General features: G+C 39.7%; 2 protein-coding genes across 2 annotated transcripts in view; both read right to left on the bottom strand.

Annotated features, from left to right (window-relative positions):
• The window catches only part of PRRC1 (proline rich coiled-coil 1), a 24023-nt gene extending 20880 nt beyond the window's left edge, over positions 1-3143 (bottom strand). Inside the window, exon 1 of the mRNA XM_054397786.1 lies at positions 3047-3143. Coding sequence (XP_054253761.1) covers positions 3047-3143 — 97 coding nt within the window. The remainder of the gene's footprint in view (positions 1-3046) is intronic.
• Positions 3144-18669: 15526 nt separating this feature from the next.
• On the bottom strand, positions 18670-90646 carry MEGF10 (multiple EGF like domains 10). Its single transcript, XM_054397255.1, has 24 exons — positions 90531-90646; positions 87697-87798; positions 86228-86328; positions 80860-80952; positions 66802-67048; positions 66085-66205; positions 64837-64973; positions 61474-61686; positions 55637-55811; positions 54077-54197; positions 51727-51890; positions 48444-48546; positions 38776-38922; positions 36528-36662; positions 36029-36157; positions 32767-32895; positions 30985-31113; positions 28808-28936; positions 26103-26339; positions 23941-24068; positions 23640-23763; positions 21673-21717; positions 19909-20115; positions 18670-18830 (listed from the first exon to the last, which is right to left on the bottom strand). The coding sequence occupies exons 1-24, from the start codon at positions 90644-90646 to the stop codon at positions 18670-18672; spliced, it is 3393 nt and encodes a 1130-aa protein (XP_054253230.1).
• Positions 90647-144179: the final 53533 nt, after the last annotated feature.

The raw sequence follows: 144179 nt of genomic DNA on the forward strand, positions 1-144179 counted from the left end.
GCACCAGGCAGCCCTCTCTTCCCTGGCACCCAGACTCCTAATGCTTCTGCTTTCTATTTCAGCTTGGCCCTCAGAGGAGCCTTGGATAAGCCAGTTTTGCTCTCTAAGCCAGGCTTGGCCAGAAATATGTCAGAAAATTAAGAACAACCATACTGATGGCAGCAAGCTGTGGGATCAGCTCAAAAATCTCATCAGCCTCAGCCAGTGATAATCAAATGATAAGCCAAGTTGCACTAATGCAGTACTATCCAAACGTTGTCAGGCACATCTAACAGTACGAAGTTTTGGAGCATGCACCTCTCCAATATATGTATATTTACTTATTTATAAATAAAAATTTACAAATGTATTAGCATATTATGTGTACAGAAAAGCATACAAAGTAGACAAAAATCAAAACATTTTATTAACAATACAAAAACTTTTCTGCTTCCACTGAAAACTCTTTTTATTAATACACTATTGATCTAATAATATAGTATGTTAATAGTGTTTAACATACTGTATAATATGATTGTTAATTTTTTAACGTGAGCAGTGTGATTAAAAAGCCTCACTATTTTAAAAATCTTGGTTTAGCATCTCACGATACAGCAATCTGAAGGTCTGGTTGTACATTTAGATTACTTTGGTACTTAGGCTTTAATGGATGTCATAGTTGGACACAAAGATACAGAAACCCAAAAGGAACAATTGCTACTAGCTGCACTTAATAAACTATGCTGTGTATATTCCATTCCAACATACAAATAACGCAAAGGTTTTCCTTGAAATTCAGCTAGCAAAATTCCATTATTCCCTGATAGCAATCAATTGGTCTTGCAAACTAATCAGGTGTTGCACTTCAGTATTTTTAACAAATACCAATTCAAAAGCCACGGAAATTTTGTTTGGAAGATTTTTATACCAGTCACAAAACTATCTTTACAGGTATATGTACACAGATCTGACAGTTTCTATATACAAATTATTCGTTTCAACAGGATTGCAAATGATAGAAGTAATTCCAAATATCTATTTTCAAAATGCTCTCTCAAAAGCATTTTACATTACTTTTTTTTACATTACTTTTTTTACAAAAGGTAACTACTGCATACTCCCTGTTAAAACGTTACCTTTCTCTTGAGGAGACAAATCCTAAGGGCCCATTAATTTGAAACTATCTATTAGGTAGCACACTGCTCTTTAAGTTCAACAACTCTTTTAAAAATACCTTGACACATGGCACCAGCAAACCTCCGTGTAGCAGGAAAAAAATGGACCATCACTCCCAATCTCATTACAAAGCATTGTTAAAATTGACCATTTAGAGATCATTTTTATAAAATAAACCAAACTGATGACATCCTATAGCACTCTGTGCACTTCTGGGCCAGCTACTTTGCTGCAGTAACTTGCCTGTAAATGAGGTAGTGAATACATTGCATGAGTGGTGGTATCTTTGTAACCTTACTCATTAATCCATTTTTATCCTGGTCAAAGTAACTGCTCCACCAACAGTGATACAAAGTTTTAATAAAAACATGGGGGTTTTATTAAGAAAGTGACTTTGCTGAGGATGTATCTTCTCCTGCACAACCTTCAGTGTTTGACGACAGTAAAGTAGTTCTTTGTGTATTTTATTACTGAACCAGAATTTAGCAAACACCAATACACACAAGGAACAGTTGTCCTATAAGGAACACTGTGCGACCGTATAGCAATCTCCCACACTGTTTAGTTTCTTCCAGTGCTAGAAACTGGAATCTTCAGCAATGTTTTCTATGCATCTTCCAACAGAATTTGATGACAAATGTGTCTTAGTTTGTCACCATTCTGTTTTAAATGTATCATTTCAGACATTTTTAACATATCAGGAAGAAAAAATGTTTCTCCAGTGTGCATAGCTTTTTGTCTGCACTGTTATATAAGAAATTCTCAAAGGAGTTTCTAAAGATGTATCATTTACTGAAACTTAGTACTGTACCATGACTTGAAATATTACCAAAAAGAATTGCAGAGATTTGTTTTCATGTTCTACATAGTCTTTAGATAGCTTGCTAATGATAATTTGATAATCTAATTTGATTAGATTGTTCGTTTATCACAAGATAGCAAAGAGCTTATACTATGAGTCAGTGAAGTGTCAGCTGCTCCATCTTCTTGTTTGCTTGTGCTCACAATGTTAGTATTTTCAATCTGCGGTGTCTTTGAAGGAATCGTTTTTTAAGTCATTTGCCCACTTTGCAAGGGTTAGCATAGTTAAAACGAAATAACATAATCTATAAATCCGCTTAGGCAGACATATAAACTGCAAGGCACTGGAATATGATGTAAGAAAGCAAATGAATGGGGTGACACCGTCAACCCTGCTCTGCATCTTGGAACACCCGCTTTTCCCTCAGGATTTGTGAATGTCTGGTGCAAGGACCAACTGAGTGAGGACCCCAGTGTCAACCAGTATAATAAATATAAAGCTTCACTTTATTTTTTTTTTTAATAAACATTAATGGAAGTTCTAGTAATTTCTTCCATGCCTTGGTGGCTTGCTGTGCACAGCTCCTGAGGAAATTTCACCCCATTTTGGAGTCCACTGCATTCATGTGACTCAAGGTAACACCACCAGATGTGGCAGAAAAATTAAATATTTAGAATATAGTGTTCAGACTCTTTAAAATAAGATGAAGTGCTTTGATTACCAACCACAATATTAAAAACTAAGTGTTTATCCAGCTTTACCACTAAGCTCAATAAAATTGTAAATCTGTTTTTAACTTCCTTCTATGCCGCTCATCTAACTGTTCACTGTAGGGGATGGTATTGGTTCCCTGGCTCCACATGACTTCATTAAAAAGTTTAAAGAATTAAAAAAATGTTTACAATATTCTCTTGGGTGTTAGATGCATGTCAGATAAGCACAATTCCATGATTAAGAAACTATTCAAATTATTCCAATTAGTCTGGAGAAGAGCACTCTAATTATGCTGATTGTAATCATTTCAGATGAATTGCTATGCTTCAGAAGACGTGAATAAATGCGACCAAGATGCTGAGGAAATTTCTGTACCTAATGAGACAGGTGTAGCAGCAGTGGCAGCAGTCCCTGCTGTGCTTGGTGGGGGTGTGCCAGGTGGAGTTGTCTCTATTCCACTCTCTTCCATCATTTTCCTTCAGATAAGAAATTCTGTGAGAGAGGGGAAAACAAAACAAAACAAGGCATATCTCGTGAATCAAGGGAAAATAAATTAGAATGTAAAAGGCCACAACACAGTCATTTCTATTTCTATACAGGCAGATAACTGAGATAGCAGCTCAAGAAAAAGAAAATTAAAAAATTGACAGATCTCAAGAACATAATTATCTAGTAGTCTCATTTCCCCAAAATCTTCCCATGATTTTTAAGCACTGTGATAATCCCTTTAACTGCAGGCTTCTTTCTAAAAACCTTGTTGTGTACATGCTTAGTTAGTACATACTGGTAGTAGTTGCATGAATAATAGTGTAGTAATTATTTGCAAAACTCATTACAAGAAAACGTTAACTATGGGGTAGTATTTCACTACATTATTGAGCTGTAGCAACTCAGCGCCAGGACCTGCTATTCACAAAAGGAGGCAACACGTGGCAAGAGACTAGACAGAGGACCAACATTTCCCCCTCCTGGCAGCGAAGAATCACTACTACGCAAGCAGTTGCCTTCTTGGGCTTCTGCGATTCAGTAGATGTTCCTAAGCATCATATCTGAGCACAAGCACCTTGCTGGACACCGTGAACAGTGGCATAGCTGGCAACAGCCCAGGGCTCCCTACTTTGTGCCTTTAGCGCTAACCATGACCTTTTTTACCTTAAAGCAGAAGTGTTTTGGGGTCAGCTAAATAAACCTCCAGAAAAGCCACATGAAACCAGATGAAATTCACTTCCACCATGACTAGAAGTTAATTCACATTGAACAAGCTTTCCAATACAGAAAATTCCTGCAAAATCCAAATAGCATAGTGCTCTGGTAACACTATCATAAGGGAAAATAACTAAAAAAATTGGATTTTGAAGGTCAGATTAACATCTTGGAATAATATTTAAAATACACTACTTCTGAAAAAGTAAAGCTATATAGTTATTTAAAAATCTTAATGTAAAAAGGCTTAGGAGAAGAAATGGAATTGGTAAAAATTAAGACTTTCATGAACACCTGGCAATTTTTGTTATTCAGTGCAGAAGTAACTAACAACAAGCCCTCCTTCCTCCTAAGCCTGGTAAACTAGACAGCAAAGATTTATACCACTCTCTGAGGTCACAATTCTTAAGGAAATTTAAATTAAATAAAAATCCTACATAAAGTAATTATATGGATGAAAAATAGAGACTCAAATATCTTCCATCATATCCATTATATCAGTAGCTACTGAAGACTTCCAGCTTATCCCCTTTAACAACTTGGAGTGGGAAAAACTTAGAAAACATGCTGAGTAAAAATACTTATGTGTAGTATACATAAGAACTCCACTTACAAAAATATAATGGTCTTCCCCTCTTTCAAAAAATCCCTTCATTGTCTTGTTGTTTTAAAGTTACACACAACTCAAGTTTAATATTGATTAAGAATTACAGGTATTACCAAACAGAAAAATCCAAAAAGTAGAATGTATTACTCAATGGACGTACAAAGAGTCTTCAAACCAAAAGGAAGCACCAAAATCAAAAGCAGAAATTGCAGTCCCTCTGACTAACCAGTAAGCGATTCAAGATCAAACATTTGAGTCCAGTCTCAGAACAAGTAAATGTGGTTTATGTGCAACACTCAATGAAAACTCTTATGACAGAGGGATTTTAGATACACAGTACCTCTTCAATTAATTTAAAACCTCTTCAGATGGGTCAGAAATTGCCTGGTGGGGAGCACTGTCCTTGCAAAATGAGTACATCACATTATCCCTTACAAAGGAATTGCATAGTCTTCCGTTAAATTTCACTAAGTGCAAGAGTTTAAGAACAAGATTTTGTCTTTTAATCAAGCTTCAGTAATTTATGGTGTCACTCATAGAAATATTTCTAAAGTCATTCTTCTTCCATGCAAGAAATAATTTTCCATTGTGCGATAAAAAGTAATCACTGACCAAAATCTTCCAGAAATATTTTATCAAGGCTCTTTTAATCTGCTGCTTGAGTCTACCTAATGGCTTGATTAAAAACTGCTGAGGTACTTACTAAAAGTTAATACTGTAGCTGTGTAGAATGACTGAAGAAATTCCACAGACCAGCTGTTAAAATATTTTGTACAAAGCTTTTTCAAAGCTTCAGAGCTATTAAAGCTGGAAGAGTAGGCAGTTTCTCCATTCTCTCACATAACACACAACCACAACAATCTGCAGTATTTCCCCCCCCACTCTCAACTTTTTCTTTCACTCTTTTCCCTTTCCATTTACCCACCCCCAGGCTTATCAGGGAATCCCAAAACTTAAATGCCTCTATATTCTTTTCACTTCAGCTTACTCATTAGCTCACACAAGCATCAATCTCATGGTAGAAACTAACAGGAAGCCTGAACAAGTAACTTTTTTCTAGATATCGAATTCTCAACATAAGCCAGTTATATTCACGCATGCTTCATGAAAAAAATAACTGTTTAAAAGTACAGCTAAGGAAAAAGATGAGTCATGGAAGGAGGGAATACACAAAAGGAAAAGAAAGCAAAAAGTACAATGGGGGTAATTGAAAGCTAATAGCTTATTATATCGAAAGAATCCAGCACGGCATATGATTAAAACTGATCCTCTATGATACATAGTTTAATGGCTGAATCTAAATAGCATGCCTGAAACCAGTTACCTAACAGAAACAGGGAAGTACTTAGTGACAGAAGAACATGGTGGGAAAGCCCAGGCAATCCACAGACTTTAATAGTGTCCATTCAGTCCTAAAAATTTCCAATGAGGGCCTCCAACTTCCTTTTGAGAAGTTGTAGGGGAAAAGTTGCCCAGTGAGATTATCCTACAAACTCTTAAGGACTGCTGAATGTGGAACTGGGCTGTCCTTAGTTCTCTAAAAATATAAATACTGAAACGTCACAGTAAGTCTACCATAGCCTTCTTCCAAGCTGAACAACTCCAGCTCTCTCAGGCTTTCTTTGTAGAAGTGTTCCATCCCTCTGATAATTATTGTCTCTCCCTTCTGGACCCATTTTGACAGATCTATACTAATATTTTTTCACAGTCCAAGCCACAGACACATAATTTGTAACAAGTAGTGCCTGAAAATTCAGGTTAGCCTCACAGGGAAGTGACTTTTCTTCCCTCTTACAGATGAGAACACTTTTTATCACTAAACTAAAGAGACAAAGGAGACACTCTGAGACAAGCAAATTGAAGTATGTACAATTTGGTGAAAATAACCACAGTACAACCATGTAGTGATTTGAGCTCATAAATAGATTTTACAACTTTGATAATCTTGTCGCATTTAGCTACAAGAAAATCTCTTGTGCTTCTATGCAAGTAAAAAGGAAGGGCTAGAGAAAAGAGACACATAAAAACATAGGAAAAAACACATTCCCAATCATCCTTAAAATGACCTCTAAGAAGTAGAAACGTGTATTTTGTTAGGCTTATATCAATTATTTGATTAAAAAAATAGCACTTGTCAGTACTGATGAAGACACTATAGGGATAATGTCCAACCCCTACATTACACAAAGAAAATATAGTATATCCACAAAGTCTATTCCTAGCTGATCAATTAGTGTATTTTACTGATTATCAACACCTGAATCTCAGCCATTAACCTACTCCCAAATGCAATATTGAAGATAAAACTAGGATGAAGTTCTGACTGAAAATTTTAGTACAGCTCATGTTGAAAGCAGGAATGAAATAATTTGATTTCCTAGCTTAAAGGATGAACTGCTAAATGATTAATCTTTTGATTAAAGTTTAATAAGAAGTGATTACTTTTGTGCTAGTATTTTGCAGTAACCTTACATAGCCATACTTCAAGAGCATTTCAAATACAGAAATTTCACAGTTAACAATAAGATCACTTAAAAATGCAGAATAGCAAATTTCATGCGGATAAAAACACACTATCTAGGAATCAGTCAAACTCCATAGTTTATAATGAGGTCATGATTTCAGTCATCCTCCATTAACCCTCTTTGTATTTCAGCAGAGGCTCCTGCTAATAAAAAAAAATAAATAAAAGAAGAAATACTTAAGAATTCTAAAAGGCAAAACTGCTCTCTAAACAGAGCCTAAGCTAAGACAAAACCAGAGCTGGAATACTAAATTCAAAAGCTTCCTGTCTTTAATCATGATAACAGTACTGATTACACATATTGGTAATGGCTAAATACAAGTTGACAACTGTCTAGAATAAGGAATCACTCTCTTACTTATTTGAGCAAATCAATTCTTTGGAACCATTCCCAGTGCAATAACTTCTTTAAATAAAACATAACGTCCTAGGTTGCATTAACTGGCAGATTCACACATACATACTTCTGTTTAGCACGAGAGAAGTCAAAATGAAAAAAGCCCAAGAACTCATAAAGATGCAAACAAGACAGATTAAAAAGAGAATGAAGAAGAAAACAAGAAAGAAAATTACAAAATAAAACCTTTCAGCTTTTAAAGATGGAGCAATGCTGATGTCAAAAGACAACACCCTTCAAAGAAAAAAAAACAAAACAAAAACAAGCAACAAAACTCTCCCCCTCCCCACCCCCCCAAAAAAAAGCAAACCAAAAAAAACCCCAAAACACAACAACAACAACACGAACAGAGTTGAACTGTCATTATATTAGAAGTTTAATCTTAAAATTTCTCACATTGGTCTATTTCATTTTAGAAAGGGAGAGCACAGTCAGGGATAAAACTTCCTTTGGACTCTGGCCTGTTACACGTAGGCAGGGCCCAGAAGACACACAAAGGACAGGCATAAAGGGATCATCAGTTTAATCACCTGGTTTTAAATCACTTACTCTAAAGTCCAAAGGCTTAAAGAAATGGCAATCAAAAAGTTTAAAAGAAGGAGAAAAAAAAAAAAAAGAAAAAAGAGAACACCTGTTTCATATTCACAGCATACATAATGTTAACCACAACACCCACATCACTTTTTCACCTTTTTAAAAAAGTGTTAAATCTCTTTGAAAAGCGATTTAACATGTAAAATCCAGTATGCCTCAGACTTACTGCAGTACCAAAATAGCTTAAAAGACTACGCAAGCCAGAAAGAGTTGGCCTTGCCCTGAGACTACTGCAGACAGCGTTACAAACACACCATTAAAAATAGTTAGTTCTGCTTTTCTAAATACTTCCCAATCTCTAAGAATTAGTTTGTTTCCCACATTCTTAGTGCTTTTGACAACCTTTAAGAATTGTTCCAGATCACACACACCCTATCAAATATTTCTTTTCAAATATCACAAAGCTTGTGCAGCTGGACCACTTAGCTCCAGATCACTAACACCCACAGTTAGAGAACTACTGATCTAGCATCCAGTGTTACATGTGACTACATGAAAGCATCAAATAGCTACAGAAACCCACGTACATTCTACCAATTTGCACCAACACCTGTATCATACACAAGGATGTAACAGCTCCAGCTTTTTCAGACATTTTCCCTAAAAGAAGTATTTTTTTCCATATGACAATAAAAATAAATTATGCAAATATAAGGGCAGATTACTTCAACATTATAGTAACTAATAAGCCTCCTGAAGCATCACTTCTATCACATTAACAGATTGTCAAGAATAAGGGCTTCACCTGACAATCACACTATGCATGCTGAAACCACACTGCCTTAGCAGGACCAGCATTTCCATCCCTAGCTGCAAGGCTGAAATGCACAACCCTAATGCCAGGCATCCAAACTCTCAAATAGTGCCTGCAGGAAGTTTGGTCACTTGAAGGCTGACTCGTAAGAGTGGAACAATTTATGTGATCTAGCCAGGCAGAGGAACCAGCTAACCAGAAAAGTCCATGGAGTGCAAGTCCATGGGTGTGTTTGCAATGCCATCTGTCACTGAGGCAGCAAGAAGTCCTGCAAGTCCACAATCCTCACCTTTACAACAAGTCCTGAAGTATGCTCCTGTCCGCAGGGAGACCAGGAGCCGCTGCTGCCCTTCAGAAAGCACAAGATGGTTCAGAACAAGAGCAGTGAGGCAGAGTGCCCATAGCGCAGGGTCAGGGCCCTGGCTGCTCTCCAGGAACAAGCCCGGTCAAGGGCCGACAGGTCCAGGCTGCCACCCAAGAGGGAACTAACCGAGCCGGACGCCTCGGAATAGTTCCCGGAACTCGAATTTCCGCTCTAGACGCGCAAACATACGTACACGTGTACACACGCAGTCCCGCTGGCAGCTGCCCCGCAGGGCCCCAGCGCGGATAGGCCGCAACAGCGGCGTGGCCTTAGGCCGGCAGGATAGGCAGAGCAACAAGGACCCCCTCGCCATTCCCCTGGCCCTACGGCCCTAGTAAACATCTCGTCAGCCCCTGATTCTCTCTCAAACCTGCATGTTCCAGCCTTCCACGCTGCCCTCAGCCCCACCACCCTAACCTCCAGACCTGTCCCAGCCGCTTCGGGCCCCAACACCAGCCGGCACCGGGAAGCGAAGGGAAGCCACTACTGTGGGACGCCGCAGTCGACCGGCCTAGCCCAGCCCATCCTAATCCAGCCCTTCAGCCACTCCCTCCCTGCCATCGGGGACGGCAGGTGCCAGCGCGTCCCCTCTGCCCGCCACGACACGCGGCCTCACCGAACTCGAGCACCAGAGTCCGCTGCCTGTCTACGGGCGGCCACGCTCGCCTCGCAAGAAAACCGTACGCCAGGCACCGTCGGCGCTGAATGGAGGCACCGACCGGCTCCAACACCGCCTACAGTTCCCAGTAGACGTTGCGGCGTCGCACCCGCGCCCTGCGCCGGCCCCGCCCCGCGCTGCCACGTCCCCGGCGGTGCTGTCGCGCTGGGACGTGGACTCTTAGCGCTTCGGGTCGTGGCGTCACCATACACCTGGCTGCCCTCTCATAGGTCCCATCGTCTTTTGGCCCCGAGCAGGGCCAGCCGCTCCGCGCCCTAGTGTTCCCGCTGCCGCTCGCGCCTTGCCTCCAAAATGGCGGCGCCCGGGAGCAGGACGCCTGTTTCGCCACGTTGAGAGGGCCGTCGCGAGGCGGGGCCGCGGTGCGCCACAAGACGTGTTCATCCCAGCGCGGGGTAGCGGCGCTCAGGCCCGCGACAGCCCTCAGCGGCGGTGTTTGCGCAGATCATCAGCTGCAAGAATGTCCGTAAACGCCTGCTTCTCTGTGGCAGTCGGTAAAGAAAAAATCACCTGACGGACTTGAATTTTATAGCCTTAACAAGCTATCACCCACCGTTTCTTAGATTTCTTATTAAAGGGAGTTTATATTTTAGTTACAGTTAACTTGAGTTTCACTCCTCGGTGACATCGGGACCGATCGCTAGGGGATGTCGCCATCCGTTGCTTAAGTGTGCCACGACGGGCCGTCCTTACCCACGGCACTTAGCCCGTCAGTGAGGTGCTTCGGGGGTTACCACGGACGAATAGCCCTGGGCCTCGTGTGAGAAAACTGTCGTTTATTCAAATGAGAGACAATTCTAAAATCAGAGGAGCTCAAAAAAGGTGGCCAAGAAGACCAATGGCATCCTGGCCTATATCGAGAATAATGTGGCCAGCAGGACTAGGGAATCCCTGTACTCGGCACTGGTTAGGCAACACCTTGAGTACCGTGTGCAGTTCTGGGTCCCTGAAGTCAAGAAAAATGTTGTGTTGCTCGAACGTGTCCAGAGAAGGGCAACAAATCTGGTGAGGGGTCTGGAGCACAAGCCCTGTGAGGAGCAGCTGAGGGAGCTTGGGTTGTTCAGCCTGGAGAAGAGGAGGCTCAGGGGAGACCTTATTGCTGTCTACAACTGCCTAAAGGGTGGTTGTAGCTAGGTGGGGGTTGGTCTCTTCTCCCAGGTGACCTGCAACAGAACCAGAGGACACAGACTCAAGCTGTGCAGGGGGGAGGTTTAGGCTTGATCTTAGAAAGAAGTTCTTCACAGAAAGAGTGATTGCCCATTGGAATGGGATGCCCAGGGAGGTGATGGGGTCAACATCCCTGAAGGTGTTGAAGAAAAGACTGGATGAGGCACTTGCTGGCATGGCCTAATTGATTAGTTAGGGTTGGGTGATTTGTTGGGACTTGATCTTGGAGGTCTCTTCCAACCTGGTTGATTCTGTGTTTCTGTGAAAAGGGCTAGTAGACCTTTAAGACAATCTACAAACAAAAGACTGTGCTGATGTTAAAGAGAAAAATGCAACAGGTCTATCAGGAGGCAGGCATGGGTCTACAGGCATGGCAGAGCAATGCAAAAAAAAAGATGGTAGTTAGGAAAGAAGGCATAGAAAGACAGCTTAGGTGTGCAGAGGTGCAATTGGGAAAATGAAACTGATGCAGAGGATAAGGGATATGAAAAGCAACAAGAAGATGTTCTGCTGCTCTGTGTATAGTAAATAGGCAAGAAAATTGTGTGAGTGAAGTCTCACTTTGGTTTTGCTTGCCAGACAAGATGAACTGTCAGCTGGATCATATATGTCTGCAGGAAGTATAGAACATATTTTAGCATTATTCAATATTCACAATAATCTCACCAAATTGCTCTTAAATGGTTTGAGGGGCCAAAATCAGATTTGCTGAAAGTGTTGACTCAAGAAAGCAAATCTATAACAAAACCTTTTAAAAAGCTTACAAAATATTTTTGATGGTTGAACTTGATGATCTTAAAAGTCTTTTCCAACTATGAAGATTCTGTGAAAGTATGTGCTCCCTAAATGTGTTGAGTGATACAGTAACAGCAAATGAGGGCAAAGCTGAGTGACCCGGTGCTTTTTTCATCTTAGTCTTAAGACAATTCTCAGGCATTTTATTAGCCCAGAGGCAGGAATCAAGGAGCAAAGGAATTTCAGCGTCAGAGGATGTCCAACTCAAGTATCTTATGAAATCTTGTCCTATACCAGTCCATGACCTGGTTGGGATTTGTCTGAGGGTGCTGAGTCAGCTGTATGTTACCACTCTGAGGCCCCTCTCTGCCTTCTGTGAAAGGCTGTAGGGAGGGACTGAAGACTAGAGACCACCAAATTATTTCACCCCATCATTAAAAAAAGGCAAGAGGGTGATGTGAGGAACTCCAGGACAGTCATCTGTGTGGGCTGTTGGAGGTGGCTGGACTGAGGGCAGGAGACCCCCTTTTGGAGGCAACGGGACTGGGGGCAGCTGCAGGGATGGTGTCCCACTCCTCAGCAGCATGGGTGTTACCCAGGCTCGTCCAGCCAGGGCTGCCTCGACTCATCCACAGTGTAGTTGATCAGCTGGCCCACAAACCCTCTTGTTTGCCCACCAAAAGTAGGCAGCAGCAGCTGAACCAGGGCTTCCTTGTTTAGGCCATAGACACATAGGGTGCATAGGATGGCAACCTATGTGTCTGCTCATTGCAAGTAATGACCCTCCAGTGTCCATCCCAGGGGTGGTAGCAGCCAGACCTCCACAGGCCAGAGCAAGTCTTGGCTGCCTCAGAAGAGGGGCACCCAGAGATTGGGGTAGAGGCCGCCCACAGTACCCAGCAGCACCCCAGATCTGCTTGAGGGAGCATGAGTGTAGAGAAGCTTCTCCTGCCTGGTGAACAATAGGTGATGACATTGTAGGTGGTGTGACAAGGTACTCCTCGTAAGTCATTGTCCTCCCACACCAAGTGCATGATGAAGACCTTCCTCTTGTGGAGGGGTCACTCAGGCTTGGTCTTACCCCATTGCATGAGGCACACATAGCAGAAATGATGGAGGTATCACTTAGCTGGCCTCCCCCCAGCTGTCTGGACATGTTATAGTAATCCTCCAGCTCTGTGGCCATGCTGTCCACCCACTGCACTGGACTGGGGAGAGCTGTGGTTGATGAGCTGTTCCCTTTCACTGATGCTGCAGCAGTGGGTGTTGTGCTAGAAAAGGAAGAGAGGTCACAGCTGTGGGCCAGCTTGAGCTACATGGTATCACTGCAAGGCCCCTCTCTGATGCCTTTGAAAGACTGTGGAGGTTGATTAGACTAGAGAACACCATATGATTCACCCCATCACTAAAAAAGGCAAGAGGGTAATGTGAGGAACTCCAGGATAGTCATCCTCATCTCTGTCCCTGAGGCAAGTATAGATCCAAGTGGTCTTGGTAGCTATTTGAGGCTATGTGAGAAACTCTTGGAACTGGCAGGCGCACCCCAGCTGCTGGCCTGGTCCTGGTGTCACCAGTTCCTGGCACCCTTCTACTTTTGCTGGTGGGGTGGTCTTTTGTTTGAAGGTGAAGGGGTGTCAGGGTTGCCAGCCTTCATCTGAGCTTGCAGGGTGCCCCCCAGGGAAGCATTGGCTGTACTGGCCTGCGTACAGCCCTCTAAGTCCTCCTGAAACACTTCTTGATCACCAAAGGTAGGAACAAGGGCAGAGGAGGCTGCTGCCCAGACCTCCATGAAGGGCAACCATTGTGGTGCTGCAGAGCTAGTCTGCCTCAGAGCTGTTATCTCCAGCACACTTCTTAGTTAGCATAATGCCACAGGCCATTCCATCCCACCATCTCTTGTGCTTGGCATGGGTATTTCATGCCGGTCACCAAGGTCTCAGCCATGCCTTCTCAGAGCCTGTCAGGTCACACTGGCTGTGGCAGGCATCTCCAAGTACATGTGGCAAGAGTTCACTGGATAACAACTAGTACATCTCATGGAGGCTTCAACACGAAGTCCCATGGTCTCTCAAAATGCCAGCACTGCTGGCCAGCTCTCTGTGTGCCCTGCCTCCCCCTGCAGGTGGTCAATGGGAGCACTTGATTTCTTCCAGTGGGTTTTCTCCTGTTCTCTCCTTCCCATCCAAACCATTCTGTATTTCTGGCATTCTCTGATCATGGCAAATGTCTCATCCTTGATCAAACTGTCATAGTCCAGAACCAATTTCCCAATCCATTTATCAGTAGCCAGTGTTTTAGATTGAGTTTAGAGGACCAGTTACACAAGAGGTTTTCCAGTATGCTTACCCCCTTTATGCTGTGTCTGTACTTTGGTTTTAATGGTATGTATAAGGCTCTTACATGTTAAACAGGAAATGCCTTGTTTTTGCAGCTCAGCTTTCCATCTTTCTCAAGATCAAAGCTTTACAGGCTTGATAGAATCACCCCCATCTACCAAATTTGTTCCTGCAGGAACAGACAGAAGTCAGAGTTCGGCCTTTTAAAATCAGCCCCAAAGCTGATTTTCCCCAAAGCATCTCATATAAACTACTTGACTTCCATAACAGGGGAAATAAAATATTTGGTGCAGCATGATCAGGGATAACATTTTTTTGTATTTCCCATGCTATTTCAAAATCCATCTTAAGCAAATTAAAAACAAAGGAAAAAAAATCAAGGCATTTTTCATCTTTCATTAGAAACTTTATTACATTAACCTACAGGTACATGGAGTGAAATAAATGGTAGTGAAGGGCAGAATGATGAGCATCAGTCATCTTTGGAAATGGATGTAACTTCACAACAAAACTTTTCTTTTTTCCCCTGTGACAGCTAAGAAAAAAAGCCAGGTATACCTGGTGGATTTTATTTTAAAATGTATTTCAGTTCTGTCATATCAAAGTGAAGCTTTTGTGGGCTAAAAAAGTGAAGAGTTAGGTTCAGTGCTCTGGCACTAGTATCAGTCAGTGTAGCACATGACGAGATTTTTCTGCACAGTAATTAATAAGCATGCACCCATTTGTTTTGAGTCATTTAAACTATTTTGTATGCAATTTAATGTAAAGCATTACTGTCAAAATGAGCTCAGTAATCTTCAGGCGACTTCAGAGCTTCAGTAAAAGGATTATTGTTTGCACACATCTCTCAAAGAATTCAGCTGTAGTCACAGTAAGTTGGAATTAACACATTCCCCACTTCTGTTTTATCCTAACTTCACTTCAATATTAACTTGACTTTGCAGATTGTCTCAGCAGAAAGTATGACTACAGTGTAATCTTCTTTCCCCTGCAATCTGCATGCGTATCTCCAGTTAAAATGAATGGCAATTCTCTGGGTGGATCCAGATAAGGACAAATTTTATGTGCTACAGCGTATTGTGATAAAAAATGTTTAATATATTAAAAAGCTTTGAGGTTCCCTTATGCTTCTAATGAACAAAATTAATATGGCTGTACACCAACATTATTTAAAACCAAAAGTTTATACTCATCACTTACTTTAAAAATCAGCTTTTAACTCTGTGCAGCATTTTGCCCTTTATTAAACTGGTAACAAGTTGCGAGGGGATAGCTATCTCTATTTTCAGTGCTATGTTTGTCACTATTGAAATGTGAAGATACAGAGGCAAGACATCTCTCCATTCCTGTCTGTGACGAAGTCGGTCCTCCAAGCAGATGGTGTTTGCTAAAATTACTCTTATCAGCTTACTCATTAAATTCCCACCACAATATAGTCTGCATTTTCAGAAATAATTCTTATCAAGGTCTATAATACAGGCTACATGACAGTCATGAGGATTGAGTTTGGGGTCTCTTAAATTTCCAGGTAAGTGTGCTCTAGAGCAAGCCTCCCTAGCTGTACAGGACACAGGAGGACTGCTAATGCAAGTCCCATGTGCTTCCTTCCTCTGGAAGGCCACAGGACTACCACTCAAAAAGAATGTATTAACCCCTGCAGGGAATCTGTTTGCTGAATCATGCACTGAAGTAAATTCACAATGTTTTTTACATGATTGACACATATTGCAAATCCAGATGGGATATATGCAGACATTGCTTATGCTGACTACACAGCCCAAGTTTTACCCACATAAAGAAAAGAAGACTTTGGTAATGTGTGTAAGTAGCACATACAAATAGGCAAAATTATCAGAAATTCATCTGTTTCCATGAATATGTGACTGAATATATAACTTGAGGATATGTGACATATTGGAAACTTTAAAACAAATATAATTTATTCAGTTTTTCACTTTTTCATATATAAAAATGGAAGTTTATATTATGAAGATTAATTTATTTAGTGGTCTCCAAATTTTACACAGAGTAAGAAAATAAACTTTTGTGAGCTCACAATTGCTAAATGCAGCATTTACTATTCATGGCTTCAGAGATGAAATGCTTTATTTTAAAGTCTGTTTCACACAGTACAAACACACGTATATACCAGTAGCTCTACATGTTATCTATATGCACACAAACCCAATAAAAACTTTTGTTTTACAGAGGGATTAAATGATAATTGGCTTTTAAGACCTTCTAGTTAATTTCTATATTTACAAAATCCCAAGATAATCAAATCATTTATTCCAAGAATATATAAAATGCCAATGGAACGGAAGAACAAACAATGCTCATAGCCAGTGAGAACCAAGATTGTTACATGGCACTTCATACAGATGTGCACATTGTCGGGTATGAGCACATCTGCAACGAAGTCTTCAGGTGCAGATCTTGCTTTTATCACCACAGTGACAACAAATAAAATCAACTTCTATTTCAGCTCTGGGATTCCTTTTTAAAAAAAATCCTCAGCAGTTTTTTAAATTTTTTCTTCCAGTTGATCCTCTGTTGGATTTTGTATTCCAAAGGCAGGTGGTTGTGATTTTCTTAGGAACATCGCAGTGCTGCTGTCACAACAGGGATTAATTCTTTGTCTCCAACTGTATTGAAGTCCAGATGTAAAGACAAAAATGGTTGTGGCACTCCCCGTGCTGAGCTGGAGAGCACGTGCACCCAAATCTTGATCAATCAGCTGCCCTTCACATCATTACAACGTACCACAGGCCTCATGAGCCAAAATGTCACCTCAACACAGAAAGAGGAGGGGGACTAGTGCTTCCCATTGTATGCAGTACAATGCAACTGCTTGTATCCTTTCTCAATCTATCAGGGATATACTAACCCTCAGGACAAGCTACTCACAAGAAGCTGCAGATTTATTGCCAGGGCAGCATGGAAGAGCCTGATGGGGTTATCTTACAAGCATGTTAGCCTGTAGGATAACTGATAGGAACAGCAGCTAGAAGCAATTTTTGTTTTCTAAAGGTAACTTTCCAGTGAAACAATGTCCAGTCTATATCAAGCATTTTATTTGCAGGCTGACATGTCTGGGGAACAACTTTGCTTCAATGGGTGGACACCTTGGCAAATTTAATTTCCACTGAATTTCACAGTTGACAACAGACTGTTTTGGAGGGAGAGAAAGGAGCCGTTTGGTAAGATGGTCTCCATCCATGTAGCCAAGAGAACAAGCTAAACTTTAAAGAGGGGTTGTTTTTTATTTCTGCATTTTTTTTTATCCTTGATGAAACACCATGACTTCCCCCTCCCAATTAGTTAATTAAGTATGGTGTATTAGGTAACCACCCCGACAGACGTTAGTATGACATGAATTCTTACCCTCTCCCTCTGCTCAGAGGTCCCTTTAACTAGACAAAATAAAGGCCAGTTGGCAAAAATGCAAAAGAAATGCATACATAGTAGAATATTTTCTGCAATTAGAAGCTAGATCACTAGAACCACAGACACACAGGATAAAAATGGAGACACAAGTTAATAAAGAATGGGGGGTAAATGTGTCGCGTTATTAGCAATGCAAAAGACCAGCTTAAGCATGTGTTTCCCTACATCAACTATAAAAAAGAAAAGGTGCCTTTTAGCAGGTATGCACAGAGATTGCTTAGTTATTGCTAAGAGAAAAAACACTTTTCTATTTTTATCCTATATTACAGTCATTATTATTACCTGTTTATAAAATGTAAACCTTCCCTTGCAGTTAAGATTCACAGCAGTCATCACCTTTGTCCACTCCTTACATAATCAGTCCCTGGTGGCAAAAATAAACTGATTTGATTTATAGATTTTTAAAAGCAATTACTGATATGTTCTGGATTATTAATTGTGTATGGCAGAAATAATGCTGAAAACTGCAACATACGGACTTGGAACAGTAGAAGAAGATTTGTTGAAGACTGGTGCTGGGTCTGAAGTACCAAGAGATCTTGAAGCATCATATTATACCAATGTATACAATGCTTTTATCTGCCAAAACTATTCAAGTGAGGTATGCCCACCAGCAGTAATGGACAAATAAAGCCTGATGATGTTTTTCCTAAACAACTGCAGTATTGTGGTTATTTATCCCCTTCAGACCTTGTTTCCTAATATGCCTTGACTAAAGATCAGAATGGAAGGTAAAACTCAGCAAGGGCGTTTTTCTTCTACGTACCTAGTGAATCAGATCACCTGTACAAAGTTGTATTTGGTACATTGCATTGTCCTGGAAGTATTTTTACAGTGAAACATAACAAACATGAAGCCTATATTAAAGTCACTGAAATGGGATGTTATCAAAACTGATCTGCAAACTAATACTTTTAAGCCATTATATTGCAGTATAAATGTGTTGCATACCTGTTTCTATAAAATTTGCTGCCATAGAAATAAAAAAAAGATCAGGATCCCCAGAGTGTGGCATTTGTCCATCTATCACTTGTATACACAATACAAACCTCACGTTGAGATTCTGTTTAAAGTACAGCAATTGTCTGCTGGACATACTAGGAGCCAAATATGACGGTGATCTGGATGAAGGAGCACAACCATGCCACTTTTGCCCCTTCAGAGTCTCACTGTGCTACACATCAGCCTTTAGGGTCATTCACTGCCAACCTCCTTTGTAGAGGATGTGGGGCTATCTCGAACTGGTAGCAAGTCATAGTGACATGGAATATGGCTGTTTTTTGGAAGGTCATAAGGATCCTGGCTGAAACGTCCACTGCTGCTGAATACTCCCTGGACAACACTCACTGTAGGTTCTGTGATAAAAGAGAGCACACACATCCAAGGCTAGAAGTGGTTACAGAGGGTAAATACTGCATTTAATTTCAGTTTGCATTACAAATTATCCTCTCCTTTCTGCTCAAGCAATCTGCTAAGACTCCTTGTCATGCTGTTCTGAAATGCAGCTGTAGAGAAAAGGTTGAGGTTAAGGTGTTATGTCTTTACAATAAACTATGTGTTGTGGGCTTGCAACAGGATCCTGCCATGAGTGTATTTACTGACAGAAGCAAAGGGACCAGTATCTGTTTTTGTGAGTGGACTAACTTAAAAAAAAAAAAAAAAAAACACATTTGAGGCTTTTAATCAAGATTTCATGAAAGTCCCTAGAACAGCAATGGAGATACTGTTGGGTTTCAGAGGAATCTCTAATTGAGGTCAGAAAAGGAAAATGGTATCCGATAACATGTGACAAGTACTGTTCCACAAGACCCCCAAGTTTTCTGTAATTACAGTTAACTGCAGTCATGCAGAATTGGGCCTGTATCAGTGAAATACTGCCCATGGGTGAAGATGGATGCTGGGGTTTTTTTCTGATCAAGAGGAGGAAACAGATCTTTTCTATACCTCCAATACACTTACTCCAGCTGTGTCCAGTACTCACCATCCTAATCTACATCAGAAACTAAGCTTTTTTTATGCTGTTGTTTAAATAAAGGCTTTCAAACCAGAAAAATTCAGAGGCACCTTTGGAATATACAACTGACTTTAGGCATTTCAAACTCTTTTCTTGTGAATTACACTGCCTACCTCCAAAGAATGACATTACTGTTAATAACTTTTGAGCACAAACCAGAACTAAACATGTTACTGTTGTCAGGGATTTTTCATGTGTTTTCACAGAATGACAGAATATATCTGGTTGAAAGAAAACTCAGACTCCTCTTCTCCGGACTAAACAACCACAACTCCCTCACACTCCTTGTAGGTCATGTGCTGCAGGCCCTTTTGCTCTTCTCTGGACACACTCCAGTTTTGATGTAACTGATCTAAAGAAAAAAGTCCTGTGCTCTTTGTTGTAAACCTTCAATATCTAAAAGTAGATTTTTTACTTACCAACTTCATAAACATTCTTAGTGGCTGAACTGGAGCTGGCAATCTCAGCATATGGGGAGTCCCTGCGTGCTGGTGACTTCATTTCAACATACCCGCATTCTGAACTTTTTGGTACAAGAGCTGGTGGATCTTTTATAGTAGCATATGGGTTCTCAGAACTACTTAACGAGCAGTTGCTTAAATTGTATTCTGAGTTCTTCACTAGATCTGCAAAAAAAAGAAAACCATATTACACTCTCAAGCATGCTGCATATTATGGGCATTGTGACTATACAGGGCATTCTCCAATTTTAAAAAGTCACTTCATAAATTAATATCATAAATTATTATTTAAATAGAAACCAGTCATAACACTTCAAAATTGTTATACAGCAATTAATGAAAGTACCTCTACTGCTATGTTCTTTTATGGGCTTGATCTTGCCATCAGCAAATTCCTCTTGCAAAATCTAAGCACTTTCATATCTAGTTAGAGCAGCAGCTAACATTAAATACAATAATGTGTAGAATAATATTTTAAGCAACACTTCTGAATACTTCTTGCCTTTCCAAGTGCTGGGCCACTATTAAAATAAATGATTGAAGACTGTTCCAAATGGGAATGTCTAGGCAGATGGTAAGGTGATGTGTAGGGATGGCGTGTTTGGTGCAAAGTCTGAGTATACAACCAGAGTGACCAGCTGCTTCTAAGTTTCTGTAAGGTGCACATAGGAGAACTGAAAATGAAACATCAGGTAGCGTGTCTTTTCAGGATTTAACTGAAGGACATATTTTCTTATGCTGGGAAGAGATTTTGTGATGTCCACATTACTATGTTCACCGTGTTGCTTTGTGATATGATGTGTTATTTAAGCTTTAGAGCTGAAACTTCCTCAGCTTGTTCCTGACTCTGAATATCTAGCACAAGACTGACCTTGGAGAACCTGTCAGTGGATAGATGCTTAGAACCTTGTGACTACTTGAACATAATTTAAATTGGGTTTTCATTATTCCTCCAAACCCAAGAAATGTCAGTATAATTGATCACTCATCTAGCTTAATTTTTCTGTATTATACACAAGATGACAAACCAGCTGTGTTTGTCTATGTATTTTCCTTATTATTCATGCCAACTTAGCAAGGCTTTTTTGTTTGGATATCCAGGTGTTCAAGTCTCCCTTGCCATACCTTAATCATACAACAAACATATAACACCAGTATGGTCTAGTATAAAGTCTTATGAGAAAATTGGATAATTCAAAAGATCAAAATATAATTACTACCCTGAATTCTGAAGCTCTTCATTCCTCTCTATGTATTTCAATATCCTTTCCAAAGGCCCGCAGTGAATGTGAAGAAGCACTGCAGGATTGCAGTTAACTGGCATGGACACTACACTGACCATGCCAGTTGCAAAAGGAGTTGGCTCTCTTTTAAAGCTTTTCATAAGAGGAATCACGTGTCCTTTCTTGGCTCACTGAGCTGAATTCAAGGGCCATGTTGCTTCTGCAGTCTAGAATAGAGTGATTTAGTGACTCATGTATTACAGAAACATTTGATGTAGGTGACACACAGAGGACATAGAAAGGCTTGGCATCTTTAGGTTTTTTTTTAAATACTCTCTCACCTAAAGAAACAAGGCAAAGAGATCTCACACTGATTGTCTAGGAATAATTTAGTCCAAAATTATTTTATATTCTCTCCACACAGAAACCAAAGATAATTTAGAAAAGTAAACTGAATGTCTACATAATTTTATCTAAGTGCATCAGAAAATAACCTCACCTTTCAGGGACTTTCCCATATATTCCCTATCAAGTCCAAAAGCCCCTGAGGAAAAAAAAATTAAAAAAATTAAAAAAAAAAACAGAATAGTTTTGACATCAAAGAAAAGTTATTAGATAACTGACTTCTAACTTTGCAAAATAATTCTCTTATAACCACTGGGAAATTGCCCAGTATAGGGTTACAAAAGTATTGTTACTATTTGCTTGCGCACTTTTAAATGGTAGCTTCCTGAACAGGTAAGATGGTTAAGGTCACAAGGGACCATTAAACATGTTTGACATTACATGTAGAATCATAGAATCATATAGGTTAGGGAAGACTTTCAAGAGCATTGAGTTCACAATCTCTCTTACAAGTCTAAAGTGCTACCACAAATGTAAGAAAATGTAAGCATTATGAAACTAAAACTGAGCATTCTGAAGGAAATAATTTTCTGAAAAATACAGATATAAGCATGAATCGTGGTTAGATCAAGACTGGGGATGAGTAGGAAAATACCATAATGCTGCATAGTATTCTTCTGATTCCCAGAATCTGATGATGTTAAGGACCAGAAATGAAAGTTTATTAAATTCTACAAATTATACTGGCATTACAAGTCCCTTTTAAGGCGTTTGCTGGTCAGAGATATGTGCAATTCAGCCTTTTTTGAATGCATGAGGTTGGGAAAGAATAAAAAGACAGCAAAAGCATAAAGTAGGATATAGCAACTGTCACTACTTGCTTGGATTGTTTCTTCTTAAGGACAATGCTCTGCCTTTTAGGAAAAAAAAAAAAAAAAGAGGCTTAGCTGGGAAGATACTCCTAAAATTTACATCTGAAGCAGCTCAGATGACAAATTGCTTCTTAAAACATTGACTCCATTCATTTGGTGGGAATTTATCAAAAGGATACATGCATGCTGGAAGCACAAAACAGTGGAAAGGCACAAAATAATAGTTTATAAACTCATGGTGACCATCGCAGGGACAGAGGCTGGGTAAAGAATCAGTGGTCTATGCTGCTTTCCCCATGGGAAGGAATATGGAGTGGGCTGCCTCTTCCACTTATGCAACTTCTAATGGAACAATGGCTTTCACCACAGTCCCAGCCTCTGCACTTTGCACAATAGTAGATACGAGGTATAAGTACCACTCTGATTTCATATCTAAGGGACAAGACAAGAATTTTGACACCAAACACCAGGGACAGATTGACAGGTTTGCCCTCCTCAAACCCTCCTTCTCCTGCCCAGAAGGGATGCCTTTTGGTAAGATTTGCGACTTCAGCTACACTGAGTGCTTCCCTGGGAGATTAAGCTTGTGATTGGAATCATATTTTAGAGCTCTATAGCTTGTCTGCAGTTTGATGTGTTTATCACTGGCAGTCTTGAAGAATCTGTGTATGTTGCATAAAAATAACCTGTACTATTTGTGCACCCAACTGCTTTTGCTGAATGTGACCACTCTTACAGCAGACACGTTCATGTGTCTGGTGTGAGGCCTATGGCAATAACTGTCATGTCTTTTAAGAGATAAACCAAGCCACCCCCAGCCCCTCTAATTTCTGAGGACCAGCTAGAGGGGATTCATCTCGTATCAGATTTATCCTTTACTAAATTCAACAATGCAACCTCTTCTATTTATTGTGCAATTTTGCCAAAGCTGACCTTTACTGTACAATATCCATTGTTTTATGAAACTAATACGCAAATCTTTTAATAAAGATTATATGAGATATTTTGCATATTATGTCTGCAATAGGCATCAGCCTAATTCACCATTGCTTACAAGTAGTAACTTTTTTTATATCTAAGTGTACTGCCTTAAAACAAAGGTCAAACCTGTAACCCTGAAGCTCACACACAATTACAGCTTGGCATTACCCTGAATGGAGAACCAGGAAAACATCCCTGCTTTCCAATCCATCTCACACACAATGAATAACATTCATATTCTGCTTGTTTGTTTGGGTTTTTTCCTTACCAAGCTCATTGAGGTAGCCACCATGTTTCCAGTCAGCAGGCAATGTTCCTGTATAGTCCATGACAGTGCCTTGTTTTCCAGGCTCCACATTTTTAAGGTTCACAAAGAGCTGATTGTTTTTTGCCTATTTCATGGAAAGATTGATAACAGAAACTGAACGAAAACTGACAGGTAATTGAAACTCGTGGGAAGTTGCTGAATATCCAGGTGATAATCAGAGAAGGCAAAATTTAACCAACTATGAAATATCAGAACAAACTGAAATAAACCAAAGACTAATTTACATATTTTTATGCTTTACCTTTGCCAGGGTCAATCTGTCCATGTTGTTGACATGAGGTGAGGTAGTGCATTGAGTTAGGGTATGATAACTAGGGTTAGAGAAGTAGTGACTGTTAGCATTTCCACCATTACTGTGAGGGATGGTTTCTGAAAAGAAAAAGAAAGGAAAATGAACAACTTAAGATAACATAGAATTTCTCTCTTAGGATGTGTTTTTGACAGTGCTGCACTGATTTCAGAATCTGATGTGGAGTTTCTTAGGAAAAAAACCCCAAACTTGCATTCATTTAAAGAAATTGGGGATACAGAGCACTAATTGACTAGTTGTGTCCTCATGTTCAGCAAAGAGCATTCATAGGTGTTACTGTGAACTTTGCCTTCTGCTGTGGTCCCTTGCTGTCTTTTGCCTCCGTAGTCATAGTATTGTCCAAATTATAGACACTGTAACCATCAAGTTTACAGCATTGTCTTCTGGTACTTAAAGAACAACCTTTGTTGATACATCTTTTTTCATTCATAGATTCATAGAATGGTTTGGGTTGGAAGGCACCTTCAACATTATCTAGTACCAACCTCCCTGCCATGGACAGGGACACCCTCCATTAGACTAGACTGCTCAAGGCCTCATTCAGCCTGGCTTCGAACACCTCCAGGGAAGGGGCATCCATGACCTCAGTAGGCAACCATTGTCTCACCACCCCTACTGGAAAGAATTCTTTCTAGTGTCTAGTCCAAATCTTCCTTCCTCAAGCTTCACACTATTTCCTCTCATCACAACAAGCCCTTGTAAAGCATCCCTTCTTGGCACTTTTGTAGGCTGTTTCAGGTGCTATAAGGTCTCCCTGGAGCCTTCGCTTCTCTAGGTTGAGCAGCCTTTTAGCCTCTCCCCACAGGGGAAGTGCTCCAAGCCCTCTGATCATCTTTGTGGCTTATTGACTCTTGACAATTGTTTCTGACTTCCTTAACAGCCATATGCATTGCCTGAATTTACCATCCCAACTCACATGCACTTTCAGAGGTCAAAAACTCCTGTTTTGTTTCAAGACTGTTGTTTCTTCCCTTCATTTATTTAAAACTTGAGCCACTCTGCTACCTGCCTCCCTACGGAATCTTGCCACATCTAGTGTGAAATCCTGATTTTCTACAGCCATAGCAGTCTTTCTGTATTTAAGCAATTGGCACTGAATTTAATGTCTCAGTAGAAATCGTGTTTTGGCACTCTTTCCATTTCTGTATAAAAGTAGGTACAGAGGAACAGAAACGTCCATACTTCTGCTGTTTAATGCAGAAAACCATCTGAAGGTGCAAAATGTTGCACAATAAAGCAAGATATATGGTCACTTACATTGTTCCTTACAATTAACACATTTTACCAGGGTAAACTGCCTTCAAAACACAGATTTAAAAAATTATGAAGTGGAACAAACTAAGTAGCTATATATGCTGGGGCAGCATCCTGAATGCAGGTCAACTGTTTCTGGTAGCTGAAAGGTAAGCACAAAGGTCTATTATCACAGCCCACAAGACTCGCATGCCAGTTCACCAGCACCGCTGTCCCTGTGGTTGCAAGGATTGCTCTCCTGTCAAAAGCAACTGAGAGCAGTGTCTCAAGTCTTCCTTCCATCAAGATCTCCAGGGCAGAATTATAGACACTCTTTTCCAAATGGCCTTCCAGTATCTGAAGGGAGCCTACAAGAAAGCTGGGGAGGGACTGTTTAGGATATCAGGTATCAGTGACAGGACTATCAGTAACAGGACTAGGGGGAATGGAATAAAGTTGGAAGTGGGGAGATTCAGACTGGACGTGAGGAAGAAGTTCTTCACCATGAGAGTGTTGAGCCCCTGGAATGGGGTGTCCAGGAAGGTGGTTGAGGCCCCATCCCTGAAGGTGTTTAAGGCCAGACTGGATGAGGCTCTGGCCAGCCTGATCTAGTGTGGGGTCTCCCTGCCCATGGCAGAGGGGTTGGAACTAGATGATCCTTGTGGTCCCTCCCAACCCTGAATGATTCTATTATTCTAAATACAACATGTTGCTGCTCACAGCAGCCCTCAGTAATGTGTGAAGGTAAAACATACACGTTCAAGCCCTGTTAGAGGCAGATCTGAGGCCCTTCAGGGCTCAGTTGGGAAAGTACAAAGTCAAAAGATAGATTAAAAAAGCCTGTTCTAAATAGCACTTACCTGAAATGGTGTAATCTGCATTGATGACCCTCATAGCAGGGGTATAGGTCACTGCAGGCATATTTGTTTCTTTTCCTTTCTGCTTATGTCTGTAAATGATGAACAGCACTAGCAGGAAAAGCACAACCAGGACAAGAACGATGATGCCTGCTATTGCCCCTATCTGGTAAGAGTCAGCAGGGATGGCAGTACTGGTACGGCTTAAACTGTTCAAGTTTCCCACTATAATTACACCAGCTGAAATACAGAAATAAATGAAAATATGAGGCATAAATTCAGAGGCTTACATGTCAGGACCAGAAGACAATATTTCACTTCTAAATCTTTCAGCTAATTTCACAGAATCATGGAGTCACAGAATCACAGAATGTTAGAGGTTGGAAGGGACCTCCAGAGATCATGGAGTCCAACCCGCTTGCCAAAAGCAGGATCAGCCAGGGTAGTCTACATAGGACTCCATCCAGGCAGGTTTTGAAAGTCTCCAGAGAAGATGACTCCACAACCTCTCTGGGCAGCCTGTTCCAGTGCTCCCTCAGCCTCACTGTAAAAAAGTTTCTCCTCATGTTGAGGTGAAACCTTCTGTGTTCAAGTTTGTATCCATTGTTCCTCGTGTTATTACTGCACACCACCTAAAAGAGATTGGCCACCTCCACTTGGCACCCACCCCTCACATATTTATAGATATTGATCAGATCCCCTCTCAGTTTTCTCAAGACTAAGCAACCCCAGATTCCCAGCTCTCAGTCTCTTCATAGGGGAGATGCTCAAGTACCCTAATCATCCTTGTGGCTCTCCTTTGGACTCTGTCTAGCAGATCCCTGCCTCTCTTGAATTGGGGAGCTGCAAAATGGACACAATACTCCAGGTATGGTCTCACCAGGGCAGAGTAGAAAGGTAGAAGAACCTCTCTTGACCTGCTGGACACACTTTTCTTGATGCACTCCAGGAGACCATTTGCCCTCTAGACCAGAAGGACATATTATTGTCCCATGGAGAACTTGCTGTCCACTAGGACTCCAACGTCTTTCTCTGTGGAGCTGCTTTCCATCAGGACAGCCCCAACCTGTACTGGTGCATGTTGTTATTCCTCCCCAGATGCGGGATCCTCCACTTGTCCTTATTGAACTTCATGAAGTTTGCCTTCACCCAGCCCTCCAGCACATCCAGGTCACATTGGATGGCTGCACAGCCTGACAGGGTGTCAGCCAACCCCCCAGTTTCTTTTCATCAGTAAACTTGCTGAGGGTACTCTCAATCCACTTGTCCAGGTCATTGATAAAGGTATTGAACAAAACTGGACCCAGTACTGATCCCTGGGGAACACCACTGGCTACAGCCCTCCAAGCTGACTCTGTGCCACCGATGACAACCCTCTGAACTCTGTTGTGGAGCCAGTTTTCAATCCACCTCACTGACCAACCATCTATGCCATCTTTTCTATAAGATGTTATGGGAGACAGTATCAAAAGCTTTACTGAAGTCAAGGTATATGACATCCACTGCTCTTCCTTCATCTACCCATTTGGTCATGGCTTCATAGAAGGCTATCAGACTAGTCAAACAGAATCTCCCTTTGGTAAATCCATGTTGGCTACTCCTGATGACCCTCTTTTCTTCCATGTGGTTAGAGATGACCTCCAGGATGAGCTTCTCCATCATCTTTCCAGGGATGGAGGGGAGGCTGACTGGTCTGTAGTTGCTTGGGTCTCCTTCTTGACTTTTTTGAAGACTGGAGTGACATTTGCTTTCTTCCAGTCATCAGGCACCTCTCCTGTTCTCCACAACTTTTCAAAAATGATGGAGAGAGGCTCAGCAGCACTATCAGCCAGCTCTCGCAGCACTCATGGATGCACCGCACCAGAGCCCATGGATTTGTGTGTTTTCAGTTGGTACAAGTGATCTCTAACCCAGTCCTGACTGACTAGTGGAGTGTCCTCTTCTCTCCAGTTCTGCTCCCTTGCTTCCAGAGACTGGGGTTCCTGAGGGTCAGTATTAGGAGTAAAGACTGAGGCAAAGAAGGCATTCAGTAACTCTGCCATCTCTGCATCCTCTGTTACCATATCTCCCATATCATTCAGTAGTGGGGCCACCTTTTCCCTGCTCTTCTTTTTGTCATTGATGTATTTGAAAAAGCTCTTCTTGTTTTCTTTCACCTCCCTGGCAAGACTTAGTTCCAAGTGGCCTTTCTTGTCACATCTCTGCATTCTCTGGCAATATTTCTATAATCTCTCTCAATTGACCAGACCTTTTTTCCACATATTGTAAACCTCCTTTTTCTTTTTTACTTTTTCCAACCTTTCATTATGCCAAGATAGAACTATGGGAGAAAACAATGCGAGGACAATCTTAATCTTAATGAGAAAGCATTAATCTTCTTCATAGAAAGAAATATTTTCTTAGAGTTAAAATAGTAAGAATGTTCTCTAGGTAAAACCACAGAGCAGGTAAAGCACATGCTTTATCAGCAGCTGTGAACAGAACAGCATGCTAAAACATTCCATGCAATCTTTGCTTGAGTGCTTTGCTCCAATAAACTATCATGGAGGCAGGTTATAATTACAAAATCTGCAGAACATAATATAATGTAACAGAATGGAATATTGAAACACATATGCATTATCTGATTAATGAATTATACAGAGATGGTACTTAATAGGTTAACCCAAGTTTTATATAAAACAATTACAATATTTTTACTGCTTTACCTTGATCACACCTGGCCCCTTTCCAGCCTGGGCTGCAGTAACATGTTCCTGTTATGTGATCACAGGTTGAGTTGTTCAGACAGTCACATATCTGCCGACATCCATACCCGTATGTACCTTGAGGGCATTCTGCACAAAGTAAGTGCAAATAAAAATCAGATGTCATACTTCTTACATGTTTTGATATTGCAGATCTACAGCACATGCACGCTGCCATTTGTTTGCCTCCATACGTCTTGGTACACGGCCAGCAGATGGCAATATGTTACCAGTGGTAGACCTCTACAGAAACTACGTAGATGTGTCCGTGTTGGAATGTATGCACTCCAACGAAGAGAAAGATAGAAGGCAATTGTACTCAGAAGTTATTTTCCTTTACTTGTAATGTTGCTGCCACTAAGGCAGTGGAAACAGGGAGGAGAAAACAAACAACAAACCAACCAACCAACAGAACAACAAAACAAACAGAAAGATTGAAAGCAGTAGGAGACAGTGAGAAAATAGATAGAATGTGATAAAAAGGTGCCAATTCTACACCAGAAAGTCATGTCTCACAGTTTTCTCAGATCCCAGTGTCTGGAAAATCATGTAATCATACGAATGGGACCTGAGATCTGGCTGATGTCATGTCTTATGACAAATGTGCTGTCCAGCAAGAGAAAAAGGCCACGAGTCTAATACACACCACACATTTACATAAAAATAAAACTGGTCCTATGCCTCTTATAGTGCACTTTGATATGTAATGTATACACTGAAAAATGCCAAATTATGATGAATAAGCTAATTGTAAGAGGGTTATAGGAGTTCTTCTCCCCCAGAATGATTTAAATACACTAATTAATTACTGATCAAGGTGTCTCCTACATCATGTAATTATCATGGCGCAGAATTGTCCTACACTGATAAAAACAGTTTCTGTTATACTGCTACCTCTGTTATTGTCACATTATTGTAGTTCTGATGAGAAGTGTGACATTTCTTCAAATTCTGAGACTCAAATTTCTGAAATTTCTCAGGATTTTTATGACCACATAAACACATTAATTTGGTTTTCTGTCCTTTTATGTATTCCTACCTTAGAATAATTTACAAGGTAATGTAGCACAGTAGGTGTCAGAGAAATAGTCTCACAGTCTCAATAAATCCAGACTCGAGAAGAATTGCATGCTTCTCCTTCTCTTGGCTACATTCAGGAAAATAAGATTATAACTACTGAAATTTATGGTTGGGCAAAAATTATCATGCTGTAATATATTTTGATGTTTTGAAATACAAATTGGAACTGACATTCAAAATCAAAAATATCGAAAACATTTTGTTTAATATTGTTACATCGTTATTATCAAATTGTGTGATAAAATACAAAATATACAAAGCTTAATAATAATAAAAAGTTAGATGTTTCAAATTATTAAAAAAAATTTTTTTGATACTGTGACATCAAGATAGGATCTTCAAGAGTTTACAGTTTCTTAGTGAAACATTAAAATCAGCACAGTTGAAAAAGAACCTGTCAAAAACAGTTTTAGACCTTCACAATAGAAGGATGAATGGATTGCTTTGTACTGCAGTATGATGCATGAAGTGTGGGAGCACCACTCTGTAAAGTAAGCAAAAGTTGGACTAACAGTTCTATGCTTATGACCATGGTTATTTTTTTAATGCTGTACACTGTTACACCCCCATTAATGATTTTCTTAGGTAAAGAATCACACACATAAAAGAATCACACACATGCCTTCTCTTATGCTTTTATAATCTAATTGTATTGTGAAACCACATCGCAAAGATTAATTTTATCCACTAGGACTGATGTGGTACTTCTTTAGTTTTGTATTAGTTTTCATTGTGGTTTATGCTAACGATAATTATTTGCATTCATTTATTACTTTTGCATGATAGTGTTATCATTATGTCCAAAGAAACTAGAATGTCTTATAGATGTCTTTTATATGTAGCTACAAATTGAACAAAACCAGCCATCACAATCATAATCACTCTTAAAAACTAATTCTGCTGCCTTTTATCTGTTTGGAAAAGGCCTAGGTCTAACTCCTGAAGCTCTTTTTCCATCAGGTTTCCTAATGAAGCCAGATGGTTATATCACAACACAGGCCAAATCACAGATGCTTAATATTCACTGTCAGGCACAAACCATTCCCATCCCTACTCACTCTGCTCGCAGTGCTTCCCCATGAACCCTGTGCGGCAGGTGCACTGGCCACTGATGTGGTCACAGTCAGCTCCATTCTGACACTGGCATATCAATGCACAGTCCTTCCCATAAAACCCTAAGGGACATCCTGCAATACAGGGAAGGGGAGGGAAAAAGAATTAAACAACCACTCTGGAAATACAATGCAAATATTCTTCAGTATGCTACTAGCAAGTAATTTCTGTAGCCCCACTACTCAACAGGCGTTCTATAAACAGATCAAGACCTGCCCTATTTTAAGTTATTTAAAAGATGTTAGGCAAAATGTACATAAAAATTAGATTGGCATGTTGTGCAGACAGCAGATGTTCAGAAGACGGCATCATGAAAGGCTCCTCAATGAAATGGGTTTCAGAAGATATTTAAAGGAGGAGAAGAGGGCAGTTTGCTAACCAGAGCAGTGAGTCTGTTCAGTGATGAATGAACCTTTGGACATATTTTCTGCATAGTTGATGTCGAAAATTAAAAAAAATAAAATAACATATTGTATCTCAGCTCCTCACAAAGTCACCATTTCAGTATGAAAAAAGACGTATCATTGCAAAGAGATCATTTTTCAGCAGCAGGAAGCAAAATAACCATGATATCTGACAGCCAAACCAGTATAGTAAATGGCTTCCAGAGCTGCATCCATATGGTCCTATAATCTATCTGTTATTTCCTGCCACTAAGACTTTATGAAGTTGAAAATGAGAGTTCTAATTTTATGAAAAACATGTACTTAAACACTGAATACAAGCCACAGTTAGCAGTTTTATTTTTCTCGAGGTCAAAGAATATGATTGTGTCTGGATTAAAGAAAGACAAACTGAAGCTGTAAGATGATAAAGAAGTCAACTTTATCAATATTTATCTCTAACAAATGTTTATTTCCCAGACTTCATATGAATTCTTACCATGAAAAGCTCTTGGGAAATAAAACAGTATTACTGTATTAATTACGTGAAGAAAATTCCAAAACAAAACATAGCACTGCAGTCTAATGACTTAGTTTCTAAGTTCCAAATAAAATTGCTTCTCTATCAGTGTTTGAATTACAGGTGCTGAGTTAGAGCTGTTGTTGCAATAAATAAATAAGAGGGATGCAGGAATTGCAGTTATGAGATGTACTCTGTATGGTCACTTCTCAGTCACAGCAGGAACCATGTCTCAGTAGACATGACACCTAGGCTAAAAGCTGCCCTCATGGATTCAATTAGCTCTGTGTAATCTTGCAATCTTGGTTGTTTGGTTTCTGCTGCTAGAGTAATTTTAGGGAGGTTTCAGAGAGGGAAGGAATTAGTACCATCATCCTGCCCCATGGGGAACACGTGCAGAGATGACACCATCCATGCTATGGACTGCAGCTGTATCTGCACATCTGCAGCAGTAGCATCTGAGAGTCATTCATTGTGTGTGTGAGTACACATGACAGACTCTTCCACTCTGCTCAGCTGCAGCCAGAAGTTGCATTCCTCTGAAGGAAGGCTGAAGAGGAAGTTGAATGTAGTGGCGATTAGCCAGTACTTGTTAGTGCTTATACGGGGATCTCCCCTGCAACCATGGAGGTAGTATGTTGCATCTTCTGGATCAAAACAGTTCAGCAGCATAAAAAGAAATCGATTAATAAAGTGGGGGAAAAAAAGCCAAATCAAGCCAAAACCAAAACCCAACAAAACCAAAACAAAACAAGCAACCAACCAAAAACACTGAAGGAAAATTCTGATTTGTAGACTAAGAATGGATAACGAAAGTCACTTACTTTGTGTACAGTAAAGCCCAGTCCATCCTGGGGTACATTTGCACTCCCCATCATAAGCACTGCAGTAAGCTCCATTATGGCAGTTGCATGTGTGGATGCAGTTTGGTCCCCAGTGGGAAGGTGGGCAAGCTAAAGCAACCCAGAGCAACTGATTAATCACAAATGACAAAAATCCTTGATAACCATGAATAGAGCTGCTTATATTCACATATGAGCACTGATTCATTTGGGACTTTCAATTTTCTTTTAAATGCATTTTTAAGATTACCCCATTCCGAGCAAATAGCCACAATTGTTTCGTTCTTTTAACTAAGGAATAGGTTAACAGTTGGACTTGATAGTCTTGGAGGTCTTTTCCAAACGATATGATTTTATGATCCTATGATTTTACTCTAGGTAAAAGCGCTGAACAAGATTAAATGTGTGAAAGAAACCAGTGACACATACTTGATAGCCAGTAACTAGGACACACATACCAGCTTTCTCATAGAGAAAGATTTGTAAGTTTCCTCTCTTAACTTATTTCTCAACTTGTGAACAGTGCAATTGAGCACAGTCAAGGGGATAAGCGTTTTAAGCCTCAAAAGTGAAGAACAGAGAAGACTGAAATACATGTTATAGCCTTCATGTTTAGACACAGTACTAAGCTTACTTCTTTTATTTGCAGTGTTTGATTCGACATAATTGCCTAAATGTGGTGCATATAATCAGGACCAGACCTTAATGAAGTTGCTTCTGTAGGTCCATTAATCAATATACTATTTCTAAAAAACCAATAAACTATTTCTAAAAGTAATTATAAAGTGGAGACTTTTTTTTTCGTCACTCACAATCATATCAACAGATTGTAAAACAGAATCTTACTTACTGCTTTGGAAATGTCATGGTGAATGAATTTGATATATTGTGCCACTGGAATAGGGAAGTGCTTTCAAAATGCTAATTACTATTCAGAGGCAGCTAAATATAATTTTCCTCATACCGGAATATCACTAAGTGAAAAGGATTCTCCAAGAATAGCCCTTTCTGTTGATTATGATTCACTTCTCAAGGTTTTTGCTCTTTACTAAAGAGATACATAATTTAAAAGTAGTTTTGTGGAAGTACAACTTCAGTATTTTATAGAAGAGAAGAAATAGGTGAGACACAGAAGCCTTAGCTTTATTCCTGTTTAAGTTTAAAAAGGCTGATAAGTCCTTATTGTTGTGTACTGGTTTGGTTGTCCAGAGACATGGCTGAGACCAATAAAAACCTTTAATCCTTTAAATATTTGCGGAATGCCTTGTCTGTGTCTAGGCTGCATTTTTGCAAAGCATTACTTTTGTCCAAATTTCAATTCATTAAGAAATATATTATGTCGTACTAGGAAAACAAAAAAAAAGAAAAAGGGAGTACTAAGTTTGTTTTTTGTTGTTTCCACTTCAGCTGTGCCTTATAATGATTTTTGTTATTGTTTTGTGTTTGAAATTAGTGGTCAGCTAAGAAGGAATGTAAATCGCATTCAGACAAAAGGTTAGAAGTTTCAAAAAGGTCTAGTTCCAAAAGAAATTAAGGGATTTTTTTTTTTCCATGAGAACGAAAGACCTTTACACAAAGCAAATAAACTTCCTCTGTTACGGTCCATGAGCACAGCCTCAATAGATGCTTCCATTCATATTGCTGGCACCATTTCCTTGTTACTGATTCAATGAGTAAGTCCCTCCTCCTCCTAAATACCCCTATTCTGCTACTGTCCCAACTACCTACTTATTTTACCATAAAAACAGGGACCTTTGTGGCTACTGCCTTCCACAGGAAAAGGCCCAAGATTTACTTTGGTATCATATTGAGCTGTGCATGCTGATCACTTCACAGAGTTTATCCAGCAAAGGTTTTTTTCCCAGCTGACCAGATGTTACACTGCAGTGCTACAGAGGCAGTTATCCTGGACCAGTCAAACTGATATAAACCAATCAGGAATGTTATTAGGAAATGCACCTGCCTGGAAACACTAGTACAACATCTTTTGAATTTTGACGTATCAAGGTCTGATACAGCTGTTTTTTAATATTATTATTATTCATTAAAATGGATTGACTGAAATTTTGGCATGCATGAGTTTTGGGCTGCGTGGTTTTTGGTATTTTATGAAATTGCATATGCTTCTTGTGAGAATTTTGCTTCGAATATTCCCTTCAGTCATTAGTAATTTCTACAGATCTAGCAAGGTGTCTGGCGAATGCCTAAATATTTAATAAAATAACACCGTGAAACGTAATAAAATTAGGGCCTAGCCCATCTCCTTTTAAAGTCCCTAGCAGTCATCACTGAGTTTAGCATAACAAGACAATTCATTGAATGAGGCAGAATGACATAAAAAATGTGTATCTGTGAAACATTTATAAAAGGAAGAAATAAAAAATCCATCCAGAAGTTATAAGAACTTAAAAAAAAAAAAGCCATAATGAAAAATTTCTTAACAAAATGCTGTAATGTTCAACAAGAATAAGGATGGTCTTGCAGCCAGAGCAATAACTTGTATCTGAGAAAAACTTGGCTTTATTCTGAGCATTGCTAGCTGTCTATGAACCTGTAGTAAGAAAAAAAATACCCTGTATTCCCATGCCTCAATTCCTTACCTGTAAAATAAAACCCCTCTTATTCGTAATATTGTCTTGAGGATACAAGCCCTGAAATGTTCACAACACTACTGTGATAAGACTAAATAATTACAGACCCTCTCTGCAATGCAAGATTCATCAAGTCACAGACTTTTTAATGTTGGAAGACACCTCTAGTATCACCTAGTCCTACATCAAGGGATCGTCAACAATGATAATTTCACAGCCTTTTCCAGGCTGGACAGTTCAGAGCCTGCCTGGACAGTTGCTGTGTTTGATGACTCTCACATTAGGGACTTTTTTCTTGTATCTAGTAAAAGTCAGCCTGCTGCAACCTGTGAGCATTGCCTTATCTTTTCATAGTGCACTTCTGAAACAACTGATCCGGGTGCTCTACAACTCTCTTTTGGGCAACCGAACACTGAAAAATGATTCTTTCTCCAGGCCATTTACTAAAACCATTCTTGCTCCAGGCCATTTACTGAAACCATAATACTGCAAATGTTTCTGATAATAGCAATGAAGTGCAGAAAAGTTGAGGATCTCTTCATAACATACCATGAAATCCTCATTTATTACCTAGACAGTGTTCCTTTACTAAAAATCAAGAATTTAAATAGCTTAATTGTTTTAAATGTAAAGGAAAAAGTGGTGATACTTACGCTGAGAGCAGTCACTACCAATCCAGCCAGGGTAACACTGACAGGATCTGTCGATAGGATTACACGTTCCATTATTGGTGCAGGTGCATATTCCAATGCAGTTCTTACCAAATCTGCCACTGGGACATACTGAAAACAAGTTGCAAGAATTAAAACTCCTTAATAATCAGCGCAAGATTGTGTTTTCTTTATTTCAAAAGAAAACAATGGATAATTGGTTGAAGGAACGTATTGCTTAGTGTAATGCTAAAGTCAGACATAAATTCTAGTAAGCCCATTATACATACTCATTATACAAATAATACAAATAAGAATACAGTAGGGTTTGTACTTAAGGATCAAATATTCAAGCAGCTTAAACCTGCTTAATATTTCTGAATTATAAACTATGTATGTTTTAACAGAAAAGATTTTTGAATGATAGTTTCCAAGTGATGGAATGAAAATTATCATAGAGCGTAGTCTCTATATCTGATAGAGTCTTTATTACAATTTGTACCTTCATTACAGAGGGCTCCTGTAAATCCAGGTAAGCAGTCACATAAGCCAGTAATATGGTGGCAGGGACCACTGCTGTGGACACACTGGGGGCACGTCTGGCTGCAGCGATGTCCATAAAACCCAGGGGAACAAACTGGAATTAGAAAGAACAAACCATCATTGCTTCCTGAACTTTCTGTCAGCTGTGAACTACTCTTCAGTGTACTTGTTCCTCACTATGAATTAGCACTGCTTTCAAAATACACAAGAGTTGCAGTGGTAGTTGTCATGCATACAGTTCAAGGCTTTGCACTCATGAAAGAAGATTTGCCCCTCTTTCTCAGGAGTTTACTATATTCTAGTAAGTAATTACTTACTTGACATTCTCTTACTTGTCAGGCTACTCTACTTAGGTTATGTTTGAAATGCATACATACTCGTGTATTGTACATATTTGGCTATACATTATATGTCTTCTACAGCATGAACATCTTTTAAAGAATATTTGAAGACAAGAAACTTAGAAATATAGAGTGGATAGTTTTATCTGTACATGAGTGGAGTCACTTTAGACCTTAACTTTTTATGTGTTTCCTAACTTGGAATACAAACAACTATTACTTCATTAAGAAAAATGTACATGTGTTTTCCAGCCATCCTTTCATTTAGGTATTCACTATACTCACCATAGCATTTAGAGAACCTGAGACCAGAAATACAGAGATGCCCACTTAATTTTTTTATGCTAAAGGCACCAGTTTCTTTTTAAAAAAATCATCTGTGTAAAAGAAAGGCTGTCACACAAAATTTCCTTCTTTCTTGCTCTAATCCCTTTTGGCTTTTTATTTCCTGATAAATGAGAATAGTAGGTACTGCACCAAGAGAAATACCTGTTGCACAGCACCAATTAGCACTGACGACAACTAACTTGGAATCTTTTAAAAACTTTAATTTCATTCAAGATTCACTTTTCCAAGTGAAACTGTGCCAAAAGGTCTTCCTGTTTACTGAAAAGGCACTTTCTGACTGAGATCCAAATTATCCGTATGACCTTTGTCTTCCTGGCTTCCAGACCATGCACCAGCGAGGGGTTTTGAGAGCCACTGGATTGGAAGCGTCTTGTCCAGGTTATAGGCACAGTGCCAAAACACGCAACATTTTTACATGTAATGTTACTTTTATTCTGTCTTTGGATTAACTGATTAACTGCAATGCCTTTTGCAATTAGATAGTGAGAATAATTGCTGCACTTAGCTAGAAATGTTTAAGGAATACTAATGCCACAATAATGTGGGATTTAGTCGTGCCACAGGCAGTCACACTTTTCAGCTTGAAATCTTGCCATTCCTGAACTGTTAGGACTTCAGGCTGCTTTAGTTCTCTTTCTGCATTCTATTAACCATTTCATGTTGTCTTTAAAGTCTTTTTCTGGAGGACCTAGCAGCATCTCACTGTGGCCTTACTCCACCTGCTTTAACTCTATTTCTGGGAGATCTCAGAAAATAGGGCTACTCTCCAAGTGCAGAGGATTCACGTTTATCTTCTCTGAACACTTTTTCCTCATAGCTTCCATAATTCCAACTGAAGACAGCTAGACTTCTGGCAAAATGTGACAATCTTCTTGGGAGGGCAGTACTTCACACAGTCACTTATTTTTGCCTCCTTTTTTTCTAGTGTGATTTACCCCAATTTGCCTGTATCTCTGTTCTTGTACCATTTAAATGTCACAGAGACAAACTTTTCAAATGCAGCTACATATACCTATGATATCCTCTACTTAGTGTGAGTCCTGATGCCACTGACCATTCTTTGTTGTTTCAAAATAAGTGTAAAGAAAAAAAAAGAAATAATTAAGGCAATGATTCCTACAAGATTCAACAGGAAGAATGTCTCTGACTTCTGAAACTTATGCATGTTTTATTCATCTACCAAACCAGGTATGGTAAAAGTAATATTCATCAATCACATTTGGGAATACTTGTCTTTAGAAAGGAATATCCTACTAAATTTGTTTCTGTGAAAGTTTTATGCACAATCACTTTATGGCACAGACAGTGAATAAAAGAAGAGCACTACTAGTTGAAAACATTTGTTAAATCCAGGTTAACTCTTAGTTCTGTCTGTTCACACATTTTGACAAAATGTCCAGTCGAGGAGCATTTCGTACTTCATACTACATTTAACAAAGCATTATAGTATTAAATCATTTGTATCACAAATAAGAGACAGAGAAAGAGAGAGTTCAAAGCATTTATTTTTGTCCTTACTTCTCTGACAAGTGGTGCCTCTGTATCCTGGTGCACACTCACAGATTCCATCATCTGGAGAGCAGGATGCTCCATTTTTGCAGTAACAAGACAACGAGCAATTTGGACCCCACTGCCCCTCAGCACACACGCTGTCACAGTGAATGCCTGCAACCATAAATAAACAAAACTGACATCCACTGTAAAGACCTTTTATGTGTAGTTAATTTAAACCTCTGGTCCTCAGAAGACCCATTTTTAAAACACAGATCACAAAACCTGTTTATGAAAATACCACTAACATAAAATAGAACAAGAACAAGGTAAACTTGCATCTCTGTTCCAGTATTGCACCAGAACAGTGGATTTCTTTCTTATTTCAGTTTTGTACATAAAAGCTGATTCCGAGTTTTGTAACAGGAAAGCACTTCTGCAGATTTTATACAGAATGTAAGAGTTCTATGGGATACTACCTCCAGGCTTCCTCTCTACCAATTCTTTAAGATTTAAGGTTTGCCTCTCAATAGTATATAGAGTTCTATAATTTTCCAAGACCATTATATATGCAAAAATTGAAAAGGTCTTTTATTCCTTTCACTTTCATCAATAATCAGAAGTAGAAAGTAATTAAAATGCAGCAAAATAATATCTTTTGCTTCCTCATTAATGGCTGCTTCAAAACAGCAAACATTTCTTTTCAAGTTTTGTCATGAAGACACTTTTCCTTCTGAACGTAAAAATTCTTAAGCTGTGACATTATTGTGTGGACACAGAATGATTTCTAATTAGTGGTGAGCTGATTACTGCTCAGCCTCATACCAAATGGAAAAATGTTGTGCACACAAAGGGTTTCCAAACACACCATGTGAGCATTCCAAAATGCTTAGCTGCAACAGTGTTAAAGATGCTGGTCAGCCAGTGCTTTGTCTAAGCATTTTTGGCACAAAATTGATTATAAAATAGCCACAACCTGAAACCCTATAAATAAATCAAAATATAAACCATTATTATAATCATCCAATCATGGGATATTGCAATGTAGCAACATTAAGTATAACTTTCCTGTTTGTTCTTTTCCACTATCTGCTTTTGAAAAGCACACTGCATGTTAAATGCCAGCAGCAGGCACCACTGTGGAACTCAGACCATATTGTGTCTACAGTACTTTGCATTAACAATTAAGTATTATTGCACTGCCTCTACTGAATGAAGCCCTTCGCTCAGGGAACAGTGGACTGAATCCAGCCACAAGCATGTCTTCCTTTGTCAGTATTTCCCGTAAAATATGCCACAGGTTCACTAGCTGCCAGAGTCCTAAAAAGGCAAAATAATTTCACATGTGACAAGAAAAAAATCTTTTCGCTTTGAAGAACAATAGATGTCGTTTGCAACAATACTGAAAAATAATCGTACTGTTTACTGCTAGATCAGACTTAGAGACAATTCCTCATGCCCCACAGCCTGTGCCATGTAAAGCTATCTACACCCAAAGACTAACTCTCTAATTAGAGGGAGGGTGAAACTCTAGGCTCTCAAGTTGTTTCTCTGCAGGACAAGCAACAGATTGAGTGATCAAATATGTGGTTCAACATTCTGCATCAACTAATGCCAGCAAGAGAGAAAACACTTGTCTTTAGAATCCAGACACTAACCAGCAGCAGATAGTATACAGCCAACCTGAAAGCCCTAATGGTACACTGATCATTGGTTAATACTGACCTGAGCCAAAGTTATTGCAAAAAAAGAAAAAAAAAAGAAAAAAAAAAAGACTTTTAAAATCATTAGTTTTTCATTTTTGCCTGCATAGGCAATGCCATTCTCCTATCTTCATCTCCATTTGAGAGGCAGCATAAAGTTGCTTCTCAGTAGCTTGGGTCAACTTTTTCATGAACTCCCCATTTGTGTAGAAACAGAGTGACTTGATTTTGAGAGATGATGATGCCCATGAGAAAGATGAAGTCAGAGCAGTTTCTTTAGAAACAAGACCACTTATTTCAGATGCATAAGGTTGCTCTGCTTGAGGCTTCCAAATCTGAGAACTTGGGTTTATAAATACGAAAGAAAACACAGGCTGACACATGTAGAGCATTTAAGAATTGAGCCTAGCATTCTGTTCACCTGAGTGTTATCTGTCCTATCACACATAGCTCTGCTCAGTGAACCCTGCTAGAGAAAAGACATTTTTCACAGTCTTTATGGATTTCAGCTGTGTTCAGTATACAATGGTCACTATTAACAAATCAGCAGTTGCCAAGAGTTACCAGAGTGCATTACTGAGATTATGTAGACCAGTGACATACAATAACACTAGGCTCAATTATATTGTCTTCATCTGTGCACAGAGGATGCTTTCTGACAGCATGGTGTCAAAGGGTGATACTGGGTGCACTGGGATAGAAAAGAAAATGGATCCATGCTGTATAGAGCCGCAGTACTTAAAAAGACCCAGAAACTACCTTATAAAAGAAAAAGGAACATTTTTCACCAGTGTACATCAGGGAAAATGATTCATTAGGGAAACTGAAAAATTAATTTGTCTTCCCCTTTTTCCCCCCTTATGAGGAGGTAGTCAGGTGAAGAATACTATCCCTTTATTTAGCAAAGAAACAGTATCCCCTAAATATCACTGAATAGTAATTATGACAATAAAACATACTAAAAGAGTGATGAATATCACTCCTGTTTCACTAGAAAATAATTTTATTGTATTTACTATTCATCATAAGCAAAATTAATTTCACTCCTCTGTGTGTATCAAGAATGAACGTAGCAAAGCAGGAATTCTATTCCATTTAATGATTTACTGCATCTCTACTTTTAGTTTTAAATCCCACCTATTCACTGTTTTTTAGATAAATTTATTTACAAGGCATTAAAAAATGAGAAACTGAGTTTCACACCTTATACCTGTGAAAAACAAATGTAAATTTGTGAGAAAGAATGTGTTATATATATTAAAAAGACTAAGAATTTTAATTTTTATTTAATTTTCCAGACTGATGCTTTCTATGAACTTTCAGCAAAGAAAGCTACGCTTGCATAAACAATCTAGAAATTAGGGAGCAAAAAGAAACATTTTAACTAGAACTTAAACAGCAAGATTAGACCCAGCTTTTATAGCAATGGTATCAACAGTGCACTAGCTTATGATTGCCGCAATTTCAAGAAAGTATTATTCTCTTATGCAATAAAATCAGGGATTTTGTAAGTTTCTTGTTGATCTTGATACTGATAAGGATATCTGTGAGCAAATGTTTTTGCTAGAGCTGTGGACAAAGAGCTCTTTGATGGTCTTTGCAAGTTGCTAGGCAATAGCTGAATGGTCATGATAAACTTCAGCTAAGCTGCTCTGAAGAAATGCTCATGCATTTAATGCCTAGTGCTTTATTCTGGGAGCCTCACATCTAAATCAGCATTCTCCTAGCATTCATAATTGCATGAATGAAGAAAATAATTATTTAGGGATACTGGTGTTTCTGCCTGTGCTAGCAAAGTGTTTGCATGCTCCTATTTTTAAGTTGAAATTTAAAGATCCGTCCAAGTCAGATTGACAGAGAGCTAATTTGTTTTAGCACTCAAAGGGGAAAAAAAAAATATACCGATTCTTTTTTATGATCTTCCCAGGTAAAAGTATTACTGCACCAAATGCTATTTTCCAGATTATTACATTTCCATTACCCTGATAAGAAATTATCCTAATTTTTTGTTGTTGTTTTCATGAAGAACATGTACTTTCTCTACAATTTACCTTCACAACATGTTTCAATATAGCCTCTGAGAATTAAAACTTACTTGTACATTGGTGTACTACCCAATGTCAGAGGTAAACTGGACATAAAGCTGCCTGAACAAAAGAAGGATCAAGAGGTCAAAACTTGCAGAAATCTTGGCATCGTTTATGATACATTTCCATTATAGTCTAAGATCTCAGCCTTCATATTTGAGAGAAATAAACACTAGATCACTTTTATTCAAGAACATCAAGATTCTGATGGTGAGAAGTGCTTCCCTACTACTTTGTCAAATGAGGGATAAGAAGCTCCAAGAAAGGGGAGTAATGGCAAAAAACTTTCTGGGCACTATTTAGAAGTACCCTCATAATCTTTAAGGGAAAAAAGATACCTTACTCCCTAACTGAAGACAGACAGAGAAAACTCAATAAGAGTGTCTCAAAGTAAGGAGAAAAGATTTTTCTGAAGAAGTTCAGACTGCTACTTCTACAGTGAAGCAGCAGGACAGTTTGCACCCACAAGTTTTGCTAGGAAGCCAGCTAAAAATCTTGTCAGCAAAACCAGTGCTGCATTGGGGTTTGAAGGCAAAAATCAGTATTTGCAAATTTTAGTGAAAGAACCACATTTGAGAAATCCCTGGTATCTTTCTGAAGGTCATACTGTTTCTACATATGTCATCCACTCCAATGGTACTCTTCTTTCATCTACCACATTTTAAGTAGCCACAAGAAAAACTACTTCTCCCTTTTTTACCTTCTTGATAGGTAGAAAATACATGTATTTAATCTACTCATGAAGAGTTCTTCTTCTAAAAGAGTGGTATTTCTTCCACATAAACCCCACCAGAATGCATAGAAAATAGAGAAACAGACATGGTAAACTCCAGAAAAAAGGTGGGCCAAACCTCTTATTGAAGAATTTGTGTCCCACAGCTTAGAAAGTAAACATACTGTTTATATGACGTAGCATGGACTTCTGATTTAGTTTTTTGGCACACTGAATATTCATCACAATGGGACCTTGTGCTTCAGGAACCACGGGGAAATCAGCCAAAGGAAAACATGGAGGGAAACCTATGTCTTGCAAGGGGCTCTTGGCTTGGGTGCACAAGGGTGCAAATTCCATGCACACTGTTCTGGCAGCAGCCTCATCTCTCAGTCTTAAGGTGAGGAAGACCCATAACAGTACTCTTTTATGTCCTTTTGCTTCTGTGTAGGAGGGAGGAAATGTGTACGCTTTAAAATCTAAGGAGCAAGGGAGAGCTGTAGTTTGTGCTTCCCAGGGGACCTGGTTATTTCCATGAGTGGGGTGGGTGTTGAATGACAGTCCCCCCTGTTATAATCCAGCAACAAATGTGCCTCTTGGAAATAATGTCAGAAGCACAAAACTTCCTCACAGAAACAACACATCTGGTAATGAGCAATCTGACTAGTGTCAGCAGGTGTCCAGTAGAGCAAAAAGTCACCAATACCCTATATGCTGTAGCATGCTGGTAAAATGTAGGCTGACATTATTGCATCTGTCTTTTCCATAAACCAATGCTATTGTTTTGGTATAGATAGCAGACTAGTGGTGTTTCATAATCCCTCACACTGCATAACCTTTAAACTGATTTTTAAAATGGCAAGTATCCTATCAGTATGACACACCATTTCTTCACAAACAGTTATAGCAGAACTGCACCCAAGAAAGCATAATAGTAATATGTTACCAGTAACCTTCATATTACTGTATTAAACTACCTCGAGAAAAATCTTTGCCCCTTTTTTGCTTTATTGCAAAATTCTCAGTTTGAAAAAAAATATGAATTCTCTAATTTTTTAGGCAATTTTGTGAAAAATTTATTTTGAGAGCTGCTTGCCAAACAGGTAAAATTAAGGGATGAAGTTAAGTCACCTTGGTGCTTTCTGGTTTGTGGTCATTGAGAGAAGCTGAGAAGGTGGCTTTTTAATGGGAGTTAACGTAAAGTTTTGTATAAATTATTAGAGGGATTAATTATCACTATATTTTCTGCATCTTTCTTATGCTCTCTATTTCAATGGTTTTTACTCTCTTCCACTGTCTACAACCCTGCCTCAAAATGAAGAAAAGTTATTTGTAAGACACAGTGAAAATGTCAAAGGACAAGAGCATTTGGGGCAGACGTCATCCTCTGTGTGGGTGGATGTCTGGCTCTTGTGCCATCCTGTCATGTGGCTCCTGGAACGTGATGGAATGGTCAGATTGCCAGGAAAAAAACATCACCCTTAACTCTTGCTTTTCTAAGCAGAATTAAACTGCTGTATAGTGAGCACTTGGTGTAAATTACAGAGAGGGGAGGATTTCTAACTGGAGTCCTACAAATGAAGTCACCTTTGTTTAGGGTGAAAAATATAAATACCCTTCTAGGCAAAAGAATCTAAATAAGTTAAAAAAATCAGAACCTAATTAAATCCAATTCTAATTATTTCTTGACTTTTGCAACAGCTCATGACAATATAGAGCCAATAATTGAGCTTCCACTTTCATTCATAACTAGGACCTAAGAGGCAAAAGATTATAAACAAGACAGGTTCAAAGATAAAGAAAAAAATACTTAAAAGCCCTAAACCATATAGCATTTTATTGTTGACCCCAATTCTCAGCTGCAGTTGTATCTTGAAACTAAAGGATAGCATGTCAGTTAGGCTGCACTTCAGTACAAAACAGCAGCCCTTGTACCCACTTCAGCAGCTCAGTGCTCCCTCACTACCTGAGGGAGCATGCACTGTACCACACTACTGAGTTCCTCCTCCCCATGCAGCATGCTTCCTGTTCCTCCGTGCTATGGTACAACTGTGTCCATCCAGCATGAGAAAAATATTCCACCTTTGATTTATTTCTGCAAAGTTGCATAAACTATCCCCTCTGATGAAATTCCTTGAGGAAAGTGTAGATGACTAACTCTGTTGACAGGGCCAAAAAAAGCATTACGTTTAAAATATCTACTTAGAAACTTTGTATTATTTTGGTGGCATCAAAACATGTTGGCAAGGCCACCTTGGATTCATCAGTTTATTACTGCTGAAAAAGAAAAAATGTTCTAGAGTTCACATTTTTAAGCTTCTCAAAAGTACTTATTTTTTAACACTACCTTCCCAATTGTTTTTAAACAGCTAAGTCTTTCAGATGCATTAGGTAAGCGTTACACTGATCCAAAATCAGTTTCTCGTTCTCTGGTTTTGTTTGTTTTGTTGTTGTTGTTACTTTGGTAGGTAATACTGGCCTTAAAAAAATTAGTAAGTCTGATGGTTACTTTAACAAAGCAAATAGAAAAAAAAAATCTTGTTGCACTTTAGCACCTTCCTGGATTTTTACAAATTCTCTATCTGCTTCTCCACCCACTATGCATGCAAATATGTATACAACCTCCCTTCTTAACCCTACAATCCAATGCTATTTCTATGATGTAGCATTACAGTACAAATATCTGAGAACCTGTTTCTAAAGTATTCTCTCCTAATCATTCTAAATATAAGGATCTACACAAAGGCCAGATTCCTCAAGATTATTGCTCTGACATGTGAAGTGTGGGGAGGACTTTTCCAGACACTGAGTATAAAACAAACTATGCTGTTTATGTCATACCATGTGTCTAGACATCACCAACCTGTTGAAACTAGTCTGTTACACACACTGTTATGCCAACATCATCCGGGGGCACATACTCAGTTTTGCCTATAATCACATGTGAAATCTCTTTCTAGTGAAATCTTTTCCTTTCTAACTATGAAAACAAAACAGATTTCACTAAAAGCAAAAATGTTTTCTCCTTTTTGATATCTGAGTTCAAGCACAGTCAAAGTTTGTATTATGCTTGAAGCATTTGTCATATCCCAGGTTAGTTATAAACATTAGCTAAGTAATTTTTGCAACCTGTTTTTAAAAGTTGATAGAATTTTAGCTTGGCCTGTTTTAACCCAGCTTCATTCATAAACATACTTTTGGTCTCTCATGATTTATCTCAGTTTTAGAAAACTTACAAGATGTATTTTGAGCAGTGCTTCTGGAACTTGCGGCCAGCTCTAACAGCCTACACCATCGTTAGCCAGTATCAGCAACTGTCCGTGTTTTTAAAGTATGTACTCTTTGCTTAATACTTTTATGAATGTATAAAATCATGTTTTGTGCAGATCAAAATACAAGTTTGAGAACATATGTCCAAGCACACACAATTACCTGAAATTAAGAACAGGTAGGCCCTTTACAAAATAAACAGAAAAGCAAAGCAATGTCTCACAAAATGTTAATAGATGGTGTAACGCTAATACTTTTTTTTTTTTATCATTCACTCAAACAACTTTTGTTATTTTTGCAGGCTTGCCAAAATCGTTTCCCAGAGGTATCTGAGTGGCTGATGGTAAGTGACACTACAGTTTGTGGGAAGAGAATAAGAAATTCCTGTCTTGGTTAGGTGAGTGCTGCCTCTGGAAGCCTCCCTCTTTCATGCTGAAAAGGGTGACAATGTAGATACCCAACAGTGAGACAGAACTTCTCAAAGAAATTGCCATAAGCTTAATATACAAATTGCACAAATAATAAATTAGTTTGGTATTCCAAAGCAAAGCAGGTGCTCTTCCTGCCCACATCTGTATCCCCTACAAAATTCCACTTCCTAATGATAAAAGTCATGTTCATCTGAACAGAAAATAGGAAAAAAAACCCCACCAAGTAAGATGTAATTAACTACAACCAATCAATCTGAACTTCAGACACAAAGTATAATGCATTATGACCAAAATGCCTGTGCTCTACAGAACTAGGGGGAAAAAAAGGCATATAAAATTCAAAGTTTGGGAAAAAACTCAGTAAAAACTGTATTGGAGGAAGTCATAAACTCCATGCAAACACTTATGAGCACAATGATCTGCCAAAATTGTCAAATAAATGACTTGTTGCAGATTGTCTTCTCACCTCCATCTACTATGCCTGGAAGCACCAGAGGAAAAAAATAAAACAATTATATCATGAACCTGCAAGTCAATCAGGATAAATATTAACTTAAAAATGAGTGAATTAATAGTGAATAATATTAGGTTTTATCTGAAATCACCAAACCCCCCTCCTTTCTTTTCACAGCAAACTCATACTTTGTTCATTTAAGGTGTGTTTTTCATGCTGAATTCTCATTATTAGACACAAGGAGTCCATACAGATGGGTGACATGAAATCTGACCCTTGCAACATTACAGAATCACAGTGAGACACAAAGTCCAGAACACTCTGAGTGAGGCAAACTCATCATGTTAATTAGTCCTTATTGAAGATGCAAGAGTTTTCCCAGCACTTAGCGCTATGTGAGAACTGAAACTACCTCCCAGAGATGAAAAGAGTATTTCATGATACTGTGCCTTTCTGCGTAGTTTCAGCATGTTTTCAAAAATTGCCTTCCACAAAAAAAAAGAGTGCAACAACAGTGTCAAACACAAATATTGATGAATAATTAAATATCGATAGTCCTTAAAGCCACAATGAAAATATCGGAGAAGCAGGGGAAAAAAAAAAAGAAAATACATGCAGGGAAACAAACAATTTTTTTTTCACCAAAAGCTGGAGAAACTCAAATAGCAGCAAAGCTTCTGCATGATTTATTCTCTTTTTGTCTGCCTGAGCCAAGCTTTCTGAATTTCTAAATGTGATGGTTTACCTACCAAAGCTGACAGCACAACCTTGAATATTTACAGTTATTCACCATTTTCATAAGGAATGATATTGTGAAGGTGCCCAGGTTTTATGATTTCCCCTTCAATTCCCAGCTTTCTGCGGAGCCCATGCTTGACGAAGTTTCCACATCTGCCAGGAGGGACACAGCAGCCTCAGAACCAGCTCTTTGCTCCTTCCAATTCCATATACTCCTCCTCTACCCACAAAACTAAAATGCAAGACCAAGTCCACCATAGCAGAAACTCTCATTGTCCTTTATGATGGTCTCTTTTGTACCTGACCATCCTGGTAGACAGCGACAGTAACCTGTGGTGGGATGACAACCGTCTGCATGGCTGCAATCACAGCGTTCAGCACAATCCATACCGTATGTGCCATCCTGTGACAACACAGAAAAAACAAAAACAAAACCCAACATGATGACAACTGGGAGTTAGAGGAGAACAAGTTCTGGTCAGTCTTGCCTGAAAAAGCAACCACAGATCTCTCCTGAATCTTCAATCTACATTCTTAATATGAAAAAAAATCTGGGTTTTGGAACATTGTCTCGTCCTTTTATCATCATTTGCATTACCTTCTTTTGAAGAACCCTGACTCATGGACCTGGAAACAGTGATGCAGAACACGGTAACCTACACTACAGAGGATTCATGGAAAGTTTTCTTGCTCTGTCACTCCGATTTCCCTTACAGCTGATTTTGTACTGCAGGATCTGAGGGTCCCGTGCACTTCAGTTGACTTTCTGCCTCAGACCCTGAGCTGCCTACATACTGGTCAAAAAAGATACCATGTAAAGCCACATTTTCTGAAGACTAGTAGTAAAGCGTTAGATAAAATACATTCTCAATGTGAAGTTTATTGCATAACCAATGCGAACTCTGATCACTGTATTTTGATTAAAAACCCTTAACTCTCAATTATAGCATATAGCATACATTAACTTAAAAAGAAAAGCCCTTTGGCTATGAGACAAAATTATTTTTCTGGCTACGCAACATTTTTTGAGATTAAAGAGAATAAAGTAACCAGTTGAACACCTCTCTTCACGTATGCAGTTGCGCCAGAAGAATTTTCATGAAACGTGCCAGCTGATTTTCATGAAACTACATCTAAACATTTAAATTCACCTTTCCTGCTTCTTCCATAGAAAGTGGCACATACATTTTGAGGTAATTCCATAAAAGAAACATCTGAGAAACTGAAGAGATCAAAATCTTTAGAACTGCATTTTTGCAATCATATTCTTTGCCTTGCAAAACAAAGCACAACAGTAAAATCATCTTATAGAAAAAGTGTCAAAACCAAATTAAATGCATATTAAAAAAAAAAAAGCACGATTAAAGGTAAAGCTTCTGGAACTACCCACAACGAAGGCAAAAAAGGGAAAACCTAGTCGGGTTTAAAATCCAGTCATTTGAATTCAAGGCTAAAAACTGATCTCAGTCACATAAAAAATCAGAATAAAACCTATAGGAAAATTCATCTGCTGTTCTTTGATGTTCATGCCTACATTTCTACCAAGTTCCATAGGACTTAGCTATTAAATTGCCAGTCTTTAAAGTAAAAGAAAATATTTCATTACTTGAGTGTAAAGATCCTTTGCTCATCTCAAAGATACTTTTTTACATATATTGAAAAAAAATGAAGCATTTCCTTTGTATATTATAGATTTGGAAAGAAAAGAAATCCACAAATATCTTGTTGAAACATGGTATTTTTAGTCTGCTGTGTATCTGCTGGACTTAAGTCCAAACTTCAGTGAAATCCTGAGTAACAATCCAGGCAGTGACATTAATTTTCTAAAGTTATTGAAAAAAAATGAAATACCTTAATTTAAATAAACTCTCTGCTTAAGCAACAGAAGATTTTCAGACAACACTGGGCACATTTGAACTGCTTTTCTGTCTGTTTTCCTGCTCTGGGATTTTGAGGCAGAATGTGCATTTAAAGTATGTAAATGGTTACTGACATAACTTGACACAGAGACTAAGAGTAAGACAACGAGCAAAGGTATACTAAATTATATGATACAGAAATGCATTAAAACATTATTTTGTTAAATCAGGAACAGTGAAGCAAGTGCCATGAAATAATATCTATCTTTCTCAATAAGTCAGCTTTAGAAGAGCTAATGGATCTTGGGAGATTTCATCATCCTTCAGAATTAGACACTAAGTGATAAACGAAGCTGCTTTAGAAAAAATAGAAAAATTAGTCTTCTGATGCAGATGCATTGATGAAAACACTCTATAACTGCACAGATGGCACTCCATAGTCATCTCTCCAGAATATCTGAGAATTTGTTTCCCACTTTACTCACTATATTAGTTTATGCTATACCTCACTGTAAAACAAAAAAAACCACACCCACAAATAACTTCTGAGTACTCCGAGAGCACAACAGAATTATTTTCATTCAAAGAATGTATTATGTTGTAGTTCAGCTACTTCTCTCATGTTACTGCTCAGTAGAGCTACTTCAAACTGACAGAAGTTTGAATGTGAGACAGGAGGGGAATTTACAATGTTTATGTTCAGTTCAGGTGATTCCTTTACATTTATATTAAAACAAGAACCATCTACGCAGATAGTATTGCATAAGTGAACAAAAGACAGTGGAGAGGAAATGGAGCAAAAAGAGAAGTTTATTTTTAAAATTATGTTTGTTTAAAATTTCCCAGAAAGATGAATATCACCACTGGAAAATATGGACTCTAGAAAACCCCAATTTTTTCTAAAATATTTAGATTTTTGTGCATGAAATGTAACTGAAACCAGACAGAAATAAAAACAAGAAAAGAAATAAAAACAAGAAAAGAAATAAAAACAAGAAAAGAAATAAAAAAGAAAATTGGTTTTAATGTTACCATTCTTAACAATGTCAAAATTCTGTCCTTTTATTGCTTCTTCAAACTATGCATTACAAGGTGGAACACAACTGATAAGGAGCATGCCTTTGCCAACTCAGTGAGTTCTCATTTTGCAGTTCTCAGTGTCTTGGAGACAGTGGAAATCAAAGCCTCAATATTAAAAGCCAAGATGTGTCCTGAGACTCAGTAGTAATATGTCCTTCTCATCTTAGAATGAAGAAGCTCCTCATTCATACTGTACCATCAAAATAAGCCAATTTACTTAATATCATGTTATTTGATGTGGAATATATTTTTGGTACATTTTTTCTCTCATCTTTTTTTCTGAAGTTTAGCAGAAGCGATTTGGATAGCACTTGATACTTACAGAGAGTGAAAAATCTGGGGGTTTGTTTTTCAATGAATTCTAAAGGAGATGGTGAAAAGTGTGATGTCAAATATTAAAGTGTGAGAGCAGAAAAAGTGTTCATCTGTGCATCTTCACGTTGTGTAGTCATTTTTTGTGTTCTTTGGCATGCTGAGCAGTGGAGTCCTTCTAGAAGAAATGTTGGTGCCTGCCCCTGACCTTGAACCGTGTGGCATATGAGAGATCACGTGCAGTGCTTCTTAGGGACTTATGCCCTAAGAAGAATGACTTAAGTGTCCCCCTGCTCAGTATTATACTACAGTGTAAAATTCAATTAAACTACCTGACAAGGAAGTTCACATTTTTCTCCTCTCCAGCCCGGGGCACAGGTACAGGTTCCATCCAGAGCATTGCAAGCCCCTCCATTAAGGCACTGGCAAGTTAAGTTACAGCCAAGTCCCCAGGTACCACTGGGACAATTTATTGAGCAATCTACACCATGCCAACCTGCCAAAAAGAAGAATTAAAGTGACACATCAATCAGGTTTTCTGTTTTCCCCCACTCATCTCTAAGGACATGTTTCCCTCCTCCTACCATGTGTCATCTCTCAGAGATGCACAACACTGGGGTAACATTAACTACAGGCTGGCATCAGCACTTTCAGCTGAGGACTTGTCCACATTTGAACAAAGGTGCTCAAGGGCACCTTCTAACATCTGTGCACAGCATACATTTTCAGATGGGTGCCAACATACAAAAGCAATCGATGTGAGATCTCAAATGAAAGCAGAGACACCTTGAAATTTCACTGAGAAGCACTAAACTATACTGAAATTTGTAAAGAAGGCATAGCCTGAAAAAAAAAATTTGAATACTTTCCCTAGGCTTAAGCTTCTGCTTTTGTAATTCTTCCACCAGTGTTCAGTACAGGAAAAAAAAAAAAAAAACAACAGTGCATATGTTGGATTTTTCCAAGAATATATAGAATACCTTTTATGTTTTCTGTACTTAAAAAGAAGGAAGTGTTAATGTCATGGAAAATGGTTCTAAAATGCAGCATTCTCTACTGACTGTGTCTGACAGAAAAATTTACAGACAGCAGATTTGATAGATAGACAGAAATGTAAATAGATTTTAAAATATGTTATCATCTATTCAGTACAAGAAATTGCGTGATCCAGTCATATGTTATCATCAGCAATGACACAAGCCAAGTTTCTAATTTTGTACCTTGTTTACAGTAAGTGAAGGGAAAAATGACTCTGCACTGAGCCTAATCAATAGACTATGTGGAACACGTATATTGAAATAAAGCTCCCTCTTGCCCTGGATTGACAACAGTGAATTTAGAGGTCATTTGAGAAAAAAATACTCTGCTAGCTAGAAAACTAAGATGCTTTCTCTGAAGAGTCTTTCCAGGATTTACAAATTTCCTTCACTTACATGGCATGTATCTGCATTTAATTTAGTTCAGTTCAATTTCACTGTTTGCATTTCTTTTTCATCATAGTAAGACTAAAACTGCATGATGCAAAAGAAGATAGAATAATGCACGGCTCAAGGAGGAGTTTTCACCTCACAACTAGCTACTTAGCAGTAGCTGTTTAGCTACTTTAATGAAGTTAAATCAGATCTGCTGTCTCTGGAAACTCTCCACATTTGCTACATGACTGATTTAATTGTCAGTCACTGACAAATTTCTTCAGTATTTGTCTAGGTAACTAATATTTTTCCTATATGCTCAAAAATACTCTGCCTATTTATAGAAAAATATTTTTAGACAGGCAGATCTACAGTGTAGGATGGGCATGGGATTTGCTTGGGAGATAACAGACAGCCTGCCCCTCTCATCTCTGCAATCACAGCTGGGAAAAGAGGTGTATTGCAAGAGTAGATCTTTAAGTGGAATTTAATGGCCTGTTTTGTGTTGAACAGGAACATCATGTGGGTCTATAGGGAAAAAGTCTCTGCAGAACCAGTGCTGGAGTATGTCTGAGATATCTTTGATCCAGCCAATGACATGTGTTACTGTGAGATGAAGAGAGACGTGGAGGTAGGGAAGCACACACAGTTTCTTGCAGAGGTACACTTACCATCAAAATTACTGTTGGGTGGAGAGAGCCGCACTAAGGGGTTGAGAAATGTGAGTCCTTTTGTACTACTACTGGAGGATTCAGAAATTTTCTCACACAGGCAACAGTAAAAGGCACTGGTGGGGAATGGTGGTAGGCAAGGTTTGGTCAGGTAATTTTTAAGCAAAAGAACTTGGATAGAAAAAATTTCAAGTAGTTATCAACACCAGTGCTAAACTGTCAGGAAGAAGCCTGGGTCTCTATGCTGTTGAGAAGGGTGAGGGTGGCAGTGAGGGGTGACACTCACCCAGCCTGTGGAGAAACAGGGCCATATATTTTTACAAGGAAGGCTGATATTGAATAAATACATATCAGGAGTTCTTTTAGCAGACTGTAGCACTATCACAAGAGACAAGTGGTAAACAAGCCAGTATGCAGCCCACTGAGAACTGCATCAAGGAAACATGAACAAAAGGTATGTGAACAGCAGAAGCATAAAGTATTTAGTGATATGGCCTTCAAGGTGGTCTGCTTTTTATTGTTTCTTTCTTCTTTCCTTCAAAAATGCAACTTCATGTTATGATTACAGAAAAAGAAAATTAATGTAAAGAGTCACTTACCTGCTTTGCAGGCACAGGAACCATCTACTGGAGAACAGATGGCTTCATTTTTGCAGTTGCATACAGATGAACAGTTTACTCCGTATGTCCCCGGAAGACAAGGAGTACCACAAGCAGCACCCTGAATTATGTGAAATTAGAGGCTAAAAGCTCTTTGAGGAGGTTCAGACAATACAACTAATAAATGACATAGACTGACTCAGATGCTACAAATGCCAGGAAAATATACAGCCCACAACTGCTCTGTGCTACCACTAAGTTATCCTGAATGTAAAAGAGAGAGAGTCCTCCATACTTTTTCAGTCTGTAGTAAGCATTCATTTTCTATTACCTTCTGTAAGAGCTCAGGTCACACAACTACCAGCACTTGGTTTTATCAGTGGACAGTATATTCAGTAATAAGAAAGCCCTTTATGAATCCAAAACGCAGTAAGAGAGCAGTTCAACAGAAAATAATGTGGGTATGTAAAATATTTTTAAGAATTAATTCAGCTGAACTTTCCACAGTTACTATTCCTAGAAGAACAGTCATCCTGTAAGATGATTCCTATGTTAGATTAGCATCTTATGCACAGGTAACAGCAACTACGTGTAAAAGGTGCAGATTAATCTGTCCTGAACATTTGTAAAAAACGATGCCTTTGTCTACAGTTCCTCTGGAGAGGAACTGGTGCAGAGATAATGACTGAAACCTATGTTCCTCCCTTTGCGTACAGCTCAACACCACGCCCTCATTTTTATCACTGTCTTACAAAGTAATTTTTTTTTCTTAAAACGGCTTAACTTCAGTATACCAAGAACCAATTGCAAATGGCCTTTTCAGGGTCTTATAACATGCTCAATGGTACTGTGGCAGTTTAGGCTGGGTGCCTTCTGCTACTGCCACATAGGTTACACCTCTGGTGTCCTGAATGTCCACCCAATAGGGGTGGACACAGGAAACAGCGTATTTCTACCCATAAATCCTGCGCCCTATAAATCCATCTGCAAAGTCATTCTCTGCTTCTTTCTTCCCTCTCTGCTCCCGTGGGAGATGCTCTCTATCAGGTAACGGTGGGGGAGTATCTCAAGGCCTCTTAGGCCTGTCTAGGCCTAATGCCAGGAGGAGAAAGGATGGGGGCGGGGGGGGGGGGCAGTCTCAGACCTGGCCAGCCTGAGACTTGCCTAGCAGTGGGAGGGGGGAAGAAAGAGCCTTGGGGGTTTGGGTATACCCTAGGTGGGAGAAGGGAAGGATTTGGAAGCCTTTGGGTATTATCTGAGGGGCTCTGTACACTTTGGGATGTTCTTTGCCACTGTGCTTTTTAGTCTTTTCTGTAGTTTCACCAATCGCTTTTCCATTTAAACTTTCCATCACTCTCCAATCCGTTTGTGTGAGTGTCATTCTTTTGTCCCTTTAGGGGTAAGAGAGGATCTGTCTGGCCTCAAACCAGCACAGGTACCAATTATCCTTACCTTTCTTTTACTGTAGTGGAGAAAGGACATTCAGGCATCTTGAAGAATTTGGCACATAACTAAAGGCAGTGGAGCTGAAAAGGCATTGTGAAAGTGAGACTTATTTACCTTAAATCCTGGAGCACAGGTGCATTTTCCAGTCACACTATCACAGTCAGCACCGTTTTGGCAGCTGCAGATCTGTTGACATGACTCGCCATAGAATCCTGGGGAGCAAGTCTCGTTGCAGTAGAGCCCAGACCAGCCGGGCTTGCAGGAGCATTCCCCAGACATAGGGTGACAGCTGCCAGCAGGGGATGAAAGGAAAAAATAATTCAGGCCTAAGTGTAACATCAATTTTTTTTTCCAGAGAACAAAATGCTGTTATAGATAAGTTGCATGCTATGCATACAGATATTTTACTCCCCATGCCACAATGCAAAGGGTTCTGCATATGAATATACAAGTGCACGCCAATTAAGAAATGTAACATCATACAACATACAGACTTTTGGGGAGGACATGGTAAGAAATGTTTTTCTGTTGAAAAGAGGCTTAGCTGAACACAGTTTTTACCATAAAACAGATATCTGTAGTTACAAATGTTAAGGTGATGTGACCATTAAATTCCCCAAAACGCATTGTTTAGTTTCTGCTCGAAGTAGAGTAGAATCATTTTCACAACACTGACCAAACTCAGCAGCATACTGCCTGAGAAGTAAGATGCTTTGGTAAAATAGCACAGTATCCAACAAAAAATAACACAGGACCCAACAAGTAGCAAGTACATGCTTTTGTTTGAATTGTTGGTTGAAAAGAGGACAACCAACAACTTTGCAGGAATGATACAAAAGTATTTAAATTGGCCAGAAATCAGATGTACCATCAGAGCAGTGGCCTTTTGGAGAGTATCTCCCCTATGTTGGCCATACCTGGTGGCAGACCAGCTGTCCCTACCTGGAACAGCAGTTGCATTGAAGGGCCAGTCAGACAGCTGTTGCCTCATAGCAAATGGACATCATCAGCTGTGCAAAGATACATGTGCTGGAAAAGTGGACACAATGGGGTACTCTGTAGCACTCTGGCAGACGAAGCTCTTGCTTAATTCTCACCAAAGGAAAGCTTTAGTATCCAAAATCCAATATATTTACAATGGGAAGACTGTTTAAAGATATTTATCTGTCACTGACTGAAGTTCCTTCAAGTATACTGGAAGAAAAATGTGTTTTCGTCCAGACGCATTAAATGACCCATGACAAGAGCCAGATTTTGCAAGATTTGCTGACTCCTTCTGTGGAAGAGTGTTTGAGCACTTTTCTGACCATTTAAAAGTTTGAAAAAATACTGCACATTTAGGTGCTATAAGTAACAACAATATCCTTTCTAAAAAGTTGCAACATAATAGAAGCATGCAATATTAGCTTTAACTGCCCTTGGAGTTTCCTATTGCTGAATACAACCAACCAACAACATACTGCTGATCAAGAAAAGTATGAATTACTTTATGAATTACTCTACCAGGGCAGAGTAGAGCAAGAGGAGAACCTCCCTAGACCTGCTGGACACACTCTAGAATACCACTGGCCTTCTTGGCCCCGAGGACACATTGGCGGCTCATGGTCAACGTGTTGTCCACCAGCACTCCCAGGTCCTTCTCTGCAGAGCTGCTTTCCAGAAGGTCAACCCATAAACCTGTACTGATGCATGAAGTTATTCCTCCTCAGAAGGAGGACTCTATACATGCCCTTGTTGAGCTTCAGGAGGTTCACCTCTGCCCAATTCTCTAACCTGTCCACATGTCACTGAGTGGTAGTGCAGCCCTCTGGTGTGTCAGCCACTCCTCCCAATTTGGTATAATCACCAAACTTGCTGAGAGTACACTCTGTCTCTTCATCCAGGTAGTTGATGAGTATTTTGAACAACACTGGATCCATTACCGACCCCTGGGGAACACCACTAGCCACAGCTCTCCACAACCCCTGCACTGCTAATCACAATCCCCTGAGTTCTATTGTTTAGCCAGTTCTCAATCCACCTCAATGTCCACTTATCAACCCACACTTCCTAAGCTTATGTATGAGGATGTCATGGGAGACAGTGTCAAAAGCCTTGCAGAAGTTGAGGTAGACAACACCCACTACTCTCCCTTCATCTACCCATCTGTCACACCATCACACCAATTCCCATGTTTTTTATTAGTGGAAGAATACAGAGCAGGGAATATGAAATAATTTTTCACTCCACAACTGGAGTCATTCAGATATAAATTATAATATGTTTATAACATAAAATTCATAGTACCATTATTTAAAGACATAGATTTCAGTGGTGTTGTTGGGTTGTTTGGGGTTTGTGGGTTTTGGGTGGGGTTTTTTTGTCTGTTTGTTTTGGTTTTTCTTTCAGGAAAGAAAGCATGCATAAGCAGCTATGGGGTATGAAGTAAAGGCATTGATATTCTGTGCCCCCCTCAATGAGTGGCACTAAAGTATATTGATTGACACCAAAATTAGTATTCTGTAATTAGATGTAGGAAGCTGGAGCACTTCTGAAGCTTTTTGATGGGTTTTCAAGCAGTTAGCTTAATTGGCAATGAGACATATGTATGAAGATAGGCAAATAAAGAGATGTTGAGAGATATTGCCAGAACACCACTTTTATTCCTGGTCTTTTGTTCATGCTTTTGGGAAATACAACCCTACTCTGCACAGAAACAAAAAGCAAAAACAAAAACAAAAACAAAAACAAACAAACAAAAGTTTGGTTGTCCATTGGTGTTACATATTTGAAGGGGGGCTTAGATGAATTTAATTATTTTAATATGATTTATATGGATGTTTCACTACTGCAATTTCCAGCTACATTCTGAAGCATCCTACGCAACATACAGTTTTCATGAAAAGCTCTTGTACATGTACCTACAGGTCCATTAGAAAAATGCAAAACTGCAAGATGCCCCAATCTTGACTTTACAAACACACCCAGACTATACAAACTAAGCATCTGTCACACCACAAAATTCCACTTGACCCTATACATTTATTTCAGGAAAAGCACAAGACAAAAGAAACCCCATTACAGCCTGTGTTATGAACAAACCCTAGTTTCAGCCTGCACTATCCCAGATTAGTTGGTGATACAGAGTGAATCCAGCTGATCTTACTTACAGGTGTGAAACAGTGATGAAAATAACAACAGCCAGATGGCATATGCAGGTGTAACAAATACCCTTTGTAAACCTTCTAGATAAATAAGCAGCTACAATCTGCCCTTTTTAGACTTGCTCAATGAACATCACATGTCACTTGAGTAAAGACATGACAAAACCTAGTCTAAAAGTGGCTTAAGCTAGAAGAATGTTACTGTACAAAACTAAGTGACAATATTGATGAAGGCAAGTGAAGATCTTTGTCACCCAGTCATGCAAACTGGATCTTCAGAATGGTAAGTTTCTGAGAGTCTGACAAACTGTGGATGGAAATGGTGCAAGCACACTTTTAGGTCTGCTTTTATCAGCTCATTACCACTCTGCTACTCCACATAAGGAAGCCATGAACCAGGCATGGGGAACCATGCTTCCTGAAGTCTTAGTCTCAGCCACCGAATGCTCACTCAGATTTTTTTCTTAATTATCAAGTAAAAAGGGGAAAATCAGTAGTGTCACCTAGTCAAGAGAACAGATGTCTGTGTCTGTTTTATGCTCCAGCTCACATCTTTCGTATGTATCGAAAGATGCAACATAGAAGAGCTATTTGTTAAAAAAACTTCTTGGCACAAGAGGGTTGTTACCTGCTGCTGTCCTCTGGACCATTTGTAAAGAATAAAATCTCTCATGTGTTCCTGTATCTAATCCCTTACAAAACATTTAATAATATCACCTAATACAACTAGGAATAAGGATGGGCTTGCCTTTTACAAGAGCTGCCTTCAACCAACAGCAGAAGCAAGAGCCCTGTACCTTAGCCTATCCAAAATGCAAATTATGAATTATTGCCAAAGCTGTTTTGATGCCATTTTCTCAATCATAAAATAGCAATAGCAATATGTACACATTTTTTAACTATAGTGTATCATAATGTTTTTGTATCTTTAAGTATTTTAAGAAAATGTCTATGCACATACTTGCGTACCCATCCTGTACGGCAATAATTTTTGTGCTAACATTTTTTAACTAAACTTCAGTTTATTTCCATATATATGAATATTAAAAACATCAGTAAGAAACTATAGCTCTAAGCATACCAGCAGCTCCTCTTTGAGGATAGTTAAACTAGTGGTCATAACTAGGTAAAAGTATCTTTCAGAATGTCAAGGCTCCTGGAAGTCCAACAGAATCCTAGACCTACACACGCACAAAGTGTATTTGAACAAGGAATTGTGACCCCTTTTTTGTGTCCTGGGATTATTAGTTGTTACACTGATGCTAAAAGGGTTAGTGCTGTGAAGAAGATCCTTTCGCTATTGGCAGTCCATATAGTACATGTGGTAGGCAAGTAAGGGATGAGGATATTCCCTGATGTGTTTACAAAGTTGTCTACTGGCTGATGCTCTTGCCAGTATGCTCCCACACATACAGGGCTGTTAAGAGCCTTTCACACAGAAAGGAAAACTGTTTGAAAAAAGATCAGCCATATGTGGCTGTTAACATGTGAACGTTTGTGATCTGATTTGACCACAAGCTGTCTTCCAGCAATGAAAAATAAAGAAACAGCTGTGTTGAACATGAATCAGAAGTAATCCCTGTAATATCAGAAATACTATATGGTGTAACATGTTCCAGTCAGAGAAGGCTGCTTCAACAGTCTGTAGACAAGTTTTCAGGAAAGCAGCTAACTGTAATTCATAATACAATAGTATTTTGTCTACCAGCATAATCTGAGAGCTAGATTGGTTAGCGTTATGCCACCATTTACTCTTGAATTGCCCAAAGAATGAAGTGCTTGATTTTATGTCAGAAACTGTATTTTTTTTCAAAAGACATTTGAAGTAAATGGGTAAGAAAACGTGCAAGCACGCAACTGTAAAAGCACTCAAATGGAAAGGGAAAAGAATTTAGTTTGATGTCACAGGTTTTGTCAGTGAAAGGTATGTTGAACAACTCAGGCAATCCACAAAGCAGTTTTTTACAGAGGCCTAACAGAATAGCTATTTCCATGCATGTGCCCTTAGTGCCTTAACATTAGCGCTAAACTCTGACCAAAGGGTTTTTTTTTTTAATCTATAGAAAAAGGGCATCTTGTATACACAACATACAGCAGCATTCTAACAGTCAGTAGTTTCTACAAATTTTTTTCACAGCAAAAATGTATATAATGCCCATAAACCTTATCTAAGCTACTATTAAGTATAAATGAATGTGTAAGTGAATGCACAAGGACCAAAATATTTCACCACGCTGTGTTCAGTAATAAGAGAAATCTGTCCACAGTTGTTCTATAAATATGTTGGCTGGCCTCAACTGACATCTGACATTCTTCCCTCACAGCTGAAAAACTGTCTCCAAATAGCTAGTTTTCAAATTTCCATAACAATATGCTGAAACACTGCAAAATCCACAAAGACACACAAAACTAAAAATATAGGACTCATGACTGCCTGAATAAGGAGAAGTGGTAAAAGGTAAGTCAGCTGGAAAACTTATTTACTTCTACTTCCTGGGGTCAGATTTTATCTGCTTTCTAGAAAAGAAAAAAAAAAAGAAATTACAAAAAAAAAAGTATTTTTAAAATCTGGATTTACAGTTGGAAAGGCTTTGTTTTATAATAGTCTCCTGCACTAAAATTCAGAAGCTCTTTTGGGTTATTTTCTTTCTTGATATGGTTAGAGAATACCAAGTACTCTCACAAGTCTTTCAGTTTGCATGAAAACACTTGGGGGTAAAAAAAATCAGCAAATACTTAATTTTCAGTTATATTCAGATTTATGTTATATATTGACAAAGAAAACAGGTTGAAAAGTGTAAAGCTCACCTCCAGGTATTAGGCATGTGGCAGGGGCACTTCTTATCACATTTGAGACCATAAATTCCCTCAGGGCAAAGCCTTGTTTCACAATGCTCTCCAGTGTATCCTGGTTCACACAGACAGGCACCACTGATGTGGTAACATTTACCACCATTCATACACTTGCAGGTCTCAGCACACTGCACTCCGTAACTCCCCACTGGACATTCATCTTGGCATCTGTGAGAAAAAAACAAATGAACATAAATTAGTTTTATTTGGAAACTAAAGGGAAGTATGGTTTATGAGAGATCTCTTATATTAGTCTAAAATGCCTATTAAGTAGAGAAAGAATTTACAAAACTTTCTATTTAGAAGTGCCCCGTTTCTTTTGCTGCTCAGCTAGACAGGCTTAGAAACATTAGGTCTGCAAAGTCTCTATTAAAGAAAGCAGTGTGCACACACAGACCACTGCACTTCATATTCAGAAGCCAGAACAAAACCAAACCCTCTTATATCAGACCTGAAGAATGAGGGAATAAATTTTCAATTGTTTTGCTTCAAAAGCCATTCATCTTTAACTGTTAAGTGATGTACATTCTCCACTTAGCAATAATGTGAATAGGCAGAAGATAGCCATGCTCCTGAAGATGCTCAGGCCAGGAAGTTCCCTGGCACACACTCAGCAGTCTCCAAAGAGAATATTTTCTAATTGTGTTTCCAAATATGTGATGTTTCCAGTATATATTTATTTTAAGAATTTCTTTCTAAACCTATTTTGTTGTTGTTGATTTCGCCTTTCAAAAACTCATAGGATGGCATGGAAAAATCTTCATGAATCAAAAATCTTTTGTTTTTTCATACGACTTTTATAATAGCTGAAAGTGAAAATTAGTAAAGACTTGTAATCCATATGAGAGAGTACCAATGATTCTTGCTGGCCTTTAAGGAAAATGTATTTTAAAAAAGAGACTTCTTCATCAAACTGAGCTTTTAGGAAATAACTACTCTAGCTGGCAATCCAATCTCCTTAATATTTTACACATGAAAGACATTTTTTAACCAAAAAGGTCAGAATCCATGCTTAGCTGTCCAGTCTGACTACTAAAAGACAATTTTCAGTATCATGCTTTTAAAACTTCTGGAGAGTTTAACCTGTCTTAACGGGTTCATGACTCAGATGCTTCAGATGGTAACATTTCATAGTTTATACATCACAGAAAATCTCCACATTTTTCAGTATGAGCATCCTATAAACTCTGAATTATGCTGACACAGAGAAAAAAGACAAAACAGCTAACTCTCAAGGGTTCAAGGCCAGAACATGTTGACATTGAAGTCCTGAGGTGTGTTGTAAGCTCAGCAAACAGGTGAATAAGGCATATAATATCTTCTGCAACTTGGGTACCTGTAAATTCTACTGTTACAGATTGTGCAAAAACATTAGTTGATAATACAGCACATTATTAATGGTTTTATCAGACTATAATGTATTCATTTCCCTAATCTTACCCCAAAAAAATCCTGGGTGGTCACTTTTAAATTTTCTTATATACCTGACTTTTTAAATTTGGTGTGTTTGGTGATTTATTACAGCAGAATTTCAGAGATGTCATAAAAGGCACCCTAAAGTCTAACAGAATTTAGCAGAGCTGTCTGGCTGACTGTGGTAAAATACATGTTCAATTCATGCTTCTGTAGTATCTGCCTCAAACTTATACTGTTATCCAAAAGTTTCAAGGCATTCATAACTCTGTTACAACTGAAATCATCAATAAAATCACCTTTCCTTCAGAGATTTAGCATAAGGGTAGAGCTAATAATCCTGTTTTAAATGTTTTAATGAAGTTCTAAAAATAGAGAATTAATTTTCTCCAAATGACGATCAGGAATTCCAACCACGTTAAACAAAATTTAACCTTGCAAATTTTTAATTACTTTTTTTTAAAATTTTGTCTTTATTGGCTTCTGAAAGACCCTCTTCCATTTTGTGGTGAGGATAGGCATCAAATAAATTATAAAGGCAGTTTTAAGTAGATTCCTTTGTGTTAACTCAGATTGCCTAGAAACTGTTAGATGCTCTAGGAGTCCTCATTTTCTTGCCTTATCATGGAGTTCCAAAAGTCACCACCACACCAAAATCTCAGAGAAATATTGTTGAAGTTACACGCAGAAGAAAAGAATACTTTAGCACTTTTTGAACTGACCCTTTTACTGCTGGTAGGTATGTGCTATCTCACATAATGCCCTCACATTTTTTGTAACACTTCCCTCCCTTGCCAGTCCACTGACATGAATTAAGAATCAAGTCTACACCTATGCTTCTGACCCTTGGAGTGTCTTGAAAAACAAAAGAATTGCAAATACTGCCTGTTTGGCAGGAAAAGAGGGAGCTCAGACTTTCAAAGGTGGTCAAAAGGCTAAAGGCTGTAAAGCATTTCAGGTTGAAGTCAGATTTAAATTAAAGACAAATTTAAATTAAAAAAATGTAATTGCTTTTAGAAACACCACTGTAGTGGAGTGCCTAGACTCTCATATGGATATTCCTTTGATTTCCCTGCTTGTCTATGTCTTTATAAATCTATCACCTTCTGCATTGTTTCTTGACAGACACAAATTTACTACTGGCATTCAAATAGCTGTGGACTAATCATCTCTCTTCTTCATGAGGTTTTTGCCCTTTAAGTCTGGCACAGCCTTCCCCATGTCCTGTGAACACTCACATAGGAAGTGAATGTGGCTGTAGTACCTGCTAATGTTGGCAGAGATCTCCTGAACTGACCACGGTGATTAAGCTTACTGCTGTCTTCAGCAAACGAGTTGTGTGCTATTTAAAGTGTATCACGAAAACACTTCTCCCAGCACTTTCCTCTGCCCTCAAAAATGATGTCTTGCTATCTTATAGTTCCAGTCTATCAAAGATGATGTTTAAGAATCAAGTCAGAAAAGAAATAGTTTTGTTTGTTCGTTTGAACAAAAACTTTAGGAGATAATTCCAATTTGATTATTTTGAAGAGGAACAGGATGAGCCTCCCTTGCTACTATGACTGCCAAACATCTGCATAAAACCAAAACCTTCCCTCCTCACCCCTTTGCCATACCCCAAACTGCGTCATTCTGCCAGCCACTCCAGTGGAGACCCACAGGACACTGCCAGAGCATGGGCCACAACCGGAAAATCCTGAAGCCAAGCAGTTCCTCACAGAAGTGTAATCACACAGGCACTTTGACTTGTGATCCATGATCAGTCAAAAGACGCAACAAACATTTCATATGACTCTTTTAATGGTATTAGAGATATTTTAATTCTGCTTTCCACCAGATTCTTAATTTTCTGTCATAACAGACCACTTGCAAGTTCAGTAGACTTGCAAAATAAGTTTTTCTTACCTTTCCCCTGTGTAGCCTGGGCTGCAATGGCACTGACCCCTCGCTGAGTCACAGGTCCCTCCATTGTGGCACTGGCATTCCTGGGAACAGTTTTTCCCATAATGACCCTCAGGACAAGGCTGACCACAGACCATGCCCTGTGTGTGCAGAAAAAAACCCAAAATCTTAGTATTAGATTTGCTCTTACAGCTCGAATGGACTAGGAACAAAAGTTTGAAGTAATGAACAAAGGTAAATGAGATCTCATGTCATTTGTCTAGTGCTGATCTTAAAAGTGCCAGACTCTTCTGCAGTTTTAACTATGATGTATCTTTCAGCACTGAAGAAATAATCTTCTAGAATTTATGTTTTGGAAGTCAATGCTAATGAAAAACACTACCTCTACACAACAGTGAAGACAGACATTTGAGACTAACTGATGTCAAGCTCTTCTCAATGTATTTATCAAGGAGTATATAAAAGGCATCTAGAAGTGCCCTGCAGTGAGTGGTGGTGTAGAAACCAGTAAATGCTGTAATGCCCCAATTACACTACTTTGTGGTAATTTGTGCTTTTCTGACAAAAGAAAAGCTGTTTGTAATTTCACTGAAAGCAGCTTATCCTAAAAGGATGTCTGCTTCCCTTCAATAGATTCTGAATTTCTGCACTGCTATTTATGTCCTTAGAATTAATTACACCTGTGTAGTGAGGAGAGTTTCCATACAAATGTATTTAAAGAAATTACATGAGCTTTGATCACATTCCAGCCTTTTGATTTATTTGCTCACTCAGCGATGGCAGCCTGTTAGTATGGGAGGCTACTTGTGGCTCTGTAGTTGCTTGCTCTTTCCCTACTTACTGAAAAAAGTGTAGGAATTCTGAAGATAATGTCAAAATTCTGATATCCCCTTTGCCATGCACATTATACATATGAAAACAGGGCCAAAACCCAGTGCTAAAATATGTACAAATGAAGACTTCCAGACAGGGTTTAAAGGATGTTGCCTCGCCATGGTATGATTCATGTTTTTCTGCTTACCAGAATCTGATACGGTTAGAAAGGCAGCACAGAACTGGAGGATTTTCAGGAACAGATGGTTTTGCAAGTATTTTATTCCAGTTACTTATGCTAAAATACACTTCTCATTACTCCTGGCTACTGGCAGACTGCATTTGCTATCCTCATTTGCTACCGTTTTCTGATGCTGCCCCAAATCTACAAGTATGGAAGTTTTATGGAATTGTGTCAATTTCAGAAAGTGTTTTTACCATCCATCCTGGTGGGCAGGCACACTCCCCAGTGACGTGGTGACAGACGCCTCCATTCTGGCACGGGCACCTCTCCTCGCACTGTGGCCCATGCTTCCCAGGAGGACACAGGTCCTCACAGCTGGAGAGGTGGCAGTGTACAAGAGATACAACAGTTACTTTGGCACACATTCCAGCCTCCAGCCACTTCTTTATTTTTAATGCTATCAATAACTTTTCCAGTCAGCAAGCAGAAAGCAGTGCAACACAAACAGATGCATATTGAATATTTTATAATATCCACACAATAAATCTATAAAAACCAGAACTGAAAATCTGGGAATTGTTTTTTCTTAAAGATACTTTCTTTCTACATTGATTGGTGCTCATATGCTGTTACTGACAAAGGCCAAGATCTATGCTGGAAGAAGAAAGCTGAATAACTCCCTGTTTCAGTGCAGCTTTCCAAACTTTTAGACAAAGTGCTTTTATCATGGTCAGGAAGAAGCTCCTGCCACTACTCTTGTGGCTTTTACTTAGCAGTCCAGATCTAGAGGGCTTTCTCTCAGCAACACATCTGAATGGGCACTGCAACATGGTTTGCCCAGCTGTTTCTTAGCTACCAGCCCTGCTTCTCTGCATCACAGAGCAGCCACAGCAACAACAAACTTGATTTCTCTCATTAGCACCACCTAAATCTTTTATTTTTCCCCCTTAAATAATATACCCACTGCTTACAATGCACCAGTGTATCCAGGAGGACATCTGCACTCTCCAGTCACATGGTCACAGGTGGCTCCATTTTGACACTGACATTTTTGATGGCAATCGTTTCCATACGTCCCCTGATTGCAGCGCTCCTCACAGCGCCAGCCTTTGAAACCTGCTGCACAGTGGCAGGCTCCAGTGATGGGATTGCACAAGGCTCCATTTTTACACTGGCAGCGGCTGCTGCAGTGAGGCCCCCAGTGGTTACTGTCACATGCTGAAAGGGTAGAAGGAAAAATTAGCAGCCATTTTATAATGGCTCATGTGACAGCACTGAAGAGACTACGAGTCAACTGTAAAAGTTATAAAATCGAAAAAGTGATGTAGTACATCCGCAGTTCTCCTTGGTCCTCAAGGACCTTGGCAGGTAGGCAGAACTTGATTTACGTGCATAATTAATTTCTTAAGCATAAAAGCAAACATGGTAAAATGTGAAGCTGTGAGGAAAACGCAAGTTCTAGCATCTTGTCAAAACTGTTCATTATGACTCTCTACCATCACATAACAGTTATGGCTGCAACAAATTTCCATTAAACAGAGAAGTCTTGCTAACTTAAAAAAAAAAAAAAAGTAAAAAAAGTTGTCTAAATCCATGAAAAACTGTGTGAGTCCCACAAGGAAGCTTCAGAACTTACTCAATGTAAGATTTTTTTTTTTCAAATGCAGGAGTTCTTACTTTTCTACATAATTGCAAATATTTCTTTTTTCAATCATGCAATATACTGAGAGGGCAAAATAAAACACAGCAATTGTTTCACCAGAGTTTAGAGACTAACGATGATATTGTTAATTTTAATCTGGATATTACAAATTTATTTATCCAATGTGTCCTCATGATCATTCAAATGCATCTTTTCTTGTCTGCCCCAATGAAGCCAATTAAAACCATGCAGAGGTTATTTCAGCATCAAAAGAAACATTTTAATATTAAGGAAGAAATCTTTCTTAAGTGACAGGAGATATTTAAACACACAGGAGCTTAAGGTCACTTACAGTTCAACAGGAATGTGCCAATTCTATGGTCAAACAATCTGTTGTTATTTTTTTATGTTCTGCTGATAACAACAGCACAATAGGAAAGCCTTAACTGCAGTAACAGGAAGGCTAAGCTCTCCTCTTGGAGACTGACAACCATTGTTTTCCCAGTCTTCTTCTGGGGCAAAAAAAAAGCCATGCAAAGAGTAGACACACTTTCCTAGACTAATGCAAAGTAATTCAAGAATTCTCCTCCGGGTAGAAATTATTCAGCTATAAAAGCTGTTCACTCAAGCTACACAAATGAAAAAGGATTAGGGTCTTTTGAAGAATTCACCCCTTAAGATTATTTTTCCCAGGAGAGGTCATTAGAACATGCATTCAGAGGTCACTAGAACATGCATGGAGGTATTGTGAGCACCTATATGTAATAAAATAGAGAGAAACAATAAGTTTTTTATGTATTATAAACACTCAGCAATACTAGCCAACTAACAGAACTGTCCAACTGACAGAGCAACTGTCCACTTTATTAATGGCCTCTCTCTTTGAAGATGTGTGTTTCGTTCTGTATACTACAATGCATTGCTGTCTACAATCATCTCACAAATTGCTTCTCTTCATGATAATTCATATTCATTCAGAACCACTATAGATTTATTTTCAACATGTCTGCATGGAATAGAAGTATAAGCCTAATTCCAAATCAGTTCTCAAGTTATTGTCAGGAAAGTAGCTATTTTGGCTTGTAGATAAATATATGTATGGATGGTGAGATGCCTGAGACAGTTGCATGTTCAGTCATGAATGAGCAGACATTCCTACACTTTTTTTTTTCCTATAACATGTTAGTCTGGATTCAGATAACAGTCCTCCACCTGCTCCCAGGCAAAAGAGGTAATTCCAATTTCAGCCATTTCTGATGGAATCATTAAAAACCTAACCAAAACCAAAACTCTGTCCTGGCATGTCTGATTGCCATGGGTTAAGTTGAATATTTGCTGTCGTTATTCATACCATGATGCCATCATGCTAGAATGAAAGTGCTGGGTAGAGTAAACATTATGAGGATTGAAGTTCAGAGGCTTGTTCTGGTTGCTGCTTTTCAGTTCTGGGGTTTGGGTGTTTGCTCTTTCCACTGAAATGGCAGCAGGGCAGGGAGGGATGGGGGAGTATCTCACTGGCTTGGGTTTTTAGCTTGCTAGTTTCTGTTTGCTGCTGTGTTCTGCAGTTTGTTGGGGTTTTGTTTGTTTCTGCAAATAGGTTAAGGTAATTGTGCATTTCTATCATTATTATTATTATTATTATCTGATTTGCTCAGTAAACTCTTATGTCAATTCTTCATCTCAACCCAGAGGGTTTTCTGTGCTTCTTTTCCCTTACTTCTGTGTTGGTGAAATAGACAGGTTAACCCATTGGTTCACTTCAACCTGTTACACTGATAAAAAGAAGAATTCACACTGGTCACCAGACCATGACTGTTCCATTGCAGAGCTCATCAAATGATGACTGTGGCCTGAATATGCTCTAAAGATAAGTACAGACAAGAGAAGACTTACTCTTGGCCGTTAAATGTGAGTTCATGTTCCTTCACCAATAGCAGTATTTGGTGTAGTGAAATAGCATTCGTATAGCTACTTGAAGCCTTGGTGTAATGAGACTCAGAGCCACACAGACCAGAAACACTAACTACCCATGCATCTGCCATTGCATCCAATATCCAGGCACCAAGACTGCCTTGCTAGAAACTTCTTCACTTGTTAAGCAGTGGATGCTGTGTACTCTTTTTACAGTCGCATCCTTAGTCTGTCTGTCTGGGATGCCCCTTGCTGTCTCCTTGAGATTTACTGACATCCTAGGTGAGCATGCTCTGTCTGTGACCTTGAACCTTTCTTGACTATTCTACTGTAAGAGCACAATTATTTGTTAGCTTTCCAACATGATAGTCTCATTAGCTTTGCAGGAAATCATTAAAACAAAAAGCAACACATGGCTGCTAATAGGATTTCTAGTCTTCTGGCAACAGCCAGCTGGGTAACAAATACTGACTGTGCAGTTTTTCACTGAAGTACAACAGTGAAGCATTTCACCTGTACAGTGGTGACCCCACCATAGTACAACCACATGATACTCCTTCATGTAAGGCTTGTTACCCGCCTAGCATTTGTCTGTGAATTGTGGGCAGAATTGTGGAGAAATATACAGGGTTAATGGGAAGAAATAATAATTTTGAATGAGATGGACAAACTGTGTATTTTATCTTTACGTTCACCAAGTGATAATCAGTAAAGTTTCCCATAGGAAATTAAAGTGATTTGTCAGAAACTGATGCTGTGTTTACTATTAAAAAGAAGAGGTCAAAAGGTAGAAATGTTTTCTGTAGCAAGTTTTGTTTATTTTTAATTAGTTTTGGAGGTTACATTTACCTACTATGACATGAACCTATTTCTGCTCCTTCCTAGTATTCAGACACTAAGAACTATAGGCTGGAAGTCACACAGCTGCTAATCTGTTGGAATGGGATAGTCTTTGAGTTAATGACTCTCATCATGTTACAGACTGTCAACGGGAGTTTAAATTGAATAGCTGCTCTGACTGTTCTGACTGCACCAAGGTCACAGTCACACATCCATATTCACATGCTGCACACACACATGCAAAACTGTCAGCTACTGCCTTCTTGAACAGATTTGGAGATGTAAATCATCTGTCTCAGCACAGGGCATATGTGAAAGGGAAGCAAAGTATAGAGATAAGAGGCCCATGTTCAGAACAGTTTTGACACAAGGATGATGCATCTCAACCTCAATTAACTCCTAGAAACAGTCTGAATCCTACAGAAATGCAAAACCTGATCAGCAAACCAGGGCATAATCCTGCTCTGTTTTACACAGAGTTCCTTCCTTACAAAAGCCATTCTCCTTTGTCTTCTGGTGTACCTTACATTCATTCTCAACTTTTTCTGCTTTTTATAGAAGCAGCAGCTAACTGTGCTGCTCCCTGTCAGATTTCCATCTTTCTGCTTCCATCTTACATCACAGGGGAAAAAGAAAAATCAAAGTAAATGTTTAACAAACATCATGGTATCATGGTTGTCATTTTATATACTTTGTTCATCTGGAAGAATCTTTTTTTGTCAGCTTCACACGTGCTGTTCATATCACACAACATTACAAATACAAGACAGAGAACCTCACTGTTAAAAGGCTACTCTGTGAAAGCAGCAGTTAGCTTCTGAGAATAAGGGTACTGCATTGTATAAAGCCACACTTAAAATTATCAAGTACAATATGAAACTCTAAGACAATATAAGTCTACCATCATAAAAAATGCTTGCTGGAGCTGAGTACCACAAAATTACTTTGGAAACACAGAGAAGCTCATGGATTTGGGAGTGAAAAAAAGCACATTCAGGAAGAAATTAAAATCTGCGATGCATATTGGTATCATTTTGGGGCCTTTTGTAGCATCTTTGAAGAATCAAAGTTCTGTATTTCCTAGTATAATAATTTTAATGCACATTGTTATTATGCTGGGCTAGATTGTGGGTTTATGCACATGGTTTCTGTGAGTAGCTGGTGATTTGCAAACTGGGATGGAGGAAGCCCTGATATTTTATTGTGCAAGGTATGAATTTTTATAATAATCTGAAGCATATCTGAAGAATTTAATAACTTATTTATTGCTCCTTAGAAACAAAGACATTTTTAACTAAATGTGATCACATCCTTGTTAAGGATTTTTTCTGCCTTTTTTTCCATTGATTTCATTAAAAGATAACAAAAAGAAAAGTGAAAATGAGTCCTAATTTATTCCTGACAAGCCCACCTTGATCACCTACAGTTCTGTACTTCTTCAAAGAATGGCCTATAATGAGAAGAGAATAAGGCTATCAAACCAAATCAAACATTTCAGAAGCAAAGTCTTCTTAGAAATTCTGACTTGAAAGTATCTTTTAAGTGTGCTACAGTTTCCTTTACAAAATTAAATTCAAGCCAGACAATCTTTACTGCAATGATTTTTTCTAAAATCTTCCTTCTCTTTTTGTCTTTTTTTTGTGTCTTATATGTAGCACCAAGACAGAATGAGACTTTATTCTGTTTTACACATCTTTCTGCCACACATACCACTGTGTGATTCTGGAAATATGTGCTGCTGTTGCCAAAACAGAGGAGGCTTTTACCACACCATTAGGCTTGTGTATTTTTACGGTCTTTTTAAACAGCTGAACCCAAAATTTCCTACCACAGACAGCAAAACCAGAGCAAACACTCCCTCACTTGGAATGCAATATTGTGAAGTACGAATTCAAAATAAGCAAACAGTGGCAAATATGCAAAATTCCTCTCTGTCTCCTCAAAACTCCAACATAATTTCTTCAGATAGGTTCAAAGAGCCACAGCCTTTAGTAAGTGAAAGTTGATTTTCCTTGCTACAGCAAGCAAAACAAAATGAAGCTGCCCATAAATTCAACACCATCTTTGATTGACCTTTCTTCCTTTTCTAGGTTGCCACATCAAGGACTACTCTAAATCTTTGTGTCTTCCTTTGCATCTCTCCTTTCACTTTTAGATGTCTATCACCTTGTCTTTACTTCCACAGTCTTTATCATCTCTCTACCATTTCTCATCCAGTATCTAAATATTAACCCCCACATTTACATTGTCCATGATATTAACCTCTTTATTGCATTTTCAGATTATTATCTTCCTTGTTTCTCCTCACATTGCCTCTACAATTTGGCACAGCTCTCCACATTTCAAGCCATAAAACTGTCACAATGTCCTTCTCCACATCCCTAACCTGACAACTCCTCCTTCTTAGGAAGTTCAGAAAAAGCTGACATGACGAGTGTGTCAAAACCACAGTCTGCCAGGGTTAATTATCAGCATTTGCTTCCTTTCTCATTTCCTACATATTTCCATCTTTGTGTTGTCTCTTCTTTTCCTTCAACAACAGGTTCTCAGGGGTAGAGGTGTCTTTCTGTCCTTTTCCTTTCACAGGAATCCATGAATCCCCAGCAGAGGCAGTGATGAGGTCCACCAAGGAGCAAGAATTAACATCATCTACAACTACAAGTGTGTGACTTGTATCACACCCTGTTTAAAAACTGCTTCATTCTTCTGGACAAGAGGATATATATAAGAAAAGGGTAATGTTTCTAGGAGGGCCCAAAAGTGACTTGCATTATCAGGCAATAACCACCATTGATAGTGTATGTAAACCAGGACAATACTGATAAAACTTCAATTTATGCAGAGCAGTCCAACGATAATCTTATTGTCATAAACTGCCCTAGGACTGTCCAAAGTTTAGTTTTTGGAAGAATGACTCTTCCCTCTGTTACAAAAGCAAGAAATATGCTTACCGTAACACAAATATACATTAGCAGAATTAATACTTTAGATATCTAACTGGTAGTAAGTAGGATCTGTTGAATCTCAGTAAGAATTCCACTACAAAACTTCTTATGTAAGCAGCATATAAATTCATAGGTAAGAGGAGCCCCATTGTCCTCAACTCTTTTTATGGTGACCTCCATACAGAAACATACTCAAGACAAGCCCTCCCTTTCCTCTATGGACAGTGGATGCCTATCTAACTTTTAAATGTCAACAGAAGGGAAATCTAACTGTAATGCATGTGTTACATAGTCTTTATTTTGCATATCTGAAAATGTGTTTACTGTTTTGCTGAAAGAGAGTGCCTCAATTACAGTATGAAGGCTTGCATGAACATGGCGTACAACTCCAGACTAAAATTTTGTCAGAAAACTGGATTAGTGCCCTAAATTCAGACAACTCTTTATGAATTACTCTTGGGTGATAAGGACATGAAAACTCATACCCATGCAGATGCTACTCTCAGGTAGTGCAGAGGCTACTATCAAGTATTTAATACCTAGAGGGATCCTACAGGAAGGATGGAGAGGGACTTTTCATAAGGATGTCTAGCAATAGAACTAGGGGGAATAATTTCAAGAGGAGGGAGAGTAGGTTTAAACTGGATGTTGAGAAGAAGTTCTTCAGTACAAGGGTGGTAAAACTCTGGAATAGGTTGCCCAGGGAGGTTGTGCATGTTCAAGGCTGGCTGAGGCCTTGAGCAGCTTGAGTCTAGTTGAGAGGTGTCCTTGCCCATGTCAGAGAGGTTTGAGTAGATGATCTCTAAGATCCCTTCCAAACTAAGCCATTCTATAATTCTGTGATTAATTGTCTTCCTTTCTGACTGTGTTCAGAATAACATACACTGGTTCACTAATGAAAACCATGACAAAAATATGTTCTCACTAATCTAAATCCATATAATCCTCATTGGAAAGTTTAGAGAGTATTTTGGAAACTACTCTCTACTATTACAATTCGATTCACTGTGGGTCTAAATTGATGACATTCATTTCCCTTAGGATATTCCTGCAGGATAGGAAAGATAATAATTCTCCCAAATGGAATTAAAACCAAGTAAAAGTAAATTCCCACTGATTCTGAAAGCTATAAATACTCAAGTATGTTCAAAATTCAACAAGATAGATTAAACCCCTTGTGACATCAACCTGTAGGTCAGCTTGGATTAAAATACAATAAATACGAAAGGTGGCAACCAGAAATTTCAAATATGAGTCATAAAGATCAGAAAACAAAGAAAACTATTCTGAAAAGCAAAATAAAAACATTATAGTCTCATTGAATAAAAACATGAGATTATTCTCCATATCTTTGTTTACATTTCTGTCCTAGTCACCTCAGATGTTATAAAAATATATGTACATGCATATCAGAAAATAAATCTTTTTCCTCTGGGGAATCACTCATAATAACTGTAAAATATCAGTGTATTTTAGTAAAGTTTTACGTTACCTACATCCCAGACACAGAAATGCATAGCAGTGCAGTTTTTGTAGAATGCACTTTCTATTAAATCTGGATTGTCTGTGAGTCTTTTGTTTCTATCAGATTTCATTTATTATACTGTAAGCTTTTTACCCTGTGGCATATTTTTCATTCTTACTTTTGTTTTGTGTGTAAGAAAAGATTTTTATTCAAAATGCTAAGCTTTAATTTAATTTAGCAATTTTTCTTTTTCACTTTGTAAAAGCCTTTTGATCCATGAAGTGGAAGAACAATGAAAATGTGTTTTTCAGACCCTATAAAAGAATGGAACTATATGCTTTTCATATGCCATGAATTTTAGAACACTCTCTAAAGTGCTTTGGACATCAGACCACAGGGTTGGATAACTGCTAAGGAAAACACACACAGATGGCTTTTGGTGTTCATTTCATCCTGCTACTAAGATAAAATCTGTTTAAATTAATCACTATTATAGGAAAAGTTACAGAATTATAAAGATCTGTTTGTATCGTATAAAATGGACTGTTCTCCATGACCTTTTTCTCCATTAGCCTTTTTCCTTTCTTGTAATAACTTGGAAGTTATCTTAAATTTTAAATTAGCAACACATCCTTGAAAACCTTGTAAGTGAGCCATGGGCAACACATAAGTATGCCAATATATAAGGCAGATTTAAATTAACCAATGCTGAAAACACTTTTGCACTGTTACTAGAAAAAACAAAATTGCACAGATACTATTCAAGAAACCAGATTAGGTATCACAAATATAGAGAGTTTATTAAATTGTGAAAAGCAGACAGGGTGAGTATCCCTGATCCAGAAGGTGTTTACAAATCAATAAAACTATCACCATTTACTATGATACCTTCCTTCAGTAAATCTCAACACAAGTAAATTTAATAACTGTTTCGTAGAAAATATATTTTTATTTCTGCTTTTGCTTTAATACTGGAACTGTAATTCACCGAAACACTTGAGCATGTCCACCCATTTTATTCATTTCCATAGAACTAATAAGCATAATGCTTTATAGGACAGAAATTATACTAAAAATAGGAATAACATAATTTCAAATATATCATTGTACTGAACTCTATATAAGCACAACTATGTAACCCTGAGAATGTTGATACCACCCACCAAATCGACACTGTAGTGACTCTGTCAGCAATGAAGGTGATGACACCTACCATTAGTACTTATTTTCCATGTTTGGACCTGATCTAACTTGATGGTGGGTTGATTTCTGAACCCAAATATATTAAAGGAGAAAAAATATGCTAGAGGAGAATATGTTAGAGGAGAAAATAACAAGTTCAGCTGTCAAAATACAGGAATTAGGGGAATTTTCTGAAGCAATAATTACAGAATAATTAAGAGTAGTGAACAGCACAGGGAAGACACACATAGTAAGAGAAGGTTAAATTGAAAACTGTTTACGATCTGCTATAGCTTTTCTAACAGGAATATTTGCACATTTAACTGTTTGGGAGCCAGGGTGTGGGGCAGTTCTTGAATGAGCTATTTCTCAGCATTTCCCATCAAACCAAATAGCTCTCTGTCACAATATACTGCAGTTTCACCTGGGTGTTTAGCAGTTTCTCACATCTGTGATCAAACTTTTCTGCTGCAAGTATGTTGTTAAAACTAGAATCTCTTTCTACAGGCTGTAGAATGGCTTGGAAAACTTAAGGATGAGCTAGCTCTCCAAGTGTATTTTGCAAGCTCTGTTAGCTAAAATGCTTTCAACAAAAAAGGAAAGCAATGCCTTGGTCAAAGAAGCTCAATTCAAGATTTGCAGCTTGTGTCATCAGACTGTATGAGCTGCTCCCAGGCACCTTGCCTAGTACCCACACCAAAGGGGCAGTTCCACTTGGGGTGCAAGTGTGTATGTGGAAAACAGTCACACACCCACCTCTGCAGGGCTAACAAAAATTACAAACTTCACTGAGAAACTGGCAGGGCTTGTAACTCACATGAGTGTCTCACACAAACTATGCCAAGAAATCCAGTTTCTGCCATATTCTGCATCTGCCAAGTCCCATGAAGAAAACAGTGAGATTTTCATGGAATTTGTGAACGTACAAGCACCCATGAAAGCAAAGGAAATCTGCCAGAAGCAGAGCTACTGCACCTTAAAAGTCTCCTTAACTGTGTTTCAAGCTATGAACATGTTTTTCTGAGATGCCAACTTTAAATGCTGATCTAATGTACTAAGGAAAAAGCCTGTTCTCTTCTCATGCTTCATAAAACCGTGGAGCCAAATTACGCCTTAGTGCCACTTGTTCTATCTCCGTGCCCTCTGACTACAGTGCCAATGAAACTGGAGTGAATTGCAAATTAAAATCCAGTGATTCAAATAAATCTCAGATAAATAAAATATAAAAAATAAAATGCCTATTCACATTTCCACAAAAAATTCTAACACACTTGTCACAACCTAAAATATTTCATTCCCCTTTTTTGTTTAAGTACTCGGGCCAGTTAGGGGGAATCACAAAGGCTACAGCCTTTGCCGACAAGTCAGTGTAATATTGATTTTGGCCTTTTGCCTGTGCTCCAGCTTATTCACAAAGTGTCCTATTGATTTTCAACAAATTATTTGTGGACTACCAGGCATGTGGAGAAAAACAAAGTGAATGTCCTGGTTGTTCAGTGGGGCTCCATGTCAGGCTGCATGTGAATCTGTCTTGCAAACACATTCAAAACTGACAATCAGGTACATCTACTAAGTACTACAGCAAATGCTGTTGCAAAACTGTGAGCAGGAAACAGGCAGGAAAAATTATATTTGATCATCCCTACACATCTACAGAGGCAACTATTACTACGTGTAGCAATTCTTACATACACAACCTCTAGTCAAAAGCACTCCTATGCAACGATGTAATCTGATACACACAAATTAAAAAGTTGATATAAGAAACAATAATCCAGTTTGGGAGGAAAAGGTTGTATTGTTCTTCTTGTTTTTCAATAAATCTACTATTTATTTCCATTTTAAATCTACAAAAGTACCTTTCTTCACCACTGCCTTCTTTTTTCAGATTTTTGTCCATGTTCCCAGCCCAGAACCAATTGTCTTTTACTCCTAAAACTCATAAAAGCATCTTGAAAAGGATGCTGATAGCAGAGTGGTTCTGCTGATTGACTCACTCCGAGGGATAGGTCCAACACATTTTCTGTCCACTCATTTGTCATTGACCTGACTACTGTGTTTGGTCAATAAATCCTTATTACAATAACTTGTTTGGCATGACTGTCATGTTTCCCACTAGAATGGAATTGTTCTGCAAATGAGTGGTATCTCAATTCAAGTACAGTTTCTTTTCAGATATACGTGCATTATCATCATCTCCTTCATTTCCTCCTACTGAAAGTCACGGCAAGCAAACACTACCTAATACAGTATATTTCTTTAACTAAAAAGGCCTGAAGAAAAACCACATCCCACATGGGAAATGTTCCTTAAGGAGATACTATTTAATTAACAAATTCTGAAACCACCACTCAGGTTTTACTCACAGAATACATCCAGTCCTATTTTCCTCTCAGGCAGGATGTAAGGTTTTCAGAAAGACAGAGGATGTGATGGAAAGGAGAGTTATGAGTAGGGCTAGAATTAAATACGAAAAGAGGACAATCTAGTCAAATCTTTATCCCTCGTCTCCCTAAATTAAAAGCAGCCACTGACCAGTGCTATTAGGAATTAGGTAAGACTTGTCACAAAAATGAGTTAATGATTCCTATGAAAGGAAATGGGAATCCCCCCAAAAGTTTAGTCCCTAGAAAGGTTACTAGGCTGCAGCACATAGTAGTATGAAAAGACAGGGGAGGAAGCTTGCTGATTCAGCTTTTACTGCACAATGCATGAATTAAGCTCATGTAATCACTCTGTCATTTCTGGAAAGAACATTACGGGAAGCACTTGTGTGCAATTACCACCCAGAAAGCCACTGTCACATAGAACCCATGGCATATGGTTTTTAAATGCATTTTAAATCCACTGGTTAAACAAAACTGAGAAACAACAGATAAAATCAAGCTGGGGATTGGCAGATGGACAGATGCTGCAATAGGACTAACTGTTCTCAGATACTTACAGATGGGATTCCTTTGTAAGCAGAACAATCAATCCTAATAAAGAAAGGATAGTAATCGGAGAGAAAAAGTTAAGTTCTGCAGTTTTATGAAAAGTTTACTGCTTAAGGTTAAAACAGTTGCTTCAAACATCTTTGTGTTCATTAAAATGAACATACTACTGAATATAAAAGTCTGCCTAATATCTCACACTGTTTGTTTCCGTTTGGCACACAGCATTTTATTTGGTCATCAGTAACCATTAAATCACAGAGTGTCTGCCTTACACAAGTACTGGCCTGCCTTGTAGTCACTGCTCATTCTCCATCATTCAGTTAAATGGTTACGTAGTAGACTGTTTATATGCTGGACATATTATTATATGTGTCAATTTGCATGTTTTTTTCTTGAATGAGTAACTTGCCATACCAATACAATCATTAGTAAATAAAATAGCACCTATTTATTTTGATTGTAGCTTTTCCATTACTAAAACTAATCGAGTTGGTGATCACACAGAAAATATAGTTAAAGGCAAAATATTAAAGTTTCCTACATAAGGCAGGCAACAATAAAACACAATGTCAGATAGCCAAAACCCTATCACTGTATTTTCACTATCCCCTCCTTTTCAGTTCAGTATGATCTGTGCTGTAGCTCTCAAACACACAGATAAGGAAACCACACACAGATGGCAACAAACAGCAGCATTCAATGCTGAAAATAAGAGCTTTCTTAAGTTTTTGTGGAATGGGATAGAATGGGATAAACTCCAAAACAAATGTCCCTGTAGCAAATGCACAGAAATATCCTCTTCCTCAGCCTACGCTCCTTCTCCTAGGAATACACTAGTGATCCAAAACAGTTCCGGTTAGCTCTAATGTCACACAGAAGCCTTCAGATGATCACCAATAATCTCCAGAGATCACCCTGTTGAAAGGTACAGCTCTGGCCTGTTGTGGACACAGATCAGAAACTATATTTGCTATTAAGGCTGCTGTCACAAGTAATCAGACAATCAGCAGAGGAAGAAGCAGAGGACACAAAGTATATGGTTGTAATGTTAGCCTAAAAATTACATTCCCAAAGACCTTACCTAAAGGAATAGAAAGATGGAGTAAAATACAAATTGCAATGAAGAAAAAAAACCCACATTAATTACTCTGAGAAATTGTGTTTCAGGCAAGAGAATAAAAAACAATTCATGGTCTGCACAAAAGATTACTTTGACAGAGGAAGGGATAGTGCACAAACACGCCAGTCCTGCCACTGAGGAATTTCTTCCCTCTGTCCAAACCTTATTGCCTTATTGCACACTGAAATACATGGCTTTACACTCAAATAGGCTAGAAAACAGCAGTGGCTTAAAAACAGCATAAACTGATAGTATTTTACTACGTCAGGTCGTAGATTTGAGTTTTGATAAGCTTTTGAAACATCAACTATGTGATTGCCGTAATATTCATCCGTTCTTTATTGTGTGACCACCTGGGTTGCCTGTGACTACACCCACATGCCAATAAAAAGAGGTGCCAACCTGCCCTGTGTCCTGATGCATGTGATGCATTGCTCCCCTCATGTCGTGCATAAACTCTCATGGAAAAGGGGAAGAAGAAAAACATTAAAGACATAAGTGAGAGTAAAATGGGAATAGACTGATCAGACAGAGAACAACTAATAATGCAAGAGAGCAACACAGTGCGGGGAGAAAAGGACAAGTTAGTGACAGAGTGAAAAATGATAGGGTTGTGAGAAAGGGTTTGCTCATATCTTTTAAGCATGACCTGGTACTATCATTCTCTACACATTAGGAAAATTTTAAAATAGATATTTTTTTTTTATAGTTAAAATATGTTTTTATCTACTTTGATCCAACTACTAGGTTCTGTACTATCTGCATATTTCTGAGCACAAAATAGCTCACGACATTTACTGCTGCTACTTGGTAACTTTGTCTGCAAGTAAATGAAGAAAAAACAAGTCACAGAGGGTAATCTGGTTACTCAGAACAACCTCCTGACCAGAAAGTAGGAGCCCATCATAGGATCAATGATAATCTGCCCAAAAGAGACAACAGGATTGTGGAAATTGCACAAGACAGGCAGAAGCAGGTGAAAACTCACCACTGGAGCAGTTGGGTCCTCCCCACCCAGGCTCACACTGACAGGTGTTTGGAGCGATACAACGACCGTGGACACATTTATCAGCACAATGAGCTGTCAGAGAAGTAAATAAAATAGGAATTAAAGAAGATCTCCTATCACTATGAAAAATATTCTAAACTTATTCCTAAGCAAGGTCTTCTGTGTCTCAAATATCTTTGAAAAGCAAAATAGAAATTTCTTATTAATGTTTGATGGCATCTCTTCAAAAAATTTTTTCTTATTTTTCCTAAGTGTGAAGGCTCCAACTAAAACCATATTGGTGCTGAGCAGGGAACTTGGACAAGATGACTTCCACAGGTCCCTTCCAATTTCAACCATCCTGTGCAAACTCTCATGCCAAGAGAAAGATGGGAACTTCTCCATGCACTAAAAGAGGGATTTGTTTTTAACATCATGGGTAAAATACAATTTGCAATACACCAGTATTTTAAAATTGCTTTTTCTTAATCGTTATATAGTGTAAGTGAAGTTCAACAAAACAGCAAAGATAATTCCAGTAAGGCAGGAGACAAAAGACCTATGAATGCAATGTTTATTCTAAGTGCTGAGCAGAGCTGTTTAACATTTTTATTTGTAATTCAGGTTTTTCACTGATAAGCAAACATGTGTTCCTACAGTTAAGGCTTACTTTGAAACAGAGCTTTTATTTGAAACTTATAAGAAAAGCTTACAATGACTTTGATACCCAGGCCATTGTACCCACCGTAAGACCTTCCTTTTAGTTTCAACAATACAACTTACAACATGTGCATAGGATGACAATTTGCTCTGTACCACTGTGTTTCCAGAGAAACCACAACAGGCATAGGAGATATATAGAAATAGATATAGATATATATATATGAATATATATATATATATTCAATATAAAGTGAAATGGGAAAAAGAAAAGTTGGGACTATAAGTGAATCATATCAGTTCTGAATAATTGAAAATACTATAGAGTGATCAGGAAAAATACCTGGGAAAATGGCCTCGTTTTTTCCTGATTGAACATGATATGAAGCATGTTGGTTATCTTTTTATTTTGTGTGGGCAAGAAAGAGGAAAGCCATACACAGATCAGTCATACATATTATTAAAATCTTTGATGCTATGAGATACCAGGAACACTAATGCAGTAACTGCATGTTGTTACAGCCTTTAATTTTCGTTTTTAACTTTTATTTAATAAGTTAATTTTCAGATGTGCATTAAAATTGTCTTAATTAGAAACTGACAGAAAGAATATGAATTTTTAAATGTTAGATGATACAAGATACTAGTACAAAGCTATTTCACTGTTCTCCATTTATTATTAAAATAATTACTTTAAATAATACATCAAAATTTTCCATTAGTCTTATTACTAGATATGAATTAGTTGTATCTTTGAAGATTCTTACCTAGTAAGTGCTACCTTGTGCACAGAAACTCTTCCTAAACCAAATACATAAAAAAATCTAACAATACACTGGCTGACCAACATACACATCTGTCCACCCGCACATGTATGAATAACTCTGATACCGAGTAGTGTAAAGAAGCACCAAAACTTCACTAGTAGCAGTAAACTGTATAAGTCAGAGCTTCTTCTTTTGTAAGGAAAATGCAATTACTATATGAAAAAGCAATCTGAGCTTATTATTGCATATTTCCTCTCTCATCTTATTTCTCCTTTTCTTGTGTTTTACTGTTTCCTTCAAAGTCTTGCTCTAAAATCTCACCCTGTCCAGTTTACAGGTCTATTTCAATGGACCATATCCTTTAATTTTTGTGAAAAAACACAAAGTACATATGCCCTTTCTTATCAGGCAGCTTCAAGTGTCTATAAACTACTGCTGCTACATGTGTAAGTCCCTGTAGCAGCATTTCTACACCACAAGGACCTGTGCTCTTGACAAAAATCTACCAGGCTGCATGAGTTCTATTCCCATGTCAGTTGCAGGCATTGGTACTTTTGTAGGCAACTGAATAAAATATGCTGCAGAGGAAACTCATTGAAGTGAATCTATGCAAAAAGACAAGTGTAACTCACCCAGGCCATCAATGCCATTATTAGAGCAAGCTGAGACCAAAGTGAGGCTTGGCCAACAGGACTACAGATATGCATCAGCACCACAGCTTTAAGAGTGGAACTCATACCAGGGGTGATTAAGTCAGTCATGCTAGAGGCATAGAACATATAATACAATTTTAAGTCAAGCTGCCACTTTCAAACACTGGTTATATGTCTCTTACTGGTATCAATTTATGGTCTATGGTCCTGCTTTGGCAGGGGGGTTGGACTCAATGACCTTCAGAGATCCGTTCCAGCCACTAACATCCTGTGATCCTGTGATCAATGAAGACAGAGAGGGAGATGGTGCTCCAGCTCAAGGGAAGACTGCAATTCAAGTACCTACTTACTTGGGGATGGGCTCCAGCATACCTCCTGCAGTGCAGATTGTTCTACCACTGCTATACCTACTTAAACTAATCCTACTAAGGGGAGTAACTCCTGTGCCTCATACAACTTTCACTTCTATTTCTGAACTAGAGCATATGCAGAGAGTGGAACATTGTAAGGCTTGATATATCTGAATGGTATTTTATGAATCTGCTCTTTGTCATTAAGGAAGCAACATAAAGTTATTTCTTTTAAGTGACCACAGACAACATCTAGACAGTTGTGCATTGCATTATCTAATAAGACACAGAAGAATTTCTGGTAAAAAGTTTTTTGAAAAAATATTTATTTTACCTTTAAAGAAAGTTTATGCATGCGTTTTAGTGTGTGCTGCTTTTTCATTTTGGAAAGCTAGACATAAAGCAATTAACATAAACAAAGCTTGAAATATTTTGGATGCAATTATGTATGGAAGTAAATAACCAGGAGAATCAATTATAATTCTGCAATTAGGCAAACAACCCACCTTTCAAACAAATTAAGAACATGATAAAATGAGCAGATACCTGAAACTATATCTGTTTTCATGATATTCCATTCCTGAAATCTAGTAAATAAAATTCCCATCAGCTGTACCAAGAATTCATATTAGGAAGACTGGAGTAACATATGTACTGCACCTAGCATTTCTGTTAATACCACTTTAAGCTGATTTAGATACCTAGTATATGGAAAGAGCATATACAGTAAAAAAACTTCTTCAGCTTTTAAAGTTCTCAAACTTTTGATACTTAAATTTGAATGCACAAACCATTTTAAACTTCTAATTTTATTTTCTAAATTGAGAGGCCAAATAAAAGAAAAAACAAACAACAGAACATCAGTTCACTATGAAGAAAGCTGGTTGAAATAATGGAAAGCATGAAATATTTGCCACCAACTAACTACTGAGCTCTTCCCTTGCCCTGAATACTCATCTCCAAATGAAGATCATGAGCACTGAAGGTTTCTCAATGCCTTCCAGGGTCAACTGTTACAGAATCAAATAAATGCAAAGTTAGCTCCACTGGAGGATCTTTATTTTTAATGTAATTTGAGTTTAAGGCATTCTAAAAATGCTTCAAAAGTCAGAGCAGGTATGTTCTGAATATCAGCATTTGTCATCCTTTTGTGTAATAACAGAAGAGAATTGGTACGTACAATGTGAGCTGAATTTACTAAATTCTGAGCATCACAGTGTTAAAACAGATAAATTTATTGCATATGCTATAGCTATGGAAAAGCTGTAGTCATATGAGATGCTCATAATCACACTTCTCATATGATCTGAACTGCTATATACTTGAAAAAGTATACTCCTTAATCAAAAATTAAACATGATCATTCATATAGGCTGTGTAATAATGAAATGTAGGCATAAATTGTCTCTTATAAGTCTAATACATACACATTGAACCTGAAACTGTTAAAGAAATTGCCATTCTGATCTCAGAGAGATCCATTTTTTTTAAAAAAGTTGCTTTCTAAAAGTATCATTTTGACCTTGTTTTTCAATGTGCAAAAAAACACTTTAAACAAAAGATCTTACTGAGGCATTTTCAAATGCAGGAAGTGCTGTAAAACAAAAATATTAATGAGGATAGTGTCATGTACTATGAAATTCACAGGGTGTAATTTTCCAAGGATAAAAATAAATCCTGTTGGTCACTTACAGTATGCACCTCACAACAAAGAGAAATGTGCAAATTAAGGAACAATTTTACATTTGTATTGAGTAAGTAACTTTAACATACATGATGATACTGACTTTCAGACTCTCATTTATTGGTAAAGACCAAAGACTTATCCACTACACTGTGTCTTCTAAACTGGGTTGCAAAATCCAATGGCCAGGACAAACCTCTTGTTATCCATTATTTCACAAAACATATTTGTTCTCCACATCTTGAGTGCTATGCTTCACCACTGTCCTTATAGCCATAATACAGACAATAAAGCAATAAACGTATCTCCAATTTTCTCATTCCCAGCTGAAAAAAATCTCCAAGTAAAGCATTGTTCTTTAGAAAGTTGGGCTGAAAGCATGCAGCTACAGAGCCAGCCTTTTGTGTGTGCCTTAGTCCAGGTCCTGCTTTGTGGCAGCAGGAGCATGCTGATGCATGCCATCTGAGTTTGGAGTTTGACTTGGGAACGTTGTGCACAGCCTCACATGAGAGAATCCAAAGCAGCCACCAAAACAGCTCACATGCTGTAGTTTTCCCAGTAAACTGTGTTTTTCGCTTTTTTCTGTTGGCAAGACTTGCCAAACAGTTGCCCATTCAGAAAATGGGCTGCAAGCCCAAGGGCAGTGCCTGCAGTCCGCAGACTCCAGTCCCTTGCCAGTCTGCTCTCATAGGATCTCACATTTCCTGTAAAAATTCAACTACACTGCCTCCATCCCTCTGACATTGTTTGAAACATTCTGTAGGGGGTTTAAATATCATTACTAGAAAACTTAAAGCAAAACCAAGGAATGGACATAGCTATTTCCCACGTTCGTGCGTACTCTTTGTGTCTCCTAAAACTAATAGAAGTGTACACGCCGGTCAACTTCACAGATTAAGTTAGAGACAAAAGGTTGTCCCTGATGAGCCCAGGGTTTCAAGGAGATAAAGATAAGATGTTTCGGCATTTCCCTTCTGATTTTGAACCTTGCATTTATTTACTGCATTGAAAATACACTTGACACTTGTGCTGTGCATTTTCTGTATTGGTCAGAAACACACCAAGGCTGGTTACTTAGACATCTGAGATCCAGTCATTCTGTTACTGCATATGCACAACACCAGCTGACTTCAAAGAGAGATCACTAGTTGAGCCCACATAATTCAACTTCCACAAGTCGCCCATGAAAGGGGGAGTCAAATCAGCATTGTGATAAATGTATGGAAATTTAAAACAAAAAGAAGCTAAACTTACGGACACATGTTTCCCTGCTTTCGTAAAACCCAGGGCAGCACTGGGATTTACGCCTGTACATCGTTTTTTCACCGTGTCTGTAGGCAGTACGGTAACTGATCCTAAAGAAAAGAAGGAATGATTGTTACACACAATTCATGGTTTGGAAATAACATATATATTCTCATGCATTTAATCAGCTATCAGGTATATATCAGATATAAATAACTTAAAGAGACCTTGGTTTCTGTTGTTCAGTTCAAGGGTTGTAGTGGCTCCCTAAGAAGCCTTATATCCATGGGTGGCTGGACAGCAGGAAAAGAAGTTAAAGATTTTGACTACTTAACTAATACGTAAGCCAGAGCATCACTGCCTTTGCCTTTACTATGCTCTATGGAGGCTAAAGGCTGGCAATACAAATCAGTTTGCTGGATCATTACAGCTATGAGTTTTCATGGGAAAGACTTCTGGACGTCTTCCTCGTAAGGTGAGTCTTTTTTCTAAGAGCAGAGATGTCATGAGAAGTTCTGGTTAAGGGAAGAGATAAAAAGGCTCAGAGGAGATCTCAGACCTCTTGAGTACCCAGCAGTGCTGCACGCCTCTTGCCAGAGGGGCAGCTGGATTATGCTGAATGTAGCCCTGCTGGGCAGAGGTGAACAGTGCATAGAGAAATCAGCACATAAACCCATCAACAGCTGCAGAAAATATAGCTTTCTTCTGACACAAGCAAGTAGTATTTATCAGAAGTAGGCTCTCCCAGTACTCTATCCTCTCTGCTCCTCACCATCCCCCAAGTTCTGCTGGCTGATGACCACAGACTCCACAAGTAGTAAACACATCCTCACAACACCTGAGACAGTCTGAACACCTAGTAGATAACAGCTCGTGTATGAAAGGTGTCATAGGTAATCAAAGCTTAATCTCTCTTTGAATTCAGTGTCTGCTTTTTGTGTATTATCCTTACTGATCTGTCTCCTCCAGCTACGGTACCCCAGTGGGCCTTTACCACTACTGATGGTTCATAGTTATGGTCATAAGTAGGAGGAAAATGCTTTTTACAGCTGTCACCAGCTTTAAATAGTTCAGCCGTTGACTACTTTCTGCAAGCACAAGGTGTTTCCTTTAACAAATCTTCTTTTTCTTTTGAGCAGTGTACACTTTCTACAGACCAAAAGACTGCAAGCAGTAAGAGATCTCTCATGATATCTCTGAACAAATATACATCACAGATCTAAGCAATTTAATTGTGTATTGCATGCTTATTCCCAGCCTGTTCATTTCTGTTAGCATTCCAAGGGATGATACACCTCAACCTCTTAATAAAACATACGTGACCTTGTTTGACAATCACTTTCTAGTTGACACAGACCATAGAGGTCAGATAGACTAGTCACTAAGACTGAAATATGCTATACGCCATGCTGGATTTTTACAGATACAAAATCTTTGCAAATACCTACAAAGCAGCAATATTAACAATTATACATTACCTGTGTCGTGTGCACTTAAACCAGTTTAGGATGTCAGTACAACTAGTGTAGTAAATTTGATCAAAAGGATGGGGATATGACTCTTGCACTGTAACTGAATAACTGAGGGGAGAGAGAGAAAAAGCAGACAGATTATCAGACAATTCCTTTAGGGTACAATCTGATTTAAGTAAGTCTTTATAGAGTCCTACTATAGAAAGGAATAAATATAACTAAATACTCATGCCCAAAAAACCTCAAAGTTAGGTTTAAATAAAAAATGAAGCAGCTAAATTTATAAAACAGAAGATATCAACTGGAAGGTTTTTCTTTCACCGAGCAACAACAAAATATATATGCAGACAGTCATCATGTCTCTGCTGTGTAGTACATTTGATGAAATAGTACTAGTAGACATTTAAAGAACAGTAACAAAATACTGTGTAGTATTTGTTCTCCTGTGGGAAAAACAAACAAAAAATATCCAAACTACCAACAAACAAACAAAAAACTTTTACTAACATCACTGGATAGCTGGAAAACTAGTTAAGAGCCACAAAATGAGGTTTCTTCTGTTTTCATAGGAAACATACAAAATCTCACTGGGTTTTCTGAGAAGTTTATTTTTAAAACTTCAGCTGTATCCATAGCAAAACATTTTTGGTAGTAGAAGGGTGTGCCAGTGCACTTAGATACTAAGTGGATGTTAGCACAGAAACATACATAAGTAATAACTACTGGAAAATTATATAACAATTATGTCATCAAACAGTCTATTCAGCAAACAGAAATTAGAAAAGCCCATTACTTAGTTTAGCAGAGATTTTTTTTCTCTTTTTTCCCCAGAAATGCTATACTAAAGTGCTATTATTATTTTCTGAAGATTTGTAAATGCAGTGTCCTAGAAATAAACCTACGCTCTGAAGTCCAGACTCTCCAGAGATATCAATGCGACAGGAAGGACAGAAGCCTGTCATAAAAGGGAAAAATATTGAATCATCCTAAAAAACTGTTCAGCAGGCTGTTTGTGCTGGCAGTCAGTCAGTCCTTGATTGTGCAAGAGGGTTAGAAAATACTGGAATGCATGGCAAATTCCTGCAGTAGGAGTTACTCCCAGGAACAGCCAAAACACTTACTAAGTATGTAGCCTGTGCAGCTTTCACTCACTTTCACCCATTCCCTCTTTGACTTCTTAGCACCTATTGCTGGATAACGGCTACAATCTCCTCTTCCTACTGTCATCACCTACACTGAGGGAAAACATCCAGATCCACTTACTCTTAACTGCCCAGAACTTTACTCCGTGATTTTCCTATGTCCATATGAAGGCAAGCAACACTAATCCATCCAGTTGTCCCTCCTAGTCCGACAAAGCATTGTTGGGGTGCTGACACTTGCCTGAGGCTCTGCGCTCTTTGTTGAAGGCAGGGCACACTATCCCTTCTCCCCGTGATCACAGTCCATTTGTAAAGACCATTTTATTACTGTCTGGGGCTGATTTATTTAAAGCATGTAACTGCCAGTAACAGCAGCAGTGAAGAGTTTGCATTTGGGGTTTTACTCTTTCACACTTGGGTACTTTTGACATCTGTTCTGAGCAACAGTGTTTTGGTAAGTTTGCTTGGAGTTCCCATTTCAGAGACTCAGCAGAAGGAAACAACTTCAGGCAGCAAAAATAGGCATGCAGATGCTGATTAATTTGTTTTAAAATACATCATGCAATGTAAATAGTTATATTTAAGTTATTCCCCATTTTGCTTTCACTACATTGTAGCTTCCCTCAAACCCACTTTTATCTATAAAAAAAAAAAAAATATAGAGCAATATCCTCTTACACTGCAGGCATTTGCCTGAATACTGTAAACAGTCTTCTAGTATGGTAACTATTTCATAGAATCACTGTTGTATAAGCCGAATTGTACACAGTGATAGGGGCAGAGACTCCAAATGCTTCACATGAAGTTCAGATTCATTCCTGGTGAAAGTCCTTTGGCAACTTTTTTTTTCCTGTTTTTTTTTTTTTAGAGTTAGACTTTATAAAGACATAAATACAAGTTTCAATTTTTGTTGTACAGATTCAGCTCTAAAAATCACCAAAAGAAATGTACAGTGGTTTATCAGCAGTCCCAGTGATTAAACATAAAACACAGTAAATACTGATGTCTTTAAATAAACATCCAGTCTCAGAGACTAGCAGATCAATGGCAGGCATAACATCAATAATGAGATCATAAGGCTTGGTTTCAATATTGTATCCTTTAAACAAGAAAAGAAATGCAGCAAATGCTTGCGGCTCAAGTTCTCCTACCCACTGTGCCAATCTCCTTGCAATTAACATGGAACTAGGTGAATGAATGCACCAACTAAATTGATTAACTTATTTCTCTCTGTTATAAATTTCTGAAACTCATCCAAAAAATTAGGCAACAAATCCTAATTCAAATTCTGTGAATGTTAAATAGGGAAGAATCCACATAATCAAATTTGGCCAAACTCCAATACAGTTAATTATATTTTGCATATGCAAAAGCTTTGTTTAATTGAAAAAAAGGTATTTTTATTAATTTCTGGTATGCAGATGGTTGTGTGACATTGCTGGTGCCACTGTAGTGCTTTCTGCATTCTAAACTACTGCAAAGATGGCTGTGTTTCAGCACAGTATGAAATAATATTTTACTTATTTGTGAAATTACCTCGCCCATGCAGTGATACAACTTTTCTCAGCTCATTACCCAGCAAAAAGCTTTCAATTATTTAAAGTGCCACATATTATTTAAAATACGTGCCAACTGAAACCAAACAAAATTATTGCAATCTGAGTTCACGTAATGTATTTTACAGAAGAAAATATTTACCTTTCCCAGTGGCTACACACATTGGGATCTTCCAGATTCAAAGATAAAGCTGTCCCCATCCAATGGTACATAAGTATGACAGGGAAGCCAAAAAATGAGTTCAAATGAAGAATCATCTTTCCAAAAAGGTAGCTGTAAGAAAAAATATTTATAGCACATTAAAATATTATATGAACAATAAATGAACTAAAAACTATTGACCCATATTAAATATATATATATGACATAAAGCAACAGGCACTTCAAGAAGCACACTTTGGAAGAAGAACCCAAATGGAGTACTTTCACACAAGTGATACTGGTGGTCAGACAGTGAACAAACTACATTTTAGAGGTCATGCTGTCCCATCAAATTGCAGGCAGCCAGGCTCATTCACACCAAATGACAGCTGCAATTTAAAATAAATCCACATTTCATATTTGCTCAAGACCACAAGAATATAAAAATGTTTAGCAGATAAAGCACCATCAGAAACCATCACTTCCTCACAGGAATGGTTTGTGCTACTCTGGTCAGGGCCAGCAGCCTCCTCATTCCTCCAGCCTATGCTGACTTCTTAAAAACACCAGATACCACCCCAATTCAAGCAGCATCTTTTGACAAAGCACCTCCTGAAAAGTACACACTGACTTCACTACACGTCTCCCTAAGTTTTGCCTGAGTATCCAGCACCCGTGCCAGGTGCTTAGGAAAAGCTACACCCTAACTCCTGGACCCTGCCTCAATGTAAGTATTTTAATAAATTGCCTTGCTACAAAGCCCAGGCAACAGTACCACATGTAGAGATGAAAGTTAAAGGTACAAAAAGCAGTATGTTCTCAGGACTTGGGGGTGGCGGGGTGTATTTTTTAATGCAAATTATACATACACACACACACACATATATATATACACATGTGCATGAATACACCTTGTTGGTTCTTAGAGATGCCAAACAACACCATGGGAAGGTCCAATGTGAGCTCAAGACTTGCAAAAAAATGGCACCATGCTTTTACTAATTAAATTATTATTCTAAATCAAACAAATTAATTAATCAGGGGAAGAGTTTAAAATTACTTTGCTTTACATGGTAACAGACAGCCTCATATGTTATCCTGCATTGTTGCTGCTCTTCAAAGTTGAATTTCCAATATAGTTTGCAAAAAATACCCCCTCCTTTGCCAGCTGCACTATTACCAAACAGAACAAACATTCTGCTCATGAAGAAGTTATTTCAATAACATAAAAATCTTAAAGAATATCCTAATGCTTTTTGTTTTCAAGCAAATTATTTTAATTTGCATAGTGAAATACTTTCGATTCACTTTACCATTAATCCACAAATGTCAGAATGAATGTCGGCTGCTGAAAGACATTTCATGGTCTGGAACTGTTACTGTGAATGTACATTGTGTAACAAGTAGCCAATGCATAGTTGTTTTCAAAAGCAGCAAAGGGAGCTGTATTTTCAGCTAATAATGTCAACACACTGGTGATTTCCCTCACTGAATATAGTCACTGATTATGCAGACTGTAATCTGTATTTCTTTTTTGTTATTTTATTCTGAACTCCAGCAACTTACCTTTTGGATATGTTTTACAAAATTTAAAATCTAAAATAAAAATTTAAAAAATAACCATTTACGTGAACCCCCTAGTGTAAAACTTGATTGCATTCCAGATATTTTGCTTAATTATTAAGGAAAATCAAAACAGAAAATCAGTATAACTGATTAGCATTGCTAAAGTGTTCATATTAGCAATAAAATATGCAGATGACTCATTTAACTCTTTCTGTCCACAGTTTGCACTGAGATACTCTGTTCAGATTTACTTTTTTTATTACATATTGCTCAGATTATCTCAATAATACATCATTAATGTCACTATCTACATCTACACAGTATCTGCAATTTAAAGATTAAAAATTCTCATGCTGGAGAATGCCTTCTCTATGCAAATTATTGATTAGTATATGTATGAGACAGTTAATAACTCATGGTAAAGCAGAAAGGTTCTCTGACCTCCTATAGCACATTGCATAGTCTATAGTCCTGAGCCATGAATAGGAATTTTGCCACCAGGCATCAAGCTTTCTAGTCTGAGTAGCAGCAGTGACCTCCACAAAAAAGAACTTCAAAAAGACAAATGATTGTGTCCAAAACACTCTCCAATGTCTAGCAACACATTTGCATGTTTGGGGGGAATACATTTTTCAATCTTTATACGGGAGTCAGCAAAATACAATCATTGTAACTGTTAACCAGCATGTACCATTCAGTGCAGGTGAAGTCCTTGACTTCACAACTCAACTAACCACACAATAAATTCATACCAGCCCATGGAGTTCTACTGTCAGGTCATTCTTCTACTAAAACTTCAGCTGACAGAGCTGCATCTTTACTTTCATTTGGGTAGGATCTTTAAGAGTGGTCAGGTGCAATACAAGCTCTTTTAGCTCACAGAATTCTCTGTTTCCCTGGACTTCAATACAGGCACATGGTTTAAAAATGCTAAAAGGAAAGTAATACAACTGCATGAAGCAACCTTAGATTATTCTCCTATTTCTTTGTTCTAATAAAGGAAATTTAGCTCATTATGCATTTATTGTATCAAAGGAATATATTAATAGCCACATTAAAAAATTAATCTGATCACCCAAAGGCATATTATAATTACTAACAAGATCATTTTAAAATGCTATAACAGGTGGACAGGTATCCCAAAAATACACTCCCATAAATTAGAGGCAATCTCATAACACATATTTTAATGTAAGCAACTACACAATCTACATTCTTCTTGTTAGCAAGCACATGAAAAAGCTTGAATGCGAACCATATAAACACAGACAGTTAATCATTACTACCCAGCATCTGAGATTTGTAGGCACTTTCTCTGACACTACTAACTGTGCTGACAGTTTTGCACAGGTTTTGCTTTGGTTGGTTTGGGCTTTCCTATAGAATTCAGGATCAAAACCAGAGAAATAACAGATAACTAAAAAATACAAACAATTACTTCTCCTCTATGCAGTGGAAATTACAAATAAATCTCTGTACCTACGCAGATCACAACCACAAGCAAAACTTAGGGGACACAGCTCTCCATCAGATTTGTCATTAGCAAAAGGTAAATAAATATCAGTGGAACCGGAGGAGCAAGGAAAGTAAAACAATGCAAAACTTAAAAGAAGTGAAGGTTGCTCAAGGCAGTAAAGAAGCATTTTTTGGTCAGCAAAATCAAGATATTTCTCATTACTTTTGCAAAAGCACTTTTACCACTGCAAAATAAAACAGGAAGAAGTAACATGCTGTTTAGTTAGAAGATGAACATCAAAACAGTGAGAGCTTTTCATACTCCATGAGAGTATCTCTAAGATTTTACAACACTGCTGCATTTCTGCAGTGATACAGCACAGGTTATGTCAAGCTGTTCTCTGGGCTATAATCCCATAGGCTCTTTTTAATTACACCTACACTGCATTAACCTGCAGGTACAGCAAATGCTATTAAAAAAACAACAACAACAAAAAAAACCAACCTTCATTCTGTACATCATAGCTAAACTTTCAAGCTTAATTGTAACCCACACTACACAGTCATTACTCCAGATTCCCTTGCTGGTGACTCTCTGCACATTCTCCAGAGCATGACAAAGCATCCCATAACAGATTTAGTGTCTGCTACTTGCAATGGGAAATCATGGCTCCAGATGAAACAAAGATTTTTTCCTAAAGATTTTCTGGTGAAGGATTATTTGGTCCTCCACTACCTATCTAGTATTTTTTCTTAACATTATAACCTCGCTCTTGAAGTTCAGCTCCTCTACCAGGGGCATGATCTGTTTATAAATTCATCTCTAAAGCTACCAGAGCAAAATTTTAACCTGACCTAATCTTGTCAACGATGATTAGTTCCATGTTAACTTCTGAAAAAAGAAAAAAAAAAAAAGATTGCTTTTATTGATTAAATTAGAGAATTAATGGGTAAAGAGCAGAAGGCATTTTCTCTTTGGAAATTAGTAAATCAGTTTGATGTTGTGTCACGTGAAACCTCACTTAAAAATCAAGTATGAATTAACCTAAGTAGCAGCATCATCCCACAGACCTTAGACTGGCTGAAGAAGTACAATCACAGCAAATGTAAATAAAGCGACAGGTCTTTTCTCAAACCCTCAAAATATGCCACCCCAAAGGCTACACTGCCAGCTGGTGAAGCCAAGAAAAGATCAGAATACCATCTACCAAGACTGAAACTCTGCTAGACAGAAAATATGTGGGATCCACACAGCAAATACAGCAGCTTGATAAATGATAAACCAGTTGCGCCCTAAATTGAAATGACTCACATCCACCATGATCAAAGATTACAAGGGCTCTTCTTGATGCAGATTACTCAAACATGACCTTCTTAGCTCATGCTTCTTTACTTTTAAAACTCACTGCTCACTCAAACGTGCTGACAGGTATTGCCTTAGCTATGTATTCACTAAGAGTCAGAGCCTGGTGGATGAATTTGCTAAGTATATGACTAATGATAAACCATACCAACCCAATCACTGAGCCCACGCTTAAAACACCCTTTGTTTCATACCCTAGCACACAAAACTAACAGCCCCTCCAGTTTTCCTCTTCAAGATTTCTCATTCCTGAGGTCCCTCTGTGGGTGGCAAACATTTATGCCAATTAAAACAAATTTAGGCCTACAAGCCAATGCAGCCACATGCCAGGCTTTCCTTCTCAAATGCCAGCAGGCCTGGCACAAAAAAGAGAACACCTCCCAGTCACTCAAAAACAGTTACATGAAGTTTCAAATTCGAGTTAGTATCTAAAATTGAATTTGAAAGAAACTGACACATCTGAAGACTCCGAATGTGTTTACCCTGAACTAAGCACATGAAATGGAAAAACAATTCATTTAGGCTGGTACCTGAAGAATAATGTGCTGGAACAAATCTCCTTTACAGAAATGGATATACTGACACTTTGAAGTCCCTTGTTCATAAGGGGAAAAAAATAATTAATGGATTTCCACTTTTCTTCACTTAATAGATTAGTTAATTTTTATTTTTCTGCCTCTAATTATCAGGCATTCCTAGGCCTCATGCCAAAGAACTTCCAAAATCACTTGTCACTTAAACTAGAGTTAGGAGAAGTGAAGAAATCTTGAATTGTCAAGTTCCAGAGAATCCACTGACAACCCAGAAGGCCGGTGTGGACTAGGTTTTCTTTCCCCCTAAGTTGTGGAAATACCTGTTTTGAGAGCTATGGCAAGATGATCCTTTAAGTAATGTTATCATTTCACAGGCTGTGTATCTGTAACATACCTTCTAAGCAGAAGTGCAACAATACACAGACTGAATACCTGGTAAATTGTACTTTGAAGTAGGTACCTTTCACTTAAACACAAAAACTCTCAGCTAGAAGCCTGGAAAGGATGAAAGCCCTCACAGTGCATATTCCTTTGTAAGTGTCAAACAATCTCTTGAACTGCAATTACAAGGACAGCTCCATTTTCAGAATGAAAAAAAATATAATTACAAATATTAGAGAAAGCAGAAATCTTTTATCTCTCTATGTATCTAGCTTTATATGAGCAATGTCACCCAGTGCCACAGCATGGTCTCAGACAGCTGGCCTCACCACAGCACTGAATGCCTCAACATCATGCTGCAGTATAGAAGCAAAAGCACAGTGCTATTACACCACCAGCACAAACTGAGTTCTCTAGGACTTGGTACTTCCCTGCAAGTCACTCAGCAGTATATTTTACAAGATTTATTCTTACAGTGGGTGTTGGGGGGAAGCGGTTGTCTGCAAAACTACCACCATGGACAAAGTTTTGCCTGTTTCAGAAACTGGGCAACAGAGTCCCTTGGGAGGCACTCCTGAAGGGCCAAGAAGTTCAGAAAGGCTGGACGTTGTTCAAGAGGGAAGTCTCAAAAGGTGCAGGAGCAGGTTGACCCCATGGGCTGAAAGACAAGTCAGCAAGGAAGAAGCCCAGCCTGGATGAATAGAGACATTTGGTTACAGCCTGGAGAGAAAATGAAAGTCTGTGGTTGTTGGAAGAAGGGGCAGGCCACTTACAAAGTTGTTGTGAAGGTATACAAGGAGAAAATTAGAAAGGTCAGCATCCATCTGGAAATTAATCTGGCTTCAGCTGTTAAAGAGACCAAGAAATTCTTATACAAATACATATAACAGCATGGGTTGATGACAGGCATGTCCTGCTTTACCAAACCTGATCTTCTACAACAAGGTGACCCACTTAGTGGATGACGGAAAGGCTGTGGCTGTTGCATATCTGGACCTTAGTAAAGCTTTAGTAGAGCCCACAGCATCCCCATGGAGAAACTGTCTGTTCATGGTTTGAATGGTGGATGATTCATTGGGTTAAGAACTGGCTGGATGGCTGGGCCGAAAGAGTGGTGGTGAATGGAGTTAAATCCAGTTGGTGGCTGTTAACTAGTGGTGTTCACTGGAGCTCAGGATTTGATCCAATCTTAGTATCTTTATCAATGATATGGACAAGTAAAATGAATGAACCCTCAATAAATTGGCAGATGACTCTAAGCTTGGAGGCAGTGTTGATCTGCTTGAGGGACTTGGACAGGCTGGAACAATGGGCTGAGGCAAAACATATGGGCTTCAACAAGGACAGGTGACAGGTCCTATGCTTGGATCACAACAGCCCCATGATATGCTACAGGCTTGGGGCAGAGTGACTGGAAAGTTGTTGGAGGAAAAGGACCTGAGGATGCTGGCTGACAGCCATCTGAACATCAGCCAATAATGTGCTCAGGTGTATAAGAAGGCAAACAGCATCCTGGCCTGTATCAGAAACATTCTGGCCAGCAGGGATGTGATCTTAGTCCTGTACTCAGCACTGGTGGAGCCACACCAAGAGCACTGTGTTCAGCTTTAGGCCCCTTTCAGGTGCTGGAGTGGGTCCACAGAATGGCAGCAAATTCAGTGAAGTGTGTGGAGAACAGGTCTTATGTGAAGCAGCTGAGGGAACTGGGGTTGTTTACTCTAGAGATAAGGTAACTGAGGGGAAACCTTGCTCTCTACAACTATCTCTTCTCCCTAGTGACAACTGTCAGAAGAAAATGGCCTCCAGTTGCACTAGGAGAGGTTTAGACTGGATATTAGAAAGTCTTCACTGAAAGGGTTATCGAACACCGGATTGGGCTCTCCAGGGAGGTCTGTGAATCATCATGATCATCTATGATCAGGTGACCTGCCTGGTGGATGTGGGGCAGGCTGTGGATGTAGTCTACCTGGACTTCAGCAAGACCTTTGACACCGTTCCCCACAGCAAACTCCTGGCCAAGCTGTCAGCCTGTGGCTTGGACAGGAGCACTCTGTGCTGGGTTAGGAACTGGCTGGAGGGCCATGCCCAGAGAGTGGTGGTGAATGGTGCCACATCCAGCTGGCAGCCTGTCACTAGTGGTGTCCCCCAGGGATCAGTGCTGGGCCCCATCCTGTTCAATATCTTTATTGATGATCTGGATGAGGGGATTGAGTCAGTCATCAGTAAATTTGCAGATGACATCAAGTTGGGAGCAGTGTTGATCTGTTAGAGGGTAGGAGGGCTCTGCAGAGGGACCTTGACAGGCTGGACAGATGGGCAGAGGATGGCAACAGGATGGCATTTAACAAGTCCAAGTGCCCAGTGCTGCACTTTGGCCACAACAACCTCATGCAGTGCTGCAGGCTGGGGTTGGAGTGGCTGGAGAGCAGCCAGACAGAAAGGGACCTGGGGGTACTGACTGACAGTAGGATGAACATGAGCCAGCTGTGTGCCCAGGTGGCACAGAAGGCCAGTGGCATCCTGGCCTGCATCAGGCATAGTGTGGCCAGCAGGAGAAGGGAAGTTATTGTACCCCTGTACTCAGCACTGGTTAGGCCACACCTCGAGTACTGTGTCCAGTTCTGGGCCCCTCAGTTTAGGAAAGATGTTGAATTGCTGGAGCATGTCCAGAGAAGGGCAATGAGGCTGGTGAGAGGCCTCAAATACAAACCCTACAAGGAGAGGCTGAAGGAGCTGGGACTGTTTAGCCTGAAGAAGAGGAGGCTCAGGGGTGACCTCATTTCTGTCTACAACTACCTGAAGGGAGGTTGTAGCCAGGAGGGGGTTGGTCTCTTCTCCCAGGCAACCAGCACCAGAGCAAGAGGACACAGTCTCAAGCTGCACCAGGGGAAGTTTAGGCTCAAGGTGAGGAGAAAGTTCTTCATGGAGAGAATTGTTAGACGTTGGAATGTGCTGCCCAGGGAGGTGGTGGAGTCACCATCCCTGGAAGTGTTCAAGAGGGGATTGGATGTGGCACTTGGTGACAAGGTTTAGTAGTCATGAGTTCTTGGGTGACAGGTTGGAATTTGATGGTCCTTGAGGCCTTTTCCAACCTTACTGATTCTGTGATTCTGTGATCATGCCTGGAGGTGTTGAAAAGATGCATAGATGTGGTGCTAAGGTACATGGTTTAGCAGCAGAATTGGTAGAGCTAGACAATGGTTGGACTTGATGATATTAAAGATCATTTTCAACAAAAATGGTTCATCAGTCTACATAAAATATCACATGAGAGTTACCCCAGAATCTTCTAGTCTCTTGAAAAACAAGACTCCTTTTGGCCCACAAACTTCTCCTACTGCCATGCAACACCCTCACCAAATAGTGCGTTTCCCTTGCTGCTAAGCTGGCAGGGATGATATATCCACTTATCAGTCCTCTCTCAAAACAATCTTACAAGGAGAGGGAAATAATCTTCAATGGATGTCAAGTTTGCATGAGGCAAAGAGGCACACTAAAGACATATGCCAGCATGCAAGATCCTTTGAAGATAGACTCATTATTATTCCTTAGAGGCAGTCTGCCAAACATCACAAGCATGGGGTCACTTCACTGTAGCTGTCATTGTCCAATAAATCAGAGCACTGTTCACGTTTTTTTCTTTTCTTTTTTTCCAGGCAGATAACAGGTATAGGTCTTGCACATAACAAACCTGTGATCAGTAAGGTAACTTACAGCACATGGTGCTGTATGTTTAAAGATTTTTCATGCTGGAAGTCACGAGGATGAATTGTTAATAAAAAACTTGAAACCTTGATATACTTCTTTTATAGAGAACAAGTGAATCATGTAAAGCTATGTCAGGTAAGTATACTCACTACCTAGTATCTGATCTAGGTATTAGTGGGCAATAAGTTATTGCTTTAATTTCACTCTCCCATACCAAAAAAAAAATAAAGACAGAAGATAAAACTTGTCAAGATGCTTAAAGATCCTTTGTCCTGAGCCACATAATGAAACAAGAGTAAACAAAGGACAGGGAAGGAATATGTTAGACGAGGAAAGAAAAACAAAAGGAAATTGTTTATAAGAAGAATTTATAATAAACCAATTTTGCAAACACAGACCAGAGAAAATCTTCTCTGGGTGTGTCTGCACTTGTATTGCCTCGGGGGTAAAACTACATACATTTGTCTTAAGTGTGTATAGCTCTGGAGGTTGATGTTTCACAGCTGAATGCCTGTCTGCAGGTGAGCTGTTGCAGCTGTTCACTGCCTGCTCCCTCCAGCCAGATCTTCAAGGTCTTCCTCCTCCCCTTCCAACCCCTCTCCACAGCTGCGGATTGCCCTGAGGCTGGTCAGCTGCCCCCAGGGAAGCCACAGGCCACATTCTGGAATAAAATGGTAGTGAGATGCAGAAACATGTAGCAGCCAGGGGCCAGCTGGTGATGTCACTCGTCTGAGATGAGGCAATCATCAGCCCTGGACATTTTTCCCAAGGTGGATGTTTACAGTTCACAGTCAATTACAGTAACAAAAGCAAAATTTGAAAGAGGCAAAACGATATGGGGATTGATACAAATACCATATCCACACAGACAGAGTGCCTTTGCCCTCTCTGCCTCTTTGTTTTTTCAAGCTAAATAATGTATACCTTACTGGCCCATCACTCTGTATATTAATCACAGGGCTCTTTTATTAGTAAAAGTGAATGCTAGAAGGCTGACTAAAAATAACTGGATACATATGTTGAAGGGAAATTATTTAGAATCGCAGAATCATAGAAGTGCTTTGCTTGGAAAAGATTGAGTCCAACCATTGACCTAACACCACCGTGGCCATTAAACCATGCCCCAAAGTGCCGTGTCCACATGTTTCTTGAACGGTGGCTACCACCTCCCTGGGGAACCTATACCAATGCCTGGCCACTCTTGCAGGAAAGAAATTTCCCCCAAATCCAATCTAAACCTCCCCTGGCACAATTTCAGGACATTTCCACTCATCTTATCACCTGATACTAGAGAGAAAAGACTGACCCCCATCTCACTAAAACCTTCTTTCACAGAATCACAGAATTGTCAGGGTTGAAAGAGACTTCAAGGATCATTTAGCTCCAAGCCCTCTGCTATAAGCAGGGACACCCTCCACTATATCAGGTTGCCCAGAGCCACATCCAGCCTGGCCTTAAAAGCATCCAGGGATGGGGCTTCCACCACCTCCCTGGGCAACCTGTTCCACTCTTTCACCACCCTTATGGTGAAGAACTTCTTCCTAACATGTAATCTACATCTACCCTTCTCTAGCTTGGATATATTCCTCCTAGTCCTATCACTACCTGACATCCTAAAAAGTCCATCTCCAGCTTTCTTGTAGGCCCCCTTCAGATATTAGAAAGCCAGAATAAGGTCTTCTCAGAGCCTTCTCTTCTCTTTCAGGTAGTTATAGAGAGCAATGAAGTTTCTTCTCAGCCTCCTCTTGTTTAGAGGAGTTCCCTCAGCCATTCTTGATAAGTCTTGCTCTCCAGACCCTCCACCAGCTTTGTTGCCCTTCTCTGGACACGCCCCAGCAACTTAATGTCTTTCTTGTAATGAGGTGTCCAAAACTGAACACAGGTGTTCAAGGCACAGCCTCACCAGTGCTGAGTACAGGGGCATGACCACTTCGCTATTCCTGCTGGCTGCACTATTCCTCATATGGGCCAGGGTGCTGTTTGTCCTCTTGACTGTACTGCTGGCTCATGTTCAGATAGCTGTCAAACAGCACCCTCAGGTTCTTTTCCGCTGGGCAACTTTCCAGCCACTCTGCCCCAAGCTTGTGGCATTGCGTAGGGTTGTTGTTGTTGTGCAGAACCCAGCTCTTGGCCTTGTTGGATCTCATACTATTGACCTCGGCCCATTGATCCAGGCTGTCCAAATGCCTTTGCAGAGCCTTCCTACCCTCAAGCAGGTCAACACTTCCACACAGTGTGGTGTTGTCTGCAGACTTACTGAGGGTGCACTCAATTCCCTGGTATTAGAGATAACTGTCTCTAATACTGAGCCCTGGGGAACACTCTTTGTGACCAGTCACCAAGTGGATTTAACTTCATTCACCACCACTCTTTGGGCCCAGCCATCCAGCTAGCTCTTAACCCAGTGAATCATCCACCCATTCAAGCCATGAACGGCCAGTTTCTACAGGAGGATGCTGTAGGAAATGGTGTCAAAGGCTTTATTAAGTCCAGGTAAGCAACGTTCACAGTCCTTCCATTTTCCACTCAGTGGGTCACCTTGTCATAGAAGGAGATTTGGTAAAGCAGTACATGCCTTTCATTAACCCATGCCTACTGGGCCTGATCCCATGGCTGCCCTGCACATGCTGCATAATGGCACTCAAGATGATCTGCTCCATGGCCTTCCCTGGCACCAAGGTCAAACTGACAGGTCTATAGTTTCCTGGATCCTCCTTCTGGCCCTTCTTGTAGATAGGTATGTCACTTGCCAATGTCCAGTCAGCTGGGACCTTCCTATTTAGTCAGGACTGCTGATAAATGATGGAAAGTGGCTTGTCAAGCACTTCCACCAGGTCTTTCAGTACCCATGGGTGTATGCCATCTGGCCCCATAGATTTTTGTATGTCTAAGTGGTGCAGCAGGTCATTAACCATCTCCTCTTAGATTACGAAGGCTTCACTCTGTTCCCCATCCCTATTTGCCAGATCAGGGGGCTGGATATCTCATGAACAACTCTGTTTCTCAAGTTATATGTTAGTGGCATGTATGAAAGCTCTGTTTATTATAGAATAACATGATTAGAAATATGTATTAAATTTTTAACATCATTTCTTGAGCAGATAGCATCACCAGCCATCTGATATTTGATATTTTTTAATAACGGGAATAATAGGATATTGTTTTCATGGATGTAAATCTGAAAACTTCATGGCTGCTGACAAGTCACCTGGGACATTCCCATGGCTGTCTAAATACATTAGTGCCTTGGTTTCACTGCTGCAGGAATCCTCATTCATGGCTTTACCCTCTCTTGACAGTAGCTTTTGTGACCTCTCTTTTCCTATTATCTCAAGTACCAGACTTTCAACTTCCAGTTTATTGCCAGCATAAAAAGGAGTACAATTACAGGATTCAGACAATTCATTTAGTTTCCTATGCAATTTAGGATCCATGTGCTCACTTTCCTTTAAAAGTCTTCTGCTTTGTTATTTTAGCCCCCTTCAAAGACTGCCTCTGTTTCTTTCTTTTCTCAATTACATGCATGTTCTCCTTCTCCCCATACATTTCCATCATACATCAGATTCTTCCCTTTCCCAGACACAGCCTCTATTATCACTGGCAAAATTCTTCAGTCTGCAGCTACCCACACTTGTCACAGCCTTTCACTGGATCCTTTCATTACAAAAATTAGATATATGAACACCCTTATTTTTTCGCATCTTCTAGTAACTAACAATTTGTTATAATTTGTGCACAATTAATTTACTACAGCTGAAGCCTCTAACATGACTTAAGTATTATTCTAAGTGAATACTTTTCATAATGGTCGTAAGCATAGGTATTTATTGAAACAACACTTAAATATCCATGAGCTTGCTCAATACCTTTCATGATGCTTGTAAGCATATGTATTTATTGAAACATTGCTTACATATCCATGAGCTTTCTCACTGACCATTACTTACTGTCTTGTTTGATTTTTATTGCTCCTTATCATTACACTGGCAATTTGGTATCATTGTTCCATCTGTGGCTTGCAATTTCTAGAGACATAACAGGAACAGCTGAACATTTGAGACATTTGAACAATACAATATTCCTTTGAAAAAGCTTTACAAACTTAAAACCATGTTTACAACTGGATTTTAGTGCTTAGTCTTCTTGTCTGTCAACAGAGATAAAAAACAATTCCTAGGGAGAATTTCAGCTTGCAAGCTGCCAGTAGTATCTTTGTATTTTCTGCCTTTCATATGTTTGTGTGTGTATGCACACACACTTGCAGTGGTGCATATATACATGCAGGTAAACGCACAGAGACAAACACAGATTCAGCATGTTCCTAGATAATGAGCTGAGACTGTAAGACAAGATGCTGTGCTTTAGTGAACAAATAACACCTCTACAAAATAAAACTGATACCAACATTCCTGATAGGCACTTAAAAAAATAATATCATTCCAAACAATGACAAAGTAAACAACTTTGTACTTTAATGCATAAAATCACTTTGACAATAAAAGACTAATTTTATATCAAAGTTTCCAGTTTTGATTTGTGTCAGTTAAAATTTTCTCATACCATAATTTTTAAGACCTCTCAACTAATTAAATCCTTATTTATTTTAATGATGAATCAGACTCTCCTTTAAAAGGAGTCTCAGGTAGATCATTAAAAGAAACTAATTAAGGCAAATGTCTCAGAAGATCTAACAGTCAAAAAACTACTTTTTTGGGTTGCAACTACTTTTTTTTCAAACCAACTTCTCTTATTAAAATATGTTCATTTACTTTGATTGCAGGTTATCTGAAACCTTCCTAAATGTCTGCTGCTAATTTCAGCTGAAGGTAGTGTAATTTGAACCCAGAACAAAGAAAACCACATTTTTATTAACTTGAGCACAAGGCCTAACCCTTCAAAATGTTATTGTTCAGGACACGTGTTGTCTTCTTTAAAACTATACGTCTTAGCAGTATGAGTTGTAAAAGGACAGCAGTAGTGTGAGCACATACCTATCACTATAAAAATGGCATTGTCTGGCAAAGCACCTTTAGAAACAAGGTATTGTATTCAGAGACCTAATTTTTGCAGATATTACACCAAATATAAAAAACCAAACCAAACCAAAACAAAAAATCCTCTGTGGTGGTGGGTTTAATGAGGTACTTTGTTATTTTCTGTAATAAAAATTAAAAGAGAGAGAGAGAATTCTTCAGCTTAATTGCCACATCTGTTATTAGGCACTTTACTGTGATTGACTGGAGTGTATGTGTCAGAGACTATGCCAGAAAACATTCAGACTTTCAAAGCAGACTTGTAATTTACAGCCCAACTGGCATTAGCAGCACCTCTGTTACAACTTCTGCTGCTGCTCAGCTAAAACTTCGGAAACGTTGGCTTTGGTTCAGTCATTCATTAGAAATGAAAACAAGTATTGCAAATCGTGCCTGGCTAGTTGGTTTGTCGTATTTTTTAAAGGGAAATTACAAAAATTTGAAGGAAAATAGTTATCTGAATGTGTGCATGTGGCATCTCCTGTTAACGGATGATAATATAAGCAATACAGAGTTTGAAAATTGCACAGGACAAAATTCACATTCAGTAATACATCTGTTGCTTTACATTGTTAGCAGGCAAGCAACATGCAAAGGGATGGACAATCATAGTGAAGGAGCTTCTGGGAAGAGGGAGAATGGAATGGACACTCTCATCATCAGGGAAGTTTGAAACTAAATCTGAACTCAGTCATGAAACTGTCTTTTCTCTCTCATCTGTTGGAGAGCAGCTCTAGGGAAAAGGGCCTAGGAGTCCTGGTGGACAACATGATGACCATCAGCCAGCAATATGCCCCTGCAGCCAAGAAGGCCAATGGCATCCTGGGGTGTATTAGAAGGGATGTGGTTGCTAGGACGAGAGAGGTTCTCTCACCCTCTAGTCTGCCCCAGCAAGGCTGCATCTGGAGTATTGTGTCCAGTTCTGGGCCCCTCAATTCAAGAAGGACCAGGAAAAACTTTAAAGAGTCCTGTGCAGAGCCACAAAAATGATCAAGGGAGTGGAACATATTTATGAGGCGAGACTGAGGGAGCTGGGTCTCTTTAGCTTGGAGAAGAGGAGACTGAGGGGTGAACTCATTAATGTTTTGAAATACCTGAAGGATTAGTGTCAACAGCACACAGCCAGACTCTTCTCAGTGATGACCAATAATATGACATGGGGCAATGACTGCAAGCTGGAGGATACAAGGTTCCATGTGAACATAAGGAAAAACTTTTTCACTGTGAGGGTGACAGAACACTGAAACAGACTGCCCATAGAGGTTGTGGAGCCTCCCTTTCTGGAAACATTCAAAACCCACCTGGATGCATTCCTGTGTGACCTCTCTAGGTGATCCTGCCTTGGCAGGGAGGTTGGAGTAGATGATCTTTCAAGGTCCCTTTCAATCCCTAAAATTCTGTGCTTCTGTGAAATCAAGAGCAGCCCAACAGCTCAAAACTGCCAGTGTTTGCCAGGTCACTAAGCTGGCTGAGGCAGAGCCACTGCAGGCAGTTTAGCAGGGCACTTCATGATGAAATAGCAAATTCAGCTGAAGCTCCCTCACAGCAGGCAATGCAAACAAGTAGGGGAAAGCAAAGCCCACATAAGAGGGAGAGGTAGAGGAATCATCCCAAGGGATCCTTCCTGAAGGAAGCATGTCCCTTCTCCTGCCCATGGCCATGTATGCTGGGTGGTGCTCAGAACAGACTATTAATGAGTAAGGCCTCCGATTCATGATCACGACACTTGGTGAAAACTCCTCACTTGGGCTGGCCAGTAACTGCTATTACACTGGTTTTACTACCAGCTGATATTCTTTTGGATCTAAAAATCAAGCTCTTATCATCCACCAGTCCTGACACAGCAAAACAACTCTGAGCTTAGACACACTTTGTGGGATAACTAACTGCTTCTTTCCAATTTTACACAGGCTGTCCACTAAGAGCATAGAAATGTATGTTGCTATTGTCAGCACCGAAGATGGACAAGCCAGCTGCCATATTGTTTAAAATTACTTTTTTTTTTCATCCAGTAAGGAGCAAGGGATTATTTGACCTCCCTTAAGAGATTTTCAGTGTGGCTCTAGAGAGTGCAAGGAAAGGTAGGAATGTGTAGGAGAGCAACAAAAACTGTAGTGGTATCCATTGCATCCACTCCTGAAAGGCAGAGGGATGCCCTTGTGTGGAAAGCTAAAGCAAAGCTGCCTACGACAGGCTGGGGCAAGCAAGAAGCACTTAATCTGACCCAACCTGTCAGCTGCCCAGTGAAATAATCCATGAATAAATCCTTCTTCTCTCTGAAAGGCAGATTGGGACCCTCTAATCCGCACCCTCCAGGACAGCAAGTGACTATTTTTTGGAAACAGTCTCCCCCGATGGGTGAAATGAGCCAGGGCAGATGCTCTCTGTCACTGTCTGAAGGTCTTTATTGTGCTCTCAAGAGTCCAAGGCTGCTGCAAGGGGTTCCAGCAAGACCCATGTGGCTCTCTGTCTCTAGGATATCTTTCCTGCCATGTGCCTTTTGCAAATACCTGGTCACTCTCAACCTCTTTAATTTAGCAAAAGATAGGATTTACTTAAGCACACCGAAAGTATGTGTTAAGTAATAACCTCATGTACAATATTTTAATCAATTTTTTCCTCCCTAAGATCCATAGCACTTTTTTAACACTGTCTGTCTATTCTTAAGGTTACTCTCAGTAACAACACTGTATATGGCAAGTATTTACACTCTTGTCTAAATATTTTATCTCATTTCATAAATCAAATTGACAGCAGAGATGAAAACATAATTTACAAGTGCTAGTCTCCCTTTTCATTCTATCCTTAGGCCCATGCCTCCAGTTCAATATTTTGCCACAGTGGCAAGCCACAATATGTACATAATGCTTACAGTGCTTACTGCGTGTGTAGCATTAGAATCATGAAATGCAGACAGAGACATTTACAAAGAATCACCACACACAACATCATGACTGAGAGAATTTTAAACAATTTTAGGTCACCCCTGAAGAGGCAAATATCACTCTTCGGTCTGTCTGCTTTTTCATTTCTTTATTTTTTCCCATCAGTATTCTGCAATGAAGAAAAGCACACATCTATCCTTAAGAGAAAACTTTGTTGTACTACAACTTTGTTATTTCCCTGGAGACAGGTAACACAACAGAAAGTAGGGTAATTTTTTGTAAGTGTAGTGAGAGACTCCCACTTGAGAAGAAAGCCTAAAGTACATCCTAGGATGCAACCTCCAGAGATGTTTCTGAACGCCATTAGATATTTTTGGAGTGACTGCAATAGATTTCTACTTATTCCAAAAATGTCCTAAAGACCAAGAAGCAGCACCCTCTGACTTTTTTACACCGTCTTGCACTTCTAGATGACACAGAGCATTTCCTCCCTGCACTCCAGCACTGCTTTAGGAAACGAAACCAACCCAAAAATCTATTTTCTGAAGTTGATCCACTGTCAAAATAAAAGTCAACTTGTAAAAGGGTGTGGGACACACAGAAAGTTTGACAGTCTGCAAAGACACAAATAAATTCTTCTTTCTTTTAGTGGCCCAGATCAGAATCCTCTGCATCCTTAGAGGTTCACTTGCCATGAATGCCTATCCTGGCTGTTGTTCTTCACACATAATGTAAATTGGCAAGAACTAGTGCTCAGCAAGAGGGAATGCAGCATATCTTAAAAGTGCATTAAAGTTGCAGAGGAACAATATTGTTGCAGAGATGAGATTAAGTCTCCCAGCTTTAAGAAATGGGTTATGGAAATGGAAAAATCTAGTGACAGTACAAGATACATAAAAGCAAGGATACTTAAAGCAAGAAAGCAACTCTCTTGCTGTGTTTTTGTTGATGGTGGTTTGTTTTTTTGTTTTTCAATAATTACTTACTAAATCTTCTTATTCAATAATTAATAATACACTTTTTTGTGGGTTCAGAGTTTAAACAACTTCCCCAAACTAGTGTAACTCACTTCTATTCAGTACCATCTCCTGTCCTAAAGTGAGTAACCCCTGTGGCATACCTGCATAGCAGTATTTGCCATATGTCATGCCTTTAGTCCAAAACATAAAGAGCATTAATGTTACTATGCATTCTCAACAGAGTCACTACAGAGCTGGCAATTCAGCTTTTTTCTAAATGACAGTTTAATAATCTGTCTAAAAAGGACAGTTGTTGTGGCTTTGCTGGAGGCAGCTTTGGACAACAGACGTCTGTATCTTCACAGATCCCACTATGCATTAGCCAGGGGATTAATGCAGAAGGGATCCATTTTCATACACCTCACCTCAGTTACTCTGAAATCCACTGATTTCACTCGAGTTATTCCTGTTTTACTCAATGCAAGTGAATCAGGCCCTCAGGATCTGTTCTCTTGTGCCTTTTGTTTTAAAAATAAATGAGACCACCTATAATTAATTTGTAAATAAATGTTTTTTCCAAAGCACATTCTTTACACGCAGTTGAAATCTTCATGAAATCTACTCCTCCATTTGAAATGCACATTTTAATCACACTGGCAGGTAGTCTTCAGAAACAGTTGTTATTTACAATATCAGTCTGAGGAAGGGAAATAAAAAAAAAAAAAAATGCTTGAAAGATCAAGTTACTCTTCACTTCCAAACAAGCCTGGCCACAGCTGAACATCAGATTCCAAGCAACTGTTCTGCAAACACACAACAGTGTTCCTGTCTTCCCACAGGGTTTGCTCGGGTCACCCGTACGTGCTGTGGATTAAAGCAACACTAAAGCTCCATTACAGAGCAGAAGAGCTGTGAGTTAAATGCACCAGCCAGTGCTGCTGCTGGAAAATGCTCCCATCCAGTGCTCTTCCCCAGTGAGAGAGCTGATGCACAGTTCTCCAATGGTCCACAGCCATTCATGGCAGAAAAAAGAACCCAAACCATTTTTATGTTTTCACTGTCTAAGCAGAAGAAGTCACAGGGAAGGAGACAAGTGCCCTAAGAGGGGATTTTGTAAGCAAAAAAAGGATAGTGAAGGGGCAGCCTATAATTTTGGTGGAAATGTGAAAATTGAAAACCAGAGGAAGGTGCAGTCTCCACATCAAACACCCAAATATGTGATGCATAGGTTCCCCATATGGACACGCTTCCTCCATCCATTGGAAAGGCAAGAACTCATTCCTCAGTGCCTTAGCAAGCTACAGCTGGAGCACCTATGCCCACAGAAAATCCATACCCTAGCCAAGGTGTAAGATATTAGTCCCCTGTGTGGCAAGAGAAGGGGACAGGTTTAACAGGACTGTCAGGGCTGTTACACTTGATAGACCACCACTATTCCTGCACCTCAGCAGGCATGCAAAACAGCCAGTAGGGCTGAGGAGGTGGGCTCTTTTTTGCTCCTGGACTTACAGTTCCTCTGTTCATGAACAAGACATTGGGAAACTCCAGACTGTTATGTATTTTTCGCTTTTCCATAGGTTGTGTCAGGAAGATAACAGCGTAAAACAGCAGCAGCAGCCATCCAGTCACAGGTGCCTAGGTCTTTGTCATGGCAGGAAAAAAAATAATTGGCATACTTACTCTTAAAAGCAACCATGTGGTTAAATCAGAATCCACAAAAATAACTAAGATGATGACAATGATAATAATAACATTATTAGTATCAGTGTTAGTGTTATTCACCTGCTCACTCATGAAGAACATTCAAACTCAGAAGGCAGATGAGTAATGGCTCTGGAAGTAGCATCACAAACTTAGGGGTAAGTATGACAAATGTAGAAATGAACAAATGGGACTCCCAGTTAAGACTTGAGAAAAACTCTTGTTTAGATGTTTTACTCCTATTACAGTTATTTAGATTTTTTATGGAAGTAAACGTTCTAGAGAGGATATAAACTAAGACTTGTTGAACACAACTTTTAAATCTCTTTCCCCTATTTCTACAAAATCTTCTCAAAGTAATTAGATTCCTGAACACCTCCTGACTGCATGATAAAAAAAAAATAAAAAAGGCAAAATTTTACAAGTTTCAAAGTTCCCATATTTTGATGTCAATGAATACAGTAATTTGGCTATTTCCAGTACATCAGAAAATACCAAAAGGATGGGAGGACCTGACATCAAATAGGGCTGTGAAAGCTTACACCATGAGAGACAGTGACACCTATACCACATTGTATATACCAGACAGAAATCATACAGCACCATCTCCACATTAATCCCTATCCATAGTTTTTAAAATATATGCTTGTATTTGCTTGGTCCCAAAACCAAACATGATACAAGTGGAAGGGATTTGAATAGTAAAGCACACTCAGGACATGAGTTCATTTGTAGAAATTCAAATATTACTCTTTCAAAGGGATAAGTTCCTTTCACCAAGTAAAAGGCCATGTGAGAGATGACATTTCCAATTTGGAGAAGCTGTTTCCTTTGCTGTCTTCAGGAGATAGAGAACATGCTGTTCCACATGACACGCACTTTTAGGACATTCATTATTGTGGCAGCTTCAGGCTGTCCTAAAATATGTAAGGTTGTCATGGATTGAGTTGAACCTGCTGCTGTTATTCATACCATGCCACAGTCATGCCAGCTTGAAAAAGTGAAAGTGCTAACTGAAGCAAAGTAATATGGGGCTTGAAGTTCAGACTGCAACATGGGAGGCTTCCTGGTTCAGTTGTTGCTTCTAGGTTCTGGTGTCTTGTGTGTGGTCTCTTTTCTGCCCGCATGCAGCAGAAAGAGTGGGAGTCAGGTAGCTGCTGGGTTGGGTTTTCTGGTTGATGTTTTGGTTTTTTCCCCTGTGTATCTCACTGTGCTTCTTATGCAAATAGGCTAAGCTAAGGTAATCATGTATTGTATTATTAATTAGATTATTAGCTAAGCATTGTGCTTATGATACCTTATCTTACATTAAACACTTATCGCTTTACCTCAGCCCTGAGTTTTGGGCATCGCTCTTGTCCTCACTTTCGTGTTGAGGGAGCAGGCAGTTTAGCCCTTGTGCTAAACCATTACAAAGGTAAACACTGGAGGTAAAAGCTAGTCAGGAGTTTATAACAATACCAACCTTGCTTCCCAAACCAAACACCTGGTTTTTATCCCATGAGAAATGAGACTCTTCAAGCACACCGAAGTTAAATAAAGAAGCAATAACCACCAAAAAAACCGTCAAAGTCTCAGGCCAAAACTGGCTGATATGTAAAATTCAGTAAAATTAATTAAGCTCTCTAGCGTTGGTTCTCAAACATAGGCAACTTGGCATAAAACAGAATTCATGAGCAGAAGTGCCAAGCTCATGAAGAGCCTGCAACAACCCCTGAGAATCCTGGTTTTGGAGCATGAGGGGTGAGGACAGGGAAGAGCTAGCTGCTGTAGACAGCCCTCAGCACACACTGGATAAAGGACTGAGCTTGGGCCTTCATTGGTGCGGGTGGGAGTGACAAATTCAGCAGCATTTCAGGTACCTGTTTAAGCATTTAAATAGAGTGAACAATATAACATGCTTCCTAATTCATCATTTGTACACCAAACAAAGAGTACAGCACAACTCTCTTCAAATGAATTCTCGACAACACTGAATTCTTAATATAGGCATAAGTCATTTTGGTGATTGTCTCTCCCAAAAGCATAGAAAAAAATCCTCTTCAAAAAAAAGCCTAATGATGGAGAACTGAATAAATAAAAAGATTAATTATAACAGTACTGTCACCAGTTACAAAATAAAGCTTTCTATTCCTCTTTGCACTTTAAAAGCTCCTCTAAAGTAAAATATTCACTAGGAAAGTGTAAACAAAGTAGGAACAATGTGTCACTATAAACAAAACAACCGTAGAATATGAAATAATTTTGTATTTTGAACTGTATTCAGAAAGTGCAACACCCAGAACAAAATAGAAAAAAAAGTATGTTTGAACCTTAAGTGACATTAAAGAAATTGAATTCACTGTATGTTATTTTTATACCAGTACAAACAAACCAACAAACAGGCAAAGATTGATCTGTAAATGATGTGCTTCCCTTAAGCTAAGTGTTTAGGAGAAAATACCACTGAAAAGCAAATACTAGTTTAATAAGGTCCTCAATTAGAATAAGGAAAAAAAAAAGAGAGAGAAAAGAAAAAAAAGAGAGAATAAAGTGAGAGAGGAGAAAAAAGGATAAAAGAAGGCAAGAAGGTAAAAGGAAAGAAGAGAAAATTAAGAAAAAAGGAGAGGAAAAATAAAAAATTAGGAAAAAAAAACCTAAAAGGTAAACAAAAAGAACAAAAATGTACAGCAGTAGGTAGGAAATGAGGCCAAAATGACTTGGCTGGACGTGATTATCAGTGACTCCAGTCATGATCATGTGCCACCTCCTGAGCACTGGAGAAGACAATCCAGCCCTCTGGGCTGCAAAGGCAAACCAGCTGTTTTCAAACAAATACATTTCTAATTGAAGAGCTTTCCACTTCAGCTGCAATATCCTTGTTTTTAAGTAGATTCACAATGGCTGACGCAAGTATGCAGCCTTTGGGACCACATATTACAAACTGTCAGGGACATTTCTCCACGTATCAAGTGCTCTGATTCTTGACAGTGGTCCTGAATCTTTTGAAGAGGCCTTCCAAGTCAATAAACGTTTAAAAGAATCCTACAAACACACATAAGCACTACTTGTGCCTAAGTTCCAGTGATCATAACGTGTTGACAGACCAGTGTGGTCCAAAATTTTGTAAACATTTTAGAAGAAACTAAAACTCAGTTTTAGATGCTGAAAAGTTCACAGTAGGAAGCGATATTGTAGCACCCAGCACTGAAACTGCAAGATCTACTCAGCCTGTTGACATATGCATTTTGCTTCCACCCTATCTGTTCTTAGTGCTAAGCTACACATTGTTTTCCTGAGTTCTGTCAACAACTTTAAAAAAAACAACAAATACACAAATCAATTATGTAATTTTGAACCTACAACTCAACTGGACCTTGGCACACACATGTGCACATACACACACACACAAGTGTCTTTCCCTTCTTTTTTAACATGCAAGCAATTACAGTGTATTCACATTCTTGAGGCAACCAAGCCTAGGCTGACTATTGGCTTTGGGAGGATCTGATGCCAGCCAGCCATGCATAATGGCCTCTTTGTCCGGCTGTCACATGAACAGCGTTGTGTTACAATCTTTGTCACTCTGGGCTTAAACTGCAAGGCTTGCTTTCACATAAAACATTCAATCTGGGGGCTCTTTTTGGCAGAGCCCTGCAATTGAAACTCTTTCCCTTCTCTTTAGTTAATCAGTTCAGCAATGCCGAAACTTTAAAAGTCAGGATTTAAAAGCCCTCGTCCAAACCAACTGATTCTGACATTGCTTTAGGGGTCACATGAAGAAATGGGAAAATGTCATAAAAGAGCCCTCATCTAAATAGCTGTGCATGAATCAACACCAAGCTAAATTCCTGAGCAATAAATTAAAATGAAAAAAGAAAAAAAGAATACTTCCATAGTACAGAAGTTCTGAATGAAGCCAACAGCAGTGAAAACATAAAAATAAACTTGCTTTAGTTCACCTTTGCAGTATGTGAGGTCAGACAGATACCACCACGGTAGTGGGATCCCTCTAAACCCCAGTTTAGGAAAAGACAAGCACAGCACTACAGCTGCAAATTCCTCCCCTTTGTTCCACCAGCTAACAACCTCACTGTTCCTGCCTGTGTCTACAATGCAAGGCTGAAGCACCCTGTAGCCCTGGATTTTCACACATGAATTATGATAGTCAAAATTCATGTCAAAACGAGACCACACCATATAGTTTCCTACAGCACATGCTGGCACCCCATGGGAAACCTCAACTCGCAAGCAGATCAAGAGCTGGGAAAATCTCGGAAAGCTCCCACACCCTGGGCTGGCATTACTGCAGAGCTGCAGTGTGACTGCTGAGTACAGGCAGTGTGTGGAACTGCTGGATCCACTGCAAACCATGACTTTCCTAAGCCCTTAGACAGAAAATTATTTTTTTAAAAATAACAGTTGGGGATGGGAAAAAATCCAGTTAAAGTTACCACCACCTTGAATATTTTTCTCCTGTACTTCAGAAGAATGCCTGCAAGACAAAAATCAAAATACTTTGGCAAGACAAACACAAGTAGCTTACAAGGTGACAATATTATTACTTGCTGTGTAAATCTTTTAAATTCACCAAGTATTCCAAAGAGTCATGAAAAGTTAATAAACAAGATTTCTGTATAGGAGAAACTTCAAAAGATGCTGGGAACACACTGAACTTAATCAGATCCTACACAGATGTCTTTGTTTTCGTTAGTGAAAAATATTCTCACACAGATATAACGAAAATATGTTCAGAACATCCTCCTGCCCTTACTGTCCCTCTGAATTATTTTGTGCTGCATGTATTTGTCTCACAGTTACTGATGGATGCACTGCTACTCACTTTGAAGAGAGCTTATAAAATCTGACCCTGAGAGAAACAAGCACAATGAAGCAAGAACTCACAGTATTACACTTTACAAAGCAATGGCTTCTTTCCAAAAGAAGTAAAAGTTTGCATCAAACAACAAAACACAAGCTTGCTTACTGGATTCTGTCCAGGTCACTTTTCTTTCCTTCACATTTCATCAAAATAACACATCTTCTGCCAAACATTGGTTTAGCAGAACACAGTGGTATTCCACCTCACCAGTGCTCACAGAGGTGCCAGTCACCTTAAACACACATTAGCACTTTCCTGATTACTTTTCTTTCTTGAGCAACCTTAAGCAGTCCTCCCACTTCCTTCTCTACACCCTCCACCACTGTCTTCAGCACACTCTGCTAGACTAGCAGTGCCTATGAGAGACACCACTGAGCTGGGTCAGAGCTCCCCTAGACAACTTCATCCACACCACAAAACCCCACCAGTCTTCCCATGTCCAGCCTGACAAATTCGTCTTCTGCACTGCCTTAAGTTTATGACTTCTCCAAGTCTCTCCTTGTCTTTAATAGTCTCTTCCCAAACCCACCGTTTCTTGTACTTAAGAAGATGCTGACCCCTACTTTTGTAGGGCCATGGTACAAGTCCTCATTGGTAATATACTGGTCTTTCAGAAAAGTAGTTCTACGCTGGGTCCTATTTGAAGAACTCTCACCTGAAAAAAAACTATCATTAATCCCTTTAAATATGTTAATTTTCATTATTTTTGATTAATAACTATATAACTGTGACTTGACAGTTGTTTTCATGATTTCATTGTCTTTCCTTATTTCCCCTCAGTTTTTGTCTTAAATTTTATACTATAAAAGGCAACATTACTTTCACCACTATTTCTCTGCTGTTGTGAATATGACTGTACCAGTGGGACAACAGAGCAGTATGACCTACAGCTGCTAGTGCTAGTGTTTCTATTTGATATATGAAACACGTTAATATGAAGTCTTTATATTCAAGTTTATTTTCAAGAGTTAACTTGCATCTCTGTGTGTATGGTGTGTGTTCAATGAAAACAACTTGATAGGCTCGAAGACTGTTCTTTTACAGCAGCAGGAAACAGACAGATTTCTTTCCAGAGGTCACATAGCAAGTCAGTCTGTTCTGTTGTCTTGCACATCAAAAGGGCTCAGAAGTAGTATCTCATTGCTGACTATGGGCTAATTTCTCCAACAACCAGATACAAAACACAGATAAAACATGAAGAGCTGGCTGTCTGAATTTTAATATAAACATCACGTGTACAATCAAAGGCATAAACCACAATTCCTTACAGAAGCAAAACATCAATTAAAGACCAGACAGTTTGAATGGGTTAATTAAGAATGCTGACACAATCAATAAAGCTATTCTACTAAAGCAAATCCCTCCCCAAAGTACTTCTCCTGTTTTTCTGACACATGGTTTTAGACAATGCATATACTTTCCTTAAGAAAGACTTTAGGAATATCAAGGCACAGATTCTTCTCATAGATTAAAAAATAAGTTATATCCACATTCATGATAGGCTGATTCTAACAAATGTTTCAAATCTTCAAAGGGGAATATAAGTACCAATTACAGGGAAAATCATCTCTTACCATTAAACATCAGGGTCAAATTCCATTGCTGACAGTGAGATGAGTAACAACTACCATGCAGTGAAATCTGGTGCCACTGGCATCCTTCATCAAGGAAGATACTGCTTAACTGGAATCAGGATGTAAGAACCTTGACTGACATTTCATCACACCATTCCACTGTACAGCTAAAGAAAGTCTTACAGTGAATTTTCACTGCACTACACTGCATTCTATTAAAAACAAAAACACATTGGAAGAATTTGTTTAATTTTTTCCTTCCTCAAAAGCCACTTCTCCTAAGGAGAAGTGAAAATGCCTAGTCAAGAAAAAGGTAGGTGCAGAGAAAGCAAAACTCCTGCCAAGTAATCTGCATATAAATTCAAGGGATCCTTACCACCTGTCGTTAAAAGCCCACTCCAAATTCTGTTAGATGTTGATCAAACTTAAGTATCTTAATGCACAGTTCCTGTGTTCTTTGCATAAATGAGTTAAGTGCTTTTGTTAAACACCATTTCCTACCCTAGGTGCCCTCACAGGACAGAATATATTCTTTGGTGGAAAGTGTGGTTATGTGAGGCTGAAACTGAAAGCTGGCTTCAGTCTTCAGTTTACTTGTCAACATCCCTAAATGGCGTTTGTGCCCAATTACACAATACCAGGAGGAAAGCATACATAGTGAGATATGTGTGTTCTTCTTGAAGTACATGGAAGCATTCTGTCCCTGGAGATGTTTAAGAAAAGACTGGATGAGGCACTTAGTGCCATAGTCTAGTTGATTAGATAGGGCTGGATTATAGGTTGGACTGGATGATCTTGAAGGTCTCTTCCAACCTGGTTGATTCTATGATTCTATGATTAAAGGGCTCTTCACTTGCTCAATCTCTTCTGTTCACCTGCAGGTTTGGAACAGCTCATTTAACCCTGTAACCCATGGACAAGTCCTCCGCTGCCCACCCTGTGAGGACACAGCTCCACACTTTTAGCCACATTTAAAGTGTTGGTATTAGCCGTGCATATTTTAGCTTCAATACCTAAAAGGTAAAATTTACCATATGCATTGGGCTAAACCATTGTGCTGTTATGACAAAGGCCATAAAGTGTCTGTATACCAGGGCTGTCTGTGGGGACTCAAAAGCAGAGGGAACCAACCCTTCCCTCAAGAGCTGTGCAAACTCTGGACTCTTATCACTTGGGATTGAAAACAGGAGAACTATCTAGTAATTTCCAGGAGAATTAAATAGCTTACCTCACGCTGGTCACTGAGCTGCCAACAGCTTAGAATGTTTTTGCAAGACATGGATTGTAATCACTGAGGGAGGCAGAAAAGTCAGTGCCAACCCTGTGAACCTTCTATCAGAGACTAGTAACACTCCAGACTTAAAATATTAAGAATCCAAATGCAAAGCCATGCCATCTCCATAGCATCTTAACAACTAGTACTAACATGATGCAATTGATCCAACTCACAAGAACAACTGAGTTTTATTCTATGACAAGGCCACCAAGTGATTACAGTTGTCTGTGTAAGAAAATATGAACTAATTTGGCTAGATCAGGTCTCACATTTTGAGGCTGTGCAAGTGCATGAGTTATATGAGCAAACAAGAAGAATCACAAGCCTAAATTACATCGTTTGTCCAGCTTATTATAAATCTGGAGCACACCTGCCTGCCTTTCTGACTTGCAACAGAAGATAAAAACAGGATTCCTAATAACTTTTAATTTACAGAGCCATTGCGTTGTAATCAACAGAGATCATTTGGCTACCCAGACTATTATTTTCCTGAATTCTATCTCCTGCTCAGACAGTTGCACGCTTCCATGTACTTCAAGAAGAACACACATATCTCATTATGTATGCTTTCCTCCTGGTATTGTGTAATTGGGCACAAACGCCATTTAGGGATGTTGACAAGTAAACTGAAGACTGAAGCCAGCTTTCAGTTTCAGCCTCACATAACCACACTTTCCACCAAAGAATATATTCTGTCCTGTGAGGGCACCTAGGGTAGGAAATGGTGTTTAACAAAAGCACTTAACTCATTTATGCAAAGAACACAGGAACTGTGCATTAACATACTTAAGTCTGATTAACATCTAACAGAATTTGGAGTGGGCTTTTAACTACAGGTGGTAAGGATCCCTTGAATTTACATACAGATTACTTGGCAGGAGTTTTGCTTTCTCTGCACCCACCTTTTTCTTGACTAGGCATTTTCACTTCTCCTTAGGAGAAGTGGCTTTTGAGGAAGGAAAAAATTAAACAAATTCTTTGAATATCATAAAATCATAGAATCAACCAGGTTGGAAGAGACCTCCAAGATCATCCAGTCCAACCAATCACCCAGCCCTAAGCAATCAATTAGACCATGGCACTTAGTGCCTCATCCAATCTTCTCTTGAACATCTCCAAAGATGGCAACTCCATCAACTCCCTGGGCAGCCCATTCCAATGGGCAAATATGTGCTGTAATTCAAAGATATGCTGATTCTTGCATAGAGGATTCTGGAGACACGCTGCTCAGTCAAGGCATCTAAGCCTTAATTGTAGATCTGTAGCTAATCTGCTGGGCAACAAATGTTAAGTCTCCAGACTTGGCTTTTTTTTTTTTTTTTTTTTTTTTTTTTTTTTTTTTTGGCGGGGGGTAGGGTGGTGATGGGAGGGGTGCAGGGGCGGGGGAGCAGAGGGCAGGTGTGTGTGATTTTTTTTGTTCTCCCAAGTCGCGGGATAAAAAAGTTTTTCCTAAATAGTCATTGTATTAACCTGCTTTCCAGACTGCTGATGCCAATGCTCACTTACCTACCTGAGAAGGATCACCATGAAACATCTTCAGTACTGACAGCATGTTGCAAACTGAGGTTTTAAACTCATTCTACAATCAAGTTTGTCCTTGAGAAAAACTTGGGCTGTACACAATTTCAGGACATGCATCTCTTCCACTCAATGACTGAGAGCAACATTTAAGCAATTTATAAAATTACTTGCCTTGAACTCGAAACTCATTCTAGGAAAAGCAACTGTTTCTTTTTCCTAATTGATTCGTGCCTCCATTTCCAGCTCAAGCCTACTTCTTGGCTGAAACACAGAACACCACTATGACTGTCGCCGAAAGAAAATCTGTACAGGATTCCCACACAACTGAGAGTTTCTGAAAGATGTGCTGTAAGGCTCTCGGGTTATTAAACATATATGCATTTTCACGTGCCGATCACATATGTTTACAGATATACACAAACATCCCTGTCCTTCAGTATGCACCCTCGTTCCGGTCGCTATTTAGGAATGTCAAAGTCTTTCCGTGAAAACGAAAGGTAATCTTTAAAAAAATATCTCGCGCCAATCCTCTCCTCTTCAGAGAGCAGGCACTCACCCCTCCTGGCCCCGGACAGCTAGTGAGGCAGGCGGATACGATGCGAGCGGAGGCGAGTGAGAAGCGCCTGTCTGGAGCCCCAGAGCCGCCCCACCAGCCCGATCTCCCAGCGGCGATGACGTGGAGGAAAACACGCGCGGGAGCTTGTCTGCTCTGCAAACGTAGCGGCACCGCTACCATGAGGACACCTCTGCCGAGGGCAAGCCCCATCGCCTCGGCCCACTCGGGGCCACCGCCCGACCCGGGATGCCACCGCCTGACGTGGGATGCCGCCTCACCTGCGCCTGGCAGGGCGGCCTCCAGCGCCGTCGCGGCGGGGCGGGACGGTCCCTACCTACCTGTGCCACGGGCGCCCTCCCCGTCCGACCGGGTCCAGAGTGCCGACGCCGCCGCGCACTGTGATGGGCGACGTGTGCGGCGGAGCCGGCGCTGCACAGCCCTTCCTCCGCCCGGCCTGGCCCGCCCCGCCTCCTCCCGGGGCGGGCGAACGGGTGGTGTCCTGCGGGATGCGGGTTTTGGGCACCGCGGCCGTACAGGCACTTATCCGCTTGCAGGGTTTTAAGGCTGATACTGTCCCCAGGGCTCTCCCCGGCAACGGTGTTGCCTTCCTTCTCCTTTTCTGTCCCAACTTGCAGACAACTTGAAAGCTACATAAGGGCCTCAGATACCATGTCGTTCAGCCCCGAGAAGAGTGGGTACCCAGCAGGTGACCGAGAAATAAAATCATAAAAACTACTTAGGTTCCACAAGCGAAAGTTAGTTCTCGGCTCCGTCAGGGTACCCAAATCCATAGAAAAACAAGCGTCGTGGAGCCCCCTCCAGAACCGCTTGAGAAAGGAAGAACATCATTGCTTTTCCACTTCTGTTTTCATATGCAAGGGGAGCTTATCATTCACCCAACATTTCACCAAACATTTCAGAACTGCGAGCCTGCTTCCTGTCTAAAACTTCAGCTTGGAGCATGGGAAGGAAAAGGTCTTGCAAAACTAAGTAACCAACTCCTTGTATCTTTATACAAAAGAGAGCCCAGGTGTCTTAGAAATATAATGTGTGTCTCCCGAACTCCTTTTAGCACAGTCTCTCAACTAATAATAACATGTTAAAATATGAAAAGCAATTGTAATTAATGAGGATAGCAGATATTCTACCAGATTAGTTTTTGCAGGGGGAAATCTGCTATGCGCTACCGGGATTATTTTATCTGTATGTGGAATTTTGCTCTCTGCACTCCTGCACTCAGTAGGAAGCTGCTCCATGAAAGCATCCTCGCCCTTAGAGAAGCGCGAGGAGTTTCTCCCGTTGCCGACGGCTCAGACCGGCGTGGGGCAGCGGGGCCCAGCCTGAGCGGGCCGGACAAGGAGGGCGGGCTTCAGACGGCGGGGCCTGAGCGGGCGCTCGGGGCTGTGGCGGGATGTGCTGGGAAGTAGAGACACCTGCTGTTGGTGCAGGCGTCCGAGGGCTGAGCAACTGCTTCTAGTACCATGTGTCAGCTACACAGCTTCAATATTGTCTGCAGATAGTATCTTCGATGTATTGAAAAAACAAAATAAACCCGACATTTCTTGTCATGTATATACCTAATCCCTGTAGCTAAACTTAGCAGAAGTTTTATCTGAAGCCTAAATGACTGAAAACCACTAAGAACTGCTGAAAAACTACTAAGTAAAAAAAAGTAACAACATTTTTTTGAGCTGGTTCATCCCTGTAGCTAAACTTACTAGAACACAAACATCCCTGTCCTTCAGTATGCACATAATAAAACTCCAGCCATAGCAGCATCTTCAGTGTTACCAACAGATAGACACTCTGTTTAGAAAAACACTAGTGCAGCCTGATGTGTGACAGCTCTTTTTCTATGTTAAAATGGTATTTTCTTCTGTCCCTTTTCAGTATGCAGAAATAGTAATAGCCAGTGGAGGCTGTCATGTTACAGGTAAGATCCTGATGTCTGCCTGTCTCCGAGCTCCAGGACTCCAACTGGAACTCTTTGACAAAATTAACTTTTCCCTCTTTTCCAGTGCGCCAATGAGGACTTGTCCTGACACAGCTTCATGAAGTTAACATAACTTACAGGTTTAATTTATGAAAGAAACAGGTGCAAAACAGATTCAGGACTGCCAGTGATGAATACACTAAATGCATGTGATGGAGCACAGTTTAATAAATCCCAGGTAACAAAACTGGAGATGCAAATCTCTGCAGTAGCACTAATGTGGGCCAGAAATGGTAATGCTAGCAAAAGTGAAGCGATGTGTGGAATGTGCAGTTCTTAAAAAGGAGGCATCCCTCTCTTGGCTGGAAGAAGAAGAACACAGCCCAGGAACTGTTTGTGCTAAATTCAGTCTTTTCTCCCTGTAGAGAGGTCTTCTTCTCATGGCATTTTGTAACTTAACCCTATCTGTCTCTGCATTTTAGGTGATGTGTAGCATGGTTTGGGTGAAGAGCTTAGCCTTTGGCTCATTATCATATTGATCTTAAAATGGCAGTTAATTAAGCAAAGCTCTTCACTTGGTCCCCACAGCCTTCAAAATCTTGAATTTGCGTTTTGAAGCTGTTTATTTTTGCTGTTCCAGCCTTGCTTTGTTGCTTTAGTTGAAACAGGGTGGTCTTACCTGCACAAGACTCCCTCCTTCATCCATTTAGCAGGCCTGCTTTGTGGATCTTCATTTCCATGCACCTTGGCCTTGCTCCTGAAGCACACTACATTATCTTGCATTCCTGTCCTGTAGCAATCTAGGCAGTTATCCCACAGAGGTATTGTGCACCATTCAGAAGCAACTATTCAGGGACACTTCTACACTGAGGTAGTCCCATCTCCATGAGATGCTTCTCACAAGCTGTTCACTTCCTTATCTTCTCCCCATCTCAGTGCTATCAACTTTATGAAAGAAGAGCACTGGGAGTTCAGATCACTCCACAGAACTGGGCAAATCGACAAATGGCTACACGAATGATGTCACAGACAGGGCTCTGGCTGCTTAGACCATGGGAACTGCTTTGAGAAACCTGGTCTCCTGGGGGCTGATAGGGTCCAGCTCTCAGAAAGTAGGAAAAGCATCTTCAGCTAACAACTTATTAAGTTAGTGAAGAGGGCTTTAAACCAAAGTTGCTGCTGGAGGGGATCCTCAAAGAACCACACCACTACCACTTTGAGGCCAATACCAACAGATGCTTACAGCCTGGAGGAAGATGACAGGCCAACAGGAGAGTACTTGAACTGCCACACAAAGGAATTCCAACCAGTAATTCCGTTTCATCAGGAACCCAAATTAAATCATGGAATGTCCTGATCCTCTGGCCTAAATAGTTTCCAAAATACAGTTCAAAGCAGATATTCCTGTTTCATTGTAGAAGTCTAGGTGGAAAAAAGAAAGGTATTACAGAGCAAGAGCTCTTATTCAGAAAGACATTTTGATACCTACAGCAAAAAATACTTACACAGCTCTAGTCTCTATTCTCTGCAAGAGTTTATGAACAGATTCTTAGTATTGATAAAGAAATATACTAGTGCTTATAAAACCTCTGTTATGATGAAGCAGGAGTGAGTCTATAGATAATATTGTATTCTTTTAAGCAGGTCTTTACATTTTACTTTTACAAAATACTTATTTTTCTCCTGAAATTTATGAAGTACATCCTTCTACTAAGTTCCAGTGGAGAAAGTTTTGAAATTAAGACTTTTTCAGACACCACACTATAATGAATTCAGGGATTCACTGCTGTCAGGGCTGAGGCAGGGTAAGGCAGAGCTCTGCTCTTTATTACAGAGTAATAAAGGTGGTGTCTAAACACTGGGGAGCAATTCAGGTATTTAACATACTGAGCTAGTGTCACTTGGGCTCTCTTACAGCCTCATATCCTATGTATATATAGGGCAACTGGCAGACAGGACAGAAAAGCTACGAAAAAAAGCACTACATGCTCATTTTAATCCTGCTTGGAACACCTAGAAGGCCACGGTCTCCATACATGGGCAGGTAGCTCACACATGGCTGCACAAAGTGGGTTCAGATGTCTGGTAACAGGCTCCTCAGTGTCACTTCAGGTGCTGAGAGAAGCCTCACCTGGCCTGCAGCTGCTATAGCTTATGTCCCTGTGTTCCATATGCCTATATACAAATCTATCTCTATAGTTACAGATGGACATGCATAAAGATGAATGTCTATGTAGTAAGAACAATAAGAAGACCAGAAAGTTTCCCCTAAAAGACCACACAAAGAAGACCCAGACAATGGTTCAGGAATCTGAAATTTTTATTTCAAGGTTGATTTCAAAAGTGGACTGCAGGTGATGCAGAGGCTCCACAAGCAGCTCTAAATAGGCTGCTTGGCCTATTCTCCCCTCCTGGATGGCTCTCTTCATAACAGAGAAATCCATCCCTCATGCCAAGGTCTGGTATGGCATGTGTCTTCACCACTCAACGCCTATTGGGTTGCAGCCAAAAGTGGAGCTAGAGGTTCTTCTTGGTGGCAAACACAGAGGCCAGTCCAGGCTTGCCCTTGACTATAGTAGGAGGTGTCTGGTCAGCCTCAGTTCGTTCACCTGCTTGTTAATGCAGGGCTTCATCTGCCTGATCTGGTAACACATGGCAAGGTAGAGGCAGATCTACATGAGCAGAATAACTACAACAGGGTGTAGCAGTGTTTTTGAAGACGCTGGTGGCTGTGCCATTCCTAGTGGTGTTTTTCTATGCATTGATTCCTGCATCGTCAGCTGAGACATTTGCAGTACCAGGTTGTGGAACAGATCTCTCCAGCTCATGGTATGGCTTGACTTTGCTTGCTGGTGTCCACTGAGGACCTGTAGGTGACAAAACACATCTTCCCTGCACCAACAAATCTACTGGCCCTTCCTAGGCTGAATCTCTCTCTGTGATACATCTGGAGAATTCCTCCTTTTTCTGTTTTTTTTTAATGCAGGGGTTTCAGTGCAGCGTATGTGACTATTGCCTGTGCTGTGATGTTACAGGGAATGCTTTTCTTGTCAAATTATTGTCTAGTACTTGCTGTGTAGGCAGGTCTGTTATCTGTTTTAATTTCTTTTTGCACTTTCCTGATTGCAAACTAACTCAGCAAAGGACTCCACAGCTGTGATCTTATTTCCTAGTAGCTGTAGTGGCATGTACCAAGTTATCTTTTAAGAGTGTCACCTCCTTTTAATTACCTACTGCAGAGAGCTAGTATCTACTCTGCTTTGCTGCTAATTAAATCTCAGTGTATTTGTAAAAACTTAATCCTTTAACTTTTGCCAGTTTGACTTTTGCCAATGTATTGTAATAACAACTTTTTTATTCTTCTAAATCTTGACATAATCCTTACCTTAAAGCACTATCATTAATATAAAAAAGTACCACAAACATTCTGTAAGATCCCTATTCTGAACTCTTGACCTTACCTATGCTAATACTAGAAATCTACGGTAAACTAAAAAACTATGTTAAAGTTCTACCATCAAATCTGGGGGGAAAAGAAAGGCAAAAAAAAAGGATGCTACATAACATAGAGGTCTTTGGAAACGCCGTGGTATACATAAAAAATCCTAAATCATTCAACCTATAAGAGAACTATTACCCATGAGCTTACAAACAACTTATTCTATCTAAAATTTCTCCAAACTTATTCTAATTATAATATTCTCCAAAGACAAAATTTTAAATTTATTTATTACCACCATTATCACTACTGTATTATTATCAGTTGCTATCATCTTGAATAGTATTAATATTACTCCTATTAGTATTGCTATTGTCTATTCTTATTACCTATTCTAATTATTTACAATCACTTTATCCTGTATTATTCCATTCTATCCTACGTTACTCTATTATTTATAATCTATTATTATAATTGCTTCCTACATAGATTATTTTATTATAACTATTAAATACTTATCATATTTTAATTAGCATATAGGAGAGAGTTTAAATGGTGCTTGAAATTTTGGCCTAGCTCTTTCCTGTCAGCAGTTACAGCCATCTCTAAGTATCTCAGAAAATGACACTTTCAAAGCTGCAGAGAGACAAATCAAAAATTGGAGGCTAATATCTGAAGGGAACCACCTAGCTCCAAATTTCTTTTTCACATGGTCAGTTTTTGGGAGAGAGTCTAAATGGTGCTTGAAATTCTGGCCTAGCACTTTCCTGTCAGCAGTTACAGCCATCTCTAAGCATCTGGCAAAAAGACGCTTTCTGAGCCGCAGAGAGACAAATCAAAAGTTTGGAGGCCAATATCTGAAGCGAACCACCTAGCTCCAAATTTATTTTTCCATTTGGTCTCCATTCAGGAGAGAGTCTATATGGGCCTTCAAATTCTGGGCTAGCTCTTTCTTGTCAGCCATTACAGCCATCAATAAACACGGGCAAAATGACGCTTTCTGAGCCACAGAGAGAAAATCAAAACATTGGAGGCTAACATCTGAAGGGAACCACCTAGCACCAAATTACTTTTTCAATTTTGTATGTTTTTAGCAGACAGTCTAATTGGGGCTTTAAATTTTGGCCTATCTCTTTCCTGTCAGCAGTTACAGTCATCTCTAGTCATCTGGGAAAAAGACGCTTTCTAAGCTGCAGAGGGAGAAATCAAAACATTGGAGGCTAACATCTGAATGGAACCACCAAGCCACAAATTTCTTTTTCATTTAATCTCTTTTTAACAGACTCTAAATGGGGCTTGAAATTCTGGGCTAGCTCTTACCTGTCAGCAGTTACAGCCATCTCTAAACACTGGCAAAAAGACACTATCTAAACTGCAGAGAGACAAATCAATAATTCGAGGGTAATATCAGAAGGGAACCACGTAGTTCCAAATTTATTTTTCCATTTGGTATCTTTTCAGGAGAGAGTCTAAATGGGGATTGAAAATCTGGGCTAGATCTTACCTGTCAGCACTTACAGCCATCTCTAAGCATCTGGGAAGAAGACACTTTCAAAGTCGCATTGAGGCAAAAAAAAAAAAAAAAATCAAGGCTAATATCTGAGGGGAACCATCTAGCTCCAAATTTCTTTTTCCATTTGGTCTCCTTTCAGGAGAGAGTCTCTATGGGCTTGAAATTCTGGGCTAGCTCTTTCCTGTCACCAGTTACAGCCATCTCTAAGCATCTGGAAGGAAACACTTTATAAGCCGCAGAGACACAAATCAAAATATTGCATAAAAATATCTGAAGGGAAACACCTAGATCCAAATTTCCTTTTCCATTTGGTCTCTTTTAGGAGAGAGTCTAAATGGGGATTGAAATTCTGGGCTACCACTTTCCTGTCAGCAGATACAGCCATCTCTAAACATCTGGGAAAAATTCGCTTTCTAAGCCGCAGGGAGATAAAGTGAAACATTGGGGGCTAACACATGAAGGGAACCACCTAGCAACAAATTTCTTTTTTCATTTGGTCTATTTTGAGGAGAGTGTCTAAATGGGGCTCGAAATTCTGGGTTAGCTCTTTCCTGTCAGAAGTTACAGCCATCTCTAAGCATCTGGGAAAACTTGTTTCGAAGCCGCAGAGAGACAAAGCAAAACATTGGGGGCTAACACATGCAGGGAACCACCTAGCACCAAATTTCTTTTTCCATTTGGTCTCTTTTCAGGAAAGAGTCTAAATGGGGCTTCGAATTTTGGGCTAGCTCTTTCCTGTCAGCAGTTACAGCCATCTCTAAGCATCTGGGAAAAAGTTGCTTTACAAGACGCAGAGAGACAAAGCAAAATATTGAGGGCTAAAATCAGAAGGGAACAACCTAGCACCAGATTTCATTTTCCATTTGGTCTCTTTTGAGAAGAGAGTCTAAACGGAGCTTGAAATTCTGGGCTAGCTCGTTCCTCACAGCAGTTACAGTCATCCCTAAGCATTTGGGAAAATTTGCTTTCTAAGCAGCAGAGAGACAAAGCAAAACATTGCGGTCTAACACATGAAGGGAACCATCTAGCACCAACTTTCTTTTTCCATTTGGTCTCTTTTGAGGAGGGAGACTAAACGGGCTTGAAATTCTGGTCTAGCTCTTTCCTGTCAGCACTTCAGCCAATTCAAAATATCTGGGAAAAATTTCCTTTTTAAGACGCAGAGAGACAAAGCAAAACATTGGGGCTAAAATCAGAAGGGAAACACATAGAAACAAATTCCTTTTTCCATTTGGTCTCTTTTAAGGAAAATACCTAAATGGGGTTTGAAATTCTGGGCTAGCTCTTTCCTGTCAGCAATTACAGCCATCTCTAAGCATCCAGGAAAATGTTGCTTTACAAGCCTCTCAGACAGAAAGCAAAACATTGGCGCCTAACATATGAAGGGAACAACCTAGCACCATCATTCTCTTTCCATTTGGTCTCTTTTGAGGAGGGAGACTGAATGGGGCTTGAAATTCTGGGGTAGCTCTTTTCTGTCAGCACTGACAGACATCTCTAATCATGTGGAAGGAAACGCTTTCTAAGCCACAGACATGAATCAAAATATTGGAGGATAATATTGAAGGCAAAAACATAGCCCCAAATTCTTTTTCCATTTGGTCTCTTTTCAGGAAAGAGTCTAAATGGAGCTTGAAATTCTGCACTAACTCTTTCCTGTCAGCAGCTACAGACATCTCTAAGCATCAGGGAAAAAGTTGCTTTATAAGCCACACAGAGACAAGAAAATCATTGGGGACTAATACATGCAGGGAACCACCTAGCACCAAATTTCTTTTTTCCTTTTGGTCTCCTTTGAGGAGAGAGTCTAAATGGAGCTTGCAATTCTGGGCTAGCTCTTTCCTGTCAGCAGTTACAGCCATCTCTAAGCATCTGGAAAAAGTTGATTTACAAGCCGCACAGAGACAAAAATAAATCCTTGGGGCCTAACACATGGAGAGAACCACCTAGCACCAAATTTCTTTTTCCATTTGGTCTCTTTTGAGGAGAGAGTCTAAATGGAGCTTGAAATTCTGGGCTAGCTCTTTCCTGTCAGCAGTTACAGCCATCTCTAAGCATCTGGAAAAAGTTGCTTTACAAGCCACACAAAGACAAAGAAAATCATTGGGGCCTAACACATGCAAGAAACAACTAGCACCAAATTTCTTTTTGCATTTGGTCTCTTTTGAGGAGAGAGTCTAAATGGAGCTTGAAATTCTGGGCTAGCTATTTCCTGTCATCACTTTCAACCATCTCTAAGCATGTAGGAAAAAGTTGCTTTACAAGCTGCACAGAGACAAAGAAAAGCATTGGGGCCTAACACATGCAGGGAACTACCTAGCACCAAATTTCTTTTTCCATGTGGCCTATTTTGAGGAGAGAGTCCAAATGGAGCTTGAAATTCTGTCCTAGCTCTTTCCTGTCATCATCTACAGCCATCTCTAAGCATCTGAGAAAAAGTTGCTTTACAAGCCGCACAATCATTGGGGCCTAACACATGCAGAGAACCACCTAGCACCGAATTTATTTTTCCATTTGGTCTCTTTTCAGGAGAGAGTCTAAATGGAGCTTGAATTTCTGGGCTAGCTCTTTCCTGTCAGCAGTTACAGCCATACTTATGCATCCGGGAAAAGGTTGCTTTACAAGCCGCGCAGATACAAGAAAATCATTGGGGCCTAACACATGCAGGAAACCACCTAGCACCAAATTTCTTTCTCCATTTGATCTCTTTTGAGGAGAGTATAATTGGAGCTTGAAATTCTGTCCTAGCTCTTTCCTGTCAGCAGGTACATACATCTCTAAGCATCTGGGATAAAGTTGCTTTACAAGGAACACTGAGACAAAGAAAACCATTGGGGCCTAACACATTCAGGAAACCACCTAAAACCAAATTTCTTTTTCCATTTGGTCTCTTTTAATGGAAAGAGTCTAAATGAAACTTGAAATTCTGGGCTAGGTCTTTCCTGTCATCATCTACAGCCATCTCTAAGCATCCGGGAAAAAGTTACTTTAGAAGCCACACAGAAACAAAGAAAATCATTGGGGCGTAACACATGCAGGGAACCACCTAGCATCAAATTTCTTTTTCCTTTTGGTCTCTTTTGAGGAGAGAGTCTAAATGGAGCTTGAAATTCTGGGCTAGCTCTTTCCTGTCAGCAGTTACAGCCATCTCTAAGCATTGGGAAAAATTTGATTTACAAGCCGCAAGGAGACAAAGAAAACCATTGGGGCCTAACACATGCAGGGAACCACCTAGCACCAAAATTCTTTTTCCATTTGGTCTATTTTGAGAAGAGAGTCTAAATGGAGCTTGAAATTCTGGTCTAGCTCTTTCCTGTCAGCAGTTACAGCCATCTCTAAGCATCTGCATAAAAGTTGCTTTACAAGCGGCACTGAGACAAGAAAATCATTGGGGCCTAACACATGCAGGAAACCACCTTGCACCAAATTTCTTTTTCCATTTGGTCTCTTTTGAGGAGAGAGACTAAATGGAACTTGCAATTCTGGGCTTGTTCTTTCCTGCCACCAGTTAAAGCCATCACTAAGCATGTGCAAAAAAAGTTGCTTTACAAGCCACAAGGAGACAAGAAAATCATTGGGCCTAACACAGGCAGGGTACCACCTAGCACCAAATTTCTTTTTCCATTTGGTCTCTTTTCAGGAAAGAGTCTAAATGGAGCTTGAAATTCTGGGCTAGCTCTTTCCTGTCAGCAGTTACAGCCATCTCTAAGCATCCGGGGAAAAGTTGCTTTACAAGCTGCAAAGAGAGAAAGAAAATCATTGGAGCCTAACGCATGCAGGGAACCACCTAGCATCAAATTTCTTTTTCCATTTGGTCTCTTTTGAGAAGAGAGTCTAAATGGAGATTGAAATTCTGGGCTAGTTCTTTCCTGTCAGCAGTTACAGCCATCTCTAAGCATCCGGGAAAATGTTGCTTTACAAGCCAAACAGAGGCAAAGGAAATCATTGGGGCCTAACACATGCAGAGAACCACCTACCACCAAATTTCTTTTTCCATTTGGTCTCTTTTGAGGAGAGAGTTTAATTGGAGCTTGAAATTCTGCTCTAGCTCATTCCTGTCAGCAGTTACAGCCATACTTATGCATCCGGGAAAAAGTTGCTTTACAATCCGCACAGAGACAAGAAAATCATTGGGGCCTAACTCATGCAAGGAACCACCTAGCACCAAGTTTCTTTTTCTATTTGGTCTATTTTGAGGAGAGAGTCTAATTGGAGCTTGAAATTCTGGGCTAGGTCTTTCCTCTCAGCACTTACAGCCATGTCTAAACATTTGGGAAAATGTTGCTTTACAAGCCACAGAGAGACAAAGAAAATCATTGGGGCGTAAGACATGCAGGGAACCACCTAGCACCAAATTTCTTTTTCCGTTTGGTCTCTTTTGAGGAGAGAGACTAAATGGAGCTTGAAATTCTGTCCTAGCTCTTTCCTGTCAACCAAAGCAGGATCATCTAGGGTCCACATAGGAATCCATCCAGGCAGCTTTTAAATGCATCCACAGAAGGAGACTCCACAACCTTCCTGGGCAGGCGTGTTCCCGTGCTCCATCACCTTCATTGTAGAGAAGTTTTTCCTCATGTTGAGATGAAATCTTCTATGTTTGAGCTTCTACCTGTTGTTCCTTCACTTTTTATTGCACTCCACCAAAAAGAGATTGGCCCCTCCGCTTCATACCCACCCCTCAGATATTTATAGACATTGATGGGATCCCCTCTCAGTCTTCTCAAGTCTAAACAGCCCCTGGTCTCACAGTCTCTCTTCATAGGAGAGGTGCTCAAGTCCTCTTATCATCCTTATGGCTCTGTGTTGGATTCTCTCAGCAGGTCCCTGTCTCTCTTGAACTGGGAAGACCAAAACTAAACACAGTATTCCAGGTGTGGTCTCACCAGGGCAAAGTATAGGCATACAAGAACCTCCCTGGACTTGCTGGACACACTCTTCTTGATGCACCCCAGGATACCATTGGCTCTCTTGGCCATAAGGACACATTGTTGTCCCAAGGACACCTTGTTGTACTATGGTGAACTTGATGTCCACTAGGACTCCAAGGTCTTTCTCCCTGGAGCTGCTTTCCAGTAGGGCAGCCCCTAACCTGTACTGGTGCCTGTTTTTATTCCTCCCTGATGCAGGACCCTGCACTTGTCCTTATTGAATTCCTTGAGGTTTGCCTACACCTTATCCCCCCTTATTCATAACAGCTGTGGAGTCTCTTTCTCTGGAGACTTTCAAAACCTGCCTGGATATGTTCCTGCACAACCTGCTATAGGTGATCCTGCTTTAGCGGGGTGTGATTGGTCTTGATGATCTGCAGGGGTCCTTTACAACCCCTACCATTCTGTGAGATACCTCTGCTCCCAGAGATGCCCACAGATGGTGGATGATCTTGCTCAGGTCAGTTAGATATGATCAGTCTGGCTTTCTTTCTTGTACATCTATAACACATTTCTAACACTGCATCACAGAAAAGGCTCTAGAATTGAGGCCTCACAAAGAGTGGTGACTTCTGAAATGCTTTTTCTTCTTTTACTCCTTTCTACCAACGCACACAAGCTTGTGAATTGTAAAACATGGAGAAAATATTTTCCTAATAGAATGAGTTGAAACAAACATGAATTATTACATTTAGTCTTAATCCCATCTTTTTTCATATATAGAGTAAAACTTGTCTTTCAGAGTTTTTCAGAGGCAGGCAGATGTAGTTTCACACACTTCAGCAGGAAAAATACACACAGAAGTTACTGAGGTGTATGCTTGACCTCAATACTATTTGTTTACTTCAAATGAAGGTGAATAAACTGACCATTCATGGAAACTTCCTTTGAAAAGGAGAATCATAGGGTTATAAATTAACCAAAAATTCCAGGGAACAGACTGACAAATAAATTAGGCTACACCATTCAGTGGTAAAGATATTTACAAATATTTTAGAACTATTTAAAGTTAGCAGAAGTAGTGAAGATACTTATGAAGATACACATGGATGAAAGACCAGTATTTCCCAAACACAGATACAGTCTTTATCATAATGTTGCTGATTGACATGAAGTGACTACCATTGAATATTACCATTTTCACACATTTCTCAAATTAACTTTTGACCAGGGTCAAAAGTTTCCTATTTTTAGAGTACCTTTAAGAAGACTGAGATGCATAGAAAACCACATCTGATTGTAGCAAAGGCAGTATAGCCTAAACGAGGTCCCTAAGGAGTACAACTCCTATCACTGAAAGAACTTTTGCAACAGAATTACTAAGTCTTTCTCTTGCCACAAGTTGGTGAGATATGGATGCTTTACTGGCTCCTTGGCACTTTAGTTATGTAGGTTAAAACTTTCTGGTGTGGCCTGCATCTCCAAATTGCATACATCCAGAGAGAACTGAGTCTTTGCACTCCTGCTCAGATACATTGCTAGAGGGCTAGGCAAACATGGAACTTAAGGACATTTTCCTCTTAAGATAAATAAATTATTGTCATTGTTTCTATCCCAGTTAGTAACTTAATAATGTAAGTGGGCATTTTGCTGTTACTGTAGATGTATCCATCTACCCTGCAAGAATGAGCTTCTTAGACACTTGCAATACCTACCACTTTTATTTCCTGTAATGCTCCTGTTCAAGGATTACTTTAACCATTATGAACAGTGTGAGGGAACTTCTGGATTATGTACTTATAGTATACATAAGAACTTTAATTTCTATCACTAATTGCCTGTGAGAAGAGACAAACACCAGCCTCTCTACAACATCCTTTCACATAGTTGTAGACAACAATCAGGTCTCCCCTCAGTTTCCTTTTTTTCAAACTAAACAGCTCCAGCTCCCTCAGTTGCTCCTCATAAGATTTATTCTTCAGGCCCTTTGCCAGCTTCCTTGCCCTCCTCTGCACTCGCTCCAGCACCTCGACATCTCTGTTGTATTGAGGTGTCCAAAACTGAACACAATACCCAAGGTATGGCCTCACCAGGAGCTGACAGGGGACAATCACCTCCCTATCCTGCTGGACACAGCATTTCCAATACAAGCCATGATGGCACTGGCTTTCTTGGTCACCTAGGCACACTGCTTGCTCATATTCAGTTGCTTGTCAGTTAGAACCCCCAGGTCCCTTTCTGCCAGACAGCTTCCCAGCCACACTTCCCCAAACCTGTAGAGTTGCTTAGGGTTGTTGTGACCCTACTGCAGGACCTGGCATTTGGCCTTGTTGAAGTTCATCTTATTAATGTTGGCCCATCAATCCAATCTATCCAAGTTCCTCTGCAGAGCCTCCCTACCCTCATGAATATCAACACTCTCACCTAACTTGATGTCATCTGCAAACTTACTGATGACACACTCTATGTCTTCATCAAGGTCATCAATAAAGATGTTAAACAGAAGCGGTCCCAACATTGAGCCCTGAGGAACACCACTTGTGACCTGCCACCAGCTGGATTTAACTGCATTGACCACCACTCTTAGGGCCTGTTTGCCCAGTTAGTGCTTTATCCATCAGAGTGTATGCTCATCCAAGACATAAGCAGTGTTTGTCCATGAGAATTCTGTAAGAAATAGTATCAAAGACTTTTCGAAACTCTAGGTAGACAATATCCACAGCCTTTCCCTCATCCAATAGTTGGGTTATCTTGTCATAGAGGGTGATTTGATTTATGATCAAATTTATAAGCCAGAAATATGACAAAATATGAATATGATTTATTAGATATGAAAAGTTATTTTCCACGCTAATTCGATTCATGTTTGTTTGCCCAATCGATGATTGGTTGATTACACATTATAGGACATTCATGAACAATGGAATAACAGTCTAGAAAAGTCAGAAACTTGGAATACAGAGGAACAGACTGGAAACTCTTATAAACAAACAGCTATGCCACCTCAGGAGGCAGGGCAGACCTTCCTGGTCTCACTGTGGAGTTAAACCATGGAGAAACAGTCTGTGAACTTTAGAAATAACCAAGTAAATTAGCTTTAGTTACTCACAAACCGCTGAGCTTCTGGTCACCGAAAGTTTGCCAAATGAAGAGACGCACGGAGCTGCAACTTGTAGTCCAAAGGGCAGGGATAATCCAAAGACAGAATCCCAAATTGGAGGAAGTGAGGGAGAGAAAGAGAACACGCTGCTGTGTTGTGGCTCAGAACCTAACATGCTGCTATGAGGATAATATGAGGTAATCACCCTGAAGACAGGCACAAAGTGGGAGCTTGTTGCCATCTGGAATCCCACTAACGAACAGGGGGTAGGCTTTCAAATCACCCTCTATAAATTCCCTTTTTGAAAACTGAACGGCCCAATGGCAGATTACCTTTTCAAATATTGCCAAAGTTCAAAGTGCTGTATGGCAGGCAAACTGTACACATCTTCTCGACTAGCCTCTGACACGTGCAGTTGTCTATGTGAAACATGAGGCACGGGGTCCAGCTTCCACCCCTGCCAGGCAGCCTCAACGGCATCTGCCTGTTGGCTCCTTGGCCTCTAACCTGGACCACTGCACCAGGGAGGGAGGAAAAAGGGCAGTGGCCAAAGAGTTTAGCTGGTTCGGTAATGCCATTTCCAGGACAGAGAGAGATCAGATTAGTCAGGCAGGACCTGCCCTTCATAAACCCATGCTGACTGGGCCTGATCTCCTAGTTGTTCTCTGTAAGTCATAGAATCATAGAATCATAGAATCAGTCAGGGTTGGAAGGGACCACAAGGATCATCTAGTTCCAACCCCCCTGCCATGGGCAGGGACACCTCACACTACATCAGGCTGGCCAGAGCCTCATCCAGCCTGGCCTTAAACACCTCCAGGGATGGGGCCTCAACCACCTCCTTGGACAACCCATTCCAGGCTCTCACCTCTCTCATGGGGAAGAACTTCTTCCTCACGTCCAGCCTGAATCTCCCCACTTCCAGCTTTATTCCATTCCCCCTAGTCCTATCACTGCCTGATAGCCTAAAAAGTCCCTCCCCAGCTTTCTTGTAGGCCCCCTTCAGATATTGAAAGGCCACAGTAAGGTCACCTCGGAGCCTTCTCTTCTCCAGATGAACAGCCCCAACTCTTTCAGTCTGTCCTCATAGGAGAGGTGCTCCAGCCCTCTGCTCATCCTCATGGCCCTTCTCTGGACACTTTCCAGCATGTCCATATCCCTCTTGTAACAGGGGCTCCAGAACTGGATGCAGTACTCCAGGTGGGGTCTCACCAGAGCTGAGTAGAGGGGGAGAATCACCTCCCTTGACCTGCTGGCCACACTTCTCTTGATGCAGCCCAGGATGTGGTTGGCTTTCTGGGCTGCAAGTGCACATTGACAGCTCATGTTGAGCTTCTTGTCCACCAGCACCCCCAAGTCCCTCTCCTCAGGGCTGCTCTCTAGCCACTCACTGCCCAGCCTGTATTTGTGCTTGGGATTGCCTCAACCCAGATGCAGGACCTTGCACTTTGTCTTGTTGAACCTCAAGAGGTTGGCTTGGGCCCACCTCTCCAGCCTGTCAAGGTCCTTCTGGATGGCATGCCTTCCCTCCAGCGTATCTGCTGCACCACACAGCTTGGTGTTGTCAGCAAACTTGCTGAGGGTGCACTCAATGCCACTGTCCATGTTACCAAAAGACATGTTGAACAAGACTGGTCCCAGGACTGATCCCTGAGGGACTCCGCTTGTCACTGGCCTCCACTGGGACATGGAGGCATTGACAGCCACTCTTTGGGTGTGGCCATCAAGCCAGTTCTTGATCCATCTCGTGGTCCACCCATCAAACCCATGTGTCACCAGTTTGGAGACCAGGATGTGGTGTGGGACAGTGTTGAAGGCTTTGCTCAGATCCAGGTAAATGACATCAGTTGCTCTCCCCTCATCTATTAATGTTGTGACCTTCTCATAAAAGGCCACCAGGTTTGTCGGGCAGGATTTGGCCTTGGTAAACCCATGCTGACTGTATCCAATCACCTCTTCACTATTCTTCTGTCTTAGTAGTGCCTTCAGGAGAATCTGCTCCATGATCTTACCAGGCACAGAGGTGAGACTGACTGGCCTGCAGTTCCCTGGTTCTTCCTTCTTAACTTTTTGAAAATGGGAGTAATGTTTCCCCTTTTCCAGTCAGTGGGGACTTCCCCAGACTGCCAGGACTTTTGGAATATAATAGAGAGGGGTTTAGCAACCTCATCTGCCAGTTCTCTCAGTACCCGTGGGTGTATCCCATTGGGTCCCATGGACTTGAACACTTTCAGGTTCTTCAGGTGATCACAAACCTGATCTTCACTTATGATGAGCAGTTCTTCCTTCTGGTTCTTGCCATTAGCTTCCATGACTATTCCAAGAGTGTGGCTGGAGGCCCTTGCAGTGAAGACTGAGGTAAAGAAGACATTGAGAACCTCAGCCTTTTCCAGGTCACTTGTGACCATTTCACCTGTTTCCTTTCTGAGAGGGCCCACACCTTCCCTTGTCTTCTTTTTACCATTAATATACCTGTAGAAATTCTTAGTGTTCCCTTAAACCTCCCTGGCTAGATTCAATTCAAACTGTGCTTTGGCTTTCCTAACCAGGTCTCTTGCTGCTCGGGCAGCTTCCTTATACAGTCCCCATTCTAGCTGTCCTTTCCTCCACTCCTTGTAGAGTTTCCTTTTAAGTGATAGTGTTTCCAGCAGCTCCTTGCTCATCCAGGCAGGCCTCCTAGCATTCTTCCCTGCTTCTCTCTTTGTTGGTATACATTGCTCCTGGACACAGAGGAGGTGGTCCTTGAATACTGACCAGCTGTCCTGGGCCCCTCTTCCCTCTAGCGCTTTGTCTCATGACACTTTGGCCAGCAGATCCCTGAAGTGATCAAAGTCTGCATGCCTAAAATCTAGGGTCATAAGCTTAGAATATGTCCTCCTGGCTGCCCTGAGGATCTTAAATTCAACTGCTTCATGGTCACTGCAGCCAAGGCTGTCTCTGAGCCTCACATTGGTTACCAGCCCTTCCCTGTTGGTGAGAACAAGGTCCAGCATAGCACCTTTTCTTCTTGGTTCCTCTACCTCTCATTTACAGTGCTTGAGATTACCTGTTCCACGACCTTCCTGCTTACTGGAGAGATTACCTGAGTTTCACGTCTATGAGTCACCTGCTATTAGCAGATCCCCTCTCCCTGCCAGGATGGTAAGATAAATGTTTCATAAGAGGTGCTTTTTTCCATGCCCTGATGAACACATTATGAAATGCCATCCAGATATTAAGAGGTTTGAATAACATGATCATTCTATTCTGTGAACGTTATTCTTATAGGAGGAAAGAGGAAACACACCTTGGTCATCATCCCACAGACAAGAAACACACACCTTAGAAAAAGTTCCTGAAGGAATCAAAGCCTGCAGAAATTCAGATTCTGCAGAAATTGAGACTTGTGAATTACAACATGGAAGAGGAAATACAGGACATTGAATGCAAGTAGAGAGGCTCGTAAGTCCACTACAGGGAAAAACTGAGCTGCTGTGGTAAACACTATCTGAATCCCTCAGTGTTCAAAACTTAATTCATCCAAAATACTTTGCAGTTTCATGAGAGAAAGCTGCAAACGTCCACTAAGATGACCATTTCTTGATAAGGTAATCTCTTGTCTCATAAATACAGTGAAGCATTTAAAGTCGCTATGGTTACCTTCCAATTCAAGCTATAGCTATTATCCTAGTAACATCCTAGGTCTGTAAACCATTGAGATAAGAAAAATAACCCCTTTCATCAGTTGAGCACATATACAGCACTCAGGACTTCCATTTTTTATGTGGTGAATGTGAACTAAACACCTGTCAGGCAATTTGAAAGCAGAGATCTCTAGCTGTGTTGATGAAAACATGCTTAAGGGATTGACTGAAATTTCCAGTGAGTTCAGCTGATGTTGAATCAAGTTGTCAGACAAGAGTGTTACCAAAATGAAATGTAGGCCAGACCACCCAGTACTCTTCCCCCAGCCATATGCTTAAATCCAGATTAAATGGAAGGCACATCTGTGACAGATCAGTCAGTACTTAATATTTTGGAAAAAATATCTCTCATGAGGTGTTACTTTACCTGGTTACAACCTGTAAGGGGGAGAATCATATGGAAAAGCTAAAGTTCAGTTGTTTTGTTTTTTAAAAAAGTATTAAGATATTATTTTTTCTCTTTTCATACTGTATTGTTTTAGATACAGAATGTTGCAAATCAAAATAGATATTGACTTGTTTTATTTAAATAAATTTACCATGCAGCTTTGATAATTGTTACCTGGAACTTCTAAGTAATCCTAGAAAGAACCTGATTAAAAAAAAACCAACTGCAAAACCAAAACAACCCAAACAAAACTAAAACCAAAAAACCCCACCCAACCCTAACTATATTGTTAATGCTCTTGAACTGTCTTTAGAAAAGGCATAGGTCGCAACTCACTTTTAATTTGAAATCATAATTTTTATATTGTGATAAGTTCGAAGCATGAATGTTCCTTATAAATTTATGCCTTACCACGCTATTTTCCTTGGTCATCTTAAATATGCTTAATGAAGAAAGCATGATTATTAATACACCGAATGAGATTTTAATCTAGACAATCTATCTTTAAACCGCTGTTGTGTGGGAGTACAAAGCCCAAACTTTGCCATTAGCCATTCCCAATGGCAATAGACTATGATAATACAAATTTAGGATTAGGAGTTCACCACTGGATCAAGCAGCAGATTCTGAGCAGTCATTTATGTATAGACACTGAATGATCTGACAAGTTCATACAACATATCCCTTCGAAATCCTCATGTGCATGTGCTAACCACAAAAAATCTATTGCTGCTCTATTTTGAAAGTTAAACATAACACAGTAATCCACTTTTACTCATCCTAACCTACTAGTCTCTTGAGGCTCCAATTCAGCTAAAGGAAGACACTGAGTCCAATTGTTCCAACCCTTGGCCATATATTCTAATGTCAAGTTTGTCTTTTCAAATCCTTCCCACCCACTATTTCACTTGGAACTTTCTTTTGCTGGTTATGGCTTCGATTTCAACATGCATCACAACATCATGATGAGTCAACATATAAATCCACATGAACATATTCCCTAGTTACACAACATTAAGGCACTGAAGTATTTAGCTCCAAATGAGAGGTTTCCTCAGGGGACACTCGTGCGATCAGCTTTGGATTGATGCTTCTGATCTCAGTTAAACAGGCACTGTGACCAGTTTTAGTGGTCAGCTGATTTTAATCACAGTTAACAGCCTTCATTTGGCTGTGGTGATCTGCCCATGCGTTGACTTCTGCATAGTCAGCTGAGATGTTTGCAGAGCTGAGTTTCCCAGTTTATCCTAACCTTGTCTTTCACATTCTTATGATCCTTATCTTAAAACTTTTGTGAACACAAAGACCAAAACAACACTCTATAATATCCCTAAAATAAACTCCTTGATCATGTTAATACCAAAAAAGTCCTAAAAACTTAAAGAACTATGTGAAAATTAAACCATCAAGGTAACGTACAGGAAAAGAACAAAAAAAGAAGATGGTACATTACATAAAGTGCGCTTTTCAAAATGAGAACATACCATATATAGAGAGCTCTTTTTAAAATTGCCGGCACACTCAAAAAAGAAAGGTTCGAACTAAAAAAAAAAAATGTAACCTGCAAACTTATAAAACAACTTACACTTGCTTATTACTTAACATACCTTATCAATTACTAAATATTTACAAACAATTCTTCTTATATATTATTTACCATACCTTATTACAAATACCATGTTTGTCTTATAAAAACTTATTGATCATTATTGCTAGTTTAAAAATGCAATGATTACAAACATCAAAAGAATAAGTTTCCAAAATTTCATACAATCAAAAATAGTGCCAAAAACAATACCCATATCAGGTTTACTTTTACAAAATACTAAAATGCCTTTCTTTCCATACTTAGCACTGTTATTTTAAATCTTATATATAGCTTCTGTAAAGCTGCAAGCCTGCAAGCATGGGAGAGAGCGAACAGAGAGTAAAGGAGGGGGAGTAAAGGAGGCGGAAGGTGCAGAGCTGTTGTCATCAGGAATGTGCAGATTTTCAAGCTTTGGAATGAAGGTTCTGACTGCATGAATACCGCATTCAGCTCCAAAGTTGCTTTTTCGCTAGTTTCCTGGTGATGAGAAAATGGAGTGGTGTTTCTTTAAAGAATCAAGGGCTAGTAACTGCTGCTTTTTCTGATTTTATATGTCCATATTTCCAGATCCAAAACATTTCTGTCCCTTAACATGCAAGATATCTATGGCAGTGGCTAATGCAGCCATCTCAGCTAATTTCTTCCCATCAAATTAAAACACTGAGAACTTAACAGGTTGAAAAATTGTTTGTGCAATGTGATTGATATCAAACAGACACAACAAATCTATATCTATAACGTGCAAAAGCTGCATCGTCTCGCTCAAATTCACACGTATTTTGCCACTGTGGATTGTAAATCCTGCACAACTTTCCAGCCCAAAACTTGATGGTTATCCTGCGAACTAGTCCCTGGAGCTGCTTTTTCCACAGGAAAAGCCGTGGGCTCACTAGAGTCATCAGAAACACTCATAAGGGAATGCATCTGCACTGGAGTGGTGATCATATGTGGCACTTCCAACTTTTCCCCTAAGTCCCAATCACCCTCTGCAGCAGCTTTCTGACGAACCTCCTGCCAAAATCTCGCTGGTGGTCAAGGAGTCATGGTTACACCACAGAGAGGCAAAGTCCATGAAGCAGATGCATCAGGAAGTAGACATCCCCCTACCCCCACAGTCTTTTGTCACTGTGCAACCTGGGATCCCTTCTAGCTTTCTTCCTCACTATCAGACAGCAAGGGAGGATGCTGCTGTGTCTACAGATCATTAGGCTTATTACATTCCTCTTTTATAAAGTGTTCCTTCAACTGATCATTTGGAGATTGATAGAACAATGGCAACTGAGCAAAGTCTCAGGAACTTTTCCACTTAATAGGGATCTTAAGCCTCATTAGGAGAAGGATATTTTTGCTCACCAGTACCCTTTTCCTCCTGCACTGATGAAGCGGCTGGGCAGCTAGGGGTGGGGGGGTGGAGGGTGCCAGCATGTCTGTGCTGGTTTGAGGCCAGCCAGAACATCTCTTGCCCCGAAAGGGACAAAAGAATGACACATGCAAATGGATTGGAGAGTGATGGAAAAGTTTAAATGGAAAAGCAAATTGGTGAAGCTATAGAAAACTACAAACTACAAAGCACAGTGGAAAAGAACATCCTAAAGCATACAGAACCCCCTCACAGAATTCCCAAAAGCTTCCCAATCCTCCCTTCCTCCCACCTGAGGGTCTACCCAATCCCTCAGGGCTCTTCCTTCCCCCCCCCTCCCCCTGCTAGGCAAGTCTCAGGCTGGCCAGGTCTGAGACTGCCCCCCGCCTCCATTCTCCTCCTGGCATTAGGCCTAGCCAGGCCTAAGAGGCCTGAGATACTCCCCTGGCATTACCCGATAAGAGAGGACATCTCCCATGGGAGCAGAGAGGGAAGAAAGAGGAAGAGGATGACTCTGCAGATGGCTTTATAGGGCGCAGGTTTTATGGGTAGAAATATGCCGTTTCCTGTGTCCACCCCTATTGGGCGGGTACCTGGGACACCAGAGGTGTATCTCATGCAGCAGTGGCAGGGGGCACCCAGCCCAAACTGCCACAATGTCCTCCACTGCTTTAGTTATCTCCCCCATACCCAACTCAATCCCCTTTTAGCTCCGTTTTCAGTTCCTCCTCCTTTTTACCTTCCTTGGTGTCTTTCAGCATTTCATTAAGTATTCACCAGGTAGTAGCCATATCTGCAACTTCTTTATCTCCTTTTGTTACGCCATCCCATAAATATCTACCCAGCTTCTGCCATGCAGCAATGCTGAAGGCAGTGCTGCAGGAAGGCTCTAACCCTTGCTGCTTACCCCATAAAAGCAGCCTCCTTAGATCATAGTCACTTTTACACCTCTATGCTTCAAGAGCATTTTCCAGGTTCCGAGATCTAAGTCCTCTTACTTTGTTAAATTCTGTCTCATTATGTTCCTGGTGGCTCACCTTAATAGGTGTCTAGGTACAGGTCCAGACGACTGCAGATTCCCCTCTGCTCTCAGGCTTCGCCAGGCTCCACCACCACCTGCAGTCACCAGAAGGTTTCCAATTCACGTCAGGGGTCACCATATGTTACTGCTGTTGTGGTGGACAGAGCGATATGCACACAAACTTGTAGTTGTAAACAGAGTAGAGCCTTTATTGCTTTTAACAACACATATTTATATGTTTTCTATGCTATTGTGGCTACTTCTAATTGGTAAACAAGTTGTTTTCAATATTCTTATTGGTTATTGCCGCATCGCTACGGTTGTAGCTATTTATGTCAAACTACACAAATGTAAGATTCAAACTCTTTATCTCACACTTTCCCAGGCACTTTCTGTCCTTGCAAACTATCTGTGTCTCTTCAGCTCTGGGACTTTCCAAGTCTTTATGGATACACAGTAATCTGTCCAAGGTTAATTTCTTGTTTCTCAGGCAAGAGATCCATGGTCTCACAGTAGTTTCCCACAGATGGAGACTCCACAACCTTCTTGGGCATCCTGTGCAACTGTTTGGTCACCCACATAGTAAAAAAGTGTTTTCTGATGTTTGGGTAGAACTTCCTGTGCTCCAGTGTGTGCCCATTGCCTCTAGTTCTGTCATGAAGCACCACTGAAAAAGGCCTCTCAGTCCTCCCCCCACCCTCCCTGCAGGTATTTATAGACATTGTTAAGGTCCCCTTGAGCCTTCTGTTGTCCAGGCTGAGTAGTCTCATCTCTCTCAGCCTTTCCTCCTAAGAGAGGCACTCCAGTCCTTTCATCATGTTTTGTCCCTTTTCTGGACACTCTCCAGTATGCTGATGACTCTTCTGTGCTGAGGAACCAGAGTACTGGACTCTGCTCTCCAGGTGTGGAGTGGGGAGAGGGGACCTCAACCCACTGACAACACTCTTATTAACACTGCCCAGGATACCACTGGTCTTTGCTGCAACAGCATGTTGCTGTCTCATGTTTAACTTGGACCCAAGTCCTCTTGTTCCAAGCTGCCTTCCAGCTGGGCTACTCACATCCCGTATTGGTGCATGAAGTTGTTCTTCCCCAGGTATACACTTCTTGATGAACTGCTAGCCTTTACCTAGCCTGTCCAAATCGCTTCGCAACACAAAATGCCTCTCTCATATATTGACCCCTCCTCCCAGTTGGTGTCATCAGCAAATTTGTGTGGGTGTGCTCTGCCCCCTCATCTAGATCATAAATAAAAACGTTAAACAGTATAATATTACAGAACAATGTGACACTATGTGATACTACAAATGTGACTGTGCATAAGCCTTCAAATCACAGCTTTGCTTATACACTTACACAGTCACTGGACGTTCTTTACCCCAGT

Source organism: Indicator indicator, chromosome Z, assembly GCF_027791375.1.
Source record: "Indicator indicator isolate 239-I01 chromosome Z, UM_Iind_1.1, whole genome shotgun sequence".
Classification (NCBI taxonomy): Eukaryota; Metazoa; Chordata; class Aves; order Piciformes; family Indicatoridae; genus Indicator; species Indicator indicator.

What these genes read in the sequence shown, in the direction of transcription:
- MEGF10 (XM_054397255.1), bottom strand. Translation starts at nt 90,646, where the DNA reads ATGATTCTTCATTTGAACTCATTTTTTGGCTTCCCTGTCATACTTATG. An exon ending in AAGCAGGGAAACATGTGTCC is followed by an intron (nt 80,953 to 86,227) that starts GTAAGTTTAGCT and finishes CTTCTCTGACAG; the next exon opens with CTCATTGTGCTGATAAATGT. An exon ending in TGGGCTTTACTGTACACAAA is followed by an intron (nt 31,114 to 32,766) that starts GTAAGTGACTTT and finishes CCTGTATTGCAG; the next exon opens with GATGTCCCTTAGGGTTTTAT.